Here is a 144,179-nt window from a genome sequence, read left to right as displayed (position 1 = left end):
TAAGGCCAAGCTTGGGTAAATAAACTATAGTTTCATTTCGAACTTGTTCTTGCTATTCATATTATTAAGGGAGGCTTTGCATGCTTCATTTTTTGTAAATTGCCTATTCTCGATGCACCTCGTATTTCCTTAATTGCTCTCAAAATAGTTGCCAGAAAAACATTGTTTTTTTTTTCACGCGCTCGTTTGCTGCCTGTCGCAGTCCTTTTTCTCACCGTACTCTCCAAATCTTGTTTGAATAGTTACCACGCAGGAACGAAGAAAGGAACAAATGTATACACTGATTTATTGTTGGTAGAGCATTCAGTAGTAATTTCAATATTGTTTCGATTATTCCTATACAGTAGGTTATGGCGGCTAATTTGGATGGAGAGTTTTCTTGTCCCTTCCGACTAAAGCTGCTTATAGCACTAACAGTTCACGTGCAAGAAAAATAGAACGGTTTAATGGTACTGAATCTAATATAGAGGGAAATCATGAGATCAGCTGCTGTAGTAGTCGAGGATATTTTCGATGAACATGCAAGTGGGAAACAACAAAGTGAAAAGCACCTTCAAAGGACTCTCAGGCCGAATCGACTTTCGCAACCGCTTTCACAAACCTCATCTAAAAACAAAAGCGGCATTTTACGAGCCGCGTGTTACACAAATTCTTGCAAACCTTGGGTCGGTGAAAACCATAAGCATGTATTCGCAAGCGTTTCTCCCAAGGGCGATATAAAAAAAATATTCAGCGCGTTGTTTAGGCCAAATTGACGCAGAATATAGAGGTAGACACCTATTAGTAAGCAACAAAAATTGCAAACCCAATTGTTCTGCACAATTATACAGAAACGTAAACTGGATGCGAATGCAAAATACGTACGTCCAAATAATGAAATTGACCATGCAAAGGATCGAAATTTGACACTAGAATTTGGCGCCATAAGCGCGTTCAAAATTATCCTAGTTCGAATTCTTCTTCTGGACATGTAGGTTCAAAACTGTCTCAACTTCCCTCCGGCTCTTTTAGTTGTTTCCGCCGCCGGATATACTCTGAAGTGCACAAGAGAATATTCCGGTCGCGTGCGTGGTGCTTCCTCTCTTGGTAGCAATTTGGAATTTATTTTGCAAGGTCAACACTTCTCAAACGTAAAAAGAATTTGACGGTCACGCATTTTTCATTACTTTTGTAATTTACGAACTTCAACTTCTGAGGCTGGGCACGCGCGAGCTAACAAAAAAACAGGGGATGTTATTGCTCGAAATTGACTTCATTTGTTCCTCGTTATCATATACGAATAACGTTTGATAAAGCTAAGATTTTGTGATTACTGGAACTGTCACTTTACACTACTACAACTATTACGCCTGCTCATATTATTTCTACGCATATTATAGTTACTATACCATAAACAGTGATGTCATGGTTGCAGATCGCAAAACCAGATTATGATATAGGAAACAGAGACGTTGATTTGAGCTACGGTTGTGACGAATCCTCAAGGCATAATGTTTATATAGGGCATAACTATACATTTCTGGATAACGCACACTTGCTATTTGGAATCCATTTTCGCAATGCTCTTATACAAAATTTTAAACAGGATATTGCGTTGACTATGTAACACTAACTCGCCCACGCTTCCAGTCCATCAAAAAATAAAGCAGGAAAAGAATATATCGGCTATCGATATTTTTTGTTTTTTATGACGAGCGTTAAAAATGCTAAAATATTGCAATTCAGCTACTGAGTATCATAAGCCTTATTATTACTTTTTTAAAACACAAGCTAACATAATAAGCGGCGTGCCGAGACGCACCAAATGAACTTTTACTCACGCATGGCAGGAGAAAAATCGTTTTGCCATTGTCTTTAAAAGTCCACGCGTCAATAAACTATAAAATTGTAAAATAACTATAGGTTTTGCCGGTGAGCCAGCACTACCAAAGGAATCGCAGCGCCGCGAAAAGCGCCTAATTTAACTCGAAGACTTTGCTCTGCTTCGGGTTTTGGAATTCTAAGTTGCCGCATGTGATTTCAGCCTCAAACCGTACCAGTGCCGACACTAACGCGCATTGCCGTGTGCTCATGCGCACAGTTTATACATTTACGCTTAAGTTATAGACAGGTATTCGAAACTGTGCTTAGTGCCAGTTTGGTAGTTTGAGCCGCGTTATTCTGTTAAAACAGGGCCGTCGGTATTACACTAAGAGCTTTGCGTGTGGTGTCGTCATTCTTCATCTTCCCCTGTGCTGAACATGCTTTTAACCATGATCTGTCCTGCTTAGGGACCTCTCCAGCCCATGTCAGTTTGTAATTCGCAAGAGAGCAAAAGTGGGTCGCCACCAGCTGGTGCTGAATATGTTTTTCTCTCTGTAGAGATAAGATAACGGGAGTGAACAGCCGGGCTTCCACACGACTAGAGGAGGAAAGGGTAAAGTCTCTGCTTTCCCTAAACCAGTCCAGTTTTATCTACCATCTCCATCTTCGACACATGAAATGTGTAGTGCTTCATGAAACAAGCCATTCTTGGCTTGTTGCAGCCAAGCTTCAGTCGTGCGGCCTCGCGAGTCCCTGCTCAAATTTTGCCGAGCCATGGAGTCAACATCGCCTTTTGCTGGTGGCAACAATGGTTCAGTTCCATCTGCGCGCGTCTCTCAGCCGACTACCGCATATTGTGAAGCGACTTACATCGACGCCTGCCGAATTCTCGCTGTTTCCCGCAGCAAAATGGACTTGATGCGTTCCCGTCGACAAAGCGTAGGCCTGCGCTGGCGCTTTTTCGTGAACATGGTGACAAAGAAAGCGGAGAAAATCATGTCTGCCTCGTGTCCTGATGACTCTACAGTGACTCTGATGAAGACGATATTGTTGTGCTTGTGTAAAAACGCGACTCCTTCGACAGCTTCGTTTGATGAGAACAAAGCCGACAAGGACCCTGTGCCTGCTTTATGTGATCAATGCTGCCAACAACCCTCTCCCTGGAACTTGTATATAATTTGCATCCATGCCCATATTTTATGTCCGCTTCTAATTAAGCCAAGTTTGGGTAAATAAACTATAGTTTCATTTCGAACTTTTTCTTGCTATTCATATTATTAAGGGAAGGCTTTGCATGCTTCATTTTTTGTAAATTGCCTATTCTCTATGCACCTCGTATTTCCTTAATTGCTCTCAAAATAGTTGCCAGAAAAACATTGTTTTTTTTTTCACGCGCTCGTTTGCTGCCTGTCGCAGTCCTTTTTCTCACCGTACTCTCCAAATCTTGTTTGAATAGTTACCACGCAGGAACGAAGAAAGGAACAAATGTATACACTGATTTATTGTTGGTAGAGCATTCAGTAGTAATTTCAATATTGTTTCGATTATTCCTATACAGTAGGTTATGGCGGCTAATTTGGATGGAGAGTTTTCTTGTCCCTTCCGACTAAAGCTGCTTATAGCACTAACAGTTCACGTGCAAGAAAAATAGAACGGTTTAATGGTACTGAATCTAATATAGAGGGAAATCATGAGATCAGCTGCTGTAGTAGTCGAGGATATTTTCGATGAACATGCAAGTGGGAAACAACAAAGTGAAAAGCACCTTCAAAGGACTCTCAGGCCGAATCGACTTTCGCAACCGCTTTCACAAACCTCATCCAAAAACAAAAGCGGCATTTTACGAGCCGCGTGTTACACAAATTCTTGCAAACCTTGGGTCGGTGAAAACCATAAGCATGTATTCGCAAGCGTTTCTCCCAAGGGTGATATAAAAAAAATTATTCAGCGCGCTGGTTAGGCGAAATTGACGCAGAATATGGAGGTAGGCGCCTATTAGTAAGCAACAATAAATGTAAACCCAATTGTTCTGCACAAATATACAGAAACATAAACTGGATGCGAATGCAAAATTACGTACGTGTGAATAATGGAATTGACAATGCAAAGGATCGAAATTGGACACTAGAAAGGGGCGCCCTAGGCGCGTTCAAAATTATTCTAGTTCGAATTCTTCTTCTGGACATGTAGCTTCAAAACTGTCTCAACTTCCCTCCGGCTCTTTTAGTTGTTTCCGCCGCCGGACATACTCTGAAGTGCACAAGAGAATATTCCGGTCGCGTGCGTGGTGCTTCCACTCTTGGTAGCGATTTGGAATTTATTTTGCAAGGTCAACTCTTCTCAAACGTAAAAAGAATTTGACGGTCACGCATTTTTCCTTATATTTGTAATTTACGAACTTCAACTTCTGAGGCTGGGCACGCGCGAGCTAACAAAAAAACAAGGGATGTTATTGCTCGAAATTGACTTCGTTTGTTCCTCGTTATGATATACGAATAACGTTTGATAAAGCTAAGACTTTGGGATCAATGGAACTGTCACTTTCCACTGCTACAATTATTACGCCTGCTCATATTATTTCTAGCATATTATAGTTACTATGCCATAAACAGTGATGTCATGGTTGCAGATCGCAAAACCAGAGTATGAAATAGGAAACAGAGACGTTGATTTCAGTCACGGTTGTGACGAATCTTCAAGGCATAATGTTTATATAGGGCATAACTATATATTTCTGGAAAACGCACACTTGCTATTTGGAATACATTTTCGCAATGCTCTTATGCAAAATGTTAAACAGGATATTGCGTTGACTATGTAACACAACTCGCCCACGCTTCCACTTCATCAAAAAATAAAGCAGGTAAAGATGCTATCGGCTATCGATATTTTTTGTTTTTTATGACGAGCGTTAAAAATGCTAAAATATTGCAATTCAGCTACCGAGTATTATAAGCCAAATTATTACTTTTTGAAAACACAAGCACACATATTAAGCGGCGTGCCGAAATGCACCAAATAAACTTTTACTCACGCATGGCGGGAGAAAAAACGTTTTGCCATTTTCTTTAAAAGTCCACGCGTCAATAAACTATAAAATTGTAAAAAAAACTAAAGGTTTTGCCGGTGAGCTAGCACTACCAAATTAATCACAGCGCCGCGAAAGGCGCCTAATTTAACACGCAGACTTTGCTCTGCTTCCGGTTTTGGAATTCTAAGTTGCCGCATGTGATTTCAGCCTCAAACCGTACCAGTGCCGATACTAACGCGCATTGCCTTGTGCTCATGCGCACAGTTTATACATTTACTCTTAAGGTTTACTCAGGTATTCGAAACTGTGCTTAGTGCCAGTTTGGTAGTTTGAGCCGCGTTATTCTGTTAAAACATGGCCGTCGGTATTACATTAAGAGCTTTGCGTGTGGTGTCGTCATTCTTCTTCTTCCCCTGTGCTGAACATGCTTTTAACCATGACCTGTCCTGCTTAGGGACCTCTCCAGCCCATGTCAGTTTGTAATTCGCACGAGAGCAAAAGTGGGTCACCAGCAGCTGGTTCTGAATATGTTTTTCACTCTGTAGAGATAAGATAACGGGAGTGAACAGCCGGGCTTCCACACGACTAGAGGAGGAATGGGTAAAGACTCTGCTATCCCTAAACCAGTCCAGTTTTATCTACCCTCTCCATCTTCGACACATGAAATGTGTAGTGCTTCATGAAACAAGCCATTCTTGGCTTGTTGCAGCCAAGCTTCAGTCCTGCGGCCTCGCGAGTCCCTCCTCAACTTTTGCAGAGTCATGGAGTCAACATCGCCTTTTGTTGGTGGCAACAATGGTTCAGGTCTATCTGCGCGCGTCTCTCAGCTGACTACCTCATATTGTGAAGCGACTTACATCGACGCCTGCCGAATCCTGGCTGTTTCCCGCAGCAAAATGGACTTGATGCGTTCCCGTCGACAAAGCGTGTGCCTGCGCTGGCGCTTTTTCGTGAACATGGTGATAAAGAAAGCGGAGGAAATCATGTCTGCCTCGTGTCCTGATGACTCCTACAGTGACAGTGACTCTGATGAAGACGACATTGTTGTGCTTGTGTAAAAACGCGACTCCTTCGACAGCTTCGTTTGATGAGAACAAAGCCGACAAGGACCCTGTGCCTGCTAAATGTCATCAATGCTGCCAACAACCCTCTCCCTGGAACTTGTATATAATTTGTTTCCATGCCCATATTTTATGTCCGTTTCTAATTAGGCCAAGCTTGGGTAAATAAACTATAGTTTCATTTCGAACTCTTTCTTGCTATTCATATCATTAAGGGAGGCTTTGCATGCTTCATTTTATGTAAATTGCCTATTCTCGATGCACTTCGTATTTCCTTAATTGCTCTCAAAATAGTTGCCAGAAAAACATTGTTTTTTTTTTCACGCGCTCGTTTGCTGCCTGTCGCAGTCCTTTTTCTCACCGTACCCTCCAAATCTTGTTTGAATAGTTACCACGCAGGAACGATGAAAGGAACAAATGTATACACTGATTTATTGTTGGTAGAGCATTCAGTAGTAATTTCAATATTGTTTCCATTATTCCTATAGAGTAGGTTATGGAGGCTAATTTGGATGGAGAGTTTTCTTGTCCCTTCCGAGTAAAGCTGCTTATAGCACTAACAGTTCACGTGCAAGAAAAATAGAAGGGTTCAATGGTGCTGAACCTAATATAGAGGGAAATCATGAGATCAGCTGCTCTAGTAGTCGAGGATATTTTCGATGAACATGCAAGTGGGAAACAACAAAGTGAAAAGCGCCTTCAAAGGACTCTCTGGTCGAATCGACTTTAGCAATCGCTTTCACACACCTCATCTAAAAACAAAAGTGGCATTTTGCGAGCCGCGTGTAACACAAATTCTTGCAAACCTTGGGTCGGTGAAAACCATAAGCATGTATTCGCAAGCGTTTCTCCCAAGGGTGATATAAAAAAATTATTCAGCGCGCTGGTTAGGCCAAATTGACGCAGAATATGGAGGTAGTCGCCTATTAGTAAGAAACAATAAATGTAAACCCAATTGTTCTGCACAAATATACAGAAACATAAACTGGATGCGAATGCAAAATTACATACGTCTAAATAATGGAATTGACAATGCAAAGGATCGAAATTGGACACTAGAAAGGGGCGCCCTAAGCGCGTTCAAAATTATCCTAGTTCGAATTCTTCTTCTGGACATGTAGCTTCAAAACTGTCTGAACTTCCCTCCGGCTCTTTTAGTTGTTTCCGCCGCCGGACATACTCTGAAGTGCACAAGAGAATATTCCGGTCGCGTGCGTGGTGCTTCCTCTCTTGGTAGCGATTTGGTTTTTTTTTTTTTGCAAGGTCAACTCTTCTCAAACGTAAAAAGAATTTGACGGCCACGCATTCTTCCTTACTTTTGTAATTTACGAACTTCAACTTCTGAGGCTGGGCACGCGCGAGCTAACAAAAAAACAAGGGATGTTACTGCTCGAAATTGACTTAAATTGTTCCTCGTTATCATATACGAATAACGTTTGATAAAGCTAAGATTTTGTGATCACTGGAACTGTCACATTCCACTGCTACAACTATTACGCCTGTTCATATTATTTCTACGCATATTATAGTTACTATACCATAAACAGTGATGTCATGGTAGCAGATCGCAAAACCAGAGTACGAAATAGGAAAGAGAGACGTTGATTTGAGTTACGGTTGTGACGAATCCTCAAGGCATAATGTTTATATAGGGCATAACTATGTATTTCTGGATAACGCACACTTTCTATTTGGAATACATTTTCGCAATGCTCTTATACAAAATTTTAAACAGTATATTGCGTTGACTATGTAACACTAACTCGCCCAAACTTCCACTCCATCAAAAAATAAAGCAGGAAAAGATGCTATCGGCTATCGATATTTTTTGTTTTTTATGACGACCGTTAAAAATGCTAAAATATTGCAATTCAGCTACCAAGTATTATAAGCCAAATTATTACTTTTTGAAAACACAAGCACACATAATAAGCGGCGTGCCGAAATGCACCAAATAAACTTTTACTCACGCATGGCGGGAGAAAAAACGTTTTGCCATTTTCTTTAAAAGTCAACGCGTCAATAAACTATAAAATTGTAAAGAAACTAAAGGCTTTGCCGGTGAGCCAGCACTACCAAAGGAATCGCAGCGCCGCGAAAAGCACCTAATTTAACTCGCAGACTTTGCTCTGCTTCGGCTTTTGGAATTCTAAGTTGCCGCGTGTGATTTCAGCCTCAAACCGTACCAGTGCCGACACTAACGCGCATTGCCTTGTGCTCATGCGCACAGTTTATACATTTACGCTTAAGGTATAGGCAGGTATTCGAAACTGTGCTTATTGCCAGTTTGGTAGTTTGAGCCGCGTTATTCTGTTAAAACATGGCCGTCGGTATTACATTAAGAGCTTTGCGTGTGGTGTCGTCATTCTTCATTTTCCCCTGTGCTGAACATGCTTTTAACCATGACCTGTCCTGCTTAGGGACCTCTCCAGCCCATGTCAGTTTGTAATTAGCACAAGAGCAAAAGTGGGTCACCACCAGCTGGTTCCGAATATGTTTTTCTCTCTGTAGAGATAAGATAACGGGAGTGAACAGCCGGGCTTCCACACGACTAGAGGAGGAAAGGGTAAAGACTCTGCTTTCCCTAAACCAGTCCAGTTTTATCTACCCTCTCCATCTTCGACCCATGAAATGTGTAGTGCTTCATGAAACAAGCCATTCTTGGCTTGTTGCAGCCAAGCTTCAGTCGTGCGGCCTCGCGAGTCTCTGCTCAAATTTTGCCGAGCCATGGAGTCAACATCGCCTTTTGCTGGTGGCAACAATAGTTCAGTTCCATCAGCGCGCGTCTCTCAGCCGACTACCGCATATTGTGAAGCGACTTACATCGAAGCCTGCCGAATCCTGGCTGTTTCCCGCAGCAAAATGGACTTGATGCGTTCCCGTCGACAAGAGTGTGCCTGCGCTGGCGCTTTTTCGTGAACATGGTGATAAAGAAAGCGGAGGAAATCATGTCGGCCTCGTGTCCTGATGACTCCTACAGTGACTCTGATGAAGACGACATTGTTGTGCTTGTGTAAAAACGCGACTCCTTCGACAGCTTCGTTTGATGAGAACAAAGCCGACAAGGACCCTGTGCCTGCTAAATGTGATCAATGCTGCCAACAACCCTCTCCCTTTCTCTTGTATATAATTTGTATCCATGCCCATATTTTATGTCCGTTTCTAATTAAGCCAAGCTTTGGTAAATAAACTGTAGTTTCATTTCGAACTTTTTCTTACTATTCGTATTATTAAGGGAGGCTCTGCATGCTTCATTTTTTGTAAATTGCCTATTCTCGATGCACTTCGTATTTCCTTAATTGCTCTCAAAATAGTTGCCAGAAAAACATTGTTTTTTTTTTCACGCGCTCGTTTGCTGCCTGTCGCAGTCCTTTTTCTCACCGTACTCTCCAAATCTTGTTTGAATAGTTACCACGCAGGAACGAAGAAAGGAACAAATGTATACACTGATTACTTGTTGGTAGAGCATTCAGTAGTTATTTCAATATTATTTCCATTATTCCTACACTGTAGGTTATGGCGGCTAATTTGGATGGAGAGTTTTCTTGTCCCTTCCGACTAAAGCTGCTTATAGCACTAACAGTTCATGTGCAAAAAAAATAGAACGGTTCAATGCTGCTGAACCTCATATAGAGGGAAATCATGAGATCAGCTCCTCTAGTAGTCGAGGACATTTTCGATGAACATGCAAGTGAGAAACAACAAAGTGAAAAGCACCTTCAAAGGACTCTCAGGTCGAATCGACTTTCGCAATCGCTTTCACAAACCTCATCTAAAAACAAAAGCGGCATTTTACGAGCCGCGTGTTACACAAATTCTTGCAAATTTTGGGTCGGTGAAAACCATAAGCATGTATTCGCAAGCGTTTCTCCCCAGGGTGATATAAAACAAAATACTCAGAGCGCTGTTTAGGCCAAATTGACGCAGAATATAGAGGTAGGCGCATATTAGTAAGCAACAAAAATTGTAAACCCAATTGTTCTGCACAAATATACAGAAACATAAACTGGATGCGAGTGCAAATTTCGTGCGTCTAAATAATGAAATTGACAATGCAAAGGATCGAAATTGGACACTAGAAAGGGGCGCCCTAAGCGCGTTCAAAATTATTCTAGTTCGAATTCTTCTTCTGGACATGTAGCTTCAAAACTGTCTCAACTTCCCTCCGGCTCTTTTAGTTGTTTCCGCCGCCGGACATACTCTGAAGTGCACAAGAGAATATTCCGGTCGCGTGCGTGGTGCTTCCTCTCTTGGTAGTGATTTGGTTTTTTTTTTTTTTTGCAAGGTCAACTCTTCTCAAACGTAAAAAAAATGTGACGGTCACGCATTTTTCCTTACTTTTGTAATTTACGAACTTCAACTTCTGAGGCTGGGCACGCGCGAGCTAACAAAAAAACAAGGGATGTTATTGCTCGAAATTGACTTCATTTGTTCCTCGTTATCATATACGAATAACGTTTGATAAAGCTAAGATTTTGTGATCAATGGAGCTATAATTTCCACTGCTACAGCTATTACGCCTGTTCATATTATTTCTACGCATATTATAGTTACTATACCATAAACAGTGATGTCATGGTTGCAGATCGCAAAACCAAAGTATGAAGTAGGAAACAGAGACGTTGATTTGAGTTACGGTTGTGACGAATCCTCAAGGCATAATGTTTATATAGGGCATAACTATGTATTTCTGGATAACGTACACTTGCTATTTGGAATACATTTTCGCAATGCTCTTATACAAAATTTTAAACAGGATATTGCGTTGACTATGTAACACTATCTCGCCCACGATTCCACTCCATCAAAAAATAAAGCAGGAAAAGATGCTATCGGCTATCGATATTTTTTGTTTTTTATGACGAGGGTTAAAAATGCTAAAATATTGCAATTCAGCTACCGAGTATTATAAGCCAAATTATTACTTTTATAAAACACAAGCACACATAATAAGCGGCGTGCCGAAACGCACCAAATAAACTTTTACTCACGCATGGCGGGAGAAAAAACGTTTTGCCATTTTCTTTAAAATTCCCCTCGTCAATAAACTATCAAATTGTAAAAAAACTATAGGTTTTGCCGGTGAGCCAGTACTACCAAAGGAATCACAGCGCCGCGAAAAGCGCCTAATTTAACTCGCAGACTTTGCTCGGCTTCGGGTTTTGGAATTCTAAGTTGCCGCATGTGATTTCAGCCTCAAACCGTACCAGTGCCGACACTAACGCGCATTGCATTGTGCTCATGCGCACAGTTTATACATTTACTCTTAAGGTTTACTCAGGTATTCGAAACTGTGCTTAGTGCCAGTTTGGTAGTTTGAGCCGCGTTATTCTGTTAAAACAGGGCCGTCGGTATTACACTAAGAGCTTTGCGTGTGGTGTCGTCATTCTTCATCTTCCCCTGAGCTGTATATGCTTTTAACCATGACCTGTCTTGCTTAGGGACCTCTCCAGCCCATGTCAGTTTGTAATTCGCACGAGAGTAAAAGCGGGTCACCACCAGCTGGTTCTGAATGTGTTTTTCTCTCTGTAGAGATAAGATAATGGGAGTAAACAGCCGGGCTTCCACACGACTAGAGAAGGAAAGGGTAAAGACTCAGCTTTCCCTAAACCAGTCCAGTTTTATCTACCCTCTCCATCTTCGACACATGAAATGTGTAGTGCTTCATGAAACAAGCCATTCTTGGCTTGTTGCAGCCAAGCTTCAGTCGTGCGGCCTCGCGAGTCCCTGCTCAACTTTTGCCGAGCCATGGAGTCAACATCGCCTTTTGCTGGTGGCAAAAATAGTTCAGTTCCATCTGCGCGCGTCTCTCAGCCGACTACCGCATATTGTGAAGCGACTTACATCGACGCCTGCCGAATCCTGGTTGTTTCCCGCAGCAAAATGGACTTGATGCGTTCCCGTCGACAAAGCGTGTGCCTGCGCTGGCGTTTTTTCGTGAACATGGTGATAAAGAAAGCGGAGGAAATCATGTCTGCCTCGTGTCCTGATGACTCCTACAGTGACTCTGATGAAGACGACATTGTTGTGCTTGTGTAAAAATGCGACTCCTTCGACAGCTTCGTTTGATGAGAACAAAGCCGACAAGGACCCTGTGCCTGCTAAATGTGATCAATGCTGCCAACAACCCTCTCCCTGGAACTTGTATATAATTTGTATCCATGCCCATATTTTATGTCCGTTTCTAATTAAGCCAAGCTTGGGTAAATAAACTATAGTTTCACTTCGAACTTTTTCTTGCTATTCATATTATTAAGGAAGGCTTTGCATGCTTCATTTTTTGTAAATTGCCTATTCTCGATGCACATCGTATTTCCTTAATTGCTCTCAAAATAGTTGCCAGAAAAACATTTTTTTTTCACGCGCTCGTTTGCTGCCTGTCGCAGTCCTGTTTCTCACCGTACTCTCCAAATCTTGTTTGAATAGTTACCACGTAGGAACGAAGAAAGGAAGAAATGTATACACTGATTAGTTGTTGGTAGAGCATTCAGTAGTTATTTCAATATTGTTTCCATTATTCCTATACCTTAGGTTACGGCGGCTAATTTGGATGGAGAGTTTTCTTGTCCCTTCCGACTAAAGCTGCTTTTAGCACTAACAGTTCACGTGCAAGAAAAATAGAACGGTTCAGTGGTACTGAACCTAATATAGAGGGAAATCATGAGATCAGCTCCTCTAGTAGTCGAGGACATTTTCGATGAACATGCAAGTGGGAAACAACAAAGTGAAAAGCACCTTCAAAGGACTCTCAGGTCGAATCGACTTTCGCAATCGCTTTCACAAACCTCATCTAAAAACAAAAGCGGCATTTTACGAGCCGCGTGTTACACAAATTCTTGCAAATTTTGGGTCGGTGAAAACCATAAGCATGTATTCGCAAGCGTTTCTCCCCAGGGTGATATAAAACAAAATACACAGAGCGCTGTTTAGGCCAAATTGATGCAGAATATAGAGGTAGGCGCATATTAGTAAGCAACAAAAATTGTAAACCCAATTGTTCTGCACAAATATACAGAAACATAAACTGGATGCGAATGCAAATTTCGTGCGTCTAAATAATGAAATTGACAATGCAAAGGATCGAAATTGAACACTAGAAAGGGGCGCCCTAAGCGCGTTCAAAATTATTCTAGTTCGAATTCTTCTTCTGGACATGTAGCTTCAAAACTGTCTCAACTTCCCTCCGGCTCTTTTAGTTGTTTCCGCCGCCGGACATACTCTGAAGTGCACAAGAGAATATTCATGTCGCGTGCGTGGTGCTTCATCTCTTGGTAGCGATTTGGAATTTATTTTGCTAGGTCAACTCTTCTTAAACGTAAAAAGAATTTGACGGTCACGCATTTTTCCTTACTTTTGTAATTTACGAACTTCAACTGCTGAGGCTGGGCACGCGCGAGCTAAAAAAAAAACAAGGGATGCTATTGCTCCAAATTGACTTCATTTGTTTCTCGTTATCATATAGGAATAACGTTTGATAAAGCTAAGATTTTGTGATGACTGGAACTGTCACTTTACACTGCTACAACTATTACACCTGCTCATATTATTTCTACGTATATTATAGTTACTATACCATAAACAGTGTTGTCATGGTTGCAGATCGCAAAACCAGAGTATGAAATAGGAAACAGAGACGTTGATTTGAGTTACGGATGTGACGAATCCTCAAGGCATAATGTTTATATAGGGCATAACTATATATTTCTGGATAACGCACACTTGCTATTTGGAATCCATTTTCGCAATGCTCTTAACAAAATCTTAAACAGGATATTGCGTTGACTATGCAACACTAACTCGCCCACGCTTCCACTTCATCGAAAAATAAACCAGGAAAAGATGCTATCGGCTATCGATATTTTTTGTTTTTTATGACGAGCGTTAAAAATGCTAAAATATTGCAATTCAGCTACCGAGTATTATAAGCCAAATTATTACATTTTTAAAACACAAGCACACATAATATGCGGCATGCCGAAACGCACCAAATAAACTTTTACTCACGCATGGCGGGAGAAAAAACGTTTTGCCATTTTCTTTAAAAGTCCACGCGTCAATAAACTATAAAATTGTAAAAAAAAACTAATGGTTTTGCCGGTGAGCCAGCACTACCAAAGGAATCACAGCGCCGCGAAAAGCGCCTAATTTAACTCGCAGACTTTGCTCTGCTTCGGGTTTTGGAATTCTAAGTTGCCGAATGTGATTTCAGCCTCAAACCGTTCCAGTGCCGACACTAACGCGCATTGCCTTGTGCTCATGCGCATAGTTTATACATTAATGCTTAAGTTATAGACAGGTATTCGAAACTGTGCTTAGTGCTACCCAGTCGAAAAATACAACAGAAATTTTCTGTTGTACAACAGAAAAGTATGTTGTACTACGTAGCAGTTTGTTGTACAACACAACACAGCTCTGTTGCACTACAGACTGATGTGTTGTACTACAGACTGGTCCGTTTTACAAACAGAGCTGGGCTCTGTTGTACAACAGACAATTTGTAGTACAACAGAGCACAGCACACAACAGAGCACAGTACAACAGAGCACAGCTCTGTTGTACTACAAATTGAGTTGCACAACAGACTCTGCTCTGCCCTGCTTACAAATTGCACATCCATAAAGTATGTTTGTGTCTAAATCGCATTGTCTATATGGGTGATGTGACATATAGATGCACCCTTTAATGGTACAATGCTGCTTGCTGCTTGGACCCCTTAAAAGTGTCCATCAGTACTTTAATGCCCTCTTTCTGGAGGTACTTTTTAATAAAAGGGATCTGAAATATAATTCAGAGTGCATTATTGAAATTGTGTTGCTTGCTTGAAATTATGTTGCTTGCACCCATTAAAATTTGGGAGCACTACCCTAATGCTTCATTTCTGGAGGGTGTGATATAGATGCATCTATGTGACACCATCCAGAAAGAAAAAAGGAATGTCATTTTTGATTCATTAATGACTGCAACTGTACAAAATATGTCTCTTGCACTACAACAGTTTCAAATATAATTGGGACCCTTAATTACACTATTTTAGAGTTTTGTTTGAACAATTGATTATAATTATGCAGTCAACAACTATCTGAATTCAAATATTGAAAATGCAAGAGTATATATGCACTACTTAATTCATGCAGTTCACAAGTGTTGATGAATGTTGGATAAAACTATGCGGGTGGCTGTCTCATGCATGCTTACCTGATATGAATTGGTATCACTACGTGAAAATGTTTAGCTTTAAGTTGCTTGTTATTTGAACCAATTCAAGTTGGAGTGCATGGTTTGCTTTTACATGTTTTCTAGCTGTGCAGTTTATTTGATTTTAGATTTTACATGTCATATCAATTATATACATATAGAATTGATGGGCTAAAGTTAATATGATCTCTAATTAAGACCAGCAAATAGTCTACCATTATCTGCTATCCAAAGGTGTGACATGATAATATAACAAAGTTCAAATTTGTTATTCTCATACATTCCAATTAACTATACTTAACTGATATACTTAATAATTTCAGTGTGATTAAAAGGATATTGCAAAAAACGATTATTTACAATTACACTAAAACAATAGCAAAGCAAGAACATAAACATACAAAGTGACTTGAATGAACAAAGGCTCCAAATTAACTGATTGAGTTCACACTGCACATGTTAAACAAGTGAAATTAGACAGCAAAAGAAAACAATTCAATGGTGAATGACAATCAATACAGTAAGCCAAACACCCAGCATTATCAATTGAAAAGTTTGTACAAGCAGCAAATTACAAAACCTGCATGATTTGGCAGATGTATACTATACTCGGTGACACTTTTTCATGGCAATGGAGCCAAAGCTACGGAGCCGGAACGAACCATCTTCCGGCGCAGCTGAATATAGTCCCGTTACGTGAGCAATTTCTGCAAAAACAAATTGAAATCATAGTGCTAGTTATTTATGGTATATTTTGTATCACGGGACCAATTTTCCGAAATGAAGCTGTTATGCCCAAAACACTTTTCTTGGTCCCACCGGGCTTTCTCGTCTGATGTCTGTTGCGGGTTTTCGAGGCTTCCCGACTTTACAAACAAGATGACGACAGCTGCATGTTCGGGTCATTCCGGTTGTTCTGGTCGTCTACTCTGCAAGGGTTTGAAGCGTTTTCACCAGACAAGAATCGAGTCAAGTTCAAGAGATGGCTGTTGAAGCAATTGATGAAGAAAATGATCTGCAACGTCCATGCAGACCGAAAGCCGCGCGGTCGAACTGCATGGCGGAGTAGCACATTTAAAGATGCCCCGCCTCCCTACCATTGCACCCATTGCCAAGAAAAAGTGTCCCCGAGTATAGCTGCCGTTAATTCATTCAATTAGAGCCTCACATGTGGCATTACATAATGGTGGCTGACCAAATGGAAACAAGGAAAGGCAAAATAGCCATCCAAGGAGGTAAACTTGAGATGCAAACACTGACAAAGGCAAAAATGTCGCAGAGTGAAAAAAATGGTGCATATATATCCATAAAGTTTGCTATTATGCTTCTCTGAATGCATAAAAATTAATCTAAGCACATAGTTCTCATAATGAAGTATGATTACCAGATTTGTTACCACATTACATAACAGCTGATACCAATGTCCATCTCGATAACAATGTTCCGAGTTCAATGCGTGGCTAGTACCAGAGCTCAAAGCTGCTAGTCTACACCCTGGCAACTTCAATTTGCTTTATAGAATTAAGATATACGTGTAAGTTAACCTTTAGCCAAAGGTTAAAAAATATATTTCAGATGGACCAGAGAAACCACTTATAACAGCTGCCAGCCATATGGCACACCAGATGGAATTTTTTGTTTTGCAATTAACTAATCAGTAATTAATGTAATTTTTCTTATTTGGTTAAGTGCTTTAGACAATAAATGTGACGTGCAAAGTTGGAGGGCATGCACCTTCTCGAACTCCCATTCCCTTTATTTCCGATAACAATTAAAAGCATTATGTGTCATGTTTTCCAATCTCTAAAGAAAGCCCGCAAAACACAAAAAATATCACGAGACTGGCGCATTTGTGCGGCACGACTCTGCTGCTGTCAACCTAGGTTTCAGTAAACGACATCAGCTGTGGTCTTAGCTCCACGACTGCGTTGCAGCGCCAGGCCAATATGTCTGCTGTGGTTTCTTCCTCTGCTTCAGGCAATCTGCCCAAGTGACTAAGTGAGCTGCACCGCACTGGATGCAACCATCGCCAACATATCAGCCGACTGCTGGGACTCCATGGACTGCTGAGTCAAGGCCGCAGCTAATTTCGTTCACTCAAACCACAACTGAGAGCATAACAATTGTGGCATATGAATGTGTTAGTCACGTGATATTTTTGTATTTCGCAGGCTTTCTTCAGAGCTTGGAAAAACTATACACGTGAGACTTTCTTTAATGAAATGGGAGTTTTAGAAGGTGCTCTCCAACTGTGCAAATCACATTTGTTGTCTAAAGGCAACAATTAGTAAACAAGAAAAATTATCATTTTAATTACTAATCAGCTAATTGCAAAATAAAAAAATGTTGTGCTGTGGCTGGCAGCTGTATACAAATGGTTCCTCTGGCCTATCTCAAAAGTCTATGTTTTAACCCTTGGCTAAATTTAGCTTGGACATAAAAAGGCACAAAAACTACAAAAAATAATGTACAAGAAAGAACCAAAAATCCACATTCATTAAGTTGTAAAAACTGAACTACAAGAACTTGTATATAAACAAAGCAGCAATACATATGTGAAAAGATAGCACTCAGCAAAGATCAGATATAAGGCATTTAAGAAAGTAGGAATTCGAGTAATGTACATCAAACTTAAAAATACAATTGGAGAATAACAGCTATGCAGTACAGCAAAATAACTAGTTGAACAAGGTAACTCGATCAGTTCAAGAGAGTACAGCATGTGACACATCATCCAACATCATATAGGAGCCATGATCATCATCCAGCATCATATCAGAGCAATGAGAGAAAACAAAAACAGCTTCAAGGGAAATATAAAGGATTATTATAATAAAGACTGGACATACTAACTTGGCCAGAATGATTGTGCACTTAAATGTGAAAATATATCATTTGCAGCAGCATGCGAGTGCACAGTGCTAGAAGACATATACCCAGTGGTTTTCTAAGGGATACAAGATTTCCCCCACCTATATTGCTCAGCTCTTGTGGTGTGAAAAGCTTTCAATAGGACCTGTGACACCTTGTCCCTCTATCAGCTAGTTTAAACTTTGTTTAAAAAAATTTGCGGTTTGCGCGGTCATCACAGTGAAAAAACAAATCCAACTAATAGTAATAAATCATTTTTGCACTTTTGTATAGCTTTACTGTTTTCAGAAAAAGCATCTCTTGTGATCACAACACAATATGGTGTTTCACTCCACAATTAGGCGTAGGACACAAACAGGCAAATAAGCTAACAGACCACTGCACTGCTTCAGTAGGTGCTCGGATAACAATCCAGAAGTAACCTGCTGTTTCAATGGAGGTGATTTAATTGCTAGACACCCATGTATCATGTAACACTATGGTGCATCTCAAATTAAGGGTTTCAGGTGGTAAAAATAAAATTAAAGAGCACTGCAGAATCTGCATTGGAGTAATGCGAAAGCACAGATGCTGCTCTTGGTGCTTCTAGTTGCTTAATTCACTTCTTGTTTACCCATTTTAGTCTTTGGTACTTTCAAACTTCATGCCAATCCCTTCCTATGCCCTTTTTCGGCTCTACTTCTGGCTGCGTGACATAAGCTTAATTGACTGATTTAATTAACTATTTAGTATTTGATAATCTCGACATCACCCTAATTGACTGACTTAACTATTTTAGTATTTGACACATTCAAATGTGACGCCAAGCCATTGGCTCATGGTAGACAAGCGGAATTAGGATGAGCGTTTCACAATCCGGGGTGTGGAACAGGTTTAATGCGGTCGGCTGGGGATCCAAGGAGGTTTGATTCCCGGTGGAGACTAATTTTTCTTTTAATTAGGAGGAGTCACACACCTCTTAAGTGTCGCTAGGCAATGCTGGTAGCACTTGGCAAGGGGGCTGCGTGGCTGGTCTTGACAGTGACGTCACTCACATGCGCAGAACTAGGCTATGTGGAGCCACGTGAAGCTGCAGTTGACATGGATAGTGAAGCTTTTGCTTCAAAAGAATATATCCACAGCTATCTACAACAGCTATGACATTTCTCAAAGCCCCCAAAGGTGTGGTGCAATGGTTAGGGTGCTCGACTACTGTGCCCAAGGATACAGGATAAAATCCCGGCCTCAGCAATCGCTTTCTATAGAAGCGAAAAGCAAGGCACCCATACTGTGCAATGTCAGTGCACATTAAAGAACCCCAGGTGGTCGAAATTTCTGCACCCCACCACTACGGCATCTCTGCCTGAGATGGTTTAGGAGATTAAACTCCACAAACCCAAGCCTACATACATGCACACACTATGCTGAAGCAAGTCAGTCAATCCTGTGGTAATTTGGGACATCAAACACATAGCTAATGCCTGCACAAGTCAGAAAAACGCACTGAGATAAGACATCATCAACCGAATAAAGGCATAGGTTTCTCCCTGGAGGAGGACGATAACATTTTTGCATGTACTTAATGCATCTGAAATTACAATCTGATGTAACAAGTTTTTCACACACCAACAAAATTTTGCGGGTGTCAACAAGAACTGAACAGATGGTCTTTACCAGGCAGTACATACCATCATTCATCTTAAGACAAGAAGAAAACGTCTTCATAGACCGGGTGTAGGAGGTCGTATGGATAGTTAAACCATGAAGCTGAAGACGGGAATAGAGGGTTATGGCTGGGACAGTTCCATATTTACCAATGAAAAGTTGTTCAGCAAAACTGTCTATTCGCTCTGAAAGTAATGGAGCCCCAAGAACACGAATTTTTGGCTGGAAAGAATGTACATTCATAATTTTGTTTATGTTACTCTGACAACGAGAGGTCATGTCAACAAATTTAAGCGCAGCTCTCATCCATGATTTCATGCAGCAACGTTCTGAAATCTGCAGTGGCACACCGGCACACCTTGTGCAGCCTTAACGAGCTTAAGGAGCTGACCGTTCCCATTTTGAAAAGGGAATGTCGATGTTCCCCACAATGGGCCAAGCATTTCAACACTCTTTGTGAGGTGAAGCAGCTGGTGTACATTATAGGTTGCAGCACTAGGGCCATACAATGTATACACCCTACTCACAAAACACGACAACAGGTTGTCTGCTTCCTGTAGGTCAACATCATTTACAGATGTTTTCAAAAGTAAAAATATGCCCTGACAAAACATAGAAAAGTGATTTAAATATACAAGTGGCAATGCCTCTTTTAAACATGGCAGTGAATAGTAAAGTAGCCAATAGAGCCACTCAGTGGCTTTCCAATGTGCCCTGTCACTGAGAGGTCGTGGGAGCCGGCAGAATGAAATGGGGGGCTTCATATTCACAATTATATTGTCCAGTCCATGACTGCACCGCCCAATGTAGTAGGGCTGACCAGTTGCTGTAAGCCATAAATCTAAGAGCTGCTTTGCAACACCTTCAAGAACACAGTGCATCAGGTGGCATACACCACACAAGGTTGAATCCTTGGAGCTTAACCAGCGGTGACGGCCCTTTCACGCCATGCACTGGCTCACCTCCTCGATGCGCTTCTTTCATATCTTCAAGCAAGCCTTTGTGTGTGCGTAATGGGGCCGAATTCCTACTTGGAATGTAGCGGAGGGTCCCTGAAAAAAAAATCATTTCTGAATTTTCTAACAATAAGTTTCTATCATCGCTGTCCTATAGTAGTGCAGTAATCTTAACAGTTTATAATACAGCTGCAATCAATAATTGTGTATGCCAATGCATTTAAAGTTACACTGTAAACATGAGTTCAGCAAAAGCGAATTATACATTTCCTACTTCTAATTAACAAAAAACAGGGGCAAATATGTAACTTACCTTCTATACCAGTTCCTTCTTCAAGACACCAGGTGCATTCATAATAGCCATTGAACTGCTTCATGTTTAATAAAGCTGCTCTGGCCGGAGAGTCAACACAGCAGCGTACTGCGTACACTCTGGACATTATTTTCTGTCCAGCATGCTCCCATGTTATGCTGCCAACACTGTTGAAGGCATCCACAAACGTTTTCATGAAGAGAACAGCTGGGGGATGCTGCCTCCCAAACCACAAGGCTCCAACAAGAACATCTTGAAAGCGGCTATCAAAAGGGAGTTCATTAATGAACAACTGGATCGGCCATACACTTGATTTGCTAGATTTGAACACAGGGGACCCATCACTGTTTAGTGTCACTGTCAAGTCAGACCATTTCAGACCTAACTGACGCCTGATACTTCTATACATGCGTCCATGAGTAATATCAGCATATACACCATATGTGTAAGACAAAGGCTTTGTCAGACTTTCGAATAGCTGCTGTGCATAGTGAACTATTTTGTCTCGAATCTGCCTTTTCAAGTCAAACACAAGAAAAAAGCTGCCTCTTCTCGTCAGCTCTTGAGTAGTGTGACTGCTGACTTCACGCTTCACATGAAAAAGCTTGTGATGTGCCGTTAACAACCTTTTTGCCAAGGTAGGCAAGGCTTGTGGGGCAGAAGAAGTGCATATTCACAGAGTTCGTTCGGTCTTGCCATAATTTGCGGAACATGTACTTGCTCTTTGGCACAACATCAGTGCCACAAAGAGTGTTCACTAGCACGAGCAAGCCTTCCACCTGTTTCCATGAAAGTCCAGAATGGACTACATAAGCTAGAACGAGGAGCAACGCTTGTGCTTTAGTTAAAGCTTGGTTTGGCAAGCTCTCCCTAGAACATTCTTCTAAGTAACGTTTTACTTCTGCGTCGTCAGCTTCAGCACAATCACCTTCCATGTCTGATGAGCTGTCGTGCTCGTCGGCACAACCTTCTTCATCTCTGTTTGCTTCAGAGTATTCAGAAATGAAGGCATATTCAGCAGCTGCACTTCCAGGTGGAGTGTGGTCAGCAACAGTATGCATGATAGCATCATTTGGGACGGCTGAAAAAGTTTCGGTAACGTTCACTCCGTTGCTAACGTTTTCAGGAATGAAAGCATCTTCAGCTGCTGCACTCTCAGGCGATGTGTGGTCAACAACACTATGGATAGCAGCAGCTTGGGCAGCTGGACAGCTGTCGATAACATTCACAGCATCGCTAGAAGTCCCAGAGGAGGCTTGGTCAGCAGCACTAGTAGCAGGGAGAACATATTCAGTGCTTGACGCGCTCGTAGGCTCAGTTTCGTTTCTCGATATGCCCGCAGCAACATCCGCTTCACCACACTGCTGATCTATCTTCCGACGCTGGTTATAGGCTGTCTGTTTTGGGACCCGGCACGTTTCACCGGGCTCCAGATAGCGCCGGTACCGCTTTGAACGCGGCGTGTTCATGGCCGAAATTAGGGGGGAAAAAAAAAAAGCACGTGCAAGACGTTAGACGCACGCCTCTTCTTCACGCATTCAGTTCGAAACACATGTACGAGAGCAAAATGCCGTCACCCTCAAGATCAACACAATAACATCGAATTCACCTGAGGAACGTTCAATGACTCCAATGCAACGGACCAGCGGATGGCGGGAATTGGAACGCTTCAAAGTTCCTAGAGTTCTACAGTTGCATGTAGGTTAAACCTATAGCAACTGAGTGCGCATGCGTAGAGCGCTAAGAGGCGCATTACCGCATTACATAACGGTAATGTTGGACGTATATTGCGAAGGTAGTTACAAATAGTTAACAATGATTAGCTTGATTCAGAGCTATTTTCGGCACCAATTCTGAAAAAGTGCCACCGGTGCCGGTCAGGTGTCGGCGAGGGGTTGGTTGGTTGGTTCATAGGAAGGGAAAGGCGCAGTATCTGTCACACTTGCTCTGTGGACACCTGAACCGCGCCGTAAGGGAAGGGATGAAGGTGGGATTGAAAGTGGATAGAGAGAAAGGGGGGCTGTAGTGGAGGGCTACGGAGTAATTTCGACCACCTGGGGATCTTTAACGTGCGCTGACATCGCACAGCACACAGACGCCACTTCGTTTCGCCTTCATCGAAACGCAGCCGCCGAGGCCGGGATTCGATCCCGGGAACTCCGGCACAGTAGTCGGGCGTCTTACCACTGCACCACCCCGGCGGGGCAAGTCGGCGAGGGGCAGTTCCAGTTTTTGTGCTCCTGTCAGCAGCGCCACACATCACTGGTGCGACATATTTCAATCGAGCCTTGTCGCCTGCTCGCCAGTTCCCGTGCGCAGCGAGCTGTAAGTTCTCGTGATGCGTCTATTTTCGTGCCTTGTGAGGTCATGGACGACAACATCGTAAAAGTCATTTTTAAGGGCGCCCGTACAACTGAAGCGCTGTTGCTAGATATTTCAGCTTTTAACTCTAGTTGTTGTTGTTGTGGCTGTGCGAAGAAGGAAAAGAATTAAAATGCACGGGCCTGCTACTGGCTCTGTAGCTGAGCCACTTCCGCTGCTTTGTGCAGACAGAAGAGAAAATAGAGAGGAAAGAAAAGAAAGAGGGAGAGAAAGACGCACGCCACAACAGCCCTCGTCCACCACCGAAGCAGTGGCGGGTGCAATCATGGCCTACAATAACCGATAAACATTCGGTGGCAGGCTAGCCCCCGCCGCAAGCGGCGGTGACCTACCTGTCCTAGCCAGAGGCTATTCAGGTTTTCACAGAGACCTTAGAGGAACTCGCCATTTTCACGGAGAATGACGCCGGATTCGTCGACAAAAAAAAAAAAAAATCACCCTAAGTGGACCATCTCAGCGGAAGCGCGCGTCGTCTCCTAGCGCCGTCAACACGGGCCCAATAATAGTAATAATAATAATAATAATAATAATAATAATAATAATAATAATAATAATAATAATAATAATAATAATGATAATAATAATAATAATTGGTTCACGGGAAGGGAAAGGCGCAGTATCTAGCTGTCACACTTGCTATGTGGAAACCTGAAACGAGCCGCAAAAGAAGGGATGAAGGTGGGAGTGAAAGTGGAAGGAGAGAAATGGGAGCCGTAGTGGATGGCTGCGGGGTAATTTCGACCACCTGGGTGCCCAACTTTTCTGCACCTCCAGCCGCGGTTCTTTGCACCAAAGCAGCACCACGAATGCACCAAAATCAATCGCGGACGGTGCATGGTGCAGGGAACGCTGTGAATTAAGAGCTTTGGTGCAGCGCACCCTGAACCGGTTCCGGAGGTGAGAACCACGGCTGAATCGAATGCAGCTGCAGTTATCTGAATGCCACTAATGAAGAGCACTCGAATGTGAAGCCGCTCGATATGCTGCTGTTGCGACTGTAAAAAAGGAAAGAAATTCACGGACATGCATGCCGACTGGCTGACCGTTCTTAATAAAATAGTTGGTTCGCAGGAAGGAAAAGGCGCAGTAACTGTCACACTTGCTCTGTGGACACCCGAACCACGCCGTAAGGGAAGGGAGGAAGGTGGGAATGAAAGAGGAAAGAGAGAAAGATGAGCCATAGTGGAGGGCTGCGAAGTAATTAGACCACCTGGGGATCAACGTGCACTCACATCGCACAGCACACGGACGCCATTCTACTTCCGGCCACCGCAGTGTACGGACGCGGAATCATGAGCTCCGTCGGAGCGGCGATAGCGGCCGTTGCTGGCCGCGGAAACAGGTTTAGAGCCGAAGAAGATAAGGACTACGAGATCGTTTTGCCTACCCTGCCCACCGGACGTGTTGTGTTAAACACGATGTTTTTGCACGGCGACGTGCGTATGAGGCCCTACAGGGTCGAGGACTTCAGGGATGCCCTCGCTAACGTCGGTGCGCTCCCCGACGTCGTGGCGTTGGGGGCGTACCAAATCAACCATGTGTGGGCGGTAACCATGAACAGCACGGAAGCCGCGAAGAAGCTGGCCGCCTTAAAGGAGCTGGAAGTCAAGGGACGCCGCTGCCTCACATTCGACCCTGAAGACCAGCAGGTGAAGCTACGCCTGCACTGGATGCTACACGGTGTCCAAGACGAGGACATCCGGACTGCTTTCGCGGCGTTCGAAAACGTGACCGAGGTGACGCGGGAGCGTTGGCGCGTCGTTGGAATGAAGGAAAAGGGATCCACCACGAGAACAGTGCTGCTCAAGTTGAAGCCAGGTATGAAGGTGGACGACGTGCCCCACCAGCTTCGCGTCGCCGGCGAGTTGGCTCTCGTGGTGGTTCCCGGGCGGCCGATGCAGTGCCTGCGGTGTCACGGCACAGGCCACGTTCGCCGTGACTGCAAGGTGCCCAGGTGCTCCAAGTGCAGGCGCTATGGACACGCGGACGCGGACTGCGTCCGCACCTACGCGTCAGCGACCGGGCTCGGTGCGAAGGACGACAACAGGGAGCTGATGGACGTCGCCGAGGCTGAGGAAGCAGCAAAGGGTGCCGACGTGCTGGACAAGGTTCCCGTGTCGCAGGGCACCTCGGTGACTCCGAGTGGCGACGCCCCCCTTGCCGATAAGCCAGAGCTCGCGCCGGCTACGGTGAATTTGCCACAGCCAAGCGAGGAGACCTCAGCGGACGCGGAGAGCCTGCCGGCTCCCAAGGACGCAGAAGCAAAGGAAGTGAGCGAGGTTCACCGGCACAACTGCGGTGGTCGGACGACCACGGCCGCTACCCCTGGGAAACGCCCACATGCCGACACCAGCACCGGCAGAGACAAGGAGGCAACGCCCACTTCCGGGGAACCACCAGCAAAGGCGCCTCAAACAAGGAGGGCCACGTTGAAGCTTCGCTCAAACCTTGCGAGCGAGAGGCGGGCCGGCGACACGGCGCCTCTCGAGCACGGCCAGAAGCTCGAGGAGGACGGAGGCGTCTAGCCTTGTGCTAGGCGCGAGAGGTAAGCACCGTGCTTTCGGTCTCTTCTTCTTATTTAAAAAATGGCTCCTGCATCACCGTTGAAGGTCGCCACGCTAAATGTTAGAGGTCTGGCAGGAAAGAGAAAACAAGGCCAGGTGTACCGACTTTTAACGGAGCATGATATTGATGTATTAGCTGTGCAGGAGACGAAAGTTGACGGTGAGGAAGAGACCGAGAGCATGGTGCAACGTTTCACGCCTAGGTTTTTTGCTGCGGTTAGCCACGCTGTAGGCACATCGGCTGGCTGTGTTCTTTTTGTGAAGAAGTTGCCGGGGCTTGAAGTGCTTGGTCATTTTTCTTGTGAGTCGGGCCGGTGTGCACTTCTAGATTTTTCGCTGAATAGCACGGATTGGCGGATTGTCTGTCTCTACGCGCCTAATGTAGCAGATGAAAGGGCGCAGTTTTTCCAAGGCATCCAGCAGCGGCTCTGCACCGATAGACAACTTATCGTCCTAGGTGATTTTAATTGCGTCCTTAGTGCGCGAGACAAGACAAGCCGGCGGCCATACCGAGACGCAAGCACTGAAGTGCTATCGGAATTGTTGAGGAGTGTAACCTCGAGGATGTGGCAGAGTGTCTCGAGGGAGCCCGCACCGTAAAGCTCACGCATTTCCAGGGTTCGAGCCATGCAAGGCTGGACCGCATTTATGCATCCCTCGACATCTTACCTGAATGCAATAGTTATGAAGTAGAGCCGGTATCGTTTTCAGACCATTGTTTAGTTAAATGTTCTTTTGGATGGGTAAAGAGAGGGAATTCTTTTTCGTGGGAAATGTGGAAATTCAATAATAAACTCTTGCAGGATGAACATTTTACCCGCATAGTAAAAGAAGAAATTGAAAAAATAAACCCAAGTAAAAGTATGCACCTTTGGCAACAGTGGGAGCTGTGTAAAGAAACTATAAAAATTAAAGCAATAGAGAGGGCAACCTGTATACGGTTTGAGGAAAAGCGGAAAGAGACGGAGTTAAGGACACTGCTCCGTACGTTGCTTAAACAGGAAGCTCGAGCGCCGGGGAAATGGATTGAAGATATACGGAAAACAAAGCAAAAACTAGAATTGATAGACGAAGATCGTTATCGAGGTGCGTTAGTGAGGGCAAGGGCAGAAGACACAGCTGCAGGGGAGGCGCCATCAAAACGAGCGCTGGGGTTAGAAAAAGCAAACGCTCAACGGAACCACGTCGACCAAATAGATTGGGGCGGTATCTTGGCGGCGGACAACGACCACATCAAAGCAGCGTTCAACGCCCATTACCAAACCCTCTTCGCATCCCACACGGTAGACGCTAACACTTTTAAGAATAAGTTTCTGGCGACGATACCGCGTCTGGACGATGAAGTGAAAGAGAGATTAGAACTAAAGATAACTGAAACAGAAGTGGAGCACGCTATCGACAGTTTAAATGCCGGTAAATCGCCGGGACCGGATGGGTTCAGCGCAGGTTTTTACAAAGAATTTAAGTACGAAATCACACCTATTTTGAACGCAATTTATAACGATGCCTACACATTAAATGCCCTGCCTCCGTCATATGGGTCACCCCACACCGTACTCATTCCTAAAACTGATGAAATAGACAAATTACGCCTGGTAACATCTTACAGACCCATAGCACTTACAAACGTTGAATATAAAATTTTTATGAAGGTTTTGGCCCGAAGGTTGCAAACGGTTATTAAGGATATAGTAGGACCACACCAAACGTGTGGGATAAAAGGGAGGTCAATAGTGACCAACATTCAAAAGGCGCGAAGTGTCCTTGAGTTGATAGCAGTGAGGCCAGATGAGGAGTTAAAATCAAACTGTTTATTAATACTTAATACTTAAAAAGAGATTAGGTTGATCTGCAGAGGGTCGCCTGGCTGGATGTGGTGCGCCTTCGTGCGCGTCCGTGCTTCGTCTCGTCTCGGCTCCGAATGCCTTCTTCCTGAGGCGTCGGGTCCTCGCGTTTCTTCTCCGAAGTTCGAGGGGAAACATAACTCAGGCGGGGTTCGCGGGGCGCGAAGTCTCCGCGCCGTCGTAACGGTGGTGTGAATAGACAGACAACAGACCGACCGAGCGAACGTGCTCTTCGCGGTATCCGCGCGGTCGTAACGGAGGTGTGGAGAGATGAACACACCGACCGAGCGAATGTGCTCTTCGCTGGGTTCCGCGTGGCGTAAGCACGCCCTCTCGGGTCGCCGCGGTTACGGGAGAGTTGGATCGTCTCGAGCGTGGTCTCAAGTAATGAACTGTGTGCTGACACGGCGCCTCTAAATTTTGCGCCTGTCCTCAGGCGCACGTATCCACGAACTTTGCGGTAATGGTTTTCGTTGCTTTCGGGCTGGAACTTGTCGACTGCTGCGACTCTCGCTTCGTCCAGGGTTCGCCCTTCTGCGGCGATCCTATAGCCAAGAAATGAGATGTCGTCTCGCATGAATTGACGCTTCTTGATGTCCGTATTCGAGCCGTTGACGATTACTCTTCTCAGTGCCTCATCGCGCAGTGACAGCGCTTCACGGATCATAGCTGCTCCGTGGCCGACATCGTCCATGTACGTGGATGCTCTTTTCACAGCCAAGTGGTCACTGACCTCGTCCTTCATGAGCTGTCGGTCCGCGGGGCAAGATCGGTACGACCCTGTGGCGACGGGAATGTTGTCCCTAATTTCATCGCAGTGCTCTACGTGAGCACAAAGTCCCAGCGCATCAGTGCTCGCTGTGAATGCGTCGTCATGACAATCCAGAATTGAGCGGGGCTCATCTCTTTCGTTGGCGTTCGCGCCGTGGGTCATTTTACATGCAGAATCTTCAACCAGGTCGAAGAAATCTTCGTCGGGACCCAGGCCCTTCGAGTTCAGTCTCACGAAGTCGATGTCGCTGTCTGGTGAAATGTCCTCTATGACTGTGCGGTTGCTGAAGGCTGCTATCAGCGTCTCACCAGTACGATTCATATTGCATGCGCTTGGAGTGTGTACGGTAGATTCACTCGCCGACGGCGGTATTGGGACGAGGGTGACATCGTTCGTAGGGTGGAACGTGACGTCGACGTTCGCGGCACGGCGCCAGTCTGAACCGAGAATCAGATCCATGGCACTGGGCAAGGGCGCGATCACGACCTCTTCGAGCCGTACGGTCGATGTTCCGACAGTCACGTCCAACGCTGCTACTCGCGTCGGTCTGATGCATCGGTCAAGCACTTCAATGTGATCTGGGGAAGCCCACGGTCGGGGGCGAACGTTAGGGCCCACAGAACTTTCGTTAAGGATGGATACGTTTGAGCCGCTATCGATGCAGACTCTCACCGGTTGGCTGTCGACAAGGCCCTTGACGATGGGCAAATTGCCTCCCGTTGATTGCAGAAAACAATTCGCTTGCCTGTTTGTCGTCCCGGTATTGCCTGCGCCGTTGGATCTGGCTGCTCGGCGTTGTTCCGCAGCGATCGTGGCTCCCGTCTTCGGCCTTGTGCAATCCCTCGAAAAGTGGCCCGTTGTGCCGCAGTTGAAGCAGGTATGCACTCGCGTGGCCCGCATCGGTTCTCGCTGTTCTCGCGGCGTTGACTGTTCGCGGAGATCGCTGCACCCGTCTGTCGCCATCCTTGATCCGTCGCTGCTCATCTGGTTAGACCACCCAGGACCAGATTGTCGGAACCGCGTCTTGACTGTCTTGCGTCGCCTGGTGTCGAGCAGCGCTGCGCGGTCGATCAGTTCGATGACGTTGCTGCAGGGCTGTGCAGCGAGTGGATTAGCCCATGTGTCGTCGTCGATTCCACTGAGAATCAGTGAAATTCTCTCTTCGTTCGCCATCGGGTACGGAGATTTGTCAAGCAGAGCATTTTTCGAATACATGTACTCAACCAATGTCTCCGAATTGCGCAGTCTTCGATCAGCCTGCAGGTCCAGGAATTCCTGCATCGTGAGCCTCCTGTCGAAGCGCGAGGAGAAGGCTTGCTTCCATGAGTCCCACGATTCGCAACTCATTCCGTAAGAGCTGTGCCAATCCTTCGCGGCTCCCTTCAGCAGTGTTGCTGCAGTAGCAAGCGTCAGTGATGGGGACCAGTGTGCCAAGGCAGCTACGCGCTCCACCTGCGATATCCACGTCTGGACATTTTGTTGCGCATTGCCGTCGTACTCGGGGATGGCGGACGCGGTGTCGTTCGTTGACTGGATCAGAATGGGCTGAGCTGGCTCTGACACTCTCGACAATACCTCCGTCATCTGCAGTTGCGCGCGTGCGAACATGGCCATGATTTCAGTCAGGCTTGGCGAACCCTCGGGAGCTGGAGCGTTGTTCTCCCGCGAGGACTGCGGAGGTGTACCACGATTCGTATCTGCCGGCCGTTGGTTCATTCTCGTAGTAGGCGCGAGACTTCCGTCGTTACGTTGGGAGTCCGTATCGTGCCCCGTTCGTGTCGACACTGGATGCAGTAGCCCCGTTGCGTCACTCGCTGCGTGTGACGTGCGTCGTTGGGCTACAAGCCGTTCCAGTTCGTCAACTCTTGCCTGCAGAATTTCGACTGTCGTCGGTCCCTCCGTGTCCGCTCCTCCGTTGTCATCGTCTACTGCTTCAGCCTGGCTGGTAGCTGAGTCGGACGCAGCCAGTGAGGCCTGAAGGCGAACGTTGTCGTCCAAGAGGCGTGTGACGAGAACATCCTTACGGCCACTGCACGGTAGTCCACGGGTCCGAAGCTCGTCGGCCAGCCGCTGTTTTTTCAACTCGATGAGAACACTGCGCATTGTCGATTTCGTTGGTGACCAGATGAAGGCGGTCTCAGAACTCGTCGAGGTTGTTCTGCTGTGCACTGTGGATTCCGGTGGTTCTCCGCGCGCGCGAGACACCTCTGCAGATCCTGTCGGCTGCGCCATGATAGCAGTGAGGCCAGATGAGGAGTTAAAATCAAACTGTTTATTAATACTTAATACTTAAAAAGAGATTAGGTTGATCTGCAGAGGGTCGCCTGGCTGGATGTGGTGCGCCTTCGTGCGCGTCCGTACTTCGTCTCGTCTCGGCTCCGAATGCCTTCTTCCCGAGGCGTCGGGTCCTCGCGTTTCTTCTCCGAAGTTCGAGGGGAAACATAACTCAGGCGGGGTTCGCGGGGCGCGAAGTCTCCGCGCCGTCGTAACGGTGGTGTGAATAGACAGACAACAGACCGACCGAGCGAACGTGCTCTTCGCGGTATCCGCGCGGTCGTAACGGAGGTGTGGAGAGATGAACACACCGACCGAGCGAATGTGCTCTTCGCTGGGTTCCGCGTGGCGTAAGCACGCCCTCTCGGGTCGCCGCGGTTACGGGAGAGTTGGATCGTCTCGAGCGTGGTCTCAAGTAATGAACTGTGTGCTGACAGAGTGTTGTGATGACTGGGATGGTCGGGTCGCCATGCTTCAGATCGACCTCGAAAAAGCATTCGACTGCGTCGATCACGAAATTTTGTTTTCCCTTTTAGAACATGTGAATGTTGGTTCAGTTATATGTAAGGGTGTGGCCCTGGCGTACCGTAACTGCACGACGAGAGTGATTATTAATAAGAGTCTGGGAGCCCCCATTCGACTGCAGCGTTCGGTGCGACAGGGCTGTCCCCTCAGTCCTCTTTTGTTTTGCATTTATATTGAAACATTGTGCATGAAACTTATGAATAATGTCAACATTAGTGCGTTTAGGTTACAAGCAGCCGAAGTGAAGCTGCTCGCGTATGCAGACGACATCGTTATTTTTACGGTTGACCAGGAGAGTGTCACCGAGGCTGTCAAATGTATCCGTGAGTTCTCTCAAGTTACCGGTAGCGGGGTGAACTGGGCCAAGTGTCTTGGGCTCTGGCATGGACAGTGGCCGTCGAAACCAGATCGCTTTGCCAATGTTACGTGGACAGACACACCGACCAAGTACTTGGGCGTCGAGCTGGGTGCCTACCGCGAAGCGAGCATTATTGGAAAGGGCAAATGACCGAACTACGGGAGAGAGCCGAGAAGTGGAAAGGCGCAAACATGTCGATTTTTGCCAGAGCTACTGTATGCAATCTTTTTTTTATCAGCAAACTTTGGTACGCAATGCAAGTTTTGAGTTGTTCGCGCGTAAACGTATAGAAGTTACACAGGATTTTCGCCGTTTTTGTTTGGGCAGGTAAATGGGAACGCTGCAGCAGGACGAATTTGTTCCGTCGGGTAAAAGACGGCGGTTTGGGACTCGGCCATCTGTTTTTACGGCAGGTGGTCAACCGGTTTTTGTTTTTTCGGGATGCTTCGGACCCTTTCTTACGCACCGTCTGCCAAGTTAGGCTACGGCGCCTACTGCCGGAGTTTGTTGTCTCCACCGAAGAAGCTACGGGTAGGTTTTTTGGTTATTACAGGGAGGTCGTCGCTAGTGTAAGACTTCTTTCAGTGCGTTTTTCTAATGAATATTTGTCCACTGTAAAACGAAAAAAGCTGTATCGCGATTTATGTGACATTGTTTTGCCACAACCCTTGTACAGAACCTTATACAGTGGAGGTCCGGGCAGAGATGTCTTGAAGAGAGTAAAGAAAATGCAGGTGTCGCCAGGAGCTAAGACATTTTTCTTTAAATTACACACCGGAACATTATCAGTAAAGAAGTTTTTGGAGGAAAGGGATTTTTTTTTACCGTGGGGGGCGCACTGTTTAATCTGCAAGCAGCCGGAAACAATAGACCATGTTTTTTTGCATTGTTGGGAAGGGGTTTATTTCTGGGATGTTTTGCAACGTACGATAAAGAAAGAATTTCCACTAGACTCCCACGGCATCCGGTATTTAAGCATTGATAATGAAGATGGCGTTCCGTATGATTTAATCATGCTCATGGGCCTCCACTCTATATGGCGCTCCAGAATGGCGGGCTATCACTGTGACAGGGATGCTCGACCCGCTAGAATATACTTTCGAGAAAGTGTGAATTGGTTTATTGCCATACAGAAAGTGGCTGCTGACCCTCCCGAATGGCTCTCAAGGGTAGAGCCTTTGCTGTCGTTGCGGGAGTTTTAATGTACTGAGACGAAGCCAGCCTGACATTGGCTGATGATGACCTTCCAATATGTACTTTGTTTTGTGTTATTCGTGTTGTGTTCTTGTGAAATGGTATGAACCAAAGCCAGGAAATAAAGAAAAAAAAAAGCACACGGACGCCACTTCGTTTCGCCTCCATCGAAACGCAGCCGCCGCGATCGGGTTCGAACCCGGGAACTCCGGCAGAGTAGTCGGGCGTTTTACCACTGCACCACCTCTTTTTTTTTTCTTTACTGCCTAATTTATTATCAGATTTTACACATATAGAACATCACACAGACACTCACACACATACACACAGAGTGAATATTACGCGAACACACAGAGTGAATATTACGCGACAAATACACAACATGAGTTAAAACCGCGCGATTTGGGCTGCGTGATCCATTACAAATCAGTCATTTGCAGCAACACTTCCATTCTCGGAAGCCACTCAAGCACTTCGTCTTGTCTTGAGAACTTCAATAACACGTACTCGCAACGGCTTCGAGAAAATACTGCCGTATTTTTCTCGCACCACCCCGGCGGGGCCTGACCATTCCTCTAAGCAATTTTTAAGTAATGCTTTACTATTCTTTGTCATATAGGTTTCGCATATTTTTTTTTTAAACGACGTTGTTTATTGCCTTAGGGCATAAAGAAATAATTAAAAAGAAGAGTATTCACGTCTATTTCACGTCTAGTGTTTATTGACTCTCTAGGGCATGAAGGATTATGTAAAAAAAAATTAAAAAAGGTATTCTTCCACGTCTGATGAGCTCAGCCTTAGCGTAAATAAATGGGCCATCAGCGATGTTTTTCAGCTGCGCAGTTTCCATTTTCCGCTTCGCAGAGTGTCGATTCGGAATTCTTTTCCTATATACTATAATGCACGCCCGATGCGATGTCATTTCCAAGAAAAACACAGAGGCTTCGGGAAAGAAGTTTCAGGAAAGCGGGTTCTGCCCATTTATTTCATTAGGACGTACGGCACGTGCCAGCAGACGACACACACACTTGGACCTAGTCTGCTTGAGTCGACCTTTTGCGCTATCCTCGCCAGTGCCGGGCTAATCGATCGGTAAATGTATTTCGACGACGCACGATAGTGAGGACGCCGATGTACAGGGTTTTCCGCATTTTTCGGTCTGGTTGTAAAATATCCTACTGCGGGAACTACTGGACTATTTGGTCAAACGCTGACCACAGGTAACCTTATTACTAGTCTAGCTAGGTTTCTCGATAAGTTACTAAACGTGTGAATTACGTGCATTTTTCGGCATCAACGGACGTGCTCCCTTCAAAAAACGAACAAACGAAGCAGCCAAGTTTACAGGCTGCGCCATCTGGCGATCTTTGATACAATGAATATTGCCAAAAACAACGGCGTTAAAACAAACGAGGGCCGATATCGCAGTTCGCCAGATGGGGCAGACTGTCGAATCGGCTGCTTCGATCGCTTGTTTTGTCGAAAATTTCTGCCGCGCAGCTGACTGAATATTTTCACCACTTCCGCAAAATTCAGGCAAGTTGAAGTAATAAATTGGTCATCAAAAAGGTAGCCATCAATAAACTGCCTTGCATCATGGTCGGCATTTAAGTGCGATTAGTCGGATCGTAATTTGCGCAGGAGCATGTTTTCCAATACCGAACACTGTGCTTCGGTTGTGCCGACGATGTTTGTTCTACTGACCACATGCAAATGGGCGTTTTCTGCTTCAAACTGTCGCATATATCCGAATGGGCTTTATTGTGCCATATAGGCGTTGTACAGTGCAGTAGAACTGCTCTTCATCCGAGTTCTTTTAACCACCGAGATATATGCTCCAAATGACACGAAACGTTTGCGCGCTACTCTGAACGCAAGCGCGTCTGTTATACTGCGCAGTCTAGCTGACCTGAAAATTATCACAATTAAAATCGATAATCCATCGTATACGGCATGATCACGTATTGGTAATCCCAGCGATGCTTATTACCTTCGGAACATGCAGTTTTGCAAGCGGGAGAAATGTTTTTCGAAACTTTAAATAAAATTTAGAAATGCGCAATTTTTGTCGTTTCTTGAAATATTATATAGGTACGTACGACAACTTATATTATTTCTCTCAGGATTTTGGAATATCCACTTTGCTTCCGTCGACGTTTGTTATCTAAAACTAATGTACAGCTTATAAAAACGCGTATATCGATTTAAGAAAATGTTAAACACGTTAATTTTGAGCCATATAAAGGGCAGTTAATTTCACCCCGTATTTAAACAAGTTAATATACACAAAATAGCGGTTCAGCAGAACTGTTTATTGTCTTTTATTCCTGAATTTTTCATTGACGCAACTTTTTTCCAAAGGGAAAAAATAAATCTTGAAGTTGGGGTCACAATTCCCGCATGTTGCGTCGTCTTAACGCCTCTTCACCGCAGAGCACGGCACGCGACGCGGCACAAGAGGCACTTATGAGTAGACAAATAGTAACAAGCACAAGTACGTACTTCATCCGATAACATCGCGGGGAGCGCGCGCCTCGGAGCTGCGGCGAGCAACCCGATACGTGCCGGCGGCGAGCAACCGGATACGCGCCGGCGGGGAGCTCGGCCCGTTCGCCCACGGTGGTGCCTCGCTGCCTCGCTCGCCTGAGGCGGCTTTTCTCACGAGTACGTGTTCGGTTTGCGGTCGTGTTAAGAACCCCTCTATTAGCGGAAAATGGCATTGGGGGGTTTAGTCCTGCTCTGCGGTGAAGGAACGACATAACTTGCAGCGCGAGCTCAACTTCGAAATAATTTTCTCGTTCTAAACAAAAGTTACCTGCACGAAAATTTCAGAAATGAAACGTAATAAACTGTTCCATTCAACCCGATATTGTTTGCATTTTTACTTGTACATGCTCAAGGTGAAATTAACGGATGTTTAACTGAAAACGCACTTTCTTTTTTTTTTTTTTTGTACTTTAATGTAAACAGGTTCGACATATCCATCTACGGTGAATAATTTAAAACAAGTTTTTCTGCATGCTCCGACTTATGTCAGAAGCAGAAACCTGCGAAATTGTCAAACGAATATCTTGAATGGTTTCTGAAATTTTGTTTTTATTTGACAAGCAGTTCCTGATTTGTCACTTTTCGTTCAGACTGCGGTAATCTCAATATTAATTTTAGGCAAAATATTTTACTCTTTATTATGGCCATTTGGATAAATTTCAAGGATTTTAAATGTTCTTGTCAAATCGGAGATTGTCGAGCGTTTGGCCATTTGGCTATATACTTTGGCGTGGAATATGGGCTTGTATCAAGTCATTTCATATCTAGCCGGTTCCGTAGCCATTCGGCCAATCTGCCATTCATTTGGGAGCTCCCTTTGTTGTGACTAGCGGCGTGCTGCGAATCTGCAAAATATATTTGTGCTCATTCAATATGAAAACGAAACGGAGCGGCATGTGGTAGAGCACGACGCTATATCAAATTTCCACCCAAGAGACATCGAGGACTTCGACAGAAATCACCTATATGAAGCATTTGGTCAGGCGATGACACAACGCTTGGCGGCTACTACAATGCCAGAATTCTGCACATGACAGGTGAGGAGACACCACATTATACTACTTTTCATTGTATTTAATTGCATCAATAGAGCATCGCGCGATTGTTCTTTCTTTTTTTGTTGTTCGGTGCGAAAATTGCAGAAACGGAGGAGGAAATGTCGGCATGGCGTGCCAGCCGAGGAAAAGCAAGGGCACCGCGCAGACGTGATGAGGACCAACCGCCCAAAAAAAAGGTTCGTAACAGAATTTCATTAGGACGCTAGTTTGCTTAACCTCTGTAGGCGGTGCTGACTTGTGTTAAAAACGATTTCTGACTTTCTTAATGCAACTCTCAGCGAAAATGTCAAATCGGCCGGAAAACAGACATGTGAACTTCCACACTTTGCTTGCAAAAATGAGTAGCTGCAGGTTTGCTAGCAGCGATGTACTAGTTTACTGCGGGAGGGTTAACATAATAACCGCAATTTTTTTTATTTTTCTTCTTCTTCTTCTTATTTTTTTTTTTTTTTTTGCGGGTACTACGCGTGGGGTTTTACCACCAGTGTCACAATGCTGCAGCGGGGATGACCACAAGAATTCTGCCTGAAAACCATGCACTGCTAGCTAGGTTTAACATTTGCATCTTTTTTCAAAGTGCAGTCAAGCGCTCTAGGCAAGCCTGCTCACTTACTTTGCATTAAAATTATCTCAAGGCAACTGAAACTGGCTAGTTTTTAATGCACTTTTTAGTTCTTTATGGGTTGCAGGGCCATCTAGCAATGGTCGATAAAGCTATATGCCATTGTCATTAATGCCTTCGGAGCACTTTTTTTTTTTAATTTTGCCTCTTATCTCTATGGATTTTGCCTCTTAGAATATTTGCCACAGAACCTTTCACCCAATTTTCTTGTGGGGTGGTTATGCATTTATCAGTAATATCTAAGTTTCAACTTTGCCTTTACTACAGTGGCTGAGCATTTTAACAAACTTTGTTGGCCGTCCTCTGATACATGGCCCTTATGGGAGGTTTTGCATCTCGTAGCATTTAAGAGCTCTGCATTGTAATGACCGTAGTGAGCTAATTTATTGTGACTTCATTGTTTGATCGTTTTTTTTAAGTACCTCCGAGCTGCCGCAAATTAAAAAAATGAAATATTACAGCACACTTGAGTGCAAACATAACTAAATATGTTGACCTATATGTTCAAAGTTTGGTGCAACACTAACTTCAGGTAGTTGTCTCCATGTCATGACTTTCAGTGCAAGCCCATTGTGCAGCGAAAGATTAAGTTTTTGAAGCGAAGACAGTCATCACTGTTTTTCACTGTGCAGGAAATTAATAAGGTACTGGAATCAGAAGGTGGTTTTGTGAACTCATACTTTGCCTACTGGTTATGCTGCATGTCTAAATGCACTTTTATGTGTAAAAGTATTGTGGAAAGATATGAATACATAAATGAATAACAACTTTACCCATAAGGGAAAGGGGCAGTGGGAAAGGGAGGGGGTTCTATGCTGGGTACAGGCCTCAGCTACCTTCCGAGTTCAATGCAGGATCTGATCCTGAAGATCAGGCACTGGGCTGCGCAGGGTAGGCTCCCGTTACTCCTTTGAGTGTATTTTGGTGGGTGGTGGCAAACACATGCCCCAAATGATGTGGTTAAGAGAAGTAAGCTCTGAATCTTGCTGTGTTGTATGTGTGTATAAGAATTAGGCGGTGATCAATGTGCTTATGTCTTAGGCACGGACTGACAAGGCTGCAAAGGCTGCGGCTCAGCATGAAGCAGAAGAGGATCTTCTACCAATTGAGGATGTGGAAAGCCTTAAAGACTCACTAATTAGGCGACTTCAGGAAAAAATTCTATGGTTAAAAGCAGAAAACGGCACATTGCGAACGCTAAATCGCAACTTGCAGGAAGCCCTGCTTTCCAAAATATTTGCTTCTGGTATGTGCAAAGTTGTTTTTTTCTAACGATTCCCTTAACACCACTTTCACAATTTTTCTTTTTGTCATCATTCTGTTTATATCTTTGAGCTGTGGATTCTCGTGTAGCAAGCAGCCAGATGAATATTTCAATTCGTCCTTGGTGTGCTATTGAAGGTGGCATGACGCTTAACCAAGAGGTAATAAATCAAAGCTATTTATGTTCCTAACACAAGGCACAAATATGATGCAGTGGCAGGTATAAAAATGCAAATTTGTACAAAAAGATTTGGAGTGTTTCTTGAATTTGCTTTTGAATTGAGGAAATTGGTGCAGTTAAAGCAAAGAAAAATCCCAGAGAATGTGGTTTTCATTCCAGGTTTACCAGATTGGAATGCATATGGATTGAAGCATTTAATAAATATATTAAGCATTATTTTGTACCTGCTCCTATGCATAATCACTGCTCAGCTGCATCATGTTGCTTTGATTTCATCATTGCCACAGAATATTTTACTCCATATTTGGCAGATAGCACAAAATAAAAAATAAATGAAACTTTTGCTCACAATAGCTACTTATTCTTTGTAAAGTGTGTATTGCCACTCTGCTTGATTTTTGCCATTTGAAATGTTTCTGTCCTACTGCTAGAACAAATAGCTGCCTCCGGTCCTCGGCGAGGGCATGAGCAATCAACTGGACAAAAAGAAGCAGATGCAGCCTTGTATGGTAGGTTGAGATTTGAGTTGTTTGGATAAAGCTGCCCTCCTTACCTGCTGAGCACCCATTGAATTCATTGTGAGCAAAGCATGGCAAAATGTATGAAAATATTCTTGTGTCATATGCTGTCTGACATTGCAAGTGGCATTTCCTTTTATGGTTAAACTTGGATGTAACGGACCTGCATATGTAGTGAAATCTTTAATATACCAAAATTTCTTCTCAATTGTCTCTGCATCGAATGAAGGTGTTGTGGCTCTTTACATTGATAACACGGATCTGCCACGTCAACTCTGTTAGCTAATGACAAGTTACTGGAAATTTGGCAGAATATGCAAAAGTTTCATGACAGTAAAAGACAAACTGACATGAGAGGCATGTCTCAGATGACAATGGGAGACTGCAGATGGCAATATGCATCATAGTCCAGTACCATAAGTGTATATTTATGGCAAATACAGCAGCCTCCGGCACTTTGCTTTAGAGCGTCACGCCATTTGGCACTAAGCAGTTTAGTTCATGATCGAAATGAGTGAAGTTTAACATAATACAGAAAAGATCACATGCATTCCCATTGCCACTATGATATTGCTCGCGAGATTCTGATGCTGGTAGCTCTCACATGTCAGGAAGGGGGACAACAGATAGTGCCCGCATGGGTCTGTGCATGCATCTTGCATGCATCACTTGTATGCAATATTCTGACTTATGAAAGTCTTGTTCTTAGTAACGATATGTATTGGCCATCATAGGGGCTAACCTTTCAGTCTAGCCTGACTTATAATTCCTGTCTAACTTTCCTTGAAATTGCTTCAACTTTGAAAATGCTACTAATTTTGGATGAACTGTTGTCTGTGTCGCTATGCCAATCCATTGCTTTTCACATACTTCTGCCCTGTCACTAGAGCCGACAGCAGCCTCTGAATGCTGCACAAGCCGTGCATCAGGAGGAGCAGCAGACTCAAATGGTTGGTTTATTTTGCTGTTGTATCGGTGTATCTTAATTCCCAAGATTAACTATTTTGCTGACATATGCCGGATGCAGTCACTGCGAGCAGAGTACGACAAAAGGTGCAAGAATGTTGCATGTCCAATGGAAGCTAATCATTGCCAATGGCAATACCCTTGTCACTTGCAATTAAGTTGAATTGGAATGATTTATTCAGACAAGCTGGACTTAGACATTTTACTGACGGTAACATTCATAGCCATCTGTTTGCAAATCATTTTAGTCTTGCTGACTTGTCTCACTTGAAGATGTTTCAGCTGACCGAAGTGTCTAGCAACATAAGAGCTGCCATTAGCTAGGTGCTGCAATCTCACCACAGCATTTGTTAGCCAGAAGTCCAATGTTGCAGTGAAAATAGTCCATATTCTACTGTACCTGCTCATATTCTACTGTACCTGCTCAAAGCAAGTATTTGACAAGCCTCGTGGTAGTGCAGTATAGGTTTCTTAATTTTTTTTTTCCTGTCACCTGCTTGCTACTGGGGGCAGAGTAGTTTTGGGATGGGGGGGAAGCTGGATTTTAGATGATTTTTCAGGAACAGATTTTGGGTGCAGAACTGAAACATTAACAATATTGGGCTTTACCACAAAATAAAAACTCTTTTTCAATGATCTGCATTTTGTCAATGTTGCCCATTTTAGGCAGTGTTATCCTTGCACCACCACTTCATGAATTGAATCCTTTTGTATATGCTTGTGCTTTGTGACCAGAGCTGATGGCCACCTGCAGTCCTCGGCCAAGTCTTGCGGCACCGGGTCCACTTGGACGAAATGAAGAAGCTGCAGTCTTGGATGGTAAGTTGATTTTATTGTATTTGGTATACAGTCGAACCTTGAAATAACAAACCTCAATGTAGCAAAATTCACAATGTAACACATTTTTTTTATTTCCCATTGTTTGCCCTATTGAAAACAATTTAATTTTCTCATGATTTAACGAAGTAATTTTATGTCGCACTTTTGACTTAAAGCCGTCCTTGTGCATCACATGCATGCATCGGCAGCCACCTTGATATAAGCATGAGAACTTAAACTTTAGCCAAAGTACACCGCATTTTGCATTTGCCTTGCATCTACGTCGGTTTGAGAGGGTTCAATATGGGGGAAGAAGGGTGATTTTTTTTTTTTACGACAGTTGTCTATCTTTTTACCCATCAATCATCAAAGAAAGTATGCAATCAGCTGCGATCATGACGTGGGCTTTTAGCATCGTTCGCTTCAGAAGGCATTTGCTGCTACACACGTTCCCTCCCCGCACACCGTGAAGTTCTAGCTCGCAGAATCTTGGCGTCCTGCCAAGAAATACACTGTACTGCGACAGCGCACAACGGAGGGAAGTCCTGACGAGTAGAGTTATTTTTTTTTTTTGAGTTGTCGGCAGCAAAAATATGAGCAAGCCCATTACACATGTAAGTAGGTACGCATACGTGAGGCCTGAGGTAGCCACGTCGGCGTGGGCGATGCGCTCACTTTATGCTCACATGAAGTAAATGATACGGTCTTACCCGTTTGCTATCGCCCATTATCCTCCTGATGTACAAAACAACATCCAGTGCCCTTGTTAGTGTTATATTGCAAGAATTGCTTGCTTATTTTCTGAATTTGTAATTTAAAAGTTCCCATCTGTTAGCTGTCCCACGAACCTGTTACTTCATTTGGGCAGCTGAAACATGGCAACATGGACGTAACGAAATTCACTACGTAACGAAACTTTCGGCTGCAAGTAGGACTTCATTATATCGAGGTTCATCTGTGTATCCTTTGGTATCAGATTACTTTTTTAATTTAGAGAAAAGGTCGGTCGGTAATTTTTGGTGCACATTCGGGAGCGAATCAGGTTCAGTAAAAAGTTCTGTAATGTAGGATTTTTTTCTTAATGACATTTCAAGCAAATAACAGTATACAGTCAATGACCAAGACATTGTGAAAATGTGAAAAATCAGGCAGTCCGAAATAACAAATCTGCCCCCACAAAGGTCATTTTATTCTTTACTACTTAGAGGCCGGAAGAAGTGATACTCTCCTGAACCATGGTTCTGTTACGAGCTAGCAAGTCTGCCTGAGTTTTGGCTAGAGTCGCTGTAAGCTAACAAAAAATTTGCGACGGCTGTGCTGCGGCAGGCGAGTAGTCATCATTGCTCTCAAAACACTCTGTAAGCGCTTGGCAAATTAATTTTTCATCTTTTAGCCCAGTTCAAAGTTCCAACTCGCTATCCACGTCCGTGGAGTCCAAGAATGAGATGGCTGATGGAATTTTGATGCTTGCAGTGCAAAGGTCGTCTAGCTACTCACTGTCAGACAGCTGCTCGACAACGCTATCCTCGCCCACTCATGCATAGCAGCAGCCATTGCGAGTTTTTCATATTCATCTAATGCAGTCACAAATGTTTAGACATATTAAACCAGCCAGTAAAATTCCACTCTGGCTAGTACTCAGCATGCTGCAGGATAAAGCAAGGCACTTGAGTTTGTGTTCTGGTCAGGTAACAATGAGGTAGTCAGACAAGCAGTTCCCATTTAAGCATAGTAAAAATATAATGCTATTTGCTGACACAGAGCTTTGCCTTACCGTTTGATGTGGTGGCACAGCATCTCCCCACCCTCCCCCCCATCCTTCGATGGGAGGATATTTTTGCAGATCCTGGGCGCGCAATCACATGACGTAAAAGTGACGTAGGGTCTACATCACACCTGCTTGTTCTGTGTATATTCTTTTTTCTTTTACTTTCATTGTAATGGAGGGAGTGAGAGGGTGAGTGAAAAATGTCTCTGAAGTCAAATGCACGGGAAGGATGAAGGGAGGCACTTGGACGTCGGAGCGTGGCTTCGAGCTGGAGGAGAGGAAGCATCTAGCCATATTGTGCTCACAGCACACAACAGCTCCCATGCTTCCTTTTTTTTTCTTAGCAGTGAGGGGGAGGGCAGGCTAGCGAACATGGACAGCACTTCAAACTAGTGGTGGCTTGGAGCTGCCCACTGCAAAGTAAAGCACAGAGCAGTATGAACACTTGCTTGTTTCCTTTTTTTTTCTCGTAGTGAGGCATGGGCTGCTTTACCCTGAGCGACAGCGGACGGAGCGCTAGAGATCTGACTGCTCCTGTGCACAGCGTGTGTTACAGCACAGGGCTCAGTAGGCCCCTTTTGAAGCTAGGCAGTTATGTCTTTTCCACCACTACAAAACTGCTTGCCTGTGGGCGCACGTGCGTGCAAATACCGTATTTACTCGAATCTAGGCCGGCCTCGATTCTAGGCCGACCCCCTAAATTCAGACGGTCAGGAAAAAAAAAAGTTTACTCGAATGTAAGCCGAATGAAAAAAGGCATTGACTGGAACTAGAACATCCATTTTATTGTGCTTGCGACACTCATTGTAGCACGTCCAATGCTCACTCGCTGTCTTCGTCGCCGTCGCTGACCTCTTTGTCGCTGGTTTCCTCCCACAGCGCACTGTCTTCGCTTCCGTCCATCGCGTTGGAAATACTGCACTTTCGGAAGGCCCGCACAATCAGTTCGGCTGGAATCTCCTCCCACGCCGCGGCGACCCAGTTCACCACTTGGCTAAGCGAAGCACGCTTGATGCGCCCGGTCAGTGTGAGCTGGTGATCTTGCATTGTCAGCCAGTCGTTGTAGTGCTTCCGCAGCCTATCTTTAAATGGCTTGTTGATGGCTACGTCAAGCGGCTGTAGCTGGCTCGTCATACCTCCGGGGATTATCGCAATGTCCGTACCGCCATCCGAAAGCACGGACTTTACGGCATCTGTCAAGTGGCCGTGGTAGGAGTCGAGAACCAGGAGCGACTTCTTGAACAACAGGGCCCCGGGACGGCGTTGCCAAACGGTCTTCACCCAGTCTTCGACAAGGGCACCACTCATCCATTCATTCTCATGGATGCGCACAAAGACGTTTTTAGGGAAAACTTCTCCAGCTGGAAGCGTCTTCCGCTTAAATATGATGTAGGGCGGCAGTTTTCGCCCATCGGCCATGCAACATAACATCACGGTAAAACGTTGCTTCTCGTACCCAGCAGTTCTGACTTTTACCTGTTTTGCGCCCTTTTCATTCACTGAACGCTACAGGCATGTCAAAACAGACTGGGGTCTGGTCGGCGGTACCGATTTGGCCCAGTCTGTAGTCCTCCTCCAACCGCTTCTTGATAACAAAGCTCTGGAATGCGACCAGCTTCTCCTCAAAGTCAGGGGGCACTGTAAAAAATATTCGTCACTTTGACGGCCTCCCTCTACTCAGTTTTGTTGGAGCGCTGACGCCAACAGAATAAACTGCCGCCGAGGAGTCAAATAGCGGGAGAGAGCGAAGGGACCAGGAGTCCTAAAAAACAAACACAATGCGCGCAGATCGTTCGCCGCCGTTTGGGTTACGTCACACAACCCGTGATCCGCATTTGGCCTATCGCAATGTTTTGTTCGGCGTCGGGCGAGACCCAGCCTGCCGCTGCATTGACTGCGTGCGAGGTCGACGTCTCCTGCACCGTTTTCGTCGGCTTCTCGTGTTCCTTCTTCCTTTGTGTGTGTTGCGCCATTTTGTATTGCACTTTGCAAAAGGACGGCGTGGTTCGGAGTCAGCCCCGCACACGAAGCTGCAGTCTTCGACCAAGTCCGCCTGATTACGGTAAGTGTACTGCGTGTTTTTTATTTACTTGAAGACTTTGTGGAGCTTGTGGTGTAGGATACAAGCGCGTGCGCCGAGCTTATGCGAAACATGCATCTGAAGGCAACCGGCGTGCGCTTGTATTGTGCTCCACATAACGACAGAAGGCTGTCCGCTAGCATTCGTTAAGGGAAAGTTGTAGGCGCGATATATTTGTATAGAGAACGTGAAATTTTCACGGGTAATTGTGCAAAGTGTGTCCATGGTTTGGTTTGTGCGGCTTAACGTCACAAATTGAAAGGTTACGTATAAGAGGTGATTAGGAAGGAGTTGCTGTGGAGATGGGGTTGTTGAATATATGTGATAATGGCGCGGCTCACGGCCAGGGTGCTCACGGCGCATTGTGCAAGTAATTTTTAAAGCGCGCATGGACCGCACGTTGGGCGTGATACAGGTGCACAAGTTAAATGGTACGTTGTTCTCGGAGATTGAAGAGCAGCAGTCAGAGAGGGCTCTCGCGTGTTCAAAAACACGAAACCCAGCAGCGGGTTGAAATATTGTGGTGTTGACCGGAGTGATGTCACGAGGCTCATATTTTCAACGTGTGCATTCGCCTATTATAATCACAAGACAACGCTGGCTGTTTTTTTTTATGTTCTGTTTTCTTTATATCAAAATGCACGGATCAATTTTGAGTGTTTTGCTACTTTTGGTGACCGCAGACATTGAAAGAATTAACATCCGATGCCTGGAGAGCTTCCGTCTGTTTGAAGATCGTTTTATCTCTCTTTGACGCCTAGCCGCCAGGGCAGGGTATGTGGCGTGCGCGGAAAATTTGGAAGATGACGTCTTGCTGGCGCTCATAGTCGATTTGCTCAAGCGGCGGGACCTAGCGCCCGCCTGAACACCTGCGTCCTTCGGCGCTGCTGTTGGGAGCTATCATATAACTCGTCGCTGCGGGCCACAGTGCGGCCATGGTGCCCCAGCTTGTCTTTCGTCTACCGCGTGACCACCTGCAGTCCGCAGAGAAAGGTGTTTGATAACAATACCTTCTGTCTCTTTTTGCTTTTTGCTGGGACGATGTTCGCTGAAAGCCTCAGCCAGCTCTTCTCTGTACTTAAGTAGGTGAACGTACGCGCGGAAAAAACCGCGTGCCAAGCGTTACACGACTCCAGTCAACATCTCAGTAGAGCAGCCCGCTGCTGGGTTTTGCCCAGAGAGCCGTCTGCGTGGCAGCCCCGCCACCATGGTCGCATGCGCAGAGAAAGGTGTTTGATAACAAGATTTTGTCTTTCTTCGGCCGCAGGGGCATCTTCTCTTGAGCCAAAACAAAGTCAAATGTAGTAAGAGTTCGCAGTGCTATTACTTTTAAATAATTTTGTTTCTAGAATTAGAAGATATTGTAAACATTTTTTTTAATTAGATGGGCAAAGTTGTAGCTGTAATCCTTATGGTCTGTCAGTAGTCATTTTCCAATCGAGTCTATTTTGTGTACATATATTATTATATTTTCTTGTTAATAGATAGCCTCATTTTGTAGAGGCAGTGCTCTCGCTAGAAAAACTTCTTCTAAATCAAGAAAGGCGGGTTGAACCATGCTGAGAGTTTTTGCTCATCTTACAACTGGACAGTTAATATTAATATAGAAACAATAGTCCTGTATGTTATTATTCTTGAGATTCATTTCATATTTGTCTGTGTACTTATGCAAAGTATGTTGCAAATCATAATTGTTTTGTGTACCCATGATGAAGTTTTATGTGAAGTAATGTGGTTTTCACATGCAGGCTCAGACATGGGGGACGAGTTGTGCTGGCAGTAGATGAAGAAGAGTGCTTTAGCATTGCAAGCATGGAGAAAGCAATGGCACTACTACTTGGAGCGTTCTTCGTGTTCAATATCTCCTATCCACCTGGCGCCCTCTTACTATGGTGTTTTTGCAGAGGTAAATGAGCTTCAAATGATGGAAAAAAATCTTTTCATCAGGTGTTGTAATTTCTGTACTGGTTACATATTTAAGACATAAGTGTTACCTATAAGGATAAAGCCCTTTAGTTGCTAGGAAATAAATAGAATTTCATCTCTAGTTTTTGAGCAATTTAATCATTGCTGAGGCTTTTTATATATTGGGTTCCATAGAACAACTTGCACAATTGATATTTTTTATTTTGATGACTAGGAAAGGTGAATAAACACTCTACACTTGGATCAACCATGCCATCATGAAACTGTTTGATGGCAATTGCTGAAGGGACTTGTAGAGCAACTGCTGGTTCATTCTTTAGTTGTGCCTGACTATCATGCGTAAAAAAATTACTTAGCAGGTATTTAGCATGGCAAGATGGCATTCTTAAATAATTTACACTAGTAAATATCATGCATATTAGTAATGCATTTTACATCATGTGCTTAATACATTTGTGACTTGCGTAAAAATTTCTGAAAATGTACTGTCGCACTCAATATGCACTACAACCCACAAGATGCAGTAGGAGCTATGTTCTTGGCACACACTGACTATAGCCTTGCTCACAATTTATTCATTCAGTTGAAGAAATGGATAACAGAGTTCATTTATTATTTTTACAAGGTGCATGCTCTCCCTAAATGGTCACTAATTTATTGTTGCATGGATGCCAGAATTGATTCACTCGTGATGCGCTGCAACTCGTATTGAGCATGACAGTACATTCTATTTACTTTGTTGAATAGGAAGCAACCAATTTGTTAATGAGATCTAATAGCCTCCTTTACTGAACTCTAGGTGATGTCCATGTAACTACCTGAAGGGTTTGAGTTCGCGTCCTGTGTTTTGGGCTGATATTTAAGGCTTTCATGGTAATAATGTGAAAATGTTTCATTGCTGTCGCTCATCGTCATATGTAGAGGCTGCTTCGATTTATTTAGCTGCATCTCGAAGTAAGTTAAGTCTTTTGCCTTAACTGCAACCTACTACTATTGAAGATTACCCTCTTTTCCTCTTGAAGCATGTATAGTAGGAAATGATTCTGTATAGTTGAGCATATTAAGAGTGTGAACATGCATTCTGCCATCAGGACGTCCCAAACATGTTTCTCTTCACCACTTCAGCATACTCAGCCTCAAAGAAGATTATGCACTATAAACATTCAAGGCATTCTATAGACAACTATATGCCAAAATATATGAGTCACATTATATATTACATAGAAATGAATTTTGAGTATGTCAAGAATGATTTTCCTTGCCCCCTCCTTTCTAATTACTCTTGCTTCGTTAGTGTTGCAAAAATGAAATAATTGTTAAATTTCCTAGCTTGCCATTATTTTGCAGGTATATCATGGGCACATCTTTCATATATTGTTATAAACTGAAGCAAATTCCCATAATTTTTTTTCACCTTTCCCACGATTTTTTAGTAGCCTGTATCTATGCGTAATCAAACATTAAACACTATGCTGCTCAACAAAAATATTGATTTATTTATACCACGCATTACTTTTGATTAGGATAGCACATGTTACCTCAAATATCTCCATCACTGGCCTTGGTAGAACGAGAGAAAGAAGAGGGTTTAGACGGTATGACGGATAACTGAACAAGGGTAAAGGGGGTACGCCTCAGTTCGCTGGTAGAGCCAACGTTTCCACAAGTGGACTTGTCTTCATCTAAGAACAAGGGTAAAGGGGGCAGAACTTAGTTCGCAGGTAGAGCCAACATTTCGAAAAGTGGACTTGTCTTCGTCTAAGACCAGACGAAGACAAGTCCACTTGTCGCCCTTTACCCTTGTTCAGTGCTCCATCATACCGTGTAAACCATCTTCTTCCTCTCGTTCTACAAAGGCCGGTGATGGAGATATTTGAGGTAACGTGCTATCCTAATCAAAAGTAATGTGTGGTATAAATAAATCAATATTTTTGTTGAGTATTATAGTGTTTAATATTCGATTATGCATAGATACAGGCTACTAAAAAGTCGCGGGAAAGGTGAAAAAAAAATTATGGGAATTTGCCTCAGTTTATAAGAATATATGGAAGATGTGCCCATGATATAACTGCAAAATAATGTCAAGCTATGTTTAACAATTATTTCATTTTTGCGACACTAACGAAGCAAAGTAATTAGAAAAGAGGAGGCACGGAAAATTTTTCTTGACATACTCAAAATTCATTCCCATGTCATATTTCCATGTCATGCCAGACGAAGACAAGTCTACTTATCGAAACATTGGCTCGACTTGCGAACTGAGGCGTGCCCTCTTTATCCTCGTTCAGTGCTACTTCATACCATCACTGGCCTTGCCATTTTTAGACAAATGATTGAGTATATGCTGGAACTACTCCCTGCATATCTTTACTTTCCTGTTTCTCCCACCCCTCTGCTTTTTAATGAACCATTGTTAGCAGCGTCGCTCACCAAATCAATCTAATTTATTTTACTATTCATATTTTACAGGTACTTTGGAAAAATAAACCTTTTCAAGGGCCGAGGAAAAAGGCCAGCCAGCGGTATTTCACCGAGGTCGTTGAGCCTGCTACGGGTGTTTTTACACTGGTGAGTTGACCTTTGAATTGACCACTGTCACTGTTATGTGGCTTGTGCTACTGTGATAGCTTATAGCAGTGTCTAGAGTTAATGCACATCTACACAATGCATTAGGATTTCCTTCACTCCTCTTAGTTCAAGGAACCTCATTCCTACATGAAAGGCTTTTTAAAGAAAGTGTTGTTCAGTGTGACTTGATTGATGCACCATTAGACATGAAAGGCTAAGTTGCAAACTGTGTAGTGCATTAAGATAGAATTCATTTGTATTATAAATTCGTCTGAGAATGAGGCGAGGAAATATTCGGCGGCAGCTGGTAGTTGCTGTGGTAGTTAAAGTAAATGGCAAAAACCCTTTACTGTGATTATTTCTTGCAGCTCCAAAAATTTCAATATCTGTAGTTGCTGAGATTTGAAGCAGGCAATGTGCAAAACGACCAACTATGTAGCAGTCAAAGGCGAAATTTCTGACCTGTGAGTTTTCCGACTCTCGATTATTTCGACATTTTCATGGAACGACAGCAGTAGTCATAGAACCAATGTTCTAAGTTTTTCAAACCTTTTATATTCGCCGCAATGCTGCTGCAAAGAGCCGAACCACTATATAATATGCAGAGTGGAAAGTCAATAATTCAGAATTCAAGGGGGGCGAAAATGTGATCAGACAGAAAATTTAATCCAGAAAGGAGCCTAATAAAAGCAAGTCTATTATCATCAGTGGGTTCATTCAGTACATACGAATGGCTGCAAGTTCTTACTGTTCTGAGATATCGTCCACTGCCAAAGCTTGCACTGCTCAATGTTCGCAGAGCTCACATGTGCTTGCTTTTTTCGCAAACACAACAATCTTGATCAATTCATCATTAAGAGATGAGGTAAATGCTTAGAATCGTTGAATAACCCTATAAAACTGACAAGAACTGCCAAGAACATACAGCATCACAGTACTTTCACCTAATGAACGCTCTGAATATTATTCAAAACCATGCGCCAAGGGCCATTTTTTCCATTTAATCTAGTGTTCTGCTTTTGCACACATTCATAGAAATGTTCAAGAAATAATTCAGAATTGTGAGTGCCTTCGCACACATTTCTGCAGTGCAACGCAGTAGCAGTGGTGGCTTTTCACAGCTATAACTGCCATGTTTTGAAAGTGGTTAGCCACATGAGCTACAAGACTATGCAGGGAAGTGTCCCACAAAATGTGGTCGTTCAGTGAGCTCAAAGAAAAAATATGTAGCGCAAAAAGACATGGACACAAGTAGGAGAGACATGCAGTGCAACAAATGTTTATTTTAGTAAAGAAATGTTATTATACCTTCATATCACAGTGGACCATCAGGCATGCACTAGCAAAGCGTATCTGACAGATACACAAGTTTCCTTGACAACAGTGCGACCGATGGGTTGCTTGCATAATTTTCTTTCGAAAGGACTGGGCTTCAATTATTTCACGTACTAACCTGTTTTTATGCACTTTTAAAATCACACGTTTTCTGAGATGGGAAATGCATTCACACACATGGAATTGGGTCGATAAACCTTTCCCGCACATGCTCTTAATGCCCAGCCCATGGTCCCAAAGCTTATCACTCAAGCATCTGCCCACTTGTGCTACATATTGTTTGCCACAGCCCATAGGAGATATAAGTTGGATAGACAACATTTTCAGTGCAATAAATGGATTTTTCTTCAAGCCTCATTGTGCAGCTAACTGCCTTATTGAGTTTTGAAAACGTTTTCGTGCACAGATGACTCAACTTATAAGGAGCCGAAAAATAGAACTCTGCCACTGTGTTGCTGGGCTCAAAAGAAAATAGTGCAGTGATCTAGCAGCAGAGCGGGTTTTTCGGCTCCTAACAAGTTGAGTCGTCTGTGCACAAAAACTTTTTCAGAGCTCAATAAGCCGGTTGGCTGCTGCACAAGGAAGCTTGGGGAAAATTTTGTTTATTGCTCCGAGAATGTTCCCGACCAAATTCCTCTCCCATGTGGCAAACAATATGTAGGAGAAATGGGCAGATGCCTGAATGATAAGCATCGGGACCATGGGCATGGATGTAGAAGAGCATGTGCGGGAAAAGTTTGTCGACTCACTGCCATGTGTGTGAATGCATTTACCATCTCAGAAAGCCTGTGGTTTTAAAAGTGCATAAAAACAGGTTAACACGTAAATTAATTGAAGCCCAGTGATTGTCCCTTTTCAAAGACAATTATGCAAGCAGCCCTTTGGTCGCACTTTGTCGAGGGAACTTGTGTATCTGTCAGAAATACTTTGCTAGTGCATGCCTGATGGCCCACTGTAATATGAAGGTATAAAAACCTTTCTTTACTAAAATAAACATTTGTTGCACGTTCCCACTGTGTGTCTTGACTGTGTGTCCATCTCTTTTTCTGCTATGCTTCTTTCCTTTTATACCATGAACCAACAAGACCAAGCATCTACCCTTGAGTAAACTCACAGTGGCAGGTTTAATTTGAGTCTAAACTTCGTCTAAGCCCATGTTTGCCCTAGGCTTGCAGAACCACTACAGCCATTGTCATCGATTACTGCTTGTCGTCTATGTAAACAATGTGCTGAGACAGTCAAGCATCAGAACGGAAACAAAACTGCGAATCTCTTGCTCCACCATGTTGGCAATTGGAAGTTTATGTAAAGTCATGTTTTGTACAAAATTTGATTTTTCTAACCTTCCTGCAGCCCTAGTGAATCTGAAAAGTTTGTTGTCGGTCTTGTGGCGGTCGCAAATGTGCTTTGCGGGAGGGACAATTTTGTTTCTCGGAGCTGGCCAGTTGAGTGAGATGGTACTGATGCATTCAACTAAGACTGTGCCTAAATTGCAGCATATGAAGTGCCCCATAAGTGAAAGTTTGACCTCGAGTAATTTTAAGCGTTTCTGTTCTTTAACTGAAAGAATCAGGCAAAGGAAAAAAAGTGACCAATATAGTTTCCTTCACATGGGAAACATAAAAGTAATTGCATGAATATAATCTCAATGGCTTAGAGATGAAATGGTAATGAAGTGAGAAAATGAAGCCATTCCTTCCGACAGCGTAAAATGTTTACCTGAACTACGGTACTATAAAGAATTTGACTGTCATCTCAATTTTTGTGGTTCATCTCTGTTCAAATTGTTTATTTTCTAAGGCTTTGGGAAATAACAGCTGGGATAAGTGGACTTGGAAACTGGAATGTCGGGCTAGCTTGACAAAATCACAATCTCTCGCAGAATCAGGGAAGAGGCTGGACAAAATGACTCAAAGTTCATAAATACGAATTGGACAGATTTCTGTTGTCTCATTTTATAGAAATTACTGGAATGCAATGATGGTAACAGAAGTTGCCCACGTGTTGAATGTTTGTATTTTTTATATCCGAAGTTAGTTTCAGCATATGTTGGATGCTTTTCTTATGGCCCCATATTGTTTTATTTAAATACCCTTAATATGATCATGTATCTAATATGAGTATACGTCATATTCTGTTTTCTAGATACACCATGCATGATTTTGGGAAGAATCTGCGAGCAGCAAGCTGCAAGTTCAAAGTGTATTTTTACATTACATTTTAGCGCATTTATAACAATAAAGGTTGTTTTGAAAGTGCTAATTTTTGTGTCTTCTTTAAAGATATTCTGCGAGTCAGTCTGCAACTTGACAGCAGCAGCAGTGGAAGTCCTTGATTAAAAATAAAAAAAGAACAGATCCAAATGACAAAGAGAAGCAGTTGAACTTTGCTCTTGACGCTCAATTTCAGAGCGGCACAAAGTTTAACTTAAATTTTGCTCAGCTTCTTACAACCAAGGCTTTAGAAAATTCTAAATAAATGTGTTTTAGATTCAAATAGCTGAAATGATATTGATGGATTATTATAGGTTGATATTGATAGCTTAAATATGCTTTATGTTGAACGATAAAAAATGTTGAACTGATGCTGTACTGTACAAAAAAGTGCTTAATGTCATTGGACCGTGAAGTGAAAACATGTCAAGTTGTCATATTGACGCTTTAAATGTATTTCAAACTGACACAGCAACCGTCAATATGACGGCACATTGTACAATGGCACATTGATGACTCCGTTGTATTCCTGGTTCACAAGCAGTACGTCAAAATGATTAGCAACACCATCATGTGGGAATGACAGCCAGCCATCATACTGACGGCATAAGTGTATTATAACAAATAATGAAATGAACCGTCATTTGAGAATGACGATCAACTGTCATATTTACATTAAGTACATTATATCGAAATGAAGAAATGCGCAGTCATTTAGAAATGATGGTCAATTGTCATATTGACGGTTTAAATGTATTCCAGTTTGACAAGTAAACATCAAAATGACTAAAAGCACCATAAATTGAAATGACGGATAATGCTTGGAAATAGAGCTGCCAAGAATTTTCCGTCATTTTGCCCAATTTTTTTTTACAGTGTAGGTTTTGGCACACAGAAGTCCTCCGTCGCAAGCTGAACCCGAAACGCCTCATGAAGCGAGTGACCCAGCCCCTGCTGGCCTTAAATTGGGTCCGTCCAATGCCTCTAACGTTTGCGATCTCCCTCGCCTTCGCCTGTATAATCTCCGTCGTCACGGACATTGCACTTTCCCTTTGCTTCCCGATAAAATCAGCGACATCTTTCTCCACCTAGTGGCGTCGCCCGCTCTTGGGTCCAGTGAAGGCCATTCGCTTTGCAGCGCAGTCGAAAAGCTCATTTCGCTGCTTGCGCCATCGGCGCACTTTTTTTTCATCCACGCTGAAGTCGTGCTGAGCTTGTAGGTTTGACGTCTTCTCCGCCTCTAAAACTACTTTCCGCTTAAAAGCCGCAGTGTAATGGCATCGCTTGGTGGGAGCCATCGCGCCGCGAACACGACTGCTTTTTCGAGGGCACGCAGAGACGCACACAAGGAAACGCGAAACGACGAGACCTTGGTGCAACGTTCACAAAAGCCAAATGGAGCCTGCAAACCTGCGAGCTTCAAGCAGTAGCCGCGAGATGGCGCTACATGTCTAGTGGTTGCGGGCAAACCGCATCCTCGAATCTAAGTCGACCCCCGACTTTCGTAACCAATTAAAAAAAAAAGTACCGGCCTAGGTTCCAGTAAATACGGTAACTCATGGGCAGGTACTCAATATATCTACCACTCCATGTATGGTGACCTTCACTCTTGCCTGTTTTCATTACAATGAGGGAAGGAAATGCACAATCCCTGCAGCGCGTTGCGAAGCAGACTCGCGACTCCAGTTTATACATCGATTCCAATACAAGCCACCCCGCCAAACCTCCGGAAGAAAAAGAATGAAAGCAAAAAATTGTGACTGCACAGAATCGACGCTCAATCTGCATTACCACGCATCGTGCCTTTTGACTTAGCAGCATGCCTTTCTCAAGTAAAAAAAAAACTTCCACGAGCAACATCTACATGATGTAAAGGCGACGTCACCCATGTGTCACGTGATTGTGCACCGAGGACCTGTAAAAATATTCTCCCCCCCTTCAATCGCCACACCATTTGTTTAGTCTTCATGGCCTTTGTACTCCAGAACCTTGCAAGTGGAGGCATTTTTTTCTTACTTAAGACCTCCTCATTACGAATGTACCCTAGATAATTCAGAACATTATTACATATTGTTGCTGAATCAACAAGCTGGGAAGGAAGGGTGTGTTTTATATCTTTTTAAAAAGCAGCATCCATCACGGCTGCTTTTGCCCCTGAACCAGACTTTTTCAAGAGTTGCATGACAATCGCAAGTAGTGAAGGACTCCAGTAGTGGCTTTAATTCAATTCCAAGCACAGTTTGAGCTCAGATTTTGTGCACACTGTTCTTTTGTTGCCACACATGGCCCTAACCCTTGAACATTCATGTATTGCTCCTAGAGCCAGCAGTCAGCTCACTCCCCTTGGAAACTTGTCTCAGACCAGCTTCAAACATGCAAATGCAGGCAGCTGCAGCCCCATGGGGAAGGTCGATTTCATTGTTCAGTAGATATTTTTCAGGCATACGAGGCCTGCATTATGGTAGATCATCACAGGTGCTCAGGGAATGTTGTGTATTACCTGTGCAGCTTGTCATAGAATTGCTGTAGCCACCGGCCTAATGCAGTCGAACCTCAGTATAACGAACCTCAGTGTAACGAAATTTGCGGTATAACACAATTTTCTTATTTTCAAATCTCTGCCCCATCGAAAACCGTGTATTTTTTTGCAATTTAAAGCAGTAACTTTATGCCAAGATTTCGGTTTAACAAAGTCCTCATGCATAGCATGCATGCACCAGTAGCCATCTTGACAATCGGATGAGCACTAAAACTTCAGCTCTGACACACCACATTTTACATCTGCTCTTTGATGCACCAATTTTGCCGTCAGTCTGGGATCTGTGATCAAAACAAAATATGACAGGTGTACCGCCGCGCAATCCATCATGTGTATACAAAACCCACGGTGCGGAAGTTTTAGGACGTCACTGCCCAATCGGAGCGACAGAGCGTTAACTGTATTTACTCGTGTAATGAACCCACTTTTTTTTTTACGAGTCATCCATCCCAGTCATCAATCATCAAAGAAAGTACGCGGTCAGCCGCAACCATGATGCCGCCTTTTAGCATCGTTTTGGTGGAAAAGCCGCCTGCTGCTATTACACATTCCAGTGATCTAATTTTGCGGCAGCGGACGGTGCCCAACTCAATTGTGGAGAAATATTATGCATTCACATCTGTTCGCTATCACTCATTATGTGCTCCTGATATACAAAATAACATCTGGTGCCCTTGTTAGTGCTATTATTGCTAGAATTTCTAGCTTATTTTCTGCATTCACAAGTTCCCAGCAGTGTTCTATGAAACTGTTACTTCAGTTGGGCAGCTAAAACACAGAAACCTTGACTTAAAGAAATTTTTGGTTTTACGAAATTAACTGCAAGTAGCACTTCATTATATCGAGGTTCAACTGTGCACTGTAAACTTACTTCTGTCCTGTCACCAGAGCCAATGGTCAGCACTGAGCCTAGTGGCGTTGCTAAAGTCACCCTCAACTGGTGCGGATGTGTGACTTGGCTGAGGGGTGAGAAAGTCACAGGAGATAAATGAACAAGACAAAAGACTGCCGGGTAGATACTGCCAGCGGTCCTCGCTTGGGAAAGGGGAGTGAACTGCACATTCACATAAAGAGGTCGTGAGGCAGCGCGGCCACCGACCAGTGTCGAACACGCTCCTGCACAGGGGCTTCCGGTGGGTATTGGGTTAATGCTAGTGTTTCCAAGGCAGCCGCATGTACGCAGGCCTGGTGCAACGTTGAAATGGCATGGAGTCTCTGGCATAAACTAAGGCATGTGTTTTCAAGCAGTCCTCACAACAAAATAATTCGTTCTACGAGAAGATCACACTTGCCAGTCAGTGTCTCAGTGTCACCAATGTGCGCCACAATAATTCACTTTGCCCCTCGCCCTCTCTTACTACCCAGCTTCACCCCCCTGAGCGCTGCATCTGGTGCGGACCGCACCCCCCTCACAATGCCACTGACTGAGCGTGATCAGAGCTGGGATAATGCGCCTGCCGCTCCACGCAGTAAGATTTTTCAGTGTTATTCTATGGATATATCTTTTGCCTGTAATGCACGTTTCTCAAATGTAAATAAACCATAAAGGGAAACAGGATTTGTCAGTAGTAGTTGGAGTTAAATCTGATTATAACGAAATTTAAAATGTCTGCAATGTTTCGTTGCATGCAGTTTTTTTTTTTTTTTTGCAGTTTTCACGTGAAGACTCAGTAGGACTATATAGAACGAAAACCAGGTTAAAAATACATTGTAAGGGAAACCACTTTGCAAGTGTTTGCAGTAAATCAGAGTTATTATAAGTTATAGGAGCGGGGAAATGTTTCACAATGGGGCTAATAGCATGGTGCGAACTATGGCAGCAACCTCTGCCGTGGCTTGTGCGATGCGATATGTCTACAGGAAAATGGGGAAAGGGGAGTGGAGGAATCAGTGGAGGAGAGCATCGGCATTCGCACTGCCAGCGAGCGAGGAGCTGCCTGGGTCTTCAGGCATATTCCTGCTCGTCCTGCACAATTGTCCCTGAAAACCAACTCTGCCTATTGTCGCCAGCCTGCTCCGCTGTTCCTGCTAGTGACATGCAGGAGTCTGCGAGTAACTGTGTGGAAGCAATGGATTCACACTGTTCACCCAAGTCTTTTTACTTTGTTTCATCATTTTTTGCTGCTTTTAAGCATGAACTATTGTAATGCCATGTTCTGAAAACAAAAGCAGCGGAGAGTGCTGCATCTACCACTTAGATACGGCGCCTGCGTGGAAACGGGGTGCATTGTATCAACTGCGGTCGCTTGTTGCTATAGTAGATGCTCATCTCGCTTCAGTTCATGTTTTATGATCCAGAAACTTGCAGGATCCTGTCAAATTTCCAGTAGTTCAGCACTAGGTAAGAGACAGTTGCCCCCGCCAAAGGGAAAAAGCAAGGTGTCCATGTACTAGCTGTGTGATGTCAGTGCAGGATAATGAACTATTCGGGGCTCAAGGTACTGGAATGCTTCATTTCGGCATCCCTTATAACCTAAACATATGCACAGATTGTCGTGTAAGAAATGAATACAGTAACCAACAGATTTTTTGGACTCCAATAATTCGGGCTTCCACGATACTTCGCACTTTGTTCAGGAACTGTCACACACTCCATAAAAATATGTATATTTTCACAGCCGATATTTCTCACCCTTAGTGTCCAAAAGCTTGATTTTTCAGACCAAATTTGGCGCCAGCAGTACTGTGATCGTTTTTCGCCCAGGGTTTTTTTTTTTTTTTTTCTAGGCATGAAAAAGACGCGAGCAGACATCGTCGCAAATAACTCCGTTTTGCGTGCCCGGGAAAGCTTATAGGCGAAGGGAGTCATTCTGACGGACTAGCTTTATTGGCTCTCTGTGTACCGTTGCTGTTGGAGCAGAGAAGAAAAGTGAAAGGAAGGGGGGGGGGGGCAATGCATTCAAGTAGGATCTCATTCCACTCATTTTCTTTTTTTCCCTGTGAGCAGCAGCGAAGTTCGTGATTTCTTTAAAGCAGATAAGCTTCTGTAGAAAAGTGAATTTTCTCTCAAGTTCAGGGATTTTTCGGACTGTTCGATTATTCAGACTATATCCCCGGTGCCACCGAGTCCAAAAAATGATCGGCGAGTGTATAATGTGAGCGGCATGTACACATGAGAATATTTTTATGGCTTCTTTACTTTTCAGTTGGGCATACTCCAGGGACTCAGAATGCAGGGAACTCTGGTTCCAGCACTTCTAAAGGTAGGTTTGTGATTCTTGCTTAAGAATGCGCCAAAGGAAATGCTCGAGATATTTGAAATGAAATTAGATGTCATATTTAGAAAGTCTCCATATGTTCCCCAGCCCCACGAGTTGTCACAAATTAGTGGAAGCACGCAGGTTGATGTGCAGGTGAATCCAATAATTTTATTTATTGAGCATATTTAAAGGAACCATCACAAAGCCATCCGACTGATTAAATGACACATGCACATTAAGTAGGAAGCACTGGGATCCTGTCACGGAAAAGCTGAAAGAAGCTGATGGGGTCAGTTGAGAACGACAACTTTGAGTTTTTTTTATCTTAAATAGCCATAGAGCATACTTTTTAATGAGAAGAATTTTAAATGGAGTATGGTTCAAAAGGTCATTTCATGTGGAGTTTCTCATTTGTTACGGTCCAAAAGGTGGGATTTTGTTGTGCAGTCATTAATGGTTGTCAGACTAGTCAGCTATTGAAAGAAATGAAACAAATTGTGTTGTAAATATTTCATTGCACCAAATGAGCTCTAATTTGAAGGATTATAATTTGTAATGTGGGATCAAATGCAATAGTTATTCTTCAAATATTTGCTGTCACGTTCCATTTGAGATTTGCAGTCTCCGGCGCTGCATGGTTATACACAAAAACAATACACACACAAGAGAATTAAGCCAAGACCTTAACACAGAGGATGCGCTCGCTACCAACTGCCTGTTTTTGTGATATGAAGAAGAAAGCAAAAGAAACGTGGGGTTACAATATGAAAAAGAAGTAAACAAAAGATTCAGAAAAAATGCGAAGAAATTCAGGATGGAAAAATTAAATGAAAATAAAATGCAAATAACATGAAAATAATGACAAATTAGTTCTAGCGTCTTTTCACATTGCCCAAACTGAGAAGTATCACCTCCTTGCTGTTGAGCGCCACTGACGGAACACTCACACATTCCCCTTCTTCTCCCGAAATCCGTCGCACTTTTTCTGAATCTTTTGTTTACTTCATCTTCATATTGTAACCCAACGTTTTTTGTGCTTTCTTACCACAAAAATAGGCAGTTGGTAGCGAGTGCATCATCTGTGTTAACGTCTTGGTTTAATTCTCTTGTGTGTGTATTGTTTTCATGTACAACCATGCAGCGCCAGAGGTCGCCGGAGTCATATAGCCAACTAGCCCGCTCGCAAGTACTACTGAGATTTGCAGAACATGCGACTTTTCACATTTTGCAACCGAAAATTTAGCTTTTGAAGATAATGATCAAACATACATTGTTTCCAGCTGTTGCAATGCCATTGGAGCTACCTCCATCTTTTGGAATTGCCGATAATAATGGTCAGGTAAGCGGTACATTTATTGACTGAATTTTCTTCTACAAGATGACAATGATTCAAAAGTACGTTTTCAGGTTACCATATTATATTCAATTCAATTCAGTTTTATTTCTGTCAAAGCGGCAGGGGCTCAAACAAAAGTGAAAAACACTTGACGAGGTTCAAGCCTCTGTGTACAAAGCATACAGCGGTCGCAAATGTTTACATGAGCAGTGCATAATCTGCAGGACAACCTTTCATAGAAAAAATAAATCTGCAAGAACATTGCATGAACTGAAGCAAACATAATAAAATAAGAAAGCTACATTTGCATGTTAAAAAATTGCTCAATCAGTGTAATGAACACAATACATATATATAAGGTATGGACAAAAAAAAGAAAAAAGAAATCCTCATCATAGAATTCTTAACGAAGGTACCATCTCTCTTATGATGCAAAAAAAGTATTCAACATTGACATACTAACATTTTCTACATTTATATTATGAGTGGAGATTATTAAGCAACGATGGAAGTGAAAATTCCAACATTTCACAGCTAAAGGTTGCGCGTAAAAAAGGAACTTTCCAAATTTCTGGTGACCAGGATGTAGACCTACCCTTCCTTAAACTTAAATTTGCATTGGATGTTGTAAGGGCCTCGTTGTTATGTAGACTTTGCTTGTACCTTCTGGCCAAGGTGAAAGTATATCTATTTATTAGGTGCAGTAAAGTAATTCAGGATGCATTTATTCTGGGTTTAATAATATTTTGAAAGTAGCATACGCACCCCGTGCAAAGTGACGGCCCTGCCACTGGTGGCAAAGTTGACAGTAAATCCTGGAGGGGAGCCGGCCGCGTTGTCTGCTAGCCGTGTGTTTCTATGCAGTCCTCGCATCATGAAATCATTTTCCCGCCATGCTTGCATTGCTGCCTCAACAGCATCCGCTCTCAATGCACTGTAACATAAACTATGGGGCATCTTCAGCGATAGTTTTTGTTTGGGCAAATATTTGAAAGTTAGAAAAAATGGTCTGGAGATTGTATCTACTCGTCCCATTTCGGCAAGCAATACCATCTACAGCGTCCTGTTTGAGTTCACTTCGCTTTAACAAATCGCTTGTCATTCCTGCCTCATATTTCAATATGAAATAATTTCAAATAATATCGGCGCATCATTGTGAATTTTCTGAAAATCGCTATTTTTTACATTAGGTAGAGGAAAAATAATATATGTTGGTTACTGGGTAAAGCAATAAGTTAATTTACTTAGTGCAGTGCTGCATATTTTTATGGTGCTTAATTTTTGAAGTCAATAAGTTCTGAGTGCAAAGTAAAGACTGATATAATAAGCATCAGGTAGGAGATTTAATGAATTAAACGCTCGAAGAGCATGGTACCAGTGTCATTAATAGGGTCATCTGTACCCAGTGCGAGGCGTGGCGTGGCTGCTCCCCCCCCTCCTCCCTATTCCCGCTTATTAAGCACCGAATCGCAACTTCCTTTCTACCTCCTCTGTGCTCATGGTTTGCTTTAATTCAAGTTCGCTCTGCACCCAACCACGTAGTGCGAGTGATGTGGCATTTTTTTTTACACTTAGACGCAGCGATCGTGCCCACGAGTGATAAATCAGCAAAACATCCCATCGAAAGCACATATATTCGAAAAAAAGCAGAAACACTAGCACGTGTAAGTTGCGAGGAAATTCACTGAGCAAGTAGCTTAAGACATGTGACTGCCCAGTATGAGACCGTAAGAATAAAGGGGCCTTATGGACTAGTTACGCAATGAAGGCACCTCTGAGATAATGCAACCAGAAGCCTTCATTATGCTGCAGCTAACTGTCTTGGGATACGTGTTCGGTTGCATTATTAGTACCAAGAGGGCGATGATAGTAAGCGAGATCGCATAATGGGAGTTCACAGAGAAACAGTCAGCACACACTGTAACTGAATGCTCTGTGTAGGACAGATGGGTAGGAGTCATCTGTCCTACCCATCAGTGGTCATATCGTGACGTGGCCTTTTAGCATTGTTTGCTACAAAAGGTGTCTTAGTTTCCATGCACTACTGCTATTTCATTTTATACCTGCAGGTGCACCTTGCGGATAATGTCGTCGTGAGCAGTGACACTTGGACAGTGTTGATGAGCCAGCCAGGGGATTCTTCGTTTTGCAAGCATCTTGCCGTTGCCTTGTGGGGGAACAACGTACTTGCACAGCGTAGCCTGACCGGCAAACAGTGCAATAAGGATATTGCAAAGGGGAAAACAGCGGTGTACCCTCCGTTGTCACCTGCTAAGGTGGCAGGCATGTCATGTGAGTATCATGCAGTATCATGAGTGAGCTTCCTGCAGCTCTTGGTGCATGCCAAGTCTGCATGTCCCTCCAGCAAGTGTGATCAACTATATGATACTGTTAGGGGCTGTCAGAGTGTATATAGGAAGTGAAAAATACCATGTTTCAATTACTGGTCTGTTTCAAAGCAGTGTCAGGGTGTCTAGCGACCGGGAAAACCGGCAATTGTCAGGGAAATTTCATGCATGGAAATTTCGCCAGGTCAAGGAAAATGGCACGGTATAGTCTTCATGGCATTTTCATCTTAAGCTGGCGCACAGCAGATTTGGGAAGGGGGGGCAGAGCATGCGGCCCCCACTGCGGCTGCGCCGCAAGGCGAGGCGCGATATATTAGTTTACGTCAGCGCACGGCTGAGCTGCCACAATAGAAGAACCAATACGCACGTGAGTTGGGTACTCAATAAAATATGCAGAAGCGCTGCATGGGAGTAGTACGTCGTAATTTATTTGAATGTTGTGAATTTAGAAAAAAAGTAGTTGTACCTACAGGAATCGAATACACGTCTTACAATCAGGTACGTGGTGTTTATCCATTACGCCACAAGCGACGGGTAGTGCGGTCTTTAAATGCGCTCTTACTCATTTTGATTCAATGCACTAAAGATGGCACGACGGATGCAACTGGCATGATCAGAGGATTACTGCAAGCAATTTTAATCCAGCAAACTATTTTATTGCGTATGCATTTTAGTTTATGCACTGCAATGTATACTCAAAAAACATAGCTTTATGACTTCTTTTTTGTTGTGTTTTATTTTTTAGTGACGCCACCCGGCACTTCCGGTGCTGCGGTTTTCAGGGAATGGCAATAAACGCCTTGAGGTGGTGGTGCTCTCTTGTAGAAAACTTGCTCTCTTTCATTTCTACTCTTTCGGAATAACTCTCGTTTTGATGAACTGAAAACTAAAATTCTACGCAACTGATTTTTTTAGTGTTCCAGCTTCTCTTTTTAGCACATTCACTTCAGCTTTTTAAATTTGTAAGCAAGGCAGCAAATATTGCTTGCTGTGAAGCTGCAGTGACCGTTTCAAGAGTGCAAAGAATAGATAGGTGCATCAGCAGTGTTGTTGTAATTTAGCGTGCCTAATATTTTGAGTTTTTTAACCTCACATATGCTTAATTTATGGTTTCTTTTCAGCTGCTTTCCTGCACTACCTGAAGGCTAGTGGTTGCCCGGAGGATGACATACCGAAGCGTCACAAGATGCTGAGTCGCTACCTTGCACAAAAGTGTGCAGATCTACGTCGCTGATCAGGTAAGCTTTGAAGGACATCAACAATATATATTGTGTGTTCAGATAAGAACAGTCATCGAGGTCGCGTGACTATTTTTGTTTGCAATGAAATCTATTTGGTGGGAAAATGTCTTGACACAAAGGAACGTACCTTAGTTTTGCAAGACATGGCGTAGCTTTCTCGGAAAAAAGCTGTATACCACTGGAGGTGAAAAACGCCATTTTTGCCATTTCAAAAAGTTTCAAGTTTGGAGACTTGCTGCTTCCGCACCAAAGTGTTGTCAACTATTTCCTTTTACCCAATAGATTCAGCAATTTCTCGTATTGTAAAAATATTAAAATCCCTTTTGGTTGTTTGCAGTTAATTTAGTAAAAAATCGTAAACTTTCCTTCAGGAGCAATGTGCGGTGCAAAAAAGTTCACTTTCAACCTTACATACCAGCATGATGACTTACAGGTGTTTGCACTAAATCCTTTTCCCTTTATTATGAGAGTTATATTCTTAATTTCACACAAAATTCGGAGCTTTAGATTGTTAGGTGTGTTCACCACAAGGCACCAAAATCGCCCGAAATTCAAAAACAGCCACCGTGATGGTGCAGTGGTAAGATGACCGACTACTGTGCCGGAGTACCTGGGTTCGATCACGACTGCGGTGGCCGCGTTTCGATGGAGGCGAAACGAGGCGTCCGTGTGCTGTGCGATGTCAGCGCATGTTAAAGATCTCCAGGTGGTTAAAATTACCCTGAAGCTCTCCACTACGGCTCCTCTTTCCACTTTCACTCCTACCCTCCTCCTTTCCCTTACTGCACAGTTCAGGCGTCTACAGAATCGAGTGTGACCGATATTGTGCTTTTCCCTTCCTGTGAAACAATTAAAGGGGGGGGGGGGCAAATTGGATTTCAGTTTAAAAAAACGTCATATGTGATTTTTATTGAAATCACTCTCATGAATTCTCAGTACCTCAGAAATCTGAGGGACTAGCGAAGTGTTGCACTTAATAAGGTGGTGTTGAAGAATTCAAAAACTTCGTAATATCGAGAAATTCGCTACATGGAGGTTCTTTACATAGAGGTTTAACAGTGTCATCATCATCATCATCACATTTTTAGTGCATGATTAAAACACTAATTGGAAGGTTGCATTTCTAGGACATTTTTTCTTCTCTATTATTTCATGGGATGCTGGTCAAAAATTTTGTTTTCCTAGAGCTGTCAATTTCTCAGACCTGGGAAACGAAGCATGAGCTGAAAAATGGCTGCTTTTAAGTTCATTTTGTCTAGAAATTTCATTTCTGTATGTCTATGTATGCATTCGGTATAATGAGGCAGGTTGTTGAGCTATATTCAGTCGCAGGAACTGTTTGCAGCATTGTATAAGGCAGGGGAGACCTGGCCTAATCAGTATTCCTGTGCACTGTAATGAGTAATTGTGCTTTTACACACCTCTCATCACTCCTGTACACTACAAAAGATGGGACAATTTTCGCAAGGATGCAGAGGATCATGTGGCAACAAGGCGACATAGAACCGACGCCATGGCAACTTATATCTATCCTGGTCTGCTTTGCCTTCAGCACGCTTTTGTTGCAATTTTTTTTTCCACCTCTGGGGACAGGCACTCCAGCACTGTGGTTCGTCTGTGTGCGCTTTTGGTTCTTCACTTTTTTCCTCTTTTTCTAGCCGCTGGAGAGTGAGTGTATGATCAGCCTCTAGAGGTGGTAAATTTAGGCAGCCGGTGACACGGGAGCATTGCACTGTCCCCTCTTCCCGTTTAAAGATACTTTGCTGCGCACCGCATCATTTCTGAAACTCAGTTGACAACCTTGTAAAGGAAAAGGGAAAAATTTGCAAAAAGCAAGTAAGCATGTAGGCGTATGGTACCCTCGAGCTGCACTCGCTGCTCGATTTCTGCTACTGCTTTCGTGCATAGTATTCTCTACAGCCCTTTTCACACTTGGCAGGAAACAAGCAATCAAATTCAAAGCAAACAAAGTGGGTGAGCAGTTAAAGTATTTCATGTTTACGTTTCATTCCGCATATTCGAGTAAAAATCTGGAGAGGAGGGATAGACCATACGGTGGCTGTCATGCATGAAGAGAATGTCAAAACAAAAGTAACTAAGACCAACTCAGCAAAGATCAAGCAAGTCAAAGTTCCACGGCAGTCTCTGAAGAAATAAACTTTAATGAGACAATAAATTCATGACAGCTTTCAAGAAAATGAAGTGTAATGCTACTGTATTCATCGCTGCTGTAGTTTTTTCATCTCTTTGCCATTAATCTTCCCATTAAGAGCAAGCAGAATGAGCTTGCCTAGTAATTAAAGGCACCTGCCTCCTGCTCGTCCACATATTTTTGCCATTTTGATTTGGGTAGTATAAACCAGTTTGAGTTCTTCAATGTGTGTACGATAAATCGAATACATAAAGGTGAACTGGAGCAAGATAGCACAGCTCATTTCGCTCATACAAATCATTGAAATAGGGATGTGTTATCAACAATGGGGAGTGAGCTTTTCAGAGCACACGTGCACCTCCAAAACATCTTCCTCGGTAACCCCCACCTGCACACACATCCATACACAAACATGCACAGAAAAGGAATAGATTTGAGCAATGAGTTTGCAGCTGTTGCGTATGCTTCTTTCAGTCTGCTGAGCGGCCACTCCCCCATTCACTCCACTGGGTTGTCAAAGAGTCGTAAAAACATGCAATTAAGAGAGGGCAAGAATGTGCCCATTCCCAGTCATTGGGAGGTGGGGAAAAAATTATAAAAAAGTGGTGAAAGTGCAAGAACCAGGATGGCAATACATAGCTGGGACGTAGATTCTACCACAGCCTTGTTACATGATCATCCGCATCTGACGTGCAAAAATTGAGTCCCACAATATAGTGCCGCCGCTGTTGCCCCATCAAATTTGGGAAGTGAGAGACACATAGGAGCACAATTACCCATGACAGCATATGTGATAATCATTGGGCCCAGTCTAGCCTTTCACATTGCTGCAAACAGCTTGTCAAATGGAGTATCTATAATGCTTACAATTTAAGGGCTTACATTTTACCTTGTAGTTTAGTTAGATATATGCTTTGGCTGGTGATTGATAGTGTTTACTAGCTTTGTGAATAACAGCTGGCTATACTTTTTAAGAACGTTTTGTACTGCTTGCTTTCTGCAGGTTCAAAGGTGGTCCTGTGGTCGTGGTGGGCCCAGCTGGGGTCAATAAAGTGGATAAGTAGCCATGCATATATGTTAAAATTCTCACTTATGCTCAGTACATAAAGGCATGCTTTCATTTATAAACACTGTGCAATACTCATGAACCTCTCATTGATATTGCAGTCAGATGTACTAGTGTCTGTCTTTAAGAGAAAATGAAGATACTTTTTCCTCCTGTATAATTTTCAGCTAATTTGTATTACATGCGTTGTGTTCTATTGTCATGTTTGAATATAATTTTCTTTCACATTGCATCTCATTTTTCTATTCTTATATGCTTATTGTGGAAAGTGTTTATTCATTGCCAAATGGCTGCTTAGTTCATTTGTTCATATTTTTTGTAACTTTTGTGTATAGTTAGAACAGACTATTATGTTATTATCTGTATCTTTTTGTAAGCACGTTTGCTGTGAATTTGCTTTTGTATGTTGTTCACCCATTGCCACTATGTGTAATCTGGGGTGTAGGCCTCGTCAGGAGGTTGCTTTGCCTTCCTCCTTTAGGGGCATATTTGTTAAATATGGCTGTAATAAAATACTACTACTGCTAATTAAGCATGACGTATTGCAGAAACATGTGTGCTACTGTAGCAGCATATCTGAATAAAAGCAAAATTTTACAATTTTTTTATTTAATTTATGAGAAACGCCGCACTATTATGCCATACGATGCCGCACACTGCAATGCCGCTGCACTGCAATGACGATACGACACAACGGTGCGACAGAAAACAGTACTACAGACAACAGTACGACATACAACAGTACGACACTACTACTGAAAATGGTACGACAAAAAAGTACGACATACATCAGTACTACAAACAACAGGGTCCCATTTTACGACACACAACAGTACTACAGACGACAAGCAACAGTACTACACACAACAAACAACAGTACTACAGACGACAGAACACTACTACAGACAACAGGGTCGCATCTTACAACACACAATATTACTACAGACAACAGGGTCCCATTTTACGACAGGCTACATTTGTGTTGTATTTCTCGACTGGGCAGTTTGGTAGTTAGAGCCGCGTTATTCTGTTAAAACATGGCCGTCGGTATTACAATAAGAGCTTTGCGTGTAGTGTCGTCATTCTTCTTCTTCTTCCCCTGTGCTGAACATGCTTTTAACCATGACCTGTCCTGCTTAGGGGCCTCTCCAATCCATGTAACTCTGTAATTCGCACGAGAGCAAAAGTGAGTCACCACCAGCTGGTTCTGAATATATTTTTCTCTCTGTAGAGATAAGATAACGGGAGTGAACAGCCGGGCTTCCACACGTCTAGAGGAGGAAAGGTTAAAGACTCTGCTTTCCCTAAACCAGTCCAGTTTTATCTCCCCTCTCCATCTTGGACACATGAAATGTGTAGTGCTTCATGAAACAAGCCATTCTTGGCTTGTTGCAGCCAAGCTTCAGTCGTGCGGCCTCGCGAGTCCCTGCTCAACTTTTGCCGAGTCATGGAGTCAACATCGCCTTTTGCTGGTGGCAACAATGGTTCAGTTTTATCTGCGCGCGTCTCTCAGCCGACTACCGCATATTGTGAAGCGACTTACATCGACGCCTGCCGAATCCTTGCTGTTTCCCGCAGCAAAATGGACTTGATGCGTTCCCGTCGACAAAGCGTGTGCCTGCGCTGGCGCTTTTTCGTGAACATGGTGATAAAGAAAGCGGAGGAAATCATGTCTGCCTCGTGTCCTGATGACTCCTACAGTGACTCTGATGAAGACGACATTGTTGTGCTTGTGTAAAAACGCGACTCCTTCGACAGCTTCGTTTGATGAGAACAAAGCCGACAAGAACCCTGTGCCTGCTAAATGTGATCAATGCTGCCAACAACCCTCTCCCTGGAACTTGTATATAATTTGTATCCATGCCCATATTTTATGTCCGTTTCTAATTAAGCCAAGCTTGGGTAAATAAACTTTAGTTTCATATCGAACTCTTTCTTGCTATTCATATTATTAAGTGAGGCTTTGCATGCTTCATTTTTGTAAATTGCCTATTCTCGATGCACTTCGTATTTCCTTAATTGCTCAAAATACATGCCAGAAAAACATTGTTTTTTTTTACGCGCTCGTTTGCGGCCTGTCGCAGCCCTTTTTCTCACCATACTCTCCAAATCTTGTTTGAATAGTTACCACGCAGGAACGAAGAAAGGAACAAATGTATATACTGATTTATTGTTGGTAGAGCATTCAGTAGTTATTTCAATTATGTTTCCATTATTCCTATACAGTAGGTTATGGCGGCTAATTTGGATGGAGATTTTTCTTGTCCCTTCCGAGTAAAGCTGCTTATAGCACTAACAGTTCACGTGCAAGAAAAACAGAAGGGTTCAATGGTGCTGAACCTAATATAGAGGCAAATCATGAGATCAGCTGCTCTATTAGTCGAGAATATTTTCGATGAACATGCAAGTGGGAAACAACAAAGTGAAAAGCGCCTTCAAAGGACTCTCAGGTCAAATCGACTTTAGCAATCGCTTTCACACACCTCATCTAAAAACAAAAGCGGCATTTTACGAGCCGCGTGTTACACAAATTCTTGCAAACCTTGGGTCGGTGAAAACCATAAGCATGTATTCGCAAGCGTTTCTCCCAAAGGTGATATAAAAAAATTATTCAGCGCGCTGGTTAGGCCAAATTGACGCAGAATATGGAGGTAGGCACCTATTAGTAAGCAACAATAAATGTAAACCCAATTGTTCTGCACAAATATACAGAAACATAAACTGGATGCGAATGCAAAATTACATTTGTTTAAATAATGGAATTGACAATGCAAAGGATCGAAATTGGACACTAGAAAGGGGCGCCCTAAGCGCGTTCAAAATTATCCTAGTTCGAATTCTTCTTGACATGTAGCTGCGGAACTGTCTTAACTTCCCTCCGGCTCTTTTATTGTTTCCGCCGCCGGGCCTACTCTGAAGTGCACAAGAGAATATTCCGGTCGCGTGCGCGGTCCTTCCTCTCTTGGTAGCGATTTGGTTTTTTTTGCAAGGTCAACTCTTCTCAAACGTGAAAAGAATGTGACGGTCACGCATTTTTCCTTACTTTTGTAATTTACGAACTTCAACTTCTGAGGCTGGGCACGCGCGAGCTAACAAAAAACAAGGGATGTTATTGCTCGAAATTGACTTAAATTGTTCCTCGTTATCAAATACGAATAACGTTTGATAAAGGTAAGATTTTGTGATCACTGGAACTGTCACATCCACTGCTACAACTATTACGCATGTTCATATTATTTCTACGCATATTATAGTTACTATACCATAAACAGTGATGTCATGGTTGCAGATCGCAAACCCAGAGTATGAAATAGGAAACAGAGACGTTGATTTGAGTTACGGTTGTGAAGAATACTCAAGGCATAATGTTTATATAGGGCATAACTATATATTTCTGGATAACGCACACTTGCTATTTGGAATACATTTTCGCAATGCTCTTAAACAAAATTTTAAACAGGATATTGCGTTGACTATGTAACACTAACTCGCCCACGCTTCCACTCCATCAAAAAATAAAGCAGGAAAAGATGCTATCGGCTATCGATATTTTTTGTTTTTTATGACGAGGGTTAAAAATGCTAAAATATTGCAATTCAGCTACCGAGTATTATAAGCCAAATTATTACTTTTTGAAAACACAAGCACACATAATAAGCGGCGTGCCGAAACGCACCAAATAAACTTTTACTCACGCATGGCGGGAGAAAAAACGTTTTGCCATTTTCTTTAAAAGTCCACGCGTCAATAAACTATAAAATTGTAAAAAACTAAAATTTTTGCCGGTGAGCAAGCACTACCAAATGAATCACAGCGCCGCGAAAAGCGCCTAATTTAACTCGCAGACTTTGCTCTGCTTCGGGTTTTGGAATTCTTAGTTGCCGCATGTGATTTCAGAATCAAACCGTACCAGTGCCGACACTAACGCGCATTGCCTTGTGCTCATACGCATATTTATACATTTACGCTTAAGTTATAGACAGGTATTCGAAACTGTGCTTAGTGCCAGTTTGGTAGTTTGAGCCGCGTTATGCTGTTAAAACATGGCCGTCGGTATTACATTAAGAGCTTTGCGTGTGGTGTCGTCATTCTTCTTCCCCTGTGCTGAACATGCTTTTAACCATGACCTGTCCTGCTTAGCGACCTCGCCAGCCCATGTCAGTCTGTTTTCGCACCAGAGCAAAAGTGGGTCACCAGCAGCTGGTGCTGAATATGTTTTTCTCTCTGTAGAGAATAGCAAGGAGAGATAAGAATGCCTTCCTGAACATACAGTGTCAAGCAGTTGAGGACAACAGCCAATTAAGGAACACAAGAGCTCTGTATAAGACAATCAAAGATATCAAAGGAAGCTTCTGTGCTAAGCTGGGCGTGATAAAGGACAAACGAGGCAAGGACCTCACTGAAGCCTCAGAGATAAAGAAGAGGTGGCAGGAATACACAGAAGAACTGTACAAGAAGGACCCGGATGTGCAAACCCAACATAGGATGGTTGTGATTACTGATCTCGAGCCGGGCATCCTGAAGAGTGAAGTTAAGTGGGCCTTAGCCAGCCTTGCTAAGAACAAAGCTAGCGGAATTGATGGTATTCCAGCTGAGTTGCTTCAAAACCTCAACCACGACGCTGTTAACACACTGCATACATTATGTCAAAAGATTTGGACAACCCTGCAGTGGCCACAGGATTGGAGGAGGTCAGTTTACATCCCCATTCCAAAGAAAGGCAGCGCCAAAGATTGTTCCAACTACCGCACGATCGCGCTTATTTCGCATGCTAGCAAGATGATGTTAAAAATCCTGCAAGGTAGGCTGCAGCAGTATGTGGATCGGGAGCTTCCGGACGTGCAAGCTGGGTTTCGCAAGGGCAGAGGAACTAGAGACCAAATTGCCAACCCTCGCTGGATCATGGAAAAAGCAAGAGAGTTCCAGAAACCCATTTACTTCTGCTTTATTGATTATGCGAAAGCGTTTGACTGCGTAGATCACAGCAGATTGTGGCAAGCTCTCCAGGAGATGGGAGTTCCAATTCACCTCATCTGTCTCCTCAGGAACCTTTATGAAGGGCAAGAAGCCACAGTCAGAACTGGGCATGGTCTTACTGATTGGTTTCCGATTGAGAAAGGGGTGTGGCAAGGCTGCATACTGTCGCCCTGCCTATTTAACCTATATGCAGAGTGCATCATGAGAAAGGCCGGTCTGGACGAGTCTTCAGCTGGAGTGAAGATTGCTGGAAAACGTATCAACAACCTTAGATATGCGGATGATACCACTTTAATGGCAGAAAGCGAAGTGGAACTCAAGAGACTTCTGATGCGCGTACAAGAAGAGAGTGAGAAGTTTGGGCTTAAACTGAACATTACAAAGACGAAGATCATGGCGTCTTGCCCTATCAAGTCCTGGAGCATCAATGGACAAGAAGTGGAAGCTGTGACAGATTTTCTGTTCTTGGGCACCAAGATTACCTCGGAAGGAGACTGCAGCCGTGAAATTAGGAGACGCCTGCTTCTGGGAAAGAGAGCAATGGTTAGCCTTGACCGCCTAGTAAACAGCAGAGACATTAGTCTGCCAACCAAGATCCGTATAACCCGTGCTATGGTCTTTCCAGTTGTGATGCATGGATGCGAGAGTTGGACTGTGAAAAAGGCAGACCGCCGAAGAATTGACGCGTTTGAATTGTGGTGCTGGCGAAGACTCTTAAGAGTTCCTTGGACTGCCAGACGATCAAATTAGTCGATATTGTCGACCATAAACCCTGACTGCTCATTGGAGGGTCAAATTCTAAAGTTAAAGCTCAGCTACTTTGGTCATCTGATGAGAAGAGAGGAGTCGCTGGAGAAAGATTTGATGTTGGGAAAGGTTGAGGGTCGCCGGAGAAGGGGTAGGCAGCGAACGCGATGGTTAGATGGCATTCTCTAGGCATTGCAGATGAAGCTATGTGATGTTAAGAAGATAGTGAGAGACCGGAAAGCGTGGCGTGACACGGTTCATAGGGTCACGAAGAGTCGGACACGACTGAACGACTGAACTGAACTGAACTGAGAGATAAGATAACGGGAGTGAACAGCCCGGCTTCCACACTACTAGAGGAGGAAAGCGTAAAGACTCTCCTTTCCCTAAACCAGTCCAGTTTTATCTACCCTCTCCATCTTCGACACATGAAATGTGTTGTGCTTCATGAAACAAGCCATTCTTGGCTTGTTGCAGCCAAGCTTCAGTCATGCGGCCTCGCGAGTCCCTGCTCAACTTTTGCCGAGTCATGGAGTCAACATCGCCTTTTGCTGGTGGCAACAATGGTTCAGTTCCATCTGCGCGCGTCTCTCAGCCGACTACCGCATATTGTGAAGCGACTTACATCGACGCCTGCCGAATCCTGGCTGTTTCCCACAGCAAAATGGACTTGATGCGTTCCCGTCGACAAAGCGTGTGCCTGCGCTGGCGCTTTTTCGTGAACATGGTGATAAAGAAAGCAGAGGAAATCATGTCTGCCTCGTGTCCTGATGACTCCTACAGTGACAGTGACTCTGATGAAGACGACATTGTTGTGCTTGTGTAAAAACGCGACTCCTTCGACAGCTTCGTTTGATGAGAGCAAAGCCGACAAGGACCCTGTGCCTGCTAAATGTGATCAATGCCGCCAACAACCCTCTCCCTGGAACTTGTATATAATTTCTATCCATGCCCATATTTTATGTCCGTTTCTAATTAAGCCAAGCTTGGGTAAATAATATATAGTTTCATTTCGAACTCTTTCTTGCTATTCATATTATTAAGGGAGGCTTTGCATGCTTCATTTTTTGTAAATTGCCTATTCTCGATGCACTTCGTATTTCCTTAATTGCTCTCAAAATAGTTGCCAGAAAAACACTGTTCTTTTTTCACGTGCTCGTTTGCTGCCTGTCGCAGTCCTTTTTCTCGCCGTACTCTCCAAATCTTGTTTGAATAGTTACCACGCAGGAACGAAGAAAGTAACAAATGTATACACTGATTTATTGTTGGTAGAGCATTCAGTAGTTATTTCAATATTGTTTCCATTATTCCTATACAGTAGGTTATGGCGGCTAATTTGGATGGAGAGTTTTCTTGTCCCTTCCGACTAAAGCTGCTTATAGCACTAACAGTTCACGTGCAAGAAAAATAGAAGGGTTCAATGGTGCTGAACCTAATATAGAGGGAAATCATGAGATCAGCTGCTCTAGTAGTCGAGGATATTTTCGATGAACATGCAAGTGGGAAACAACAAAGTGAAAAGCACCTTCAAAGGACTCTCAGGTCGAATCGACTTTCGCAATCGCTTTCACACACCTCATCTAAAAACAAAAGCGGCATTTTACGAGCCGCGTGTTACACAAATTCTTGCAAACTTTGGGTCGGTGAAAACCATAAGCATGTATTCGCAAGCGTTTCTCCCAAGGGCGATATAAAAAAATATTCAGCGCGCTGTTTAGGCCAAATTGACGCAGAATATGGAGGTAGACGCCTATTAGTAAGCAACAAAAATTGTAAACCCAATTGTTCTGCACAATTATACAGAAACATAAACTGGATGCGAATGCAAAATACGTACGTCCAAATAATGAAATTGACAATGCAAAAGATCGAAATTGGACACTAGAAAGGGGCGCCCTAAGCGCGTTCAAAATTATCCTAGTTCGAATTCTTCTTCTGGACATGTAGCTTCAAAACTGTCTCAACTTCCCTCCGGCTCTTTTAGTTGTTTCCGCTGCCGGACATACTCTGAAGTGCACAAGAGAATATTCCTGTCGCGTGCGTGGTGCTTCCTCTCTTGGTAGGGATTTGGAATTTATTTTGCAAGGTCAACTCTTCTCAAACGTAAAAAGAATTTGACGTTCACGCATTTTTCCTTACTTTTGTAATTTACGAACTTTAACTTCTGAGGCTGGGCACGCGCGAGCTAACAAAAAACAAGGGATATTATTGCTCGAAATTGACTTCATTTGTTCCTCGTTATCATATACGAATAACGTTTGATAAAGCTAAGACTTTGTGATCAATGGAACTGTCACTTTCCACTGCTACAACTATTACGCCTGCTCATATTATTTCTGCGCATATTATAGTTACTATACCATAAACAGTGATGTCATGGTTGCAGATCGCAAAACCAGAATATGAAATAGGAACCAAAGAGACGTTGATTTGAGTTGCGGTTGTGACGAATCCTCAAGGCATAATGTTTATATAGGTCATAACTATATATTTCTGGATAACGCACACTTGCTATTTGGAATCCATTTTCGCAATGCTCTTATAAAAAATTTTAAACAGGATATTGCGTTGACTATGTAACACTAACTCGTCCACGCTTCCACTCCATCAAAAAATAAAGCAGGAAAAGATGCTATCGGCTATCGATATTTTTTGTTTTTTTATGACGAGCGTTAAAATGCTAAAATATTGCAATTCAGGTTACCGAGTATTATTAGCCAAATTATTACTTTTTTAAAACACAAGCACACATAATAAGCTGCGTGCCGAAACGCACCAAATAAACTTTTACTCACGCATGGCGGGAGAAAAAACGTTTTGCCATTTTCTTTAAAAGTGCCCGCGTCAATAAACTATAAAATTGTAAAAAAACTATAGGTTTTTGCCGGTGAGCCAGCACTACCAAAGGAATCACAGCGCCGCGAAAAGCGCCTAATTTAACTCGCAGACTTTGCTCTGCTTCGGGTTTAGGAATTCTAAGTTGCCGCATGTGATTTCAGCCTCAAACCGTACCAGCGCCGAAACTAACGCGCATTGCCTTGTGCTCATGCGCACATTTTATACATTTACGCTTAAGTTATAGACAGGTATTCGAAACTGTGCTTAGTGCCACTTTGGTAGTTTGAGCCGCGTTATTCTGTTAAAGCATGGCCGTCGGTATTACATTAAGAGCTTTGCGTGTGGTGTCGTCATTCTTCATCTTCCCCTGTTCTGAACATGCTTTCAACCATGACCTGTCCTGCTTAGGGACCTCTCCAGCCCATGTCAGTTTGTAATTCGCACGAGAGCAAAAGTTGGTCACCACCAGCTGGTTCTGAATATGTTTTTCTCTCTGTAGAGATAAGATAACGGGAGTGAACAGCCAGGCTTCCACAAGACTAGAGGAGGAAAGGGTAAAGACTCTGCTTTCCCTAAACCAGTCCAGTTTTATCTACCTTCTCCATCTTCAACACATGAAATGTGTAGTGCTTCATGAAACAAGCCATTCTTGGCTTGTTGCAGCCAAGCTTCAGTCGCGCGGCCTCGCGAGTCCCTGCTCAACTTTTGCCGAGCCATGGAGTCAACATCGCCTTTTGCTGGTGGCAACAATAGTTCAGTTCCATCTGCGCGCGTCTCTCAGCCGACTACCGCATATTGTGAAGCGACTTACATCGACGCCTGCCGAATCCTGGCTGTTTCCCGCAGCAAAATGGACTTGATGCGTTCCCGTCGACAAAGCGTGTGCCTGCGCTGGCGCTTTTTCGTGAACATGGTGATAAAGAAAGCGGAGGAAATCATGTCTGCCTAGTGTCCTGATGACTCCTACAGTGACTCTGATGAAGACGACATTGTTGTGCTTGAGTAAAAACGCGACTCCTTCGACAGCTTCGTTTGATGAGAACAAAGCCGACAAGGGCCCTGTGCCTGCTAAATGTGATCAATGCTGCCAACAACCCTCTCCCTGGAACTTGTATATAATTTGTATCCATGCCCATATTTTATGTCCGTTTCTAATTAAGCCAAGCTTGGGTAAATAAACTATGGTTTCATTTCGAACTTTTTCTTGCTATTCATATTATTAAGGGAGGCTCTGCATGCTTCATTTTTTGTAAATTGCCTATTCTCGATGCACTGCGTATTTCCTTAATTGCTCTCAAAATAGTTGCCAGAAAAACGTTTTTTTTTTTCACGCGCTCGTTTGCTGCCTGTCGCAGTCCTTTTTCTCACCGTACTCTCCAAATCTTGTTTGAATAGTTACCACGCAGGAACGAAGAAAGGAACAAATGTATACACCGATTAGTTGTTGGTAGAGCATTCAGTAGTTATTTCAATTATGTTTCCATTATTCCTATACAGTAGGTTATGGCGGCTAATTTGGATGGAGAGTTTTCTTGTCCCTTCCGACTAAAGCTGCTTATAGCACTAACAGTTCACGTGCAAGAAAAATAGAACGGTTCAATGGCGCTGAACCTAATATAGAGGGAATTCATGAGATCAGCTGCTCTAGTAGTCGAGGATATTTTCGATGAACATGCAAGTGGGAAACAACAAAGTGAAGAGCACCTTCAAAGGACTCTCAGGTCGAATCTACTTTCTCAATCGCTTTCACAAACTTCATCTAAAAACAAAAGCGGCATTTTACGAGCCGCGTGTTACACAAATTCTTGCAAACCTTCGGTCGGTGAATACCATAAGCATGTATTCGCAAGCGTTTCTCACAAAGGTGATATAAAAAAATATATTCAGCGCGCTGGTTAGGCCAAATTGACGCAGAATATGGAGGTAGGCGCCTATTAGTAAGCAACAATAAATGTAAACCCAACTGTTCTGCCCAAATATACAGAAAAATAAACTGGATGCGAATGCAAAATTACATAAGTCTAAATAATGGAATTGACAATGCAAAGGATCGAAATTGGACACTAGAAAGGGGCGCCCTAACCGCGTTCAAAATTATCCTAGTTCTAATTCTTCTTCTGGACATGTAGCTTCGAAACTGTCTCAACATTCCTCCGGCTCTTTTAGTTGTTTCCGCCGCCGGACATACTCTGAAGTGCACAAGAGAATATTCCGGTCGCGTGCGTGGTGCTTCCTCTCTTGGTAGCGATTTGGTGTTTTTTTGCAAGGTCAACTCTTCTCAAACGTAAAAAGAATTTGACGGTCACTCATTTTTCCTTACTTTTGTAATTTACGTACTTCAACTTCTGAGGCTGGGCACGCGCGAGCTAACAAAAAAACAAGGGATGTTATTGCTCGAAATTGACTTCATTTGTTCCTCGTTATCATATACGAATAACGTTTGATAAAGCTAAGATTTTGTGATCACTGGAACTGTCACTTTACACTGCTACAACTATTACGCCTGCTTATAATATTTCTACGCATATTATAGTTACTGTACCATAAACAGTGATGTCATGGTTGCAGATCGCAATACCAGAGTATGAAATAGGAAACAGAGACGTTGATTTGAGTTACGGTTGTGACGAATCCTCAAGGCATGATGTTTATATAGGGCATAACTATATATTTCTGGATAACGTAAACTTGCTATTTGGAATCCATTTTCGCAATGCTCTTATACAAAATTTTAAACAGGATATTGCGTTGACTATGCAACACCAACTCGCCCACGCTTCCACTCCATCAAAAATAAAGCAGGAAAAGATGCTATCGGCTATCGATATTTTTTGTTTTTTTCTGACGAGCGTTAAAAATGCTAAAATATTGCAATTCAGCTACCGAGTATTATAAGCCAAATTATTACTTTTTTAAAACACAAGCAAACATAATAAGCGGCGTGCCGAAACGCACCAAATAAACTTTTACTCACGCATGGCGGGAGAGAAAACGTTTTGCCATTTTCTTTAAAAGTCCACGCGTCAATAAACTATAAAATTGTAAAAAAACTAAAGGTTTTGCCGGTGAGCCAGCACTACCAAAGGAATCAGAGCGCCCAGAAAAGCGCCTAATTTAACTCGCATACTTTGCTCTGCTTCGGGGTTTGGAATTCTATGTTGCCGCATGTGATTTCAGCCTCAAACCGTACCAGTGCCGACACTAACGCGCATTGCGTTGTGCTCATGCCCACAGTTTATACATTTACGCTTAAGTTATAGACAGGTATTCGAAACTGTGCTTAGTGCCACTTTGGTAGTTTGAGCCGCGTTATTCTGTTAAAGCATGGCCGTCGGTATTACATTAAGAGCTTTGCATGTGGTGTCGTCATTCTTCATCTTCCCCTGTTCTGAACATGCTTTCAACCATGACCTGTCCTGCTTAGGGACCTCTCCAGCCCATGTCAGTTTGTAATTCGCACGAGAGCAAAAGTGGGTCACCAGCAGCTGGTTCTGAATATGTTTTTCACTCTGTAGAGATAAGATAACGGGAGTGAACAGCCGGGCTTCCACATGACTAGAGGAGGAATGGGTAAAGACTCTGCTATCCCTAAACCAGTCCAGTTTTATCTACCCTCTCCATCTTCGACACATGAAATGTGTAGTGCTTCATAAAACAAGCCATTCTTGGCTTGTTGCAGCCAAGCTTCAGTCGTGCGGCCTCGCGAGTCCCTGCTCAACTTTTGCCGAGCCATGGAGTCAACATCGCCTTTTGCTGGTGGAAACAGTGGTTCAGTTCCATCTGCGCGCGTCTCTCAGCCGACTACCGCATATTGTGAAGCGACTTACATCGACGCCTGCCGAATCCTGGCTGTTTCCCGCAGCAAAATGGACTTGATGCGTTCCCGTCGACAAGGCGTGTACCTGCGCTGGCGCTTTTTCGTGAACATGGTGATAAAGAAAGCGGAGGAAATCATGTCTGCCTAGTGTCCTGATGACTCCTACAGTGACTCTGATGAAGACGACATTGTTGTGCTTGTGTAAAAACACGACTCCTTCGACAGCTTCGTTTGATGAGCATAAAGCCGACAAGGACCCTGTGCCTGCTAAATGTGATCAAAGTTGCCAACAACCCTCTCCCTGGAACTTGTACATATTTTGTATCCATGCCCATATTTTATGTCCGTTTCTAATTAAGCCAAGCTTGGGTAAATAAACTATAGTTTCATTTCGAACTTTTTCTTGCTATTCATATTATTAAGGGAGGCTTTGCATGCTTCATTTTTGTAAATTGCCTATTCTCGATGCACTTCGTATTTCCTTAATTGCTCTCAAAATAGATGCCAGAAAAACATTGTTTTTTTTTTTCACGCGCTCGTTTGCTGCCTGTCGCAGCCCTTTTTCTTACCATACTCTCCAAATCTTGTTTGAATAGTTACCACGCAGGAACGAAGAAAGGGACAAATGTATACACTGATTTATTGTTGGTAGAGCATTCAGTAGTTATTTCAATATTGTTTCCATTATTCCTATACAGTAGGTTATGGCGGCTAATTTGGATGGAGAGTTTTCTTGTCCCTTCCTACTAAAGCTGCTTATAGCACTAACAGTTCACTTGCATGAAAAATAGAAGGGTTCAATGGTGCTGATTCTAATATAGAGGGAAATCATGAGATTAGCTGCTCTAGTAGTCGAGGATATTTTCGATGAACATGCAAGTGGGAAACAACAAAGTGAAAAGCACCTTCAAAGGACTCTCAGGTCGAATCGACTTTCGCAATCGCTTTCACAAACCTCATCTAAAAACAAAAGCGGCATTTTACGAGCCGCGTGTTACACAAATTCTTGCAAACCTCGGGTCGGTGAAAACCATAAGCATGTATTCGCAAGCGTTTCTCCCAAGGGTGATATAAAACAAAATATTCAGCGCGCTGTTTAGGCCAAACTGACGCAGAATATGGAGGTAGGAGCCTATTAGTAAGCAACAAAAATTGTAAACCCAATTGTTCTGCACAAATATACAGAAACATAAACTGCATGCGAATGCAAAATTACGTACGTCTAAATAATGGAATTGACAATGCAAAAGATCGAAATTGGACACTAGAAAGGGGCGCCCTAAGAGCGTTAAAAATTATCCTAGTTCGAATTCTTCTTCTGGCATGTAGCTTCAAAACTGTCTCAACTTCCCTCCGGCTCTTTTAGTTGTTTCCGCCGCCGGATATACTCTGAAGTGCACAAGAGAATATTCCGGTCGCGTGCGTGGTGCTTCCTCTCTTGGTAGCGATTTGGTTTTTTTTGCAAGGTCAACTCTTCTCAAACGTAAAAAGAATTTTACGGTCACGCATTTTTCCTTAATTTTGTAATTTACGAACTTCAACTTCTGAGGCTGGGCACGCGCGATCTAACAAAAAAACAAGGGATGTTATTGCTCGAAATTGACTTCATTTGTTCCTCGTTATCATATACGAATAACGTTTGATAAACCTAAGATTTTTTGATCAATGGAACTGTCACTTTCCACTGCTAAAGCTATTACGCCTGCTCATATTATTTCTACGCATATTATAGTCACTATACCATAAACAGTGATGTCATGGTTGCAGATCGCAAAACCAGAGTATGAAATAGGAAACAAAGAGGCGTTGATTTCAGTTATGGTTGGGACGAATCCTCAAGGCATAATGTTTATATAGGGAATAACTATATATTTCTAGATAACACACACTTGCTATTTGGGATCCATTTTCGCAACGCTCTTATAAAAAATTTTAAACAGAATATTGCGTTGACTATGTAACACTAACTCGCCCAAGCTTCCACTCCTTCAAAACATAAAGCAGGAAGAGGTGTTATCGGCTATCGACATTTTTCACTTTTTTATGCGAGCGTTAAAATGAATGAATGAAGCCTTTATTGAAAGGAAGGGATGGCTCTCGGTCGCTGTTTGGGTTCTTGGGGAGTTAAGAGGGGTGGGAGTAACTTCGTCGTAACGGTTCTTCAAGCTGTTGCTTGTTGCTTGCCATGCGGCCGATCTTCGCGCTGTAAGTCGACCTCTCTCACACTACTCGAAGCAGGCCGCTCTCACTGCCGTATGTGGCAATGGAGTGTTGAATTTCGGTGCTTGATATAACCTGACCTGCCAATGTGGGCATGGCATGTCGTCGTGTGGAATATGCGTAATTTTGTTTCTTCCCCGTGAAAACGATGGACATTGCCATATAAGATGTTCTAGGTCTGCTGTACACTGTTCCTGACAGTGCGTGCATATGTTGTGTTTGAGTGTTTCGTGTCTTCGGAGAAACCACTTGTCAAGTATGTGCAGTGTGTAAGCAGCGTTTGTTATTATTTTGTCGAGAAATATCTCTTGTGGTCGAGTGAGCCAATTCGTTATAATATTGCAATTCAGCTACCGACTATTATAAGCTCATTTATTACCGTTTAAAAAGAAAAGCACGCATAATAAGCGGCGTGCCGACCCTTACAAAAATATTCGTTAACAGTCTTTAGAATTTGTATTAACACGATATTGACTCTATCAATATTGTACGTACTTTTAATCTCTATGGACAAGTGTAAATACGAAGTTCATACACGGTTACTTTTGTGTATTTAGATCAGTTCATATAAAGTTAGTACATAGCAAGTTGTTAGGCGAATATACTTCTCTGTATATACGCCTGTCAATATACAGCAGAGGCGTAGCCAGGGCTCTGTTTCGAGGTCAAAACACCTTCCGAAAGTTTTTGAACTCCTTTTTTCGGCATTTTTGGCAATTTTTTTTATCGATGCCATATAACGCCCTCGACAATTATGTCTGGTTATACCACTCATACACAGCTATTGCAATATATTGCTGCAATTTGGCATGTCAGAAAAAATGTTCAGATCGAAAGTATATACTCCCAATTAACTGACTGAGTGCATGCTGTTCATTGCAAATCATATTTGAATTATTATTTTATTTTTATTATGAGTAACATCTGTTAAAAAAAGGAATGGAAAAATACAATTGATAGGACCAATTGCAAGAATTATTGATAAAAACATATAACTTTATATTTTAAAAAATTTAACTGGTTACAATTTCACTCTTTCTTCATCGCGCATTTCTTCGTCAAGCGTCCGCTCTTGTTGAGGACGCACTGAGTCCTGTTATCGAGCTCGCTCGCACCATTAAAGACTAAAACATCACAAATGGAAGGTAAACGCGGACAGCATGGCGTCAGCCACCGCGCCGCCAACTTTACGATGGCGAATGTACGCTGTGTGGGGTTGTCGGGTTACATCGCGCGATGCTCTCCAAGAGGTGCACGCCCTGGACGCTCGGATCCACGTAGCCCAGAAGCTGTATGGGCGGGACTTTTGCATTATTTGATGGTATACACACAACTATTGAGTATATGCACATGTTCAGTAAAATACCGAACGAGCTCCCCCCCCCCCCCCTCCACCCCTTCTCTTTTCGCGCGCCGAAATTACTGGAAAATGGAGAGTGCTTTTCCCTGCCTTGGACAAAACTTTCACCAGAAAAAAAAATGAACTTCTCTTTTTTTTTTCTTTTATCGACACGATCGGGATTAGAACTGTGCGCCCAGACGCCGTCGAGCCACCCCACTGTTCACGCTACGCCCCTGCCCACCACTTATGGAAACAAATCGGTGTCCGCGTCGCCGACATTTTTTATCGCCGCGCTCAATATGTTAGCAATTGTCTTATTCACTTCTGCGCCACAGCTCCCGGCAAGGCAGCGGCCATATCTCAGCCCACCTGTTCCTGACCGCGCGCATCGTATGTTTCGCTCGCGGAGGTTATCCGAGACCACACAGCAGCCTTTGGGCATGTGCTTCAACCGAGCGAGTGCTCTACAGGTTCTACTTTTGTTGCGTTTTTGCTGGATGTGGTGTCTGGGTGAGGTGCGTGCTAAGGGCAAGGGTAGTGAAGGGAGGCGCGCTAATGGTAAGAGAAGAGAGCGGAAGAGGGAACGCGCAGAGAAGGGGGCGGTGCGGGCGAACTAGCACACATAACGGCATAGAATGCGCCCGCAGAAACACGCATATTCGCTCTCTGCCTTCACATCGCGCTCATTCAGCCTGGTGAACTATATCACCGCGCAACCTGCGGTCCGCAGCACTGACCTTGTTCTGTGCATAAATTAAGCGCCCTTACGGCACAATTAACAGCAATTAACATGCAGAACCACGGAATATGAACCAGCTGTAGCTGAACAGATTCATCCTTCCGTGTGTTGTGATCCATTAAGAACGTTATGCTAGTTCTAGCTGCAGCCACCCTCTCGAGATTGTGGTTGCAAGGTGCTCCTCAGCGAGAAAGCAGTTGTACACTGCTTGAGAGTTTACATGGAACACATTACAGGCATAAACATTGCAGGCATTACAGAGATGAACAGCATCAAAAGTGAAAAAAGGGAAAATAGATATGTGTTTACCGAATAACAGCGCAATTTCATGGTAATACCGCAGTGATGTCATCAATAGAGCGAAAAGGATGGCTTCAAAGTTTCACAAAATATTCACGAAGCTGTCTCCGAGTAAAAGTAACCAAATCAGCAATCAGTTTTTCGTGTTTATTTAACATAAATGGATATTCTCTCAGTCTTGAGAGCTATATCTTTTCCGCCACTGCAAATCTGCATGTGTGTGAGCGGGCGTGTGTGCAAATAACTTATGCGCAGGTACTCAATATGTGTGGCCCCGCATACGGTCAGCACTAGAGTTTTCATTACAATGAGGAAAGCAAACACACGAACCATGCAGCGCGCTGTGAAGAAGCGGGCTCGCCACTCCGAGTCTCTGCGTCGCCTCGAATACCAGCCACCCCACAAAACCACCGGAAGAAAAATAACGAAAGCAAAAGATTGCGAACGCACAGAACCGGGGCTCGCTCGGCATTCCACGCTTCCCGCCTTTCGTCTGAGCAGCCCGGCAGCGCTACTAAAAAAAAAAAAAGCGAACTCCACGATACTCGCGTGAGCGGACGCCGAGACTACTGCTTGCCTACGGCACCCATGTGTCACGTGATTGCTCTCCGAATGCCTGCAAAAATAGAGGCATGCGTCACGTGATTGTGTCACGTGATCGTGCACCGAAGATCTGCAAAAAAACTTCTTGGGGAGGCGGCGTTTGGCGACGTCGAGGACGGAAAAAAATACTTCTTTCTGCCAGAAATCTTCAATGTAAGTTTCAGAACGTTTTTATTCCTTTTTTATAAACCATTTGTGCATACTCACGGAAAATTGTATGTTTCTGAACTGAGCAGTTTTTAACTTACACGCGTTTGCCCATTTTTTAATTTGCTGCACACAGCACAACCAATGTGCTAGGAAGATTTTTCATCGTTTAGCCTTTTTAGCACCTAGTTAAGTTCTAAAAAGTGATCCTCGATGGTCCGCGGCCTCTTTCAGATCATTTTGCAACAAAGTTCAGATAGTTAAGGCGTTTGTTTTTGCGGAGTTATTACTAATTATTCAAACGTAAACAACCGCTTAGCCTCGCAGCCATAACTGTCAGCTTCAAATATTGAGAGAGGCGTAAAAGCGATGTAGACGCTATCTTTATCTTCCATCAGATGGGTGCGATCGCTCGCTACCTATGTTTTTTATTTATAGGGTTTCTTTGCTGAGCTATTTGCACATAGAGCCGGTAATTCGAGGTTGATTGGAATAGTCCATAAGCAACGACTTTTGCGCGTAAAATTATACTGTATTTTAAGCTTTCCTTCCAAGTAAGCACAGATTGGGGGGGGGGGGGGGTGATATATCATTTTATTCATGACAATTCGCAGACTCCAACACAGTAATAGTTATATTTGTATCCTCAGTAGGTCAGTACGTATTGTTTATTTAAGTCTCAACGGTTTTCATTTTTTTTTTACGGAGGCGTGGCAAGTTATGTGGGTCAAGTTAACAACTGGCTGTAAACTAAGGGGTTCGAGCTTTCAAACTTAGTCTTCTGGTTTGTTTAGTTTCTAAGAACCTTCAAAGAGAAACAGCATATTTTGAAGAGTGAATTTCAACTATGGAAGTTCTTCGTTTAATAATGTTTGACATTGCTGACAAGGGTCAGAATTGAAACAAATGATAGAATCGAGTTTTTTGGTAACTTATGGCATGTGACCTAGAGCTGCTAGGAATTCATTTTCTGAGACAGCTTTTCTTTAGGAGTATACGGAAAGTAATGGTATATTATGGATTTTGAGAAGCATGGATTTAATGAAGTCTTTCTTTTACTGCGTTTACGGCTTGTTTGGCAATAATGCTTGCAGTCCAGCTGATGCAATTGTATTGTCACACTGCTTTTGCAGCAGATTTCATCTGCCATCGAGGGAGTGCTGCCTGAATATGAAGCAGACAGCGTCATGAATCTGTTGAGGCAGTTTATTCTATCAGCCATGGGTGCCCTGCCCTAAACCATCCTTCCTGTAAAGGAGACATTGAATTGGTAGGTATCACATGCTGATGTTTTTTGCATTCATGTGTTTGCTTTATAACTGTAAAAGTTTTACTGGTTCATGCTTTCTTGCAATTATTGTTTTATTTTGAGAATATAAAGGGCAGATGTGTAACAGGCTTCATTAAAGCAAAGCTTGAGACCAGCTCGGTGTTGTTATATGATTCTTGCTGTGTATATAGCGCAAGACTGACGTGTTGGTGAATCTTGCTCATAGTCTGCACTAAAGAAAAGTTTTCGGGGCCTCTTCAGAGCTTTAAAACAGGAGATATACTTAGATGTTTTATTGCAGTAGTACCTACTATTTATAGTTGAGGCAAAATTGAGTAAACCTGTGTTTTATTAGCTCAGTGAAAAACATGGTTTCATAATACAGCTGACTGCACTGTGCATATGTGTGCATGTTCATTCTCACATTCAGTTACTGTTTATTTAGACTGCCTCAGCATATGTACACATACACTGATGCTTCACTTGAACAAAGTTCAAGGGACCTTAGGAAAAAGTTTGTGTAAATGAAAGTTCATTGGACTGAAATGAATGCGTGGAAGATTGTTTCGATTAGCTTCAAGGAAGATTCAGTTCAGTCGTTCAGTCGTGTCCGACTCTTCGTGACCCTATGGACCATGTCACGCTGCGCTTTCCGGTCTTTCACTATCTTCCTAACATCACATACCTTCATCTGCAGTGCCTCGAGGATGCCATCTAACCATCGCCTTCGCTGCCTACTCCTTCTCTGGTGACCCTCAACCTTTCCCAACATCAAATCTTTCTCCAGCGACTCCTCTCTTCTCATCAGATGACCAAAGTAGCTGAGATTTACCTTAAGAATTTGACCCTCCAATGAGCAGTCAGGGTTTATGGTCGACAATATCGACTGATTTGATCTTCTGGCAGTCCAAGGAACTCTCAAGAGTCTTCGCCAGCCCCACAATTCAAACGCGTCAATTCTTCGGCGGTCAGCCTTTTTCACAGTCCAACTCTCGCATCCATACATCACAACTGGAAAGACCATAGCACGAGTTATACGGATCTTGGTTGGCAGATTAATCTCTCTGCTCTTTACTAGGCGGTCAAGGCTAACCATTGCTCTCTTTCAAAGAAGCGGGCGTCTCCTAATTTTATGGCTGCAGTCTCCTTCGGAGGTAATCTTGGAGCCCAAGAAGAGAAAATCTGTCACAGATTTTTAGGTTGTTCAAATCTTATCTGGGCCCATTTATTTGTCACTGCGCTGATTTGCAAGTGAAGAATGCGTAACCTTTCGCAGCACTTTTGAAAGGACTACAGTGGTTTTGAACTCGATTACTGTGCAAGCTCCTGAGAATCTTGCCTATCACAACGGCCTGCTGAGGAGAAAAGGCTTTCATTTTCTCCAAGCAGATCATGGTTAACCAAAATGCACACATTTCCAATTCTTGGAGCTAAAGGGCCTAGTAGGGCTGAAGATATGGCTTTGACTGGCTATGACTGTACAGCTAATTAAGCGTGCAAAGACAGCTATGGAGTCATCTGGTTATAAGCTAGTTTACACAGCCAATTCACTTGAAAGCTAAATAACGCCACTTTTCTTCACGCGATAATGAAGAGTGATTCTTAACATAAAAATATGCTGCAAAGATTGCGGACTGTGCTTTTTAAGCGCTCAGTATGACTTTGAAGACACAGGATAGCACCGCGGAAAATGTTCGTTGAACTGAAATGAGCGATAACTGAAGTTTGTTAAAATGAAGTGCGTTTGCATAGTGTTCAATAGAGCTTCAGTGGGGGGATTTAATAAAGTTCGTACAACTGAATACATCATCGAAGTGACGTTCGTTGAAGTGGTATTCTGTTTTTCTGTGACTAAATGAGAACATTTACTTTGCTCAAAGCAACATATACACAAATATTTACTTTCTTGCTAGTCACCAAGATTTGCAATTAACTTCCGAACTCATATTATTCACAACTCAAATAAATGCATCATTAACCCTAGAGCCAAATCGTTACTAGCAATAATAAAAGTAATATATTGATATTTATCTGTTGGAGAACATTTTTTGTTAGATTGTTTTGTGTGTTTTTGAGTTCTGCAAACATGAAGGGGCTTCTTACAGAAGGGGTGGGCTGCAAGACGAAGGGAAGTATCAGTGTGGCGGCCCTTTTGTGTTTATCAAATAATAATGCATCCTAAAATGTAAAACGAATGCCTTTACAGCCTGCTAGAAATCTTCTTTTTTAAATTGCATGTTTGGGTTCTGCCTGGATAAGCATAGATGGCAGAGAGAGATCTTTCTGCTATGGGGTGTGAACTGTATTTTGTGCAGAAAGCCAGAGGCTGTCGAACATGTGCTTATAGATTGTTGTGATTGGGTTTTTTGGGGGCAATATCCTACAGTGAACTTTGCTCAAAGATGTCCCTTCAAACCCCAATGGAATTTGGTTCTCAGGTGTTGAAAATTACAGCAGTGTTCTGTAAGATTTGATAAGTCTATTAAGCTTGCACAGCGCATGGAAGCGCCGAATGGCTGTTCGCCATGCTGATCTTTATTATCAGACCTATCCAAGAGTATAATGAGGGTTTTGTCCAACAGATGATGTTTTGAAAGCTCAGCCCTGTGTACCTGCGTTTATCAATGTATTTGAAAAAGTGATCAGTTTGAATGCGATAATTAGAGGTATTGTATCTAAACTAGCTCGCGGCCAGCCTGTAGTGTTTGTGAAAAGGCAACAGTGACAAGAAGGGTGTTTTGCTAGAGCTTTTAAGGCTCTTAAATCTGTGTAGCTCTGTTTTAGTACACGCATTGTCTCCTGTACGTGGCTAGTTAAATGATTTCTGTTCATTTTAATACGAAAAGTCATTCTAAATCATTAGATAAGCTTCTCACATCTATTGTTTGTTTGCGTTGTGTTCACGCATGCTATAGCTGGAAATGATGCAGTATTAGTTACAAGTAAATAAATAAAAGGAGCAGCAACTACATTTCCTTCGTCCACACATTTTTAAGAGAAACATACATGGGCTCATTAGATTTTAGTGTTGTTTGCAACTGTGTTTGATAGTGAAAGATCTTCCTGTCATTGCATAGAAATCTTTCATAAACTTCTGAAATAGTTTGATACCTGGTGGTGTGGAGGTTGATGTCCCAGACAGTAATGTATTCCTATAGTATCGTATGCATGCACAATAGATAATCGTAACCCCTTGCATATATCAATGAATCCTCCACTCTAGAAGAGAATTTTGTGCACAAGCATTTTACTGTAGTTTGCCTCTGCGGAGCATTGTATTTCTAATTCTGTGCTTCTCTTCTTATGCTGTTACTCAGCAACATATGAAGTATTCCTTGTTTGTTTCTGTTACTTGTGCATTTGACTTTTTCGTTTTTTATTATTCAAAATAACTTTCTTCCTGCTGTTCTGACTAGTGTTCTCGTACGCATATGCAGTCCTTTTGATGCTTCATTGAGCCATATCTGGAGACTCCCTGTTGCCGTGGTCTGTGCCGACAAGTAAAAACTAGGCAACCTGACTTCCGGGACAAATAGCAGTGGGACGTAGCGGCACGGTTTCTTCAGCATCCATGTGGATTTCTTATAAAAGACAGGTATTTCTCCTATATTTGACTATCAGATGTGATCAAGATTTTACCTTGGTGACAAGCTCTTGAAGGAAAGTATGGACATGAATGGCACTTTCTTGATTTCTTACTCTCGGGAATACACTATTACGACTTGTTAACTGCATATGTAGCAAATATTTATGTGTGACTGCATATTCCAGCACTAAGCTGCACGATTTTTTAAGGATGAAATAATTTAGCTCCTATTGTCGGTAGCCTACTATTGACGAGCCAAAGCAGGCAATACTAGGTACCCAAAAGTGATTATGCGGGGCCGGGTGGGTTTTAATGAGACAAGCTCTCCACGTTTTAAGCCTTTGTACAGCGCCAAAGTGTCTCCCTGAAACGTGTCTGGGACACATGCAAGTCTTGTATCCTCAAAATGACCTTGTCTAAATTTAAATAAAAGTAGCGCCAACCTGTTTTGAGTACGACCAGTTCAGCAGTAACCTCAAAATTGAAGCAAAAAGAAATTCATGTCCTGTGCGATGTCAGTGCACGTTAAAGAGCCCCAGCTCGTCGAACGCTCTTAAGTCCTCTCCTAAAGCATCTCTCATAGCCTGGGCTGCTTTGGGATCATAAACCACATAAACCAAACCAGTCATTTTTACCACCCCATCTGACTTGTCTTTCCACGTGTCTCCAAACGATAGCGCCTACATAAGGCTTGCCACTATTTCTAAGATTACCTACATTATTATGTATTTATGTATTTTATGATTATGTAATTTTCCTCAGTGGAGCATTGCGTTTCCAATTCTGGGCTTTTCATGCTGTCACTCAGCAACCATATGTAATACTCCTCCTATGTTTCTTTTGCTTGTGCATTTGACTTTTCCTTTATTATTCAAAAAATCTTTCTTCGTGCTGTTCTGACTAGTGTTCTCATATGTACATGCAATCCTCTTGTTGCTTCATTCGACCATATCTGGAGACCCCCTTTTGCCGTGGTCTGTGCTGACAAGTAACAGGGCAACCTGACTTCCGGGACAAGTAGCAGTGGAACGTAGCAGCGTAGTTTCTTCAGCATCCATGTGGACTTCTTATAAAAGAAAGGTATTCTAAATTTTGCTTTTAAATGTGATAAAGATTTTACCTTGGTGACAAGCTCTTGAAAGGAAAAGATGGGCATGAGTGGCACTTTCTTATTTTCTTACTCTCTGGGAATACACTATTGAGACTTGTTACCTACATATGTAGCAAAAAGTATGTGTGACAGCATATTTTAGGGTAACTATAATATACTTCATCATTCCCTATCATTGCTCTTGTATTCACCTAGGTGCTTGGTGTAGCTGGTCTCCTTCAGTAATTACTTAGGTGTGTGTTATCTGCTATGGCTAACATAGGCATCACTCAGGAAAAATGGGAGCAAACAGGCATAGTGGCATCACTTTCTGGTAGCATGCACCAAAATGTATGTATACATACTGATACGTTGCCACTCAACATGTGTATTTGCTTGATGTAGCAAATGGCAGAGGAGAGAGTTTATCTGATGACCAAGAACACTTTCATGTAAATTTCACTCATTTGTTTCCTGGGCCCCTATTGTGATAAACTAATGTCGAATGATATAGAGGATCAAAAGGAATGCAACTAAACACAGCAATAGTCTCCATCTCCTGAGGGTGTTTTGCAGGAACTAGTTTGTACAGAAAGTGGTTGGAATCCTGTTAGCATATTTTGAGGAAAAAGAGGCATCTGAGTGTAGAGAGATGTGTGTGATGCTACCACAAAGCGTGTGAAATTGGCAGAGAAATTTTGAGCATGTATATTTCTTTTCTAGGTGACACCATGTTAAATTTGATATGGCTGCTACATCAAACACACAATGTCGTTGCCATCCGAATCCAAGTGTTTCTGTGTCAAGGGTTTTTGCAATAAATGAAGGTATGAATTTGCATTGGTTTCTTTCACCACTCTCACTTTTCACGAAATATTACACGCATGTGAACTGTGAATAAAATACACATTATTATTGGACACTTGAAATATAGTTAGCATTACACAAAATATTAATACTTTGTATGAACACGAAACTTTAAAATAACGGTCGCCAATTATCGGAACACAGTCGTTACATTGTCCATATATGCTATCAATAGGCTAAACATAGGAGGTATAAAAACGTTCTATGTAGATACATTCTATTCAATCACGGTGGCCAATTGTCGGAAGAGAGGACATTCATAGATCATACGTGTTCTAAAGACTTTCTTTTGATGGTCGATAGCTTCTATGATCATATTGTCTAAAGACATCGCATAAAGTGATCATAGACATTTTTGTACGGGGAAACTCACCAAATAACCTTCGCTCCACGCATGGCGGGAGAAAACAAGCTTTGCCAATTTCTTTAATAGTCCACGCGTCAATAAACTAGAAAATTGACAAAAAACAAAAGCTTTTGCCGGTGAGCCAGCACTGCCAAAGGAATCACAGCGCCGCGAAAAGCGCCTAATTGAACTCGCAGACTTTGCTCTGCTTCGGGTTTTGGAATTTTAAGTTTCCACATGTGATTTCAGCCTTAAACCGTACCAGTGCCGACACTAACGCGCATTGCCTTGTACTCATGTGCCCCTTTTATACATTTACGCCTAAGGTATAGACAGGCATTCGAAACTGTGCTTAGTGAAAGTTTGGTAGTTTGAGCCGCTTTATTCTGTTAAAACATGGCCGTCGGTATTACATTAAGAGCTTTGCGTGTGGTGTCGTCATTCTTCTTCCCCTGTGCTGAACAGGGACCTCTCCAGCCTATATCAGTCTGTAATTCGCATGAGAGCAAATGTGGGTCGCCACCAGCTGGTGCTGAATATGTTTTTCTCTCTGTAGAGATAAGATAACGGGAGTGAACAGCCGGGCTTCCACAGGACTAGAGGAGGAAAGGGTAAAGAAGCTGCTTTCCCTAAACCAGTCCAGTTTTATCTACCCTCTCCATCTTGGACACATGAAATGTGTAGTGCTTCATGAAACAAGCCGTTCTTGGCTTGTTGCAGCCAAGCTTCAGTCGTGCGGCCTCGCGAGTCCGTACTCAACTTTTGCCGAGTCATGGAGTCAACATCGCCTTTTGCTGGTAGCAACAATGGTTCAGTTCCATCTGCGCGCGTCCCTCAGCCAACTACCGCATATTGTGAAGCGATTTACATCGACGCCTGCCGAATCCTGGCTGTTTCCCGCAGCGAAATGGACTTGATGCATTCCCGTCGACAAAGCGTGTGCCTTCGCTGGCGCTTTTTCGTGAACATGGTGATAAAGAAAGCGGAGAAAATTATGTCATCCTCGTGTCCTGATGACTCCTACAGTGACAGTAACTCTGATGAAGACGACATTCTTGCGCTTGTGTAACAACGCGACTCCTTCGACAGCTTCGTTTGATGAAACAAAGCCGACAAGGACCCTGTGCCTGCTAAATGTGATCAATGCTGCCAATAACCCTCTCCCTGGAACTTGTATATAATTTGTATCCGTGCCCATATTTTATGTCCGTTTCTAATTAAGCCAACTTGGGTAAATAAACTATAGTTTCATTTCGAACTCTTTCTTGCTATTCATATTATTAAGGGAGGCTTTGCATGCTTCATTTTTTGTAAATTGCCTATTCTCGATGCACTTCGTATTTCCTTAATTGCTCTCAAAATAGTTGCAAGAAAAACGTTTTTTTTTTCACGCGCTCGTTTGCTGCCTGTCGCAGTCCTTTTTCTCACCATACTCTCCAAATCTTGTTTGAATAGTTACCACGCAGGAACGAAGAAGGGAACAAATGTATACACTGATTTATTGTTGGTAGGGCATTCAGTAGTCATTTCAATTATGTTTCCATCATTCCAATACAGTAGGTTATGGCGGCTAATTTGGATGGAGAGTTTTCTTGTCCCTTCCGACTAAAGCTGCTTATAGCACTAACAGTTCACGTGAAAGAAAAATAGAAGGGTTCAATGGTGCTGAACCTAATATAGAGGGAAATTATGAGATCAGCTGCTCTAGTAGTCGAGGATATTTTCGATGAACATGCAAGTGGGAAACAACAAAGTGAAAAGCACCTTCAAAAGACTCTCAGGTCGAATTGACTTTCGCAATCGCTTTCACACACCTCATCTAAAAACAAAAGCGGTATTTCACGAGCCGCGTGTTACACAAATTCTTGCAAACCTTGGGTCGGTGAAAACCATAAGCATGTTACGCAAGCGTTTCTCCCAAGGATGATATAAAAAAAATATTCAGCGCGCTGTTTAGGATAAGTTGACGCAGAATATGGAGGTAGACGCCTATTAGTAAGCAACAAAAATTGTAAACCCAATTGTTCTGCACAAATATACAGAAACATAAACTGGATGCGAATGCAAATTACGTACGTCCAAATAATGAAATTGACAATGCAAAGGATCGAAATTGGACACTAGAAAGGGGCGCAATAAGCGCGTTCAAAATTATCCTAGTTCGAATTCTCCTTCTGGAAATCTAGCTTCAAAACTGTCTCAACTTCCCTCCGGCTCTTTTAGTTGTTTCCGCCGCCGGACATACTCTCAAGTGCACAAGAGAATATTCCGGTCGCGTGCGTGGTGCTTCCTCTCTTGGTAGCGATTTGGAATTTATTTTCAAAGGTCAACTCTTCTCAAACGTAAAAAGAATTTGACGGTCACGTATTTTTCCTTACTTTTGTAATTTACGAACTTCAACTTCTGAGGCTGGGCACGCGCGGGCTAACAAAAAAACAAGGGATGTTATTGCTCGAAATTTACTTCATTTGTTCCTCGTTATCATATACGAATAACGTTTGATAAAGCTAATATTTTGTGATCACTGGAACTGTCACTTTACACTGCTACAACTATTACGCCTGCTCATAATATTTCTACGCATATTATAGTTACTATACCATAAACAGTGATGCCATGGTTGCAGATGGCAATACCAGAGTATGAAATAGGAAACAGAGACGTTGATTTGAGTTACGGTTGTGACGAATCCTCAAGGCATAATGTTTATATAGGGCATAACTATATATTTCTGGATAACGCAAACTTGCTATTTGGAATCCATTTTCGCAATGCTCTTATACAAAATTTTAAACAGGATATTGCGTTGACTGTGTAACACCAACTCGCCCACGCTTCCACTCCATCAAAAGTAAAGCAGGAAAAGATGCTATCGGCTATAGATATTTTTTGTTTTCTATGACGAGCGTTAAAAATGATAAAATATTGCAATTCAGCTACCGAGTATTATAAGCCAAATTATTACTTTTTTAAAACACAAGCACACATAATAAGCGGCGTGCCGAAACGCACCAAATAAAGTTTTACTCACGCATGGCGGGAGAAAAATCGTTTTGCCATTTTCTTTAAAAGTATACGCGTCAATAAACTATAAAATTGTAAAAAAAACTAAAGGTTTTGCCGGTAAGCCAGCACTACCAAAGGAATCACGACGCCGCGAAAAGCGCCTAATTTAACTCGCAGACTTTGCTCTGCTTCGGGGTTTGGAATTCTATGTTGCCGCATGTGATTTCAGCCTCAAACCGTACCAGTGCCGACACTAACGCGCATTGCCTTGTGCTCATGCGCACAGATTATACATTTACGCTTAAGTTATAGACAGGTATTCGAAACTGAGCTTAGTGCCAGTTTGGTAGTTTGAGCCGCGTTATTCTGTTAAAACATGGCCGTCGGTATTACATTAAGAGCTGTGCGTGTGGTGTCGTCATTCTTCCTCTTCCCCTGAGCTGTATATGCTTTTAACCATGACCTGTCTTGCTTAGGGACCTCGACAGCCCATGTCAGTCTGTAATTCGCACCAGAGCAAAAGGTGTTCGCCACCAGCTGGTGCTGAATATGTTTTTCTCTCTGTAGAGATAAGATAACGGGAGTGAACAGCCGGGCTTCCATAGAACTAGAGGAGGAAATGGTAAAGACACTGCTTTCCCTAAACCAGTCCAGTTTTATCTATCCTCTCTATCTTCGACACATGAAATGTGTAGTGCTTCATGAAACAGGCCATTCTTGGCTTGTTGCAGCCAAGCTTCAGTCGTGCGGCCTGGCGAGTCCCTGCTCAACTTTTGCCGAGCCATGGAGTCAACATCGCCTTTTGCTGGTGGCAACAATGGTTCAGTTCCATCTGCGCGCGTCTCTCAGCCGACTACCGCGATGTGAAGCGACTTACATCGACCCTTGCCGAATCCTTGCTGTTTCCCGCAGCAAAATGGACTTGATGCGTTCCCCTCGACAAAGCGTGTCCCTGCGCTGGCGCTTTTTCGTGAACATGGTGATAAAGAAAGCGGAGGAAATCATGTCTGCCTCGTGTCCTGATGACTCCTTCAGTGACTCTGATGAAGACGACATTTTTGTGCTTGTGTAAAAACGCGACTGCTTCGACAGCTTCGTTTGATGAGCACAAAGCCGACAAGGACCCTGTGCCTGCTAAATGTGATCAATGCTGCCAACAACCCTCTCCCTGGAACTTGTATATAATTTGTATCCATGCCCATATTTTATGTCCTTTTCTAATTAAGCCAAGCTTGGGTAAATAAACTATGGTTTCATTTCGAACTCTTTCTTGCTATTCATATTATTAAGGGAGGCTTTGAAGGCTTCATTTTTTGTAAATTGCCTCTTCTCAATGCACTTCGTATTTCCTTAATTGCTCTCAAAATAGTTGCCAGAAAAACATTGTTTTTTTTACGCGCTCGTTTGCGGCCAGTCGCAGCCCTTTTTCTCACCATACTCTCCAAATCTTGTTTGAATAGTTACCACGCAGGAACGAAGAAAGGAACAAATGTATACACTGATGTATCGTTGGTAGAGCATTCAGTAGTTATTTCAATTATGTTTCCATTATTCCTATACAGTAGGTTATGGCGGCTAATTTGGATGGACCGTTTTTTTGTCCCTTCCGACTAAAGCTGCTTATAGCACTAACAGTTCACGTGCAAGAAAAATAGAAGGGTTCAATGGTGCTGAACCTAATATAGAGGGAAATCATGAGATCAGCTGCTCTAGTAGTCGAGGATATTTTCAATGAACATGCAAGTGGGAAACAACAAAGTGAAAAGCGCCTTCAAAGGACTCTCAGGTCGAATCGACTTTCGCAATCGCTTTCACACACCTCATCTAAAAACAAAAGCGGCATTTTACGAGCTGCGTGTTACACAAATTCTTGCAAACCTTGGGTCGGTGAAAACCATAAGCATGTATTCGCAAGCGTTTCTCCCAAGGGTGATATAAAAAAAAAAAATTCAGCGCGCTGTTTAGGCCAAATTGACGCAGAATATGGACGTAGGCGCCTATTAGTAAGCAACAAAAATTGTAAACCCAATTGTTCTGCAAAAATATACAGAAACATAAACTGGATGCGAATGCAAAATACGTACGTCCGAATAATGAAATTGACAATGCAAAGGATCGAAAATGGACACTAGAAAGGGGCGCCCTAACCGCGTTCAAAAATATCCCAGGTGGAATTCTTCTTCTGGAAATGTAGCTTCAAAACTGTCTCAACTTCTCTCCGGCTATTTTAGTTGTTTCCGCCGCCGGACATACTCTGAAGTCCACAAGAGAATATTCCGGTCGCGTGTGTGATGCTTCCTCTCTTGGTAGCGATTTGGAATTTATTTTGCAGGGTCAACTGTTCTCAAACGTAAAAAGAATTTGACGGTCACGCATTTTTCCTTACTTTTGTAATTTACGAACTTCAACTTCTGAGGCTGGGCACGCGCGAGCTAACAAAAAAACAAGGGATGTTATTGCTCGAAATTGACTTCATTTGTTCCTCGTTATCATATACGAATAACGTTTGATAAAGCTAAGATTTTGTGATCACTGGAACTGTCACTTTGCACTGCTACAACTATTACGCCTGCTCATATTATTTCTACGCATATTATAGCTACTATACCATAAACAGTGATGTCATGGTTGCAGATCGCAATACCAGAGTATGAAATAGGAAACAGAGACGTTGATTTCAGTTACGGTTGTCACGAATCCTCAAGGCGTAATGTTTATATAGGGCATAACTAAATATTTCTGGATAACGCAAACTTGCTATTTGGAATCCATTTTCGCAATGCTCTTATACAAATTTTTAAACAGGATATTGTGTTGACTATGTAACACCAACTCGCCCACGCTTCCACTCAATCAAAAATAAAGCAGGAAAAGATGCTATCGGCTATCGATATTTTTTGTTTTTTATGACGAGCGTTAAAAATGTTAAAATATTGCAATTCAGCTACCGAGTATTATAAGCCAAATTATTACTTTATTGAAACACAAGCACACATAATAAGCGGCGTGCCGAAACGCACCAAATAAACTTTTACTCACGCATGGCGGGAGAAAAAACGTTTTGCCATTTTCTTTAAAAGTCCACGCGTCAATAAACTATAAAATTGTAGAAAAACTAAAGGTGTTGCCGGTGAGCCAGCACTACCAAAGGAATCACAGCGCCGCGAAAAGCGCCTAATTTAACTCGCAGACTTTGCTCTTCTTCGGGGTTTGGAATTCTATGTTGCCGCATGTGATTTCAGCCTCAAACCGTACCAGTGCCGACACAAACGCGCATTGCCTTGTGCTCATGCGCACAGTTTATACATTTACGCTTAAGTTATAGACAGGTATTCGAAACTGTGCTTAGTGCCAGTTTGGGAGTTTGAGCCGCGTTATTCTGTTAAAACATGGCCGTCGGTATTACATTAAGAGCTTTGCCTGTGGTGTCGTCATTCTTCTTCTTCCCCTGTGCTGACAATGCTTTTAACCATGACCTGTCCTGCTTAGGGACCTCTCCAGCTCATGCCAGTCTGTAATTCGCAGGAGAGCAAAAGTGGGTCACCACCAGCTGGTTCTGAATATGTTTTTCTCTCTGTAGAGATAAGATAACGGGAGTGAACAGCCCGGCTTCCACACGACTAGAGGAGGAAAGGGTAAATACTCTAGTTTCCCTAAACCAGTCCAGTTTTATCTACCCTCTCCATCTTCGACCCATGAAATGTGTAGTGCTTCATGAAACAAGCCATTCTTGGCTTTTTGCAGCCAAGCTTCAGTCATGCGGCCTCGCGAGTCCCTGCTCAACTTTTGCCGAGTCATGGAGTCAACATCGCCTTTTGCTCGTGGCAACAATGGTTCAGTTCCATCTGCGCGCATCTCTCAGCCGACTACCGCATATTGTGAAGCGACTTACATCGACGCCTGCCGAATCCTGGCTGTTTCCCGCAGCAAAATGGACTTGATGCGTTCCCGTCGACAAAGCGTGTGCCTGCGCTGGCGCTTTTTCGTGAACATGGTGATAAAGAAAGCGCAGGAAATCATGTCTGCCTCGTGTCCTGATGACTCCTACAGTGACTCTGATGAAGACGACATTGTTGTGCTTGTGTAAAAACGCGACTCCTTCGACAGCTTCGTTTGATGAGAACAAAGCCGACAAGGACCCTGTGCCTGCTAAATGTGATCAAAGCTGCCAACAACCCTCTCCCTGGAACTTGTACATATTTTGTATCCATGTCCATATTTTATGTCCGTTTCTAATTAGGCCAAGCTTGGGTAAATAAAATATAGATTCATTTCGAACTCTTTCTTGCTATTCATATTATTAAGGGAGGCTTTGCATGCTTCAATTTTGTAAATTGCCTTTTCTCGATGCACTTCGTATTTCCTTAATTGCTCTCAAAATAGTTGCCAGAAAAACGTTGTTTTATTTTCACGCGCTCGTTTGCTGCCTGTCGCAGTCCTTTTTCTCACCATACTCTCCAAATCTTGTTTGAATAGTTACCACGCAGGAACGAAGAAAGGAACAAATGTATACACTGATTTATTGTTGGTAGAGCATTCAGTAGTTATTTCAATATTGTTTCCATTATTTCTATACAGTAGGTTATGGCGGTTAATTTGGATGGAGAGTTTTCTTGTCCCTTCCGACTAAAGCTGCTTATAGCACTAACAGTTCACGTGCAAGAAAAATAGAAGGGTTCAATGGTGCTGAAACTAATATAGAGGGAAATCATGAGATCAGCTGCTCTAGTAGTCGAGGATATTTTCGATGAAAATGCAAGTGGGAAACAACAAAGTGAAAAGCGCCTTCAAAGGACTCTCATGTCGAATTGACTTTAGCAATCGCTTTCCCACACCTCACCTAAAAACAAAAGCGGCATTTTACGAGCCGCGTGTTACACAAATTCTTGCAAACCTTGGGTCGGTGAAAACCATAAGCATGTATTATCAAGCGTTTCTCCCAAGGGTGATATAAAAAAATTTATTCAGGGCGCTGATTAGGCCAAATTGACGCAGAATATGGAGGTAGGCGCCTATTAGTAAGCAACAATAAATATAAACCAAATTGTTCTGCACAAATATACAGAAAGGTAAACTGGATGCGAATGCAAAATTACGTACGTTTAAATAATGGAATTGACAATGCAAAGGATCGAAATTGGACACTAGAAAGGGGCGCCCTAAGCGCGTTCAAAATTATCCTAGTTCGAATTCTTCTTCTGGACATGTAGCTTCAAAACTGTCTCAACTTCCCTCCGGCTCTTTTAGTTGTTTCCGCCGCCGGACATACTCTGAAGTGCACAAGAGAATATTCCGGTCGCGTGCGTGGTGCTTCCTCTCTTGGTAGCGATTTGGAATTTATTTTGCAAGGTCAACTCTTCTCAAACGTAAAAAGAATTTTACGGTCACACATTTTTCCTTACTCTTGTAATTTACGAACTTCAACTTCTGAGGCTGGGCACGCGCGAGCTAACAAAAAAACAAGGGATGTTATTGCTCGAAATTGACTTAAATTGTTCCTCGTTATCATATATGAATAACGTTTGATAAAGCTAAGATTTTGTGATCAATGGAACTGTCACTTTCCACTGCTAAAGCTATTACGCCTGCTCATATTATTTCTACGCATATTATAGTCACTATACCATAAACAGTGATGTCATGGTTGCAGATCGCAAAACCAGAGTATGAAATAGGAAACAAAGAGGTGTTGATTTCAGTTATGGTTGGGACGAATCCTCAAGGCATAATGTTTATATAGGGAATAACTATATATTTCTAGATAACGCACACTTGCTATTCGGAATCCATTTTCGCAACGCTCTTATAAAAAATTTTAAACAGAATATTGCGTTGACTATGTAACACTAACTCGCCTACGCTTCCACTCCATCAAAAGATAAAGCAGGAAGAGGTGCTATCGGCTATCGACATTTTTCATTTTTTTATGCGAGCGGTAAAATGAATGAAAGAAGCCTTTATTGAAAGGAAGAGATGGCTCTCGGCCGCTGTTTGGGTTCTTGGGGAGTTAGGAGGGATGGGAGTAACTTCGTCTTAACGGTTCTTCAAGCTGTTGCTTGTTGCTTGCCATGCGGCCGATCTTCGCGCTGTAAGTCGGCCTCACTCACACTACTCGAAGCAGGTCGCTCTCACTGCCGTATGTGGCAATGGAGTGTTGTATTTCGGTGCTTGATATAACCTGACCTGCCAATGTGGGCATGTCGTCGTGTGGAATATGCGTAATTTTGTTTCTTCCTAGTGAAAATGATGGACATTGCCATATAAGATGTTCTAGGTCTGCTGTACACTGCTCCTGACAGTGCGTGCGTATGTTCTGTTTGAGTGTTTCGTGTCTTCGGAGAAACCAGTTGTCAAGTATGTGTGGTGTGTAAGCAGCGTTTGTTATTATTTTGTCGAGAAATATCTCTTGTGGTCGAGTGAGCCCTTTCGTTATAATATTGCAATTCAGCTACCGACTAATATAAGCCAAGTTATTACCTTTTAAAAACACAAGCACGCATAATAAGCGGCGTGCCCCTTACAAAAATGGTCGTTAACAGTCTTTAGAATTCGTATTAACACCTTATTGACTCTATCAATTTTGTACGTACTTTTAATCTCTATGGACATGTGTAAATACGAAGTTCATACACGGTTACTTTTGTGCATTTAGATCAGTTCATATAAAGTTAGTACGTAGCAAGTTGTTAGGAGAATATACTTCTCTGTATATACGCCTGTCAACATACAGCAGAGGCGTAGCCAGGGCTCTGTTTCGAGGTCAAAACACCTTCCGAAAGTTTTTGAACTCCTTTTTTCGGCATTTTTTTCAATTTTTTTTTATCGATGCCGTATAACGCCCTCGACAATTATGTCTGGTTATACCACTCATAGACAGCTATTGCAATACATTGATGCAATTTGGCATGTCAGAAAAAATTTTCAGATCGAAAGTATATACTCCCAATTAACTGACTGAGTGCATGCTGTTCATTGCAAATCATATTTGAATTATTATTTTATTTTTATTATGAGTAACATCTGTTAAAAAAAGGAATGGAAAAATACAATTGATAGGACCAATTGCAAGAATTATTGATAAAAACATATAACTTTATATTTTGAAAAATTTAACTGGTTACAATTTCACTCTTTCTTCATCGCGCATTTCTTCGTCAAGCGTCCGCTCTTGTTGAGGACGCACTGAGTCCTGTTATCGAGCTCGCTCGCACCATTAAAGACTAAAACATCACAAATGGAAGGTAAACGCGGACAGCACGCCGTCAGCCACCGCGCCGCGAACTTTACGATGGCGAATGTGTGCTGTGTGGTGCTGTCGGGTTACATCGCGCGATGCTCTCCAAGAGGCGCACGCCCTGGACGCCCGGATCCACGTAGCACAGAAGCTGTATGGGCGGGACTTTAGCATTATTTGATGGTATACGCACAACTATTGAGTATATGCACATGTTCAGTAAAATACCGAACGAGCTCCCCCCAACCCCTCCGCCACTTCCCTTTTCGCGCGCCGAAATTACTCGAAAATGGAGAGTGCTTTTCCCTGCCGTGGACAAAACTTTCACCAGAAAAAAAAATGAACTTCCCTTTTTTCTTTCTTTTATCGACACGATCGGGATTAGAACTGTGCGCCCATACGCCGTCGAGCCACCCCACTGTTCACGCTACGCCCCTGCCCACCACTTATTTAAACAAATCGGTGTCCGCGTCGCCGACATTTTCTATCGCCGCGCTCAATATGTTAGCAATTGTCTTATTCACTTCTGCGCCACAGCTCCCGGCAAGGCAGCGGCCATATCTCAGCCCATATGTTCCTGACCGCGCGCATCGTATGTTTCGCTCGCGGAGGTTATCCGAGACCACAGAGAAGCCTTTGGGCATGTGCTTCAACCGAGCGAGTGCTCTACAGGTCCTACTTTTGTTTGTTGCGTTTTTGCTGGAGGTGGTGTCTGGGTGAGGTTCGTGCTAAGGGCAAGGGTGGAGAAGGGAGGCACGCTAATGGTAAGAGAAGAGAGCGGAAGAGGGAAGGCGCAGAGAAGGGGGCGGTGCGGGCGAACTAGCACACATAACGGCATAGAATGCGCCTGCAGAAACACGCATATTCGCTCTCTGCCTTCGCATCGCGCTCATTCAGCCTGGTGAACTATATCACCGCGCAACCTGCGGTCCGCAGCACTGACCTTGTTCTGTGCCTAAATTAAGCGCCCTTACGGCACAATTAACAGCAATTACATGCAGAACCACGGAATATGAACCAGCTGTAGCTGAACATATTAATCCTTCCGTGTGTTGTGATCCATTAAGAACGTTATGCTAGTTCTAGCTGCAGCCACCCTCTCGAGATTGTGGTTGCAAGGTGCTTCTAGGCTAGAAAGCAGTTGCACACTGCTTGAGAGTTTGCATGGTACAAATTACAGGCATAAACATTGCAGGCATTACAGAAATGAACAGCATCAAAAGTAAAAAAAGGAAAATAGATATGTATTTACCGAATAACAGCGCAATTTCATGGTAATACCGCCGTGATGTCATCAATAGAGCGAAAAGGATGGCTTCAAAGTTTCACAAAATATTCACGAAGCTGTCTCCGAGTAAATGTAACCAAATCAGCAATCAGTTTTTCGTGTTTATTTAACATAAATGGATAATGCTCTCAGTCTTGAGAGCTATATCTTTTCCGCCACTGCAAATCTGCATGTGTGTGAGCGGGCGTGTGTGCAAATAACTTATGCGCAGGTACTCAATATGTGTGGCCCCGCATACGGTCAGAACTCAAGTTTTCATTACAATGAGGAAAGCAAACACATGATCCATGCAGCGCGCTGTGAAGAAGCGGGCTCGCCACTCCGAGTCTCTGCGTCGCCTCGTATACCAGCCACCCCACAAAACCGCCGGAAGAAAAATAACGAAAGCAAAAGATTGCGAACGCACAGAACCGGGGCTCGCTCGGCATTCCACGCTTCCCGCCTTTCGTCTAGCAGCGCGGCAGCGCAACTAAAAAAAAAAAGCGAACTCCACGATACTCGCGTGAGCGGACGCCGAGACTACGGCTTGCCTACGGCACCCATGTGTCACGTGATTGCTCTCCGAATGCCTGCAAAAATAGAGGCATGCGTCACGTGATTGTGTCACGTGATCGTGCACCGAAGACCTGCAAAAAAACTTTTTGGGGAGGCGGAGTTTGGCGACGTCGAGCACGGAAAAAAATACTTCTTTCTGCCAGAAATCTTCAACGTAAGTTACTAAAAGTTTTCATTCCTTTTTTTATAAACCCTTTGCGTATACTCACGGAAAATTGTATGTTTCTGAACTGAGCAGTTTTTAGCTTACACGCGTTTACCCATTATTTTTTTTGCGGCACACAGCGCGACCAATGTGCTAGGAAGATTTTTCATCGTTTAGCTGTTTTAGCACCTAGTTAAGTTCTAAAAAGTGATCCTCGATGGTCCGCGGCCTCTTTCCTATCATTTTGCAACAAAGTTCAGATAGTTAAGGCGTTTGTTTTTGCGGAGTTATTACTAATTATTCAAACGTAAACAACCGCTTAGCCTCGCAGCCATAACTGTCAGCTTCAAATATTGAGAGAGGCGTAAAAGCGATGTAGACGCTATTTTTATGTTCCATCAGATGGGTGCGATCGCTCGCTACCTATCTTTTTTATTTATAGGGTTTCTTTGCCGAGCTATGTGCACATAGAGCCGGTAATTCAAGGTTGATTGGAATAGTCCATAAGCAACGACTTTTGCGCGTAAAATTACCCTGTATTTTAAGCTTTCCTTCCAGTAAGCACAGATTGGGGGGGGGGATATATCATTTTATTCATAAGAATTCGCAGACTCCAACACAGTAATAGTTATATTTGTATCCTCAGTAGGTCAGTACGTATTGTTTATTTAAGTCTCAACGGTTTTCATTTTTTTTTTACGGAGGCGTGGCAAGTTATGTGGGTCAAGCTAACAATTGGCTGTAAGCTAAGGGGTTCGAGCTTTCAAACTTAGTCTTCTGGTTTGTTTAGTTTCTAAGAACCTTAAAAGAGAAACAGCATATTTTGAAAAGTGAATTTCAACTATGGAAGTTCTTCGTTTAATAATGTTTGACATTGCTGACAAGGGTCAGAATTGAAACAGATGATTGGATCGAGTTTTTTGGTAACTTATGGCATGTGACCTAGAGCTGCTAGGAATTCATTTTCTGAGACAGCTTTTCTTTAGGAGTATAGGGAAAGTAATTGTATGTTGTGGATCTTGAGAAGCATGGATTTAATGAAGTCTTTCTTTTACTGCGTTTACGGCTTGTTTGGCAATAATGCTTGCAGTCCAGCTGATGCAATTGTATTGTCACACTGCTTTTGCAGCATATTTCATCTGCCATCGAGGGAGTGCTGCCTGAATATGAAGCAGAGAGCGTCATGAATCGGTTGAGGCAATTTATTATATCAGCCATGGGTGCCCTGCCCTAAACCATCCTTCCTGTAAAGGAGACATTGAATTGGTAGGTATCACATGCTGATGTTTTTTGCATTCATCCCTGTCGGAAATTTTTCTCATGGTGGTTATGATGGAACCATGATAATGGTGGATTATGGTAGTCGGCATATGGTCGTTATGGTGGGCATGGTTGTTATGGTGTGCATGGTCGTTATGGTGGGCATGGTCGTTATGGTGGGCATGGTCGTTATGGTGGGCATGGTCATTATGGTGGGCATGGTCGTTATGGTGTGCATGGTCATTATGGTGCGCATGGTCGTTATGGTGTACATGGTCGTTATGGTGTGCATGGTGGATAGCAAGGTAGGTATGTACAGCCACGGCCGGTCTCGAGGGAGAGAGTGCGCTCTTTCTTCCGGCCTCCTCAATAGCCGCGGGAGCAATGGGAACGTTTTTCCTCGAGTTACGCTCTCCACCGCTGCAAGGCACGCGACCTGCTCACAGTTTGCTCCGCATCTGCTTCAGCGGCGCCGGGTGGCTTCTGCCTGGTTTCATGTTGTCGCTCGCAGGTTTCATGATGAGTGCAGCCCCAAAATAAAAGAACACGGAATAGATGCTGCAGCGGCATGCAGTGTACTATCGTCAGTGTACTATACACGTGAACACTCTTTATATGAAAAACATTGTCGCTCAGCGGACGCTCGGAAGCATATATGACATACATTGCGGCATGTTAGCTACTTTTGCCAATTTCAACCCGAATTTTTTCCAAGCCTGCACAAAAATGCAAAAAAAAAATCAGCAGTGATCACATTGAAGCTTCTTCAAGGCTAACATTACTGCAACTGCTCTGCAACAGCAAAACTGTCTTTCAGCGCTAGATGCGAAACCATCCATATCTAGCACCGAAGATGGAAATAATTTCATAAAGATGTAATGTGAATTGCATAATGCTTGCATGATATAAAATATTAGCATAACAGTCAAAGTAGACTCTAAGGTTGAGTTTTTAATGTTATTATAATTTATATATTAGAAAATGTGTTGTATTTAAACATTATTTTAAAATGCTGTTTTAAACAAATTTTACATAGTATGCTTATAAAAACAAAGGAATGGTTTGATATTCATGACACCACTTGTGCTGTAAGCGGTAAAAAGAGGCTAATAAATGACGCAGCTGGTGATACTCAATTGCAGTGGCTGACAAACGAGTTCACTTGCTTATAAAGCACCCAAGAAACTTCTAAAGCATTAAAGAAGGGAACTTTAACTGAGGAAATGTTTCAAGGAATTCTGTTCATCACGAGTCTACTGTACCAGTTTTAGAATACCTCCTGGGGAATAGTGTCGGCTCCGCCCTCACCAAGAAACTCAATAGCGACCCCATTGAGGCTCTCTTAGGGAAAGAACGAGATGCTAGACGCAAGGGCCGTAACAGCGGCACTTGATCACGTTGTCAAGACGGAAGTTTCATCTTGGAGCAAAATCAAGGCAGCTTTCGTCGATGCCGAAGAAATCATTTCTGCTTGGCCGCAATCAGTAACCGAAGAAATGAACGAATTGTGGTGGCATCTCCTGTCATCCCATTACCCACTGTCACATTATCAGGTTTAGCTTACGTCGATGAATACATTGATAAATTAATCGGTGATTTCGGGTGTGACGCTTGCACTATCTTGAAACTAGCTAAAGAAGCAGCTTCATGTACACTTCTACGAGGACAAGAATTATAGTCAACACCGCTTGTCCTTCGTTGAAGGACAAGGGGTGTTGACTATATTTTATTCCTCGTACATGATAAATCTTAGACGCTGATTATGGCATCTTTTTATAAACCAAAGGAGTGAAATGTCAGGGCCTGCCGGTTGCATCTGACGCGGGCTGGACAAAGAGCGAGTGCGTTTCCTTTGCGCATGAACGGCGGTAGCAGAGGCACAGCAGTGGGGCGGTGGCGACCCCACCGAGGTGCGGCGGGAGGTCAAAACAGACCCCACTAGGTGAGGCCGTAAGAGAAGAGAAGCGCGCTCTCCCTCGAGACCGGCCGTGGTACAGCCCACTGAGTGGTGTGTACCACATATAGTTACAGTTCATTGGTGAAGAAAATACAGAATGCTGGTAGTGCCCCTATTTTCCCTGATGGCAAAGGAGCCGATGCTGTATTTGCTAACCTGCTAAGTGATATACTGAGCATGCAAGCTTACAGCTTCTGTGCATCCAGGTAGCAGCAGAAATGGCTCACCTACTGAAGCACGCACTGAATAAGCAGCATATAGAAAGTCGAGCTCAGATTCTAGCTTTATTGGAATCATCGGCAACTGAGATTTTCCTGCGATGTCCTTGCCGGCTGGCCTCAATGAAGAAGCGCCGCAGATGTTGGCGGCATGACTGAATTTGTACTTCATCAGGCACATCTGTTTTCGGATGTTTTGCTATATACTGCATCAGACAATCTGAAAAAAAGAAAACACATGTATCTTTTCAATTCTCCTTCATCAGCCCATGCCATACACAAATAGATCTTGCATACGGCTATGCAAGTGGTAGTACACAAAAATAGCAAAATGAAACATGGCAGTTCCATTTTGACACAGCCCTGTAGCACTGTGCATGTTAGAACAGTGGTTTTCAGCCACTGGACCCCTTGAGATGGAGGGGAGACGTTTCGATAGCAGGTCACACAAATTTGAGTCAAGGCTATAACTTAGCCTCTAAAAGGCATGCACTTGATAAGCCACACCATGGCCTGCAGATGAGATGGGGAAGAGGCAACATGCTGGCACCGGTGTGCATGCTGCTGAAAGAATTTGACTCCTCGCAGCACTGCGCAGCTCGCTTGGTAGATGCTTTGCATAGTTGCCCAGCCAGCAGTGCAGCCCAAGTTTCGAGTTTCAAAGATGCCGGCGTCAACGAACCTGGTAAACTGTAAACACTCTCTCGCTTTCTACCTCTCGAACAAGCTCTCAATTTCTGTAGTCCTGAGTTTATTTAGCTTTGAGAAACTGCATTTTGCTTTCAACCTCCATGCTTAACATTTTAACCCACTGCAAAAAAATTATTGATGACCTAGGCAGGAAAAACAGAAAGGTAGGTCTAAAGATCAGCACGCAGGAGACAGAAGTAATGTTTAACAGCCTCGGGAAGGAATAGCAGTTTACCAATAGGTAGCGAAGTACTAAAAGTAGCAAGAATATATATACTTAGGACAGGCAGTAACAACAGATCTAGACAACGAAAGGAAAATAACGAAAAATATGATGGGATAGGGTAGATTTGGCAAGTACTCGCAGATAATGACTAGAGCTGAACCAGGATAATTCGAATTATGGTTCTATCAAACTCGTAGAATATCCCCTTGAAAACTCCATGCAAAGGTATAGAGAAGCTGCGTCGTACATCGAACTCCAATTTCACTGGTCCTTCCCCAAAGACTATCGCACCACCCTCGGCATTTTGATGCGCGACGTTTTTCGAGCCACGCGCGGAAGGAATGAGAGAGAACAGTTTGACGACGGCTGATCTAGAGCAGCGCCGCGGCCTTTCCCCAAAGTCGCGCGCCTTCAGCCCACCGCCGTCAAGTGTCACTCATGCGGTTAGCACTTTATATTTATATCTGGGCCATAGCAGCCGCTTCTTGATGGATGGAAAAAGCAAGGTGCCCCTGTGCTGTCCGATATCAGTGCACATTAAAGAGCCCCAGGTGGTCGAAATTTCCTGAACCCGCCACTATGGTGTCTCTCATAGCCTTAGCCACTTTGGGACATTAAACCTAAAGAGCCAAACCAAACTTACATCTCGTGTTATAACAGGTAGAAAATGCAGTGAACCATATTTTTTGCATAAGTATGTTTAATTGCTTAACTATTGTATTGGTCATAACTGAAGGCCAAAAGGTTGCTGAAATATAGTCACAAAACAGTTCACTTCTGCCTCTTTATTTGGTATTATTCATTTCAAACATGCATTCCATGTTTGTTTTAATTCAACAGAACTTTCTATGTGCTTTTGTATACCATAGCTGAACAGTTTGCACACACGGGCAAGACAGCCAGCAGACATTATGTGCCGCCCCTTGGTCAATGCAAGGTGTGGCATTACAACTGAGGCTGCTTCAGACCAAGTGGATCACCACCACTAGTCACATTAGACTATTGCAGCAGACACTCAAAATTATGCAAAGTTAAGGCTGGTGCACAGCCTACAAAATTCCATATCATGCACTAGGCAGAAGCTGATGTTCAAAAATGCTGCATAGGGTCAAAATAAGGTGTACATTAACTTAGCCTGACAGTGGTGCAGCACTCTATGTCAGAAACATCTTCACCTCAATCCACAATTTATTGTTGCTTGACAGAGTGAACATCTTTTTTTATAGTATATGGCTACGCAAGCTAAAGTAAGTAGGCTGGTTGGTTTATAAAAGAGCTGTGAAGAAGGGTCTAGGGCAAGTTGGAGTTTGCAAGCTGAGCCAATATTTTGACAAGAGAACTTCTCATCTGGGCAGTTCAATCATTACTGCAGGGTTTAAATGCACCTTTGCTTGTGTACAAAAGCCAGGTAGGGAAGAGGGAGGGCTAGAAAGAACTCTGAAAATCAAGTACCACCAGAATGTCATCCTTCTGAAGACCACCAATGAATTCACTGCGCAAAAGGTAGCAGCAGTTACCTCGTTATTCATTCAAGCCAAAACTCATATCATCCAATCTTGCATGATAGCCCCCGTGAATTCGTACCGGGACGTAATTCACGAAACTGGAAAAGGTCTTTCGGAAACCGAACATTTATAAACTCTTCAACCGCGGCATGCGACGATCCTTTCCACTTGAATGATGAGAAAGACCAAGTCAGTGCTAATAACGTTTGAAGGCACCCATGTACCTTGACAAATTCTGTTCTGCCATGTCTTGTACAGATGCAAGCTTGAAGCAGGGCTAGGAGTGAAAGAATATTTCCTTGGGTATCAATTTCTATGAGCCTGCAACCTGTGACAAGGTGACCTAAAACGAAAATAAAGAGTGGCAGCAGCAGGATAAGCTACAAGATAACCACTTGAAGCAGGTTGGATTATGACACCTGTTTCTGAAAGGGTACAGACAGGCATCGTAAAGAGATCTAACAAGATATGTGGCCACAGGGGAATACTGAGCTTTCCAGAAGAGGACAATAGAAAAAAAAAGCAAATCAGAGTAGACTACACCTGCCTAGCGAGACATTATCTGAAGAAAAGGATTCAAGTGGAGCCAAAGCAGTGGTGACAAGGAAACGTGTTTAGAAAAACACTTACAGCTTTGCTGTTGTCTGAAAAAGGGGGGGGGGGGTGAGTGGATTTTACACATGCTGAGAATAAAGTGTACAATTAATGCTTTATGGGAGTGTTGTCTCTACTAGCTATAGTGCAGAGGGAATGTATGTAAGGAATTGTAATTTTCCTTTCGAGATATTTGCACTACAGTAATCCCTCGTTATAACGATATCGTTTTATTCGAAATATCTTTCGGTCCCGACCCAAACGCATTCATTTTAAGCCGCATTACTCGAAGTGCACGAAGAGCTTGACCCGCTTACAGCGAAGTGGCGAGCGGAGGCATCGCCGAGCGGCAGCGATGCTTTTGTGCATACAGGCGCCACAGCATGAGGCAACAATCTCTGGAGATGTGTCATGCAATGGCAATGCCAATGCCTGTCATTGCTGGTGGCACACACCGCACGGAACGATGGGACTCGGGACTGCGCTACTACACTGCGATGCCGACTTCGATTGCAAGCAGTGACTTTCTCTTGCTCCTTTCGAAAATTAACAATATCTAGCCACACTATCTTTTTGTTTTCTTTACTACCCTACCAAGCTTTTACTGAATTGTCTCAATGTACTCATATGCCCGCATCAGACGAAGGGAGCATCTGCAGGTCCTTCGCTCAAACCGGACTACGAAAACAACCTCCCCCCCCCCCAAAAAAAAAAGTCAGAAGTTGAGTACCCCTTAAACCTGCTTTAAATGCTGAGTCATTATCTACCTTGAATTATACCTTTTTCTGCTACTGCCACTTTTTATTTTCCTTTTCAGGTCACAGGGTTCACCGGTTCCAGGCTCATAAATTCATACCCCGAGAAAACATTCTTTCACTCCTTGCCCTGCTTCTTTCTTCTCCCTCCCTAGCTTTCGTTCTTCCGAGGCAAAAGTGCATTTAAACCCTGACAAGGACAAGTCCCCTTGTCACAACACTGGCTCAGCTTGCGAACTGAGGCTTCTCCTCTACCCTTCTTCAGTGCTCTTTCATACTCTGAAGCCATCTTTCTCAAATTCAGCCTTGCTTGGTTCATGGGGATTAAAGCACCAAAGTGGCTCATGCTAAGATGATCTAAGTACTAATTACATATCCTAAAATACTGAAAATATATTCAGTATAATAGAATTTCTACTGGGAAAGTTCACTTACGTTTGAATATGTCGACTAAAATGGCATGGTGTGCTCCATGGTAGTTGAGCCTGCAATGTAGCAACAGGCTTCCGCAGTTAGGCTCTGGACAGCAGCTCTTTCACGCATCCAAGGTGTTCCAGCAATTTCCAGGACCAAATCGGTGTTGAGTGGCACAAGCAGCCCAGCCATAACCACACCTGCAGTTATAAAGGTGGCTCTCAGGCGCATTGCAAGAATGATACAGAAAACTTAATAGCTTGAAAATGCCATGCACAGTGGGTTCATAATGTAGCAGCGTTTCTATAGACATAGCTAATAATGTGCACTTACAATGCATACAAGAAGAACTCGAGATTATTCTGACAGAACAGTGCAGTAACCACAATAATAACACATCCTTTCTTTATGGCCACTCCATGTTGAATGCAACTGGATGCTTGACCCTCTCAATGTTTTTTTTTTATAATTTGCAGCATTTACTACCGTCTAAAGCCATTTCCCTATCTAGGGGTTAATGATCCTATCATGTGATAGCCTTTTGAATTTTTCTGACTAATGTACGACTGTATTCATGGAAAACTCTGTGGCTATGCAGTGAAGGCTACACAAGAAAGGGAAAGAAATAGGCTTTTGCCCCCATACTGTCGGGACAGCAAAAAACCCGCACCATCCTTTCAACCTCCCCTCATCACCCCTCCCCTGAACAACCCACTGTCAGTGGCATGGAGACAAAGGCTGGACTCATTCCCTTTCTTGTGTAGCCTTCGCTGTCAAACACAAGAAAGTTGTCAGGGAGTTAAGTGTCCATAAAAATAATAAAAACCTTTAAAATTTCTGAAAAAAAAAAATGTTTATGAGCTGTACTTCTATATTATGCATGAAGAACTTGTCACTACAAAATCGTTCATTTTCGATTCAGTTCTTTTTTTTTTCAGTTCAAGGTGTCATCTTTAAGCTTTTAAAAACTCAGCTCGAAATATCTGAGTTTTATGAAATCTTTAGCCAGAACATTTACTACTCCAGGATGATCTAGACCTGAGCTAGTTGTTTCATGTCAAAGTTGAAGCTATAGCCTAACAGAAAAAGACACAAGGAATACAAAAGTACATGAGGCTGACTAACAACTAATCTTTGTTCAAGGATGCAGAAGAATATGAAAGCAAAAGGAAGAGGGTAAAGAAGTGAAGGGCGCTAACACGAACAATGCACTCAGTTGTCACAATGAAATAAATGAAGTCAATGCCGCAGGATAAGAGCAGAATATAAAGAAGAAAATGTATGAACATGGGTGCTGCAAAAGGTCAACCTGGAAGAGATTAAATCTAAAACCAATGCGTGAAGAAATGTGGCTAAACACCAGCGACAACAAAAACAGGGGGGGGGGGGAGGTTGGGGCGGTTAGAAGCACAAACAAGAAAACCAACTTAGTCAAACACTAGGGCACTAAAAAATTGTAGGACTGTCCAAGACATTTCTGCTCTTCTTCAGTAGGTGCCACAGAGGCCATGCTAATAGTCAGTAATTGCCACTGCTTCCAGCCCGTTTTGAGTTACCTGTGTGCTCTTCCTAGCCAAGCAGGTCAGCTCGTGCCCCAGTGGGCAGATCCTGTGGGCTTGCAATGCTTGCAGTGCTGAGATGTATGCCCCCCTAAGCGTTTTAATGTGCTCAAAGGTTAATAATATTGAAAAGGTGCCCAGCTGCGATATGCGTGGTTGTGAAGTGGTGTTGGCTTCAGGTTTCCCATCTAGTGTGGTAAAGTGTACGTAAAACATATTGGTAGGTGCTATAATGAACAAGCAAAGAAGCACGCAAGGTATTCCAACAATGCTTCTCGGGAGGGGGGCATTTGTCTCAACACTGCAAGCATTGGGAGCCCACAACAAGAATGTGCAGTGAATGCAGGCAGCGCTGGAAGCGGTGGCAATTAATGACTACGGGGATCTTCATCAGCACTGTCTTGTGGCACTCGTCGAAAAGAAGAAATACCTCGGACAGTTGTACAAGTTTTTAGCACCCTAGTGCTTGACTAAGTTGGCTCTCATTGGTGTCTCCAGCCATCACCGTTCCACCCACCGCCCCCCCTTTTGTTATCGCGGCGCTGGTGTTTCAGCCGCATTTCCTCACATTGGTTTTAGCTTTTAATCTCACGCACGTCATTTTTTTGTGTTAATAATGCCCCACATTCCCTCTCCCTTTCACGTTTATATTCGTCTGCGCCCTGGAATAAGGATGAGTTGTTGGTCACCCTTGTGTCTTGTTGCCTTCCATGTGAGTGTGTTTTTCTGTTAGGCTATAGTTTCACCTTTGATATGTACTATTCGGGAAGAGACTATTTCCCCTTAGTTTCAATAAATAACTTACATGAAAAACACCAAACGTGCAAGCATTCTGTAGTGTACTGAGTATTCAGAGGAAAATTGCACACTAAGAAAATTACATGCGCACACAGAAAACACGAAGTTTGCTTAGCAATTTGACATGATGTGTGACTGCTCATGCACATTTCAGGTTTAGAATCAAAGCTCATGAAGTCATGAACCTGAGAATAAAGAAGTTTGGCCTCAAAAAGCTGAACTGTAGCCAGCATATGTATTTGTCATTTAAATTTATAAACATCATGAATCCACATTCGCTCCTCCTTTCCTAAACTTTGTTTCAAGCAGGAAAAAAAAAGGGAGCACGAGCAGTCACACACAGCATGTAAGGTTGACTAGATAAACAAACTGTAACATGTTCGGCTGCAGACATGAGCAAAATGCAGGTGCAGCGTTACAGCCTTGTCAAGAGTGCACTCCCTCAGAAAGTCGAAAACAACTTGTATCAAACTGCACTCCAGCTGTCGTCAGCCACCACAAATATGCTGAGGCCTTGTCTCAGCTCCAGTGGCCAACACTTTGCAATGCCTGCGTCAGTTTAGGGCACGCTGTTGAGCATTCGGGTTAAGCATGCTGATGGCCCTAACAAAAGTAACATGAGTATGTCTATATTAATCCAGTAAACATACATGATGCAATTGATGCTCACAATAACACACCTGTACAAATAACAATGACGCAGCAAAACAGCACTGTCAGGTCAGCTGGCAATGTACCATGTTACAGACTGGAGTAGCGATGTGCCCAGAAATGAAAGTAGCATCCATGCAGTGCAGACCTTGAATGGCTGGAAGGTGCAGCTTCCAGCATGAACCATGCCTGCAGTCTTTGTTACACAAAGATCCAGCTATGAAGCTTGGGAGACGGACTCCATCAGATGCCAAGTTTTAACACCTGCATGAAGATGTATGGTAAAATTGGTGCATTTTTTTGCCTTTATGTCAGATGAAATAAAACTAAACAAGGCAATAGCTGCACCTAAAGGTATATTTCATATGGCAATAAAGTTTTTCTAGTCCTGCAACAATATCAGTATGACAGAGAGACAACGTGCTGGGTCGATAAAGAAAATTAACCTCAAGCAAGATAGTTAAACGCATTAGTACTGGCTCCCTACAAGGAAATTCAAATTTCACATTCACACAGAGGTTATTACAAGACATTTTCAGGCTGCTGCGTGGCGTACTACTAATGTGCCGCATGGCCTTAAACTTTTTTCCCCGCATTAAACTCTGAACTGTGAATTTTTTCTTTTGTATCCCTGTATGTGCCAGAGCACCGAACGAAGGTTGAGAGAAAGCCTTAGTTTGCAAGTCGAGCCACAGTTCTATAAAGAGGACTTGTCTTCATTTGGGCAGCTAGACGAAGACAAATAAACTTGTCGAAACGTTGGCTTGGGTTAAGATCTGAGGCTCCCCTTCTACCCCTGTTCAGTCATCTTTTAAACTGTGCAGCCACCCTGTATGTGCCAGGCATTTGTCGAGACCTTACCGCAGTTGCTTAAGTAGTTTTCTACGCTCTAAACGCCACTTTCTTGAGATTAGCAAAATCTAATAGTTTGTTAACTGGAACCAGCACACTACACTAATGTTAGTTTGGCACAGTCTTAAAATAAATTAATCTCCAAAGGTGAACGCATAATTAAATTTTGTGCTATTTGGTTCAGGCTTTTGTCATAATCCTTTTTCTCACCTACCATTATTTTCTACGTATAATGCCTCGTGTAAACCTGCCCATAGCCTAGAATTTCATGTTTCAGTGTTTGCAAATAAATATATACGTAGTGTAGCAACAAATCATTACCACGAGAGTGCACTCGTCAGTTTATAGTACACAGCCACGTGCCAATGCTAAGGTGCATACTATGAATTAAATTACTACGATTATTAGGATAATTTTTCCAATTATAAACATACGAATTCTGAAATATGTTAGCAGTAAATAAAACACAAAGTTCTGGTAACCGCGGTTACCAAGTGCCAGCTGGTGCCAGCTGCAGTTGTATTGAAAACCTACTGCTTCCATAAAATCATTGCGGAGGTAGCCGACTCACCATTCTTTCAAAATAAAGAAAATGAGTTCACGTCCTGACAAAATATTTCGTCCTCACCTTATATTGAGTCGAATTTAGCACGCTGCTTCTCAGTACGAGCCCTCACAAGCCGCCGAGTTGTACGCGTTTGGGGTTTATATGTGGCTATCGTCAACGCGGTGTTCAGAATCGCTCACTGGGGGTCTCTCAAGAAGCGCGAAGCAACAACTCATGTTCCTGCATAAATAGATACGCGCTGTAAACTAGCTGTGGCCCTCTCCGTTTCTATTCTTCATACGCTGTCAAAATCAATCCCTGCTCATTCAATGTAGCCCACAACGGTCGCTCGAGAAATTGCACGTGCATTTCACTCGGCGACGCGCGATCCAAAGTCTGTAATTTCCACATTTGTACAATGCGCTGTGTCAGATTCGCTTTTTCATTTTTGCGTCAGAGCCCAGCAAGAATGGAATGCGAGCGGAAAATCAAACCAACGGGCAAAATACTCACCGGCTTTGCTAGTGATGACAGCACCGCGCTCGTCCTTACGTCGTTACTTTGCTCCGAAGACGCTGGACGTGCGCCCGGGAAAAGTGGCCATCTTCAGATTCAACCGTACAAGTACATCTTACAAGCATACAAGCTTACGAGCAGTGTATTTGCAAACAGGAAAGCTGCGTACACAAAGAGTATCGCGGCTGCCGCGGCCGTTGCGCCCACCTACGTCGCAAGCCCATTTTTCGACCACATTTTTCGTGACCGGTTCGCCAAGTGGCCGTTAAGTGTCTCTTGCTCACTCATCTTTTTTTTATTTATTAACTTCTCCAATGGCTTACTATGAATAATATTACGCCTTTTTAACACTACTCAATATTTTAACATTATTTAAAAGCTAATGGGTTCAAAATTAGAAACAATTATTATTTCTCACTCTGTTTCTTTTATTTTAGTATATGGTATGCAGCGCTAACCGACAGCGGTAAAACTATGAACTAAACTGCAAGCTACAGACGGCGCGCTTTGAGAGGGATAATCTTGTTACGGTGGGTTTGGCAATCCCCGGTCAGCTGATTTTTGATCGCACCCGTATAAAATGTGTAAACGTTTGTGATACTCTGAGAGCAACGTCATAAGTGACAACTGAAGCAACCTGCCTTGCCGTCGGAACACCAAGAAGCTTCATGGCGTGTGACAAGCTGTGTACGTGCGCGTGTGCATGTCGTGTCAAATGAGGCTATGGTCGTGTACGATCAGCCTCAAGCATGCCACGCGAGAAGCATCTGTGCTTGTAGATAATCCGTGTTTAAGCGCGCGAGCGCACGTTTCGTACGATCGGCCACAAGCATGCCATTCATTAATAAGCCGATGCGAGGAACCCCCGTGTTTGTAAATAAATAAGCCGTGTTTCTACGTGCCTGTGTGCGTGTCGTGTACGATGGGCCAAGTGCGTCACTCATCCATAAAACGAAGCGAGAAACGCCTGTGTTTGTAGATTGGCACGCAGCAATTGTATGTGAGGAGGGCACAGTGAAGCGGAAACAGCCATTTCGAAGCTTTCCTCGAGTGGCTGTCTCGTCTGGAAGAAAGTGCATGAAGCTGTGTTCGGAATTTGGGCTTGGAGCGGCGAAGATCGCACCTACTGTTTAGAAAAAAATAAAAAAAAAAAACATTGGTACTTTTGAAATTTTGTATTCGCTGCCGGGAGGCAGTGTACGTAATTATTTATAGCTACATATCTTATTGAAGTAGAATTACTTCACGGAAATGGTTACTTGAAGGCGGAAAAAAAAAAGTTCAGCATCAAAACGATTTTTTTGTAGCTTCATTGGTTTGTAATGTTCGTGTATTCAACTGTGTGCCCAGGGCAACAGCAGCAAGTGTGCATGGTGGGCAATGAAGATCAAAACTGCTGACCGTTTAGGCCACACTTGTGTGGATCCAAGTTGGAAATTGAGCCTTAAGCACTTACTAAAATCTGAAACATTGTGAAAGCTGTTTTGCATGGTTGCAATCATACTTGACAAGTCTGGCAATCCCCTACCTGCCTGCTGGCAGCTTTGGGGAAAAAAAAAACTGCAGTGCATTGTGAGAGTATCATTGGAAAACTAAGTTATGCCAAACAACTGACAGCTGCTAATAGTATTAACCACTTGTAGTTACCCAAGCTTACCGATTTCACGATGTTTGCAAAAGTGGAGCTATCCATTAACTTGCGATGCAGGATGAATAAGCAAGCACTTGGTTATGAATGCAAGAAGAAATTACAAAACTGTAGTGAGCCATTAGTTAATTCATTGATCTTATGCTTTCTTACACAATTCCCACTTGCACTGTTTCTCCTATTCCTTGAAGTTCAGTTTAGAAAAAAATTGTCAGCTTGTTACCGCAAGTATGTCATTAGGTTGGCTTGACTTTCATAATAACACATTAATGTCTGCTTTTAAATTACCTCGTAATTCTGCTATACAGGTAGATGATGCCTCTAGGGTGTTGAAATCACAAATCTGTGCCCCTAACTTGAAATATGGACTGATCAAACTCAATTATTTCACATGCCGGTTGACCCTTTTCTTTGCTTCACAGTCACTATATAATTATTATTACTATATTATTAGGACGCTATATTATTTACATAGTCGTGCTGTTCGCACTACCGAGGCAAGAGCAGAAAGTCTACTTCATAGAAGTGAACTGTGGGGCTGCAATTATGCTAACCTTAATGTAAAGGACAGGATAACAAAAATATAATGAACACAGGTTGCCAAGCTCACCTTTGTTTTTTAACCTCCTTTGCTCTATATGATTCTATGGTCAGTGATGTGCGCAGTATAAAGTGAAAGTTTGTACAATTCCCAGATACAAGGCATGATTGCAGGGTTTCGAACAGAAATGAGAGTTCCTCTTTGCTACGCTTAGCTCTCTCTGTATTCAGAAAATAACTTGACTGCATTGTTTGTTGTCTTTTCGACAGAGGCACTGTTGATTGCAATTCAAGTTATCCAGCGAGATTGTTTGATTAGCTTTTAGGCACATATTTTAATTCAGCATATGGCTGCATTCTCACTCTTATTCTGTTTAGATTATAGATGAGAACGAGTCGGTGGCGGAGGGCTATATGGGTGCTGTAATGCTTTCAACATACGTCGAGTACAACCGCATGCATCTGCCTTTTGTCCTGTGCCTTATCTTGGTACGGTGAAATGCAGGAAATGTAATTCACCACAAGTTATAAAGCACTATTAGTTATTTCTGATGGAATTCTTGAGACGGTATTTTCTCGATAGTTTTTCATCATCTTGTGAAGCAAAAAAAAAAAACAGGCCATAGCACAATTTTTGAGCTTGGCTGTGCTCACTTTGTCTTTGTGTTCTTTTCTGTGTCCTGTTTTTTAGCTCTGCTTCTTATGATGGTGCATAGTTATTTCATTATACTAAGAATTATCGCATTCTTTAATATATTTATTGACCTGATGTTGATCTGCTAATTGTCATTTTTTGCAAAAAGCACTTGGGTTCTATGCAGTTTAGAGGGCTTAGGTAAAGCATTACAGATTTGTTGAATCAATATTTTAATGTTCAGCTGCAGCCATGATGAAACCTTTGATCCAAACAGCCAGAACACATCTGGCTGATTGTTAGTATAATGCATAGCACATATGACATCGATGTATATTAAAGCTTTACAAGTGTGAAAGTATTTCAGGTTCCTCCTTTCCAAGTTGCATTTTGCCTTCATGGTTAGTCTTTTTCTTGTAGACATTTTATTCTTTCAGTTACTCTTAGAAAGCTGACAGTAGTCGTAAAACATCACTGAAGGAACAGAAATGAGTTCTGCTATTTCCTTAAATTGACATCATTTCATTGGGTAATGTCAGTGGAGCTCTGGAGTGAAGACCCCACTCATAGGCTGAAGCAACTCCTTGTGTTTTTCCACCTCCTCCTTATAGCTGCGTTTATTTTTGATGTTCAGGAAACTGTGACATGGTAGCTTATCATACTTGTTCTGATAACATTGCTTAGGACACTTATATATGGGTAAGCAAAGATGTTCCAGCAATAAAATTTTGTATGGTATGAGTTCTTCAGTACCTCCAAGAATTTCTTTGGCATGATTTTCATTAGTGTAGTGGCCATGATGCATCCACTTTTCACCAGTCATACTTAATCAGACAGTTTTGAGTTAGCTTACAAACAGTACTTTCTATTTGTTTTGTATCTGTCAAGTGTTAAATTGCAGACAAAGCAAAATTAGATGTGTGCATCTCTCACTTTTCAAAATTATTGAACAACTTGTATAATTATAAACTGGCGAAAACTATACAGTGTGCCCCAAGGATAAATTGCTGTGGTAAGCTTCTCACCATGAGCATCAGCATTTATAGTAGTCTGAATAGTATAAGATTGAAAACGCATTTGTTTTCCTCAATGTCTTCATATATACCTTGTGAACATGAAAATAGCGTTCAGCATTTTATGCTGCCTGCCATAATGCTTACTGAATAAACCATATTTCGACCTCTAATGCTCGTTGCCAACTCTACAAGAAAACAACCTTTCAAAAGTGATTCTGGCTTAAATATTTTCAGCGGCCTAGCATTCTTTGAGAAATACTTGTTTCCGACAACAACCATCCTCACTAAGCCCTATGACATCCCATTTCATACCCTCTAGTTCCTCTAACAGCACTGCTAAACTAGCATCACTAGCTAGGGTTCTAGCGTTAAACGTTGCCAGGGTCTGTTTCCAATGGCGGCCTGTCCAGTAGTATTGCATCGTACCTGTACTCACCTATGGGGCTGAAACGTGGAGGCTAACCAAGAGGGTTCTACTTAAGTTGAGGACAACTCAGAGGGCTATGGAACAAAAAATGGTAGGGGTAACATTAAGAAATAGGAAGCGTGCAGAGTGGGTCAGAAAAATAACTCAAGTTACTGACATTCTAGTAGAAATTAAGAAGAAGAAATGGGCATGGGCAGAACATGTAGTGCGAAGAAAGGATAACCGATGGTCACTCAGGGTAACAAACTAGATTCCAAGGGAAGGAAAGTGTAGTAGGGGGCAGCAGAAAGTTAGGTGGGCGGGGGAGGTTAAGAAGTTCGCAGGGCTCAAGTGGATACAGCTAGCACAAAACCGGGTTAATTAGAGAAATATGGAAGAGACCTTCGCCCTGCAGTGGGTATAGTCAGGCTGATAATGATGATGATGATAATTATTCCTGTTCTGAAAACCCGAAACATATTTTTCTTTTTAACTATACTCGTATACATACCTCTTTTAAAGCAGGTAAGTAGAACTACATGCTACAGTGTCATTGCCTTGTTTGAAGACAGCATAAAGCTGCTTTGAACAATGCTGTTACTGTTTACATACTCAGCATATGGCTTGGTGGATTTTTTTGCTTTCATATTCCATATGCCAACCATTATTTATCTTTGGGATATTACACTGGGCGTTACGAAGTTTCTTGGGACTGGCTTATTTCCTTACTTTTTCTTTTATCAGCTCATATGGCACATGCATCAGCAATCTCGTTGCAGCTAATCCCAAAATGAATCCTATGGCTACAAAAGATTTTATGTGGCTGTTGCATCATTTAAAATGTCCCTATGGAAAGTGTTACAGGGTTTTGCTGGAATGTAGTGCTCAAATTAAGTGCACTCTCAGAGAGCCTGTGTATGAATTGTAGTATTTTTGAGACTTCTGATGAGGGTCAGCATAACATTCACAAGGAGAAAGAGAACGGCAGTACATGCAGTGTTGTTTTCCCTAATTCCATATTATGTGCCACTTCCACTTATATGCAGCTAGCTCAAGCATATGGAGCTTGTTTCACGATGTTGAAACGCCACTACAGCACATACCTTTGATCCTCTGCACTTGGAGCTATTGCTAAGGCCCGCAATTCTGCACATTGTGTCATAGTGTATATATCTTTATTTTTCCTCTTTTCTCCCTATCGCTCACCTCTTTGATTTCGTCTTCTGCTTCCTCATTACCCATTTATTTCTGCCGTCCCAATTCAGGTGCTTCAGATATCAGATAGCAGATACCGGGGCTGACAAACACCTTTTCCTTCCTTTTTAATATATAATAAACTAATTACATACTACTACTACTGCACATGTGCTAGAAAATTGCTTTTCCAGCCGTAATAGGTACCTCTGACAAAATTTGCATTGCATTCATTTTCACAGCAGAGGCTGACTACTGTTCTCCCTGGAAGCGAATGTCATGTCTGTATACATGAGCAAGGCGCAAGCTGAGTAGCTGGGCTTTCATTTTTCTTTCGATCGCGATGCCCCAGTTTTCTCGTCGCGGCGCTGCTACCATTTTCTAGCACAATCGAGCGCATAAGCACCACCACATCGCGGTGCTGCAGCGTAGCTTGCAAGATGCGAAATTGCGTGGAATTCGTGCAACACGTACACATGAAACCTGCGGCAACGGCTGCGTGAGCGAAGGCTCTTCGGCTTACTTTCACCCGCGCTGTATTAAACTCTATAAAAGAGATTTTGCGAGAAAACAAACCTGTGCGCTGGGGCTTCGCTCACAGCGTGCATAGACATCGCGGCGGCGGTGGCGGCATACCTGTTGACTTAGCTATGACGTATAATCTTTTATAAATGAAGTTATTTGTTCTCTTTGAAGATAAAAACGTCTTCCGAGGCCAGTCCTCGCGGATGAACGGTCGTTGAATGCGGACGGCGCGCGATTATACAAGCACGCTGTACACGGCGATGTGCGCATCGTAGGCACTGCCGCTGTCGTTTGCGTGGCTGCACACCCGCCACGCACAACTGGCCAATGCAGACATCAACCTGCTTAGTTTGTGGAAAGGCAGATGAGGCGTGAAAAACCAGTGAGCTCCTCGTCGCGATCGCGGCTTCCGATGTAGCATCCGATGTACATTCGAATATAGCCTGCACGCTCGCTTGCGGGGAATAAGGCGAGCAGCATAACTGGTATATTTGTCGAATGTACGTGGCTTTAGGACATTCTACTAAGTGCACTTTAATGCTCAAGAATCGACTCGATACGTCGGACATATCTATATACTTCGTTCTACCACACCGCCATATGGTGCGCTATATGCACGAGATGAGCCAGCCAAGTTGGCCGCCATTCTTCATTACCGCCCACCTTGACCACCTTGACACCAAAACTGCCCCACGATGGCCCCACCGTAGGGAACCGTAACCACCATATCCACCACAGAAGCAAGATCACGCACCATGCACACCTTTTGCTACCATCGCCAGCATGGCGCCACGAATTCAGTCGGGTTTTTGGTGGTTAGGGTGGAAAATGGTGGCCATGGTTATTTTTCGGTGGTCATGATGTGGGCAGTATGGTGGTCGAGATTGACCACCATAAAGCATGCCCATCATGGACACGAAAAAAACACCATAGCCACCGTTTTTCCACTCTAAATACCATAAACCCACCACAAAACGATGGTGGTTTTATGGTAATCTACGGTGGGATTTTCGATAGGGATGTGTTTGCTTTATAACTGTAAAATGCTTACTGGTTCATGCTTTCTTGCAATTATTGTTTTCTTTTGAGAATATAAAGGGCAGATGTGTAACAGGCTTCATTAAAGCAAAGCTTGAGACCAGCTCGGTGTTGTTATATGATTCTTGCTGTGTATATAGCGCAAGACTGACGTGTTGGTGAATCTTGCTCATAGTCTGCACTAAAGAAAAGTTTTCGTGGCCTCTTCAGAGCTTTAAAACAGGAGATATACTTAGCTGTTTTATTGCAGTAGTACCTACTATTTATAGTTGAGGCAAAATTGAGTAAACCTGTGTTTTATTAGCTCAGTGAAAAACATGGTTTCATAATATAGCTGACTGCACTGTGCATATGTGTGCATGTTCATTCTCACATTCAGTTACTGTTTATTTAGACTGCCTCAGCATATGTACACATACACTGATGCTTCACTTGAACAAAGTTCAAGGGACCTTAGGAAAAAGTTTGTGTAAATGAAAGTTCATTGGACTGAAATGAATGCGTGGAAGATTGTTTCGATTAGCTTCAAGGAAGATTCAGTTCAGTCGTTCAGTCGTGTCCGACTCTTCGTCACCCTATGGACCATGTCACGCTGCGCTTTCCGGTCTCTCACTATCTTCCTAACATCACATACCTTAATCTGCAGTGCCTCGAGGATGCCATCTAACCATCGCCTTCGCTGCCTACTCCTTCTCTGGTGACCCTCAACCTTTCCCAACATCAAATCTTTCTCCAGCGACTCCTCTCTTCTCATCAGATGACCAAAGTAGCTGAGATTTACCTTAAGAATTTGACCCTCCAATGAGCAGTCAGGGTTTATGGTCGACAATATCGACTGATTTGATCTTCTGGCAGTCCAAGGAACTCTCAAGAGTCTTCGCCAGCCCCACAATTCAAACGCGTCAATTCTTCGGCGGTCAGCCTTTTTCACAGTCCAACTCTCGCATCCATACATCACAACTGGAAAGACCATAGCACGAGTTATACGGATCTTGGTTAGCAGACTAATGTCTCTGCTCTTTACTGGGCGGTCAAGGCTAAGCATTGCTCTCTTTCCCAGAAGTAGGCGTCTCCTAATTTCATGGCTGCAGTCTCCTTCGGAGGTAATTTTGGAGCCCAAGAAGAGAAAATCTGTCACAAATTTTTAGGCTGTTCAAATCTTATCTGGGCCCATTTATTTGTCACTGCGCTGATTTGCAAGTGAAGAATGCGTAACCTTTTGCAGCACTTTTGAAAGGACTACAGGGGTTTTGAACTCGATTACTGTGCAAGCTCCTGAGAATCTTGCCTATCACAACGGCCTGCTGAGGAGAAAAGGCTTTCATTTTCTCCAAGCAGATCATGGTTAACCAAAATGCACACATTCGCAATTCTTGGAGCTAAAGGGCCTAGTAGGGCTGAGGATATGGCTTTGACTGGCTATGACTGTACAGCTAATTAAGCGTGCAAAGACAGCTATGGATTCATCTGGTTATAAGCTAGTTTATACAGCCAATTCACTTTAAAGCTAAATAACGCCACTTTTCTTCAAGCGATAAGGAAGAGTGATTCTTAACATAAAAATATGTTACAAAGTGTGCGGACTGTGCTTTTTTAAGCGCTCAGTATGACTTTGAAGACACAGGATAGCACCGCGGAAAATGTTCGTTGAACTGAAATGAGTGATAACTGAAGTTTGTTAAAATGAAGTGCGTTTGCATAGTGTTCAATGGAGCTTCAGTGGGGGGATTTAATATAGTTCGTACAACTGAATACATCATCGAAGTGACGTTCGTTCAAGTGGTATTCTGTTTTTCTGTGACCAAATGAAAACATTTACTTTGCTCAAAGCAACATACACACAAATATTTACTTTCTTGCTAGTCACCAAGATTTGCAATTAACTTCCGAACTCATATTATTCACAACTTAAATTATAGCATCGTTAACCCTAGCGCCAAATAGTTACTAGCAATAATAAAAGGAATATGTTGATATTTATCTGTTGGAGAACATTTTTTGTTAGATTGTTTTGTGTGTTTTTGAGTTCTGCAAACAAGAAGGGGCTTGTTACAGAAGGGGTGGGCTGCAAGACGAAGGGAAGTATCAGTGTGGCGGCCCTTTTGTGTTTATCAAATAATAATGCATCCTAACATGTAAAACGAATGCCTTTACAGCCTGCTAAAAATCTTCTTTTTTAAATTGCATGTTTGGGTTCTGCCTGGATAAGCATAGATGGCAGAGCGAGATCTTTCTGCCATGGAGTGTGAACTGTATTTTGTGCAGAAAGCCAGAGGCTGTCGAACATGTGTTTATAGATTGTTATGATTGGGATTTTTGGGGGCAATATCCTACTGTGAACTTTGCTCAAAGATGTCCCTTCAAATCCCCATGGAATTTGGTTCTCAGGTGTTGAAAATTACAGCAGTGTTCTGTAAGATTTGATAAAGCTATTAAGCTTGCATAGCGCATGGAAGCGCCGAATGGCTGTTCGCCATGCTGATCTTTATTACCAGACCTATCCAAGAGTATAATGAGGGTTTTGTCCAACAGATGATGTTTTGAAAGCTCAGCCATGTGTACCTGTGTTTATCAATGTATTTGAAAAAGTGATCAGTTTGAATGCGATAATTAGAGGTATTGTATCTAAACCAGCTCTCGGCCAGCCTGTAGTGTTTGTGAAAAGGCAACAGTGACAAGAAGGGTGTTTTGCTAGAGCTTTTAAGGCTCTTAAATCTGTGCAGCTCTGTTTTAGTACATGCATTGTCTCCTGTACGTGGCTAGTTAAATGATTTGTGTTCATTTTATTACAAAAAGTCATTCTAAATTTTTAGATAAGCTTGCTCACCTCTATTGTTTGTTTGCATTGTGTTCACGCATGCTATAGCTGGAAATGATGCAGTATTAGTTACAAGTAAATAAATAAAAGGAGCAGCAACTACATTTCCTTCGTCCACACATTTTTAAGAGAAACGTACATGGGCTCATTAGATTTTAGAGTTGTTTGCAACTGTGTTTGATAGCGAAAGATCTTCCTGTCATTGCCTAGAAATCTTTCATAAACTTCTGAAATAGTTTGATACCTGGTGGTGTGGAGGTTGATGTCCCAGACAGTAATGTATTCCTATAGTATCGTATGCATGCACAATAGATAATCGTAACCCCTTGCATATATCAATGAATCCTCCACTCTAGAAGAGAATTTTGTGCACAAGCATTTTACTGTAGTTTGCCTCTGCGGAGCATTGTATTTCTAATTCTGTGCTTCTCTTTTTATGCTGTTACTCAGCAACATATGAAGTATTCCTTGTTTGTTTCTGTTACTTGTGCATTTGACTTTTCCTTTTTTTATTATTCAAAATAACTTTCTTCCTGCTGTTCTGGTTAGTGTTCTCGTATGCATATGCAGTCCTTTTGATGCTTCATTGAGCCATATCTGGAGACTCCCTGTTGCCGTGGTCTGTGCCGACAAGTAAAAACTAGGCAACCTGACTTCCGGGACAAGTAGCAGTGGGATGTAGCTGCACGGTTTCTTCAGCATCAATGTGGATTTCTTATAAAAGACAGGTATTGCTCCTATATTTGACTTTCATATGTAATCAAGATTTTACCTTGGTGACAAGCTCTTGAAGGAAAGTATGGACATGAATGGCACTTTCTTGATTTCTTACTCTCGGGAATACACTATTACGACTTGTTAACAGCATATGTAGCAAAAATTATGTGTGACTGAATATTCCAGCAGTAAGCTGCACCATTTTTTAAGGATGAAATAATTTTGCTCCTATTGTCGGTAGCCTACTATTGACGAGCCAAGGCAGGCAATACTAGGTACCAAAAAGTGATTATGCGGGGCCGGGTGGGTTTTAATGAGACAAGCTCTCCACGTTTTAAGCCTTTGTACAGCGTCAAAGTGTCTCCCTGAATGTGTCTGGGACACATGCAAGTCTTGTATCCTCAAAATGACCTTGTCTAAATTTAAATAAAAGTAGCGCCAACCTGTTTTGAGTACGACCAGTTCAGCAGTAACCTCAAAATTGCAGCAAAAAGGCATTCATGTCCTGTGCGATGTCAGTGCACGTTAAAAAGCCCCAGCTCGTCGTACGCTCTTAAGTCCTCTCCTACAGCATCTCTCATAGCCTGGGTTGCTTTGGATCTTAAACCACATAAACCAAACCAGTCATTTTTTTACCACCCCATCTGACTTGTCTTTCCACGTATCTCCAAACGATAGTGCCTACATCAGGCTTGCCACTATTTCTAAGATTACCTAGATTATTATGTATTTATGTAATTTATGATTATGTAATTTTCCTCAGTGGAGCATTGCGTTTCCAATTCTCGGCTTTTCATGCTGTCACTCAGCAACCATATGTAATACTCCTCCTATGTTTCTTTTGCTTGTGCATTTGACTTTTCCTTTATTATTCAAAAAATCTTTCTTCGTGCTGTTCTGACTAGTGTTCTCATATGTACATGCAATCCTCTTGTTGCTTCATTCGACCATATCTGGAGACCCCCTTTTGCCGTGGTCTGTGCTGACAAGTAACAAGGCAACCTGACTTCCGGGACAAGTAGCAGTGGAACGTAGCAGCGTAGTTTCTTCAGCATCCATGTGGACTTCTTATAAAAGAAAGGTATTCTAAATTTTGCTTTTAAATGTGATAAAGATTTTACCTTGGTGACAAGCTCTTGAAAGGAAAAGATTGGCATGAGTGGCACTTTCTTATTTTCTTACTCTCTGGGAATACACTATTGAGACTTGTTACCTGCATATGTAGCAAAAAGTATGTGTGACTGCATATTGTAGGGTAACTATAATATACTTCATCATTCCCTATCATTGCTCTTGTATTCACCTAGGTGCTTGGTGTAGCTGGTCTCCTTCAGTAATTACTTAGGTGTGTGTTATCTGCTATGGCTAACATAGGCATCACTCAGGAAAAATGGGAGCAAACAGGCATAGTTGCATCACTTTCTGGTAGCATGCACCAAAATGTATGTGTACATACTGATACGTTGCCACTCAACATTGTATTTGCTTGATGTAGGAAATGGCAGAGGAGAGAGTTTATCTGATGACCAAGCATACTGGCGTGTAAATTTCAATCATTTGTTTCCTGTGCCCCTATTGTGATAAACTAATGTCGAATGATATAGAGGATCAAAAGGAATACAACTAAACACAGCAATAGTCTCCATCTCCTGAGGGTGTTTTGCAGGTACTAGTTTGTACAGAAAGTGGTTGGAAACCTGTTAGCATATTTTGAGGAAAAAGAGGCATCTGAGTGAAGAGAGATGTGTGTGATGCTAGCGCAAAGCGTGTGAAATTGGCAGAGAAATTTTGAGCGTGTATATTTCTTTTCTAGGTGACACCATGTTAAATTTGATATGGCTGCTACATCAAACACACAATGTCGTTGCCATCGGAAACCAAGTGTTTCTGTGTCAGGGGTTTGTGCAATAAATGAAGGTATTAATTTGCATTGGTTTCTTTCACCACTCTCAATTTTCACGAAATATTACACTCATGTGAACAGTGAATAAAATACACATTATTATTGGACACTTGAAATATAGTTAGCATTACACAAAATATTAATACTTTGTATGAACACGAAACTTTAAAATAACGGTCGCCAATTATCGGAACACAGTCGTTACAGTGTCCATATACGCTATCAATAGGGTAAACATAGGAGGTATAAATATGTTCTATGTAAATACATTCTATTCAATCACGGTGGCCAATTGTCGGAAGAGAGGTCATACATAGATCATACGTGTTCTAAAGACTTTCTTTTGATGGTCGATAGCTTCTATGATCATATTGTCTAAAGACATCTCATAAAGGATCATAGACAATTTTGTAAGGGGAAACGCACCAAATAACCTTCCCTCCACGCATGGCGGGAGAAAACAAGTTTTGCCATTTTCTTTAATAGTCCACGTGTCAATAAACTAGAAAATTGTCAAAAAACAAAAGCTTTTGCCGGTGAGCCAGCACTGCCAAAGGAATCACAGCGCCGCGAAAAGCGCCTAATTGAACTCGCAGACTTTGCTCTGCTTCGGGTTTTGGAATTCTAAGTTTCCGCATGTGATTTCAGCCTTAAACAGTACTAGTGCCAACACAAACACGCATTGCCTTGTGCTCATGTGCCCCTTTTATACATTTACGCCTAAGGTATAGACAGGCATTCGAAACTGTGCTTAGTGAAAATTTGGTAGTTTGAGCCGCTTTATTCTGTTAAAACATGGCCATCGGTATTACATTAAGAGCTTTGCGTGTGGTGTCGTCATTCTTCTTCCCCTGGGCTGAACACGGACCTCTCCAGCCTATGTCAGTCTGTAATTCGCAAGAGAGCAAAAGTGGGTCGCCACCAGCTGGTGCTGAATATGTTTTTCTCCCTGTAGAGATAAGATAACGGGAGTGAACAGCCGGGCTTCCACAGGACTAGAGGAGGAAAGGGTAAAGACTCTGCTTTCCCTAAACCAGTCCAGTTTTATCTACCGTCTCCATCTTCGACACATGAAATGTGTAGTGCTTCATGAAACAAGCCATTCTTGGCTTGTTGCAGCCAAGCTTCAGTCGTGCGGCCTCGCGAGTCCCTGCTCAACTTTTGCCGAGTCATGGAGTCAACATCGCCTTTTGCTGGTGGCAACAATGGTTCAGTTCCATCTGCGCGCGTCTCTCAGCCGACTACCGCATATTGTGAAGCGACTTATGTCGACGCCTGCCGAATCCTGGCTGTTTCACGCAGCAAAATGGAGTTGATGCGTTCCCGTCGACAAAGCGTGTGCCTGCGCTGGCGCTTTTTCGTGAACATGGTGATAAAGAAAGCGGAGGAAATCATGTCTGCCTTGTGTCCTGATGACTCCTATAGTGACAGTGACTCTGATGAAGACGACATTGTTGCGCTTGTGTAACAACGCGACTCCTTCGACAGCTTCGTTTGATGAGAGCAAAGCCGACAGGGACCCTGTGCCTGCTAAATGTGATCAATGCTGCCAATAACCCTCTCCCTGGAACTTGTATATAATTTGTATCCATGCCCATATTTTATGTCCGTTTCTAATTAAGCCAAGCTTGGGTAAATAAACTATAGTTTCGTTTCGAACTCTTTCTTGCTATTCATATTATTAAGGGAGGCTTTGCATGCTTCATTTTTTGTAAATTGCCTATTCTCGATGCACTTCGTATTTCCTTAATTGATCTCAAAATAGTTGCCAGAAAAACATTATTTTTTTTTTCACGCGCTCGTTTGCGGCCTGTCGCAGTCCTTTTTCTCACCGTACTCTCCAAATCATGTTTGAATAGTTACCACGCAGGAGCGAAGAAAGGAACAAATGTACACACTGATTTATTGTTGGTAGAGCATTCAGTAGTTATTTCAATTATGTTTCCATTATTCCTATACAGTAGGTTATGGCGGCTAATTTGGATGGAGAGTTTTCTTGTCCCTTCCGACTAAAGCTGCTTATAGCACTAACAGTTCACGTGCAAGAAAAATAGAAGGGTTCAATGGTATTGAACCTAAGATAGAGTGAAATCATGAGATCAGCTGCTCTAGTAGTCGAGGATATTTTCGATGAAAATGCAAGTGGGAAACAACAAAGTGAAAAGCGCCTTCAAAGGACTCTCATGTCGAATTGACTTTAGCAATCGCTTTCTCACACCTCACCTAAAAACAAAAGCGGCATTTTACGAGCCGCGAGTTAGACAAATTCTTGCAAACCTTGGGTCGGTGAAAACCATAAGCACGTATTCGCAAGCGTTTCTCCCAAGGGTGATATAAAAAAAGAATATTCAGCGCGCTGTTTATGCCAAATTGACGCAGAATATGGAGGTAGACGCCTATTAGTAAGCAACAAAAATTGTAAACCCAATTGTTGTGCACAAATATACAGAAACATAAACTGGATGCGAATGCAAAATACGTACGTCCAAATAATGAAATTGACAATGCAAAGGATCGAAATTGGACACTAGAAAGGGGCGCCCTAACCGCGTTCAAAATTATCCTAGTTCGAATTCTTCTTCTGGAAATGTAGCTTCAAAACTGTCTCAACTTCCCTCCGGCTCTTTTATTTGTTTCCGCCGCCGGACATATTCTGAAGTGCACAAGAGAATATTCCGGTCGCGTGCGTGGTGCTTCCTCTCTTGGTAGCGATTTGGAATTTATTTTGCAAGGTCAACTCTTCTCAAACGTAAAAAGAATTTGACGGTCACTCATTTTTCCTTACTTTTATAATGTACGAACTTCAACTTCTGAGGCTGGGCACGCGCGAGCTGACAAACAAACAAGGGATGTTATTGCTCGAAATTGACTTCATTTGTTCCTCGTTATCATATACGAATAACGTTTGATGAAGCTAAGATTTTGTGATCACTGGAACTGTCACTTTACACTGCTACAACTGTTACGCCTGCTCATAATATTTATACGCATATTATAGTTACTATACCATAAACAGTGATGTCATGGTTGCAGACCGCAAAACCAGAGTATGAAATAGGAAACAGAGACGTTGATTTGAGTTACGGTTGTGCCCAATCCTCAAAGCATAATGTTTATATAGGGCATAACTTTATATTTCTGGATAACGTAAACTTGCTATTTGGAATCCATTTTCGCAATGCCATTATACAAAATTTTAAACAGGATATTGCGTTGAATATGTAACACCAACTCGCCCACGCTTCCACTCCATCAAAAATAAAGCAGGAAAAGATGCTATCGGCTATCGATATTTTTTGTTTTTTTATGACGAGCGTTAACAGTGCTAAAATATTGCAATTCAGCTACCGAGTATTATAAGCCAAATTATTACTTTTTTAAAACACAAGCACACATAATAAGCGGCGTGCCGAAACGCACCAAATAAACTTTTACTCACGCATGGCGGGAGAAAAAACGTTTTGCCATTTTCTTTAAAAGTCCACGCGTGAATAAACTATAAAATTGTAAAAAAAGTAAAGGTTTCGCCGGTGAGCCAGCAATACCAAAGGAATCACAGCGCCGCGAAAAGCGCCTAATTTAACTCGCAGACTTTGCTCTGCGTCGAGTTTTGGAATTCTAAGTTGCCGAATGATATTTCAGCCTCAAACCGTACCAGTACCGACACTAACGCGCATTGCCTTGTGCTCATGCGCATAGTTTATACATTTACGCTTAAGTTATAGACAGGTATTCGAAACTGTGCTTAGTGCCAGTTTGGTAGTTTGAGCCGCGTTATTTTTGTTAAAACATGGCCGTCGGTATTACATTAAGAGCTTTAATTGCGTGTAGTGTCATCATTCTTCTTCTTCCCCTGAGCTGTATATGCTTTTAACCATGACCTGTGTTGCTTAGGGACCTCTACAACCCATGTCAGTCTGTAATTCGCACCAGAGCAAAAGGTGGTCGCCACCAGCTGGTGCTGAATATGTTTTTCTCTCTGTAGAGATAAGATAACGGGAGTGAACAGCCGGGCTTCCACACGACTAGAGGAGGAAAGGGTAAAGACTCTGCTTTCCCTAAACCAGTCCAGTTTTATCTACCCTCTCCATCTTCGACACATGAAATGTGTAGTGCTTCATGAAACAAGCCATTCTTGGCTTTTTGCAGCCAAGCTTCAGTCGCGCGCCCTCGCGAGTCCCTGCTCAACTTTTGCCGAGTCATGGAGTAAACACCGCCTTTTGCTGGTGGCAACAATGGTTCAGTTCCATCTGCGCGCGTCTCTCAGCCGACTACCGCATATTGTGAAGCGACTTACATCGACGCCTGCCGAATTCTTGCTGTTTCCCGCAGCAAAATGGACTTGATGCGTTCCCGTCGACAAAGCGTAGGCCTGCGCTGGCGCTTTTTCGTGAACATGGTGATAAAGAAAGCGGAGAGAATCATGTCTGCCTCGTGTCCTGATGACTCCTACAGTGACTCTGATGGAGACGACATTGTTGTGCTTGTGTAAAAACGCGACTCCTTCGACAGCTTCCTTTGATGAGCACAAAGCCGACAAGGACCCTGTGCCTGCTAAATGTGATCAAAGCTGCCAACAACCCTCTCCCTGGAACTTGTACATATTTTGTATCCATGCCCATATTTTATGTCCGTTTCTAATTAAGCCAAGCTTGGGTAAATAAACTATAGTTTCATTTCGAACTCTTTCTTGCTATTCATATTATTAAGTGAGGCTTTGCATGCTTCATTTTTGTGAATTGCCTATTCTCGATGCACTTCGTATTTCCTTAATTGCTCAAAATAGATGCCAGAAAAACATTGTTTTTTTTACGCGCTCGTTTGCGGCCTGTCGCAGCCCTTTTTCTCACCATACTCTCCAAATCTTGTTTGAATAGTTACCACGCAGGAACGAAGAAAGGAACAAATGTATACACTGATTTATTGTTGGTAGAGCATTCAGTAGTTAGTTCAATTATGTTTCCATTATTCCTATACAGTAGGTTATGGCGGCTAATTTGGATGGAGATTTTTCTTGTCCCTTCCGACTAAAGCTGCTTATAGCACTAACAGTTCACGTGCAAGAAAAATAGAAGGGTTCAATGGTGCTGAACCTAATATAGAGGGAAATCATGAGATCAGCTGCTCTAGTAGTCGAGGATATTTTCGATGAACATGCAAGTGGGAAACAACAAAGTGAAAAGCGCCTTCAAAGGACTCTCAGGTCGAATCGACTTTCGCAATCGCTTTCACACACCCCATTTAAAAACAAAAGCGGCATTTTACGAGCCGCGTGTTACACAAATTCTTGCAAACCTTGGCTCGGTGAAAACCATAAGCATGTATTCGCAAGCGTTTCTCCCAAGGGTGATATAAAAAAAATTATTCAGCGCTCTGGTTAGGCCAAATTGACGCAGAATATGGAGGTGGGCGCCTATTAGTAAACAACAATAAATGTAAACCCAATTGTTCTGCACAAATAAAGAGAAACAAACTGGATGCGAATGCAAAATTACGTACGTCAAAATAATGAAATTGACAATGCAAAGGATCGAAATTGGACACTAGAAAGGGGCGCCCTAAGCGCGTTGAAAATTATCCTAGTTCGAATTCTTCTTCTGGGCATGTAGCTTCAAAACTGTCTCAACTTCCTTCCGGCTCTTTTAGTTGTTTCCGCCGCCGGACATACTCTGAAGTGCACAAGAGAATATTTCGGTCGCGTGCGTGGTGCTTCCTCTCTTGGTAGCGATTTGGTTTTTTTTTTGCAAGGTCAACTCTTCTCAAACGTAAAAAGAATTTGACGGTCACGCATTCTTCCTTACTTTTGTAGTTTACGAACTTCAACTTCTGAGGCTGGGCACGCTCGAGCTAACAAAAAAAAAAACAAGGGATGTTATTGCTCGAAATCGGCTTCATTTGTTCCTCGTTATCATATACGAATAGCGTTTGATAAAGCTCAGATTTTGTGATGACTGGAACTGTCACTTTACACTGCTACAACTATTACACCTGCTCATATTATTTCTATGCATATTATAGTCACTATACCATAAACAGTGATGTCATGGTTGCAGATCGCAAAACCAGAGTATGAAATAGGAAACAAAGAGGCGTTGATTTGAGTTACGGTTGTGACGAATCCTCAAGGCATAATGTTTATATAGAGCATAACTATATATTTTTGGATAACGCACACTTGCTATTTGGAATTCATTTTCGCAATGCTCTTATACAAAATTTTACACAGGATATTGCGTTGACTATGTAACACTAGCTCGCCCACGCTTCCACTCCATCAAAAATTAAAGCAGGAAAAGATGCTATCGGCTATAGATATTTTTTGTTTCTTATGACGAGCGTTAAAAATGCTAAAATATTTCAATTCAGCTAGCGAGTATTATAAGCTAAATTATTACTTTTTTAAAACACAAGCAAACATAATAAGCGGCGTGCCGAAACGCACCAAATAAACTTTTACTCACGCATGGCGGGAGAGAAAACGTTTTGCCATTTATTTTAAAAGTCCACGCGTCAATAAACTATAAAATTGTAAAAAAACTAAAGGTTTTGCCGGTGAGCCAGCACTACCAAAGGAATCACAGCGCCCCGAAAAGCGCCTAATTTAACTCGCATACTTTGCTCTGCTTCGGGGTTTGGAATTCTATGTTGCCGCATGTGATTTCAGCCTCAAACCGTACCAGTGCCGACACTAACGCGCATTGCGTTGTGCTCATGCCCACAGTTTATACATTTACGCTTAAGTTATAGACAGGTATGGGAAACTGTGCTTAGTGCCAGTTTGGTAGCTTGAGCCGCGTTATTCTCTTAAATCATGGCCGTCGGTATTACATTAAGAGCTGTGCGTGTGGTGTCATCATTCTTCTTCCCCAGAGCTGTATATGCTGTTAACCATGACCTGTGTTGCTTAGGGATCTCTACAGCCCACGTCAGTCTGTAATTCGCACCAGAGCAAAAGGTGGTCGCCACCAGCTGGTGCTGAATATGTTTTTCTCTCTGTAGAGATAAGATAACGGGAGTGAACAGCCGGGCTTCCACAGGACTAGAGGAGGAAAGGGTAAAGACTCTGCTTTCCCTAAACCAGTCCAGTTTTATCTACCCTCTCCATCTTCGACACATGAAATGTGTAGTGCTTCATGAAACAAGCCATTCTTGGCTTTTTGCAGCCAAGCTTCAGTCGCGCGCCCTCGCGAGTCCCTGCTCAACTTTTGCCGAGTCATGGAGTAAACACCGCCTTTTGCTGGTGGCAACAATGGTTCACTTCCATCTGCGCGCGTCTCTCAGCCGACTACCGCATATTGTGAAGCGACTTACATCGACGCCTGCCGAATCCTGGCTGTTTCCCGCAGCAAAATGGACTTGATGCGTTCCAGTCGACAAAGCGTGTGCCTGCGCTGGCGCTTTTTCGTGAGCATGGTGATAAAGAAAGCGGAGGAAATCATGTCTGCGTCGTGTCCTGATGACTGCTACAGTGACAGTGACTCTGATGAAGACGACATTGTTGTGCTTGTGTAAAAACGCGACTCCTTCGAAAGCTTCGTTTGATGAGAACAAAGCCGACAAGGACCCTGTGCCTGCTAAATGTGATCAATGCTGCCAGCAACCCTCTCCCTGGAACTTGTATATAATTTGTATCCATGCCCATATTTTGTGTCGGTTTATAATTAAGCCCAGCTTGGGTAAATAAACGATAGTTTCATTTCGAACTCTTTCTTGCTATTCATATTATTAAAGGAGGCTTTGCATGCTTCAATTTTGTAAATTGCCTATTCTCGATGCACTTCGTATTTCCTCAACTGCTCTCAAATAGTTGCCAGAAAAACGTTGTATTTTGTTTTTCACGCGCTCGTTTGCTGCCTGTCGCAGTCCTTTTTCTCACCGTGCTCTCCAAATCTTGTTTGAATAGTTACCACGCAGGAACGAAGAAAGGAACAAATGTATACACTGATTTATTGTTGGTAGAGCATTCAGTAGTTATTTCAATATTGTTTCCATTATTCCTATACAGTAGATTATGCGGCTAATTTGGATGGAGAGTTTTCTTGTCCCTTCCGGCTAAAGCTGCTTATATTACTAACAGTTCACGTGCAAGAAAAATAGAAGGGTTCAATGGTGCTGAACCTAATATAGAGGGAAATCATGAGATCAGCTGCTCTAGTAGTCGAGGATATTTTCGATGAACATGCAAGTGGGAAACAACATAGTGAAAAGCACCTTCAAAAGGACTCTCAGGTCGAATCGACTTTAGCAATCGCTTTCACACACCTCATCTAAAAACAAAAGCGGCATTTTACGAGCCGCGTGTTAAACAAATTCTTGCAAACCTTGGATCGGTGAAAACCATAAGCATGTATTCGCAAGCGTTTCTCCCAAGGGTGATATAAAACAAAATATTCAGCGCGGTGTTTAGGCCAAATTGACGCAGAATATAAAGGTAGACGCCTATTAGTAAGCAACAAAAATTGTAAACCCAATTGTTCTGCACAATTATACAGAAACATAAACTGGATGCGAATGCAAAATACGTACGTCCAAATAATGAAATTGACAATGCAAAGGATCGAAATTGGACACTAGAAAGGGGCGCCCTAAGCGCGTTCAAAATTAACCTAGTTCGAATTCTTCTTCTGGACATGTAGCTTCAAGACTGTCTCAACTTCTCTCCGGCTCTTTTAGTTGGTTCCGCCGCCGGACATACTCTGAAGTGCACAAGAGAATATTCCTTTCGCGTGCGTGGTGCTTATTCTCTTGGTAGCGATTTGGAAATTATTTTGCAAGGTCAACTCTTCTCAAACGTAAAAAGAATTTGCCGGTCACGCATTTTTCCTTACTTTTGTAATTTACGAACTTCAACTTCTGAGGCTGGACACGCGTGAGCTAACAAAAAAACAAGGGATGTTATTGCTCGAAATTGACTTCATTTGTTCCTCGTTATCATATTTTGCTAGGACAACTTTTTCAAATTTTCGCTCTTTCCCCGGACTGTTGAACGAGGTACAGAGTATTTAACGAGGTACAGAGTATCTCTGACCAACATGCCCTAAGCTCTAATCTTACCAATATTGTAACGTGGAGTAATGAGTGGGGAATGAAAATTAACACCGAAAAATCTGTCCTACTTCGCGTTAGCAACAAGAAAAAACCGTTTATATTTTCTTATTCCTTAGAGGGCATGCTGTTAACTGAGGTCACTAAATTTAAGTATCTGGGTGTGATGCTAACGAACAACTGGAAGTGGAATTCCCATATTAGCGACATCTGCTCATCCGCGTTTCGTAGGCTTTGTTTACTGCGACATAAGCTTATAGATGCCCCTTCACAGATTAAAAAACTAGCTTATACAGCCTTAATAAGATCCAAACTCGAGTACGCATGCGTCATCTGGGATCCACATACAAAGTTAAATATAGATGCGCTTGCAAAAATTCAGCGAAGATCAGTTCGTTTTATCTTCTCAAAGTACAGTCGCACTGACTCTGTTTCAAAACTTATGCATGGTGATGGTATCAGAATTCTGCAGTCCAGACGCAAGTTTTTGCGTCTGAAATTTTTATTTTTATTAATAAACCTCAAACTTGCTCTTGATCCTTACCCGTATCTATCCCCTCTTGCAACGCGCATAACCCGCCATACCCATCCCCTTTCTCTTACACCATATTTTGCTAGGACAAACTTTTTCAAATTTTCGCTCTTTCCCCGGACTGTTCATGACTGGAATGATTTACCTGCGTATTGCCTTCACTCGCTTGACTCTATTGACAGTGTGCTGCAATAAAATGATTGATGTTACATTTATGTATTTTGTTTTTGTAGCACCGCATCAATTCATCAATTTGTTTTTGCTTTTTTGTGTTCCCTGATCACGTACCATTGTTTCAGTTTATGTATCTTGTGCTTGTATTTCATTGTTCTCTACATCTTGTACGCCCCTCCTGCCTGGGCCTTTCGCCTGCAGTATCATATAAAATAAAATATACGAATAACGTTTGATAAAGCTAAGATTTTGTGATCAATGAAACTGTCACTTTACACTGCTACAACTATTACGCCTGCTCATATAATTTCTACGCATATTATAGTTACTATACCATAAACAGTGATGTCATGGTTGCAGATCGCAAAACAAGAGTATGAAATAGGAAACAGAGACGTTGATTTGAGTTACGGTTGTGACGAATCCTCAAGGCATAATGTTTATATAGGGCATACTATATATTTCTGGATAACGCACACTTGCTATTTGGAATTCATTTTCGCAATGCTCTTATACAAAATTTTAAACAGGATATTGCGTTGACTATGTAAGACTAACTCGGCCACGCTTCCACTCCATCAAAAAATAAAGCAGGAAAAGATGCTATCGGCTATCGATATTTTTTGTTTTTTATGACGAGCTTTAAAAATGCTAAAATATTGCAATTCAGCTACCGAGTATTATAAGCCAAATTATTACTTTTTTAAAACACTAGCAAACATAATAAGCGGCGTGCCGAAACGCACCAAATAAACTTTTACTCACGCATGGCGCGAGAGAAAACGTTTTGCCATTTTCTTTAATAGTCCACGCGTCAATAAACTATAAAATTGTAAAAAAGCTAAAGGTTTTGCCGGTGAGCCAGCACTACCAAAGGAATCACAGCGCCGCGAAAAGCGCCTAATTAAACTCGCATACTTTGCTCTGCTTCGGGTTTTGGAATTCTAAGTTGCCGCATGTGATTTCAGCCTCAAACCGTACCAGTGCCGACACTAACGCGCATTGCCTTGTGCTCATGCGCACAGTTTATACATTTACGCTTAAGTTATAGACAGGTATTCGAAACTGTGCTTAGTGCCAGTTTGGTAGTTTGAGCCGCGTTATTCTGTTAAAACATGGCGGTCGGTATTACATTAAGAGCTTTGCGTGTGGTGTCGTCATTCTTCTTCTTCCCCTGTGCTGAACATGCTTTTAACCATGACCTGTCTTGCTTAGGGACCTCTACAGCCCATGTCAGTCTGTAATTCACACGAGAGCAAAAGTGGGACACCACCAGCTGGTTCTGAATATGTTTTTCTCTCTGTAGAGATAAGATAGCGGGAGTGAACAGCCGGGCTTCCACACGACTAGAGGAGGAAAGGGTAAAGACTCTGCTCTCCCTAAACCAGTCCAGTTTTATCTGCCCTCTCCATCTTCGACACATGAAATGTGTAGTGGTTCATGAAACAAGCCATTCTTGGCTTGTTGCAGCCAAGCTTCAGTCGTGCGGCCTCGCGAGTCCCTGCTCAACTTTTGCCGAGTCATGGAATCAACATCGCCTTTTTCTGGTGGCAACAATGGTTCAGTTCCATCTGCGCGCGTCTCTCAGCCGACTAACGCGTATTGTGAAGCGACTTACATCGACGCCTGCCGAATCCTGGCTGTTTCACGCAGCAAAATGGACTTGATGCGTTCCCGTCGACAAAGCGTGTGCCTGCGCTGGCGCTTTTTCGTGAACATGGTGATAAAGACAGCGGAAGAAATCATGTCTGCCTCGTGTCCTGATGACTTCAACAGTGACTCTGATGAAGACGACATTGTTGCGCTTGTGTAACAACGCGACTCCTTCCACAGCTTCGTTTGATGAGAACAAAGCCGACAGGGACCCTGTGCCTGCAAAATGTGATCAATGCTGCCAATAACCCTCTCCCTGGAACTTGTATATAATTTGTATCCATACTCATATTTTATGTAAGTTTCTAATTAAGCCAAGCTTGGGTAAATAAACTATAGTTTCATTTCGAACTCTTTCTTGCTATTCATATTATTAAGGGAGGCTTTGCATGCTTCATTTTTTGTAAATTGCCTATTCTCGATGCACTTCGTATTTCCTTAATTGCTCTCAAAATAGTTGCCAGAAAAACATTATTTTTTTTTCACGCGCTCGTTTGCTGCCTGTCGCAGTCCTTTTTCTCACCGTACTCTCCAAATCATGTTTGAATAGTTACCACGCAGGAGCGAAGAAAGGAACAAATGTACACACTGATTTATTGTTGGTAGAGCATTCAGTAGTTATTTCAATAATGTTTCCATTATTCCTATACAGTAGGTTATGGCGGCTAATTTGGATGGAGAGTTTTCTTGTCCCTTCCGACTAAAGCTGCTTATAGCACTAACAGTTCACGTGCAAGAAAAATAGAAGGGTTCAATGGTATTGAACCTAAGCTAGAGTGAAATCATGAGATCAGCTGCTCTAGTAGTCGAGGATATTTTCGATGAACATGCAAGTGGGAAACAACAAATTGAAAAGCACCTTCAAAGGACTCTCAGATCGAATCGACTTTCGCAATCGCTTTCACACACCTCATCTAAAAACAAAAGCGGCATTTTACGAGCCGCGTGTTAGACAAATTCTTGCAAACCTTGGGTCGGTGAAAACCATAAGCACGTATTCGCAAGCGTTTCTCCCAAGGGTGATATAAAAAAAGAATATTCAGCGCGCTGTTTAGGCCAAATTGACGCAGAATATGGAGGTAGACGCCTATTAGTAAGCAACAAAAATTGTAAACCCAATTGTTCTGCACAAATATACAGAAACATAAACTGGATGCGAATGCAAAATACGTACGTCCAAATAATGAAATTGACAATGCAAAGGGTCGAAATTGGACACTAGAAAGGGGCGCCCTAACCGCGTTCAAAATTATCCTAGTTCGAATTCTTCTTCTGGAAATGTAGCTTCAAAACTGTCTCAACTTCCCTCCGGCTCTTTTATTTGTTTCCGCCGCCGGACATATTCTGAAGTTCACAAGAGAATATTCCGGTCGCGTGCGTGGTGCTTCCTCGCTTGGTAGCGATTTGGAATTTATTTTGCAAGGTCAACTCTTCTCAAACGTAAAAAGAATTTGACGGTCACTCATTTTTCCTTACTTTTATAATTTACGAACTTCAACTTCTGAGGCTGGACACGCGCGAGCTAACAAACAAACAAGGGATGTTATTGCTCGAAATTGACTTCATTTGTTCCTCGTTATCATATACGAATAACGTTTGATGAAGCTAAGATTTTGTGATCACTGGAACTGTCACTTTACACTGCTACAACTATTACGCCTGCTCATAATATTTATACGCATATTATAGTTACTATAGCATAAACAGTGATGTCATGGTTGCAGACCGCAAAACCAGAGTATGAAATAGGAAACAGAGACGTTGATTTGAGTTACGGTTGTGACGAATCCTCAAAGCATAATGTTTATATAGAGCATAACTATATATTTCTGGATAACGTAAACTTGCTCTTTGGAATCCATTTTCGTAATGCTATTATACAAAATTTTAAACAGGATATTGCGTTGACTATGTAACACCAACTCGCCCACGCTTCCACTCCATCAAAATTAAAGCAGGAAAAGATGCTATCGGCTATCGATATTTTTTTGTTTTTTTATGACGAGCGTTAAAAATGCTAAAATATTGCAATTCAGCTACCGAGTATTATAAGCCAAATTATTACTTTTTAAAACACAAGCACACATAATAAGCGGCGTGCCGAAACGCACCAAATAAAATTTTACTCACGCATGGCGGGAGAAAAAACGTTTTGCCATTTTCTTTAAAAGTCCACGCGTCAGTAAACTATAAAATTGTAAAAAAAGTAAAGGTTTCGCCGGTGAGCCAGCAATACCATAGGAATCACAGCGCCGCGAAAAGCGCCTAATTTAACTCGCAGACTTTGCTCTGCGTCGAGTTTTGGAATTCTAAGTTGCCGAATGATATTTCAGCCTCAAACCGTACCAATGCCGACACTAACGCGCATTGCCTTGTGCTCATGCGCATAGTTTATACATTGATGCTTAAGTTATAGACAGGTATTCGAAACTGTGCTTAGTGCCAGTTTGGTAGTTTGAGCCGCGTTATTTTTGTTAAAACATGGCCGTCGGTATTACATTAAGAGCTTCAATTGCGTGTAGTGTCATCATTCTTCTTCTTCCCCTGAGCTGTATATGCTTTTAACCATGACCTGTGTTGCTTAGGTACCTCTACAACCCATGTCAGTCTGTAATTCGCACCAGAGCAAAAGGTGGTCGCCACCAGCTGGTGCTGAATATGTTTTTCTCACTGTAGAGATAAGATAACGGGAGTGAACAGCCGGGCTTCCACAGGACTAGAGGAGGCAAGGGTAAAGACACTGCTTTCCCTAAACCAGTCCAGTTTTATCTATCCTCTCCATCTTCGAAGCATGAAATGTGTAGTGCTTCATGAAACAAGCCATTCTTGGCTTGTTGCAGCCAAGCTTCAGTCGTGCGGCCTCGCGAGTCCCTGCTCAACTTTTGCCGAGCCATGGAGTCAACATCGCCTTTTGCTGGTGGCAACAATGGTTCAGTTCCATCTGCGCGCGTCTCTCAGCCGACTACCGCATATTGTGAAGCGACTTACATCGACGCCTGCCGAATTCTTGCTGTTTCCCGCAGCAAAATGGACTTGATGCGTTCCCGTCGACAAAGCGTAGGCCTGCGCTGGCGCTTTTTCGTGAACATGGTGATAAAGAAAGCGGAGAAAATCATGTCTGCCTCGTGTCCTGATGACTCCTACAGTGACTCTGATGGAGACGACGTTGTTGTGCTTGTGTAAAAACGCGACTCCTTCGACAGCTTCCTTTGATGAGCACAAAGCCGACAAGGACCCTGTGCCTGCTAAATGTGATCAAAGCTGCCAACAACCCTCTCCCTGGAACTTGTACATATTTTGTATCCATGCCCATATTTTATGTCCGTTTCTAATTAAGCCAAGCTTGGATAAATAAACTATAGTTTCATTTCGAACTCTTTCTTGCTATTCATATTATTAAGTGAGGCTTTGCATGCTTCATTTTTGTGAATTGCCTATTCTCGATGCACTTCGTATTTCCTTAATTGCTCAAAATAGATGCCAGAAAAACATTGTTTTTTTACGCGCTCGTTTGCGGCCTGTCGCAGCCCTTTTTCTCACCATACTCTCCAAATCTTGTTTGAATAGTTACCACGCAGGAACGAAGAAAGGAACAAATGTATACACTGATTTATTGTTGGTAGAGCATTCAGTAGTTATTTCAATTATGTTTCCATTATTCCTATACAGTAGGTTATGGCGGCTAATTTGGATGGAGATTTTTCTTGTCCCTTCCGACTAAAGCTGCTTATAGCACTAACAGTTCACGTGCAAGAAAAATAGAAGGGTTCAATGGTGCTGAACCTAATATAGAGGGAAATCATGAGATCAGCTGCTCTAGTAGTCGAGGATATTTTCGATGAACATGCAAGTGGGAAACAACAAAGTGAAAAGCGCCTTCAAAGGACTCTCAGGTCGAATCGACTTTCGCAATCGCTTTCACACACCTCATTTAAAAACAAAAGCGGCATTTTAAGAGCCGCGTGTTACACAAATTCTTGCAAACCTTGGCTCGGTGAAAACCATAAGCATGTATTCGCAAGCGTTTCTCCCAAGGGTGATATAAAACAAAATATTCAGCGCGGTGTTTAGGCCAAATTGACGCAGAATATGGAGGTAGACGCCTATTAGTAAGCAGCAAAAATTGTAAACCCAATTGTTCTGA

General features: G+C 42.8%; 2 protein-coding genes and 2 long non-coding RNA genes across 4 annotated transcripts; 3 read left to right on the top strand and 1 right to left on the bottom strand.

Moving 5' to 3' along the window:
• Nucleotides 1-36,302: 36,302 nt before the first annotated feature.
• Nucleotides 36,303-40,755, top strand: LOC146194858 (uncharacterized). The gene is made up of 5 exons (XM_084596142.1): nucleotides 36,303-36,371; nucleotides 36,477-36,568; nucleotides 38,056-38,967; nucleotides 39,864-39,926; nucleotides 40,678-40,755. The coding sequence occupies exons 1-3, from the start codon at nucleotides 36,365-36,367 to the stop codon at nucleotides 38,284-38,286; spliced, it is 330 nt and encodes a 109-aa protein (XP_084452268.1). The 5' UTR covers nucleotides 36,303-36,364; the 3' UTR covers nucleotides 38,287-38,967; nucleotides 39,864-39,926; nucleotides 40,678-40,755.
• A 15,822-nt stretch (nucleotides 40,756-56,577) lies between these two features.
• On the top strand, nucleotides 56,578-67,484 carry LOC146194857 (BEN domain-containing protein 5-like). The gene is made up of 6 exons (XM_084596141.1): nucleotides 56,578-56,659; nucleotides 58,337-58,393; nucleotides 59,671-59,729; nucleotides 61,796-62,018; nucleotides 63,196-63,312; nucleotides 66,471-67,484. Exons 1-5 carry the CDS (start codon nucleotides 56,605-56,607, stop codon nucleotides 63,306-63,308), a joined length of 507 nt encoding a protein of 168 aa, XP_084452267.1. The 5' UTR covers nucleotides 56,578-56,604; the 3' UTR covers nucleotides 63,309-63,312; nucleotides 66,471-67,484.
• A 14,808-nt stretch (nucleotides 67,485-82,292) lies between these two features.
• On the top strand, nucleotides 82,293-86,357 carry LOC146194856 (uncharacterized). Its single transcript, XR_014705694.1, has 4 exons — nucleotides 82,293-82,333; nucleotides 84,185-84,269; nucleotides 85,397-85,533; nucleotides 86,231-86,357. It is a non-coding gene; the product is annotated as an uncharacterized LOC146194856 (long non-coding RNA).
• Nucleotides 86,358-107,148: 20,791 nt separating this feature from the next.
• LOC146194855 (uncharacterized) lies at nucleotides 107,149-116,658 on the bottom strand. Its single transcript, XR_014705928.1, has 4 exons — nucleotides 116,190-116,658; nucleotides 114,426-114,541; nucleotides 111,291-111,469; nucleotides 107,149-107,305 (listed from the first exon to the last, which is right to left on the bottom strand). It is a non-coding gene; the product is annotated as an uncharacterized LOC146194855 (long non-coding RNA).
• Nucleotides 116,659-144,179: the final 27,521 nt, after the last annotated feature.

Source organism: Amblyomma maculatum, chromosome 3 (genome assembly GCF_055883805.1).
Source record: "Amblyomma maculatum isolate TAMU_Amacu chromosome 3, ASM5588380v1, whole genome shotgun sequence".
Taxonomy (NCBI): Eukaryota; Metazoa; Arthropoda; class Arachnida; order Ixodida; family Ixodidae; genus Amblyomma; species Amblyomma maculatum.
The sequence above is the reverse complement of the archived record's forward strand: the minus strand, read 5'-3'. Positions and strand labels throughout refer to the sequence as shown.

What these genes read in the sequence shown, in the direction of transcription:
- LOC146194858 (XM_084596142.1), top strand. An exon ending in ACCAACCGCCCAAAAAAAAG is followed by an intron (nt 36,569 to 38,055) that starts GTTCGTAACAGA and finishes CTTATGTCTTAG; the next exon opens with GCACGGACTGACAAGGCTGC.
- LOC146194857 (XM_084596141.1), top strand. Translation starts at nt 56,605, where the DNA reads ATGCCACTGACTGAGCGTGATCAGAGCTGGGATAATGCGCCTGCCGCT. An exon ending in TGGTTCCAGCACTTCTAAAG is followed by an intron (nt 58,394 to 59,670) that starts GTAGGTTTGTGA and finishes CATTGTTTCCAG; the next exon opens with CTGTTGCAATGCCATTGGAG. An exon ending in TTGCCGATAATAATGGTCAG is followed by an intron (nt 59,730 to 61,795) that starts GTAAGCGGTACA and finishes TTATACCTGCAG; the next exon opens with GTGCACCTTGCGGATAATGT.